At 35.6% G+C, this 138597-nt stretch overlaps 19 protein-coding genes, 2 non-coding genes and 1 pseudogene across 29 annotated transcripts in view; 8 read left to right on the top strand and 14 right to left on the bottom strand.

The window, feature by feature from the left end:
• The window catches only part of LOC111781100 (uridylate kinase-like), a 4239-nt gene extending 3887 nt beyond the window's left edge, over positions 1 to 352 (bottom strand). The window contains exon 1 of the mRNA XM_023661532.1: positions 1 to 352. This exon is cut by the window's left edge and continues 131 nt beyond it. Coding sequence (XP_023517300.1) covers positions 1 to 84 — 84 coding nt within the window. The 5' untranslated portion in view covers positions 85 to 352.
• Positions 353 to 702: 350 nt separating this feature from the next.
• LOC111781566 (lissencephaly-1 homolog) lies at positions 703 to 6669 on the bottom strand. 3 transcript variants are annotated; one of them, XM_023662233.1, is made up of 10 exons: positions 5539 to 6128; positions 5069 to 5455; positions 4569 to 4982; positions 3246 to 4211; positions 3073 to 3163; positions 2829 to 2986; positions 2695 to 2746; positions 2523 to 2602; positions 2347 to 2440; positions 703 to 1490 (listed from the first exon to the last, which is right to left on the bottom strand). In XM_023662233.1, exons 4-10 carry the CDS (start codon positions 4158 to 4160, stop codon positions 958 to 960), a joined length of 1923 nt encoding a protein of 640 aa, XP_023518001.1. In that variant the 5' UTR covers positions 4161 to 4211; positions 4569 to 4982; positions 5069 to 5455; positions 5539 to 6128; the 3' UTR covers positions 703 to 957. The 3 variants fall into 3 exon arrangements, with proteins under 3 accessions (XP_023518001.1, XP_023518000.1, XP_023518002.1); XM_023662232.1 differs by lacking the exons at positions 5069 to 5455; positions 5539 to 6128 and adding an exon at positions 6194 to 6669; XM_023662234.1 differs by lacking the exon at positions 5069 to 5455.
• LOC111781567 (U-box domain-containing protein 27-like) lies at positions 6165 to 19400 on the bottom strand. Its single transcript, XM_023662235.1, has 2 exons — positions 17733 to 19400; positions 6165 to 6180 (listed from the first exon to the last, which is right to left on the bottom strand). Exon 1 carries the CDS (start codon positions 19010 to 19012, stop codon positions 17774 to 17776), a length of 1239 nt encoding a protein of 412 aa, XP_023518003.1. The 5' UTR covers positions 19013 to 19400; the 3' UTR covers positions 6165 to 6180; positions 17733 to 17773.
• Positions 19401 to 28969: 9569 nt separating this feature from the next.
• LOC111782328 (ubiquinol-cytochrome-c reductase complex assembly factor 1) lies at positions 28970 to 34037 on the top strand. The gene is made up of 7 exons (XM_023663188.1): positions 28970 to 29194; positions 29532 to 29745; positions 30386 to 30552; positions 31321 to 31445; positions 32067 to 32130; positions 32286 to 32334; positions 33752 to 34037. Exons 1-7 carry the CDS (start codon positions 29021 to 29023, stop codon positions 33832 to 33834), a joined length of 876 nt encoding a protein of 291 aa, XP_023518956.1. The 5' UTR covers positions 28970 to 29020; the 3' UTR covers positions 33835 to 34037.
• A 1034-nt stretch (positions 34038 to 35071) lies between these two features.
• LOC111781662 (nodulation-signaling pathway 2 protein-like) lies at positions 35072 to 36559 on the bottom strand. Its single transcript, XM_023662347.1, has one exon. It carries the CDS (start codon positions 36557 to 36559, stop codon positions 35072 to 35074), a length of 1488 nt encoding a protein of 495 aa, XP_023518115.1.
• A 2735-nt stretch (positions 36560 to 39294) lies between these two features.
• On the bottom strand, positions 39295 to 43029 carry LOC111780978 (autophagy-related protein 13b-like). The gene is made up of 3 exons (XM_023661361.1): positions 41218 to 43029; positions 40970 to 41139; positions 39295 to 39782 (listed from the first exon to the last, which is right to left on the bottom strand). The coding sequence occupies exons 1-3, from the start codon at positions 42544 to 42546 to the stop codon at positions 39419 to 39421; spliced, it is 1863 nt and encodes a 620-aa protein (XP_023517129.1). The 5' UTR covers positions 42547 to 43029; the 3' UTR covers positions 39295 to 39418.
• Positions 43030 to 45070: 2041 nt separating this feature from the next.
• Positions 45071 to 45957, top strand: LOC111781938 (RING-H2 finger protein ATL78-like). The gene has a single exon (XM_023662680.1). The coding sequence runs from the start codon at positions 45098 to 45100 to the stop codon at positions 45746 to 45748; it is 651 nt and encodes a 216-aa protein (XP_023518448.1). The 5' UTR covers positions 45071 to 45097; the 3' UTR covers positions 45749 to 45957.
• A 4382-nt stretch (positions 45958 to 50339) lies between these two features.
• LOC111781300 (actin-7) lies at positions 50340 to 52921 on the top strand. Its single transcript, XM_023661812.1, has 5 exons — positions 50340 to 50481; positions 51210 to 51281; positions 51378 to 51771; positions 51860 to 52473; positions 52564 to 52921. Exons 2-5 carry the CDS (start codon positions 51222 to 51224, stop codon positions 52627 to 52629), a joined length of 1134 nt encoding a protein of 377 aa, XP_023517580.1. The 5' UTR covers positions 50340 to 50481; positions 51210 to 51221; the 3' UTR covers positions 52630 to 52921.
• Positions 52922 to 54071: 1150 nt separating this feature from the next.
• LOC111781302 lies at positions 54072 to 54840 on the top strand. The gene has a single exon (XM_023661814.1). It carries the CDS (start codon positions 54240 to 54242, stop codon positions 54789 to 54791), a length of 552 nt encoding a protein of 183 aa, XP_023517582.1. The 5' UTR covers positions 54072 to 54239; the 3' UTR covers positions 54792 to 54840.
• A 3690-nt stretch (positions 54841 to 58530) lies between these two features.
• On the bottom strand, positions 58531 to 61361 carry LOC111781301 (WAT1-related protein At5g64700-like). Its single transcript, XM_023661813.1, has 7 exons — positions 61122 to 61361; positions 60969 to 61031; positions 60654 to 60770; positions 60254 to 60506; positions 59130 to 59288; positions 58882 to 59033; positions 58531 to 58798 (listed from the first exon to the last, which is right to left on the bottom strand). The coding sequence occupies exons 1-7, from the start codon at positions 61292 to 61294 to the stop codon at positions 58663 to 58665; spliced, it is 1053 nt and encodes a 350-aa protein (XP_023517581.1). The 5' UTR covers positions 61295 to 61361; the 3' UTR covers positions 58531 to 58662.
• Positions 61362 to 64731: 3370 nt separating this feature from the next.
• On the bottom strand, positions 64732 to 67406 carry LOC111781304 (WAT1-related protein At5g64700-like). The gene is made up of 7 exons (XM_023661816.1): positions 67228 to 67406; positions 66600 to 66662; positions 66405 to 66521; positions 65478 to 65727; positions 65239 to 65397; positions 65005 to 65156; positions 64732 to 64888 (listed from the first exon to the last, which is right to left on the bottom strand). Exons 1-7 carry the CDS (start codon positions 67398 to 67400, stop codon positions 64732 to 64734), a joined length of 1071 nt encoding a protein of 356 aa, XP_023517584.1. The 5' UTR covers positions 67401 to 67406.
• A 4876-nt stretch (positions 67407 to 72282) lies between these two features.
• LOC111782255 (probable mediator of RNA polymerase II transcription subunit 26c) lies at positions 72283 to 75135 on the bottom strand. 2 transcript variants are annotated; one of them, XM_023663094.1, is made up of 10 exons: positions 74071 to 75135; positions 73921 to 73989; positions 73741 to 73823; positions 73592 to 73662; positions 73440 to 73489; positions 73324 to 73357; positions 73109 to 73233; positions 72736 to 72832; positions 72475 to 72635; positions 72283 to 72378 (listed from the first exon to the last, which is right to left on the bottom strand). In XM_023663094.1, exons 1-9 carry the CDS (start codon positions 74461 to 74463, stop codon positions 72511 to 72513), a joined length of 1047 nt encoding a protein of 348 aa, XP_023518862.1. In that variant the 5' UTR covers positions 74464 to 75135; the 3' UTR covers positions 72283 to 72378; positions 72475 to 72510. The 2 variants fall into 2 exon arrangements, with proteins under 2 accessions (XP_023518862.1, XP_023518861.1); XM_023663093.1 differs by having other exon boundaries at positions 72283 to 72635.
• Positions 75136 to 76618: 1483 nt separating this feature from the next.
• TRNAI-AAU lies at positions 76619 to 76692 on the bottom strand. The gene has a single exon. It is a non-coding gene; the product is annotated as a tRNA-Ile (tRNA).
• A 714-nt stretch (positions 76693 to 77406) lies between these two features.
• TRNAI-AAU lies at positions 77407 to 77480 on the bottom strand. Its single transcript has one exon. It is a non-coding gene; the product is annotated as a tRNA-Ile (tRNA).
• A 3809-nt stretch (positions 77481 to 81289) lies between these two features.
• On the top strand, positions 81290 to 86753 carry LOC111781038 (cellulose synthase A catalytic subunit 2 [UDP-forming]-like). The gene is made up of 14 exons (XM_023661436.1): positions 81290 to 81585; positions 81821 to 82016; positions 82095 to 82333; positions 82417 to 82516; positions 82591 to 82765; positions 82927 to 83193; positions 83271 to 83616; positions 83712 to 83849; positions 83983 to 84108; positions 84196 to 84408; positions 84491 to 84728; positions 84812 to 85005; positions 85091 to 85441; positions 85871 to 86753. Exons 1-14 carry the CDS (start codon positions 81505 to 81507, stop codon positions 86450 to 86452), a joined length of 3246 nt encoding a protein of 1081 aa, XP_023517204.1. The 5' UTR covers positions 81290 to 81504; the 3' UTR covers positions 86453 to 86753.
• Positions 86754 to 89972: 3219 nt separating this feature from the next.
• On the bottom strand, positions 89973 to 92990 carry LOC111781065 (ribonuclease P protein subunit p25-like protein). 4 transcript variants are annotated; one of them, XM_023661474.1, is made up of 9 exons: positions 92624 to 92990; positions 92390 to 92515; positions 92128 to 92208; positions 91954 to 92042; positions 91791 to 91865; positions 90845 to 90906; positions 90699 to 90755; positions 90438 to 90617; positions 89973 to 90337 (listed from the first exon to the last, which is right to left on the bottom strand). In XM_023661474.1, exons 2-9 carry the CDS (start codon positions 92513 to 92515, stop codon positions 90255 to 90257), a joined length of 753 nt encoding a protein of 250 aa, XP_023517242.1. In that variant the 5' UTR covers positions 92624 to 92990; the 3' UTR covers positions 89973 to 90254. The 4 variants fall into 4 exon arrangements, with proteins under 4 accessions (XP_023517242.1, XP_023517240.1, XP_023517241.1 ...); XM_023661472.1 differs by having other exon boundaries at positions 89973 to 90346; XM_023661473.1 differs by having other exon boundaries at positions 90432 to 90617.
• Positions 92991 to 93838: 848 nt separating this feature from the next.
• On the bottom strand, positions 93839 to 101398 carry LOC111782125 (RNA-binding protein 39-like). The gene is made up of 13 exons (XM_023662922.1): positions 100584 to 101398; positions 99327 to 99405; positions 99176 to 99232; positions 98660 to 98715; positions 97519 to 97741; positions 96813 to 96899; positions 96640 to 96714; positions 96427 to 96510; positions 95435 to 95499; positions 95086 to 95284; positions 94927 to 95015; positions 94326 to 94440; positions 93839 to 94206 (listed from the first exon to the last, which is right to left on the bottom strand). The coding sequence occupies exons 1-13, from the start codon at positions 101207 to 101209 to the stop codon at positions 94168 to 94170; spliced, it is 1794 nt and encodes a 597-aa protein (XP_023518690.1). The 5' UTR covers positions 101210 to 101398; the 3' UTR covers positions 93839 to 94167.
• Positions 101399 to 101796: 398 nt separating this feature from the next.
• Positions 101797 to 107386, bottom strand: LOC111782126 (protein LIKE COV 2-like). The gene is made up of 8 exons (XM_023662923.1): positions 107014 to 107386; positions 106781 to 106927; positions 105488 to 105540; positions 105294 to 105403; positions 104270 to 104437; positions 104039 to 104136; positions 102651 to 102777; positions 101797 to 102303 (listed from the first exon to the last, which is right to left on the bottom strand). Exons 2-8 carry the CDS (start codon positions 106901 to 106903, stop codon positions 102203 to 102205), a joined length of 780 nt encoding a protein of 259 aa, XP_023518691.1. The 5' UTR covers positions 106904 to 106927; positions 107014 to 107386; the 3' UTR covers positions 101797 to 102202.
• Positions 107387 to 111430: 4044 nt separating this feature from the next.
• On the top strand, positions 111431 to 116179 carry LOC111782127 (ribonucleoside-diphosphate reductase large subunit). The gene is made up of 16 exons (XM_023662925.1): positions 111431 to 111884; positions 112254 to 112315; positions 112424 to 112511; positions 112758 to 113021; positions 113144 to 113384; positions 113465 to 113541; positions 113633 to 113803; positions 113892 to 114134; positions 114228 to 114314; positions 114399 to 114563; positions 114637 to 114756; positions 114843 to 115045; positions 115128 to 115277; positions 115364 to 115511; positions 115600 to 115686; positions 115780 to 116179. Exons 1-16 carry the CDS (start codon positions 111657 to 111659, stop codon positions 115870 to 115872), a joined length of 2427 nt encoding a protein of 808 aa, XP_023518693.1. The 5' UTR covers positions 111431 to 111656; the 3' UTR covers positions 115873 to 116179.
• A 992-nt stretch (positions 116180 to 117171) lies between these two features.
• Positions 117172 to 121689, top strand: LOC111781082 (pentatricopeptide repeat-containing protein At4g13650). 3 transcript variants are annotated; one of them, XM_023661504.1, is made up of 4 exons: positions 117172 to 117416; positions 117499 to 120849; positions 120950 to 121077; positions 121254 to 121689. In XM_023661504.1, the coding sequence occupies exons 1-2, from the start codon at positions 117351 to 117353 to the stop codon at positions 120601 to 120603; spliced, it is 3171 nt and encodes a 1056-aa protein (XP_023517272.1). In that variant the 5' UTR covers positions 117172 to 117350; the 3' UTR covers positions 120604 to 120849; positions 120950 to 121077; positions 121254 to 121689. The 3 variants fall into 3 exon arrangements, with proteins under 3 accessions (XP_023517272.1, XP_023517271.1, XP_023517273.1); XM_023661503.1 differs by having other exon boundaries at positions 120950 to 121689; XM_023661505.1 differs by having other exon boundaries at positions 120957 to 121689.
• Positions 121690 to 126471: 4782 nt separating this feature from the next.
• LOC111781663 lies at positions 126472 to 130072 on the top strand (annotated as a pseudogene).
• Positions 130073 to 132986: 2914 nt separating this feature from the next.
• LOC111780927 (probable serine/threonine-protein kinase At1g54610) lies at positions 132987 to 137845 on the bottom strand. The gene is made up of 7 exons (XM_023661287.1): positions 137166 to 137845; positions 136615 to 136899; positions 136009 to 136326; positions 135375 to 135596; positions 134728 to 134822; positions 134197 to 134302; positions 132987 to 133568 (listed from the first exon to the last, which is right to left on the bottom strand). The coding sequence occupies exons 1-7, from the start codon at positions 137532 to 137534 to the stop codon at positions 133212 to 133214; spliced, it is 1752 nt and encodes a 583-aa protein (XP_023517055.1). The 5' UTR covers positions 137535 to 137845; the 3' UTR covers positions 132987 to 133211.
• Positions 137846 to 138597: the final 752 nt, after the last annotated feature.

Consider the following 138597-nt stretch of genomic DNA (forward strand, 5'->3'; position numbering starts at 1 on the left):
GGATAACGACGAGGAAGAACAAGAAGCAGAACTGAACATGGAGTCGAAAGACAAACAGGGAAAGAGAGACGTGGGGATTGCCATTAGAGAAACGAACAAAAAAGAATGATTGTCACCTCCCACAAGGCCGTCTTCCTCGTCGCCGAATTGTGAGAGGGTTTAGGGTTCTATCTCACACACCCAACTCGTTATTCCGGACGAAGATGAAATCGAGAGGGAGTTGGAGCTTGTATGTTATGGATAACATCATTTTCTCAACGGAAATACATCGCTCGCGTGAGCTTTTATATGAACTGAAGATACTCGGAGGGGAAGAGTGCGCTCGCGATTTGGCCACGTTTCTTCTTAATTTTTTAAAAACCCGGGTAATGGGTGGAAGAATCGCTGTCCCCACCATTAATTTGCACCAATGAAGAGATTAAACTCACTAACAAAGCACGATTTAAGAGAGGTAGAAAATATTTTCTGTCGCTAAGCTTCTTCTCTCTTTGCAGACCCAATTCACAACTCTCATTCTCTCGCATTCTAATTCGTTCAAAATCTTAACTTTCCCCCAAACAAAAAGGAGGGTAAGTAATCAATGAATGAACGATTAATGGGTTTCCTTTCAATTTGCATAAACTTGTGCCAAAACTGGAAACTACCGATTCAAATACAAGAACAAGAGCAGAGTTGTTTTGTCGAAGATTCAAATTCTTCATGTCAATGAGAAAAAATCACTCAAATGCCAAAAATCTGCCTAGTGTATTCCATTTATATTGGCAGTAATATTCACATAAACCAAACAAGAAGAAAAAAGGGGTAGATTTACAAATTTTCAGACCTCTAAAACATACATTTTTAGAAGGAATAAACAAATAGAAAGCTTTTCTCTATAGCACTGACTGGAAGATACAAAAAGGAGAAAGAATCAACCATTTTTTAGCTTTTAGAAGCTCCTGGAATTCAATTGGATTCCTAAAGCCTGATGGGCAATCCATAGTTATGGAATGTCTTTATAGTTCCATCTAATCCAGCCACGACAATCACAAGGCCCCATGTGTCGGGTGGAGCTACATGGTCCTGGGCGTCGCTCTGACTATTATGGTGTTCCAGGTTGCCATGTTCATCATCTGCAACTGGTAAATCCCAGAGAGGTAGCCTCTCTTCTGGCCATGTTGCGGATCCACGGCACAGATTATCAGCAGAGAACCAATTAGCAAGGGAAAAACGCTCTGAAGCCCCTTGGTTATCCTGTCTCTGTGAGAACTGCCGTTGGTTGTTGCCAAAGCATTTCATCTCTGTTCCAACACCAGGCCATGGTATAGCAACAGAAGCACCATCAGACAAGAAATGCTCACAAGACTGCTGAGATTTCGTTTCTTTCATTGATGGGAGGTGAAGACTATCATAGTTCCACATATATACACGAGAGTCCTCTCCTACAGATATTATATGCTTCCCATTTTTTGTAAAAGAAGCAGACATCTGACTCCCCGACTTCGGTAGACCTGCATTTCGAAACGAGAATCTAAGCATATAAACCTTAAAAGATTCATTGAACTACAGATCAGCTAACATCCCTGGCCTTCCTCATTTCAAGCCAATAATATGATAGAACAGTGTACAGCTATTATGAGAGAGAAACAGAACTTCCCATCAATAGATTTTTACAAGTCAAGTGCAGATGCAATGGACATCTCTGATTTATAATTAAATATGGTTTTCATGGCTATCAATCACTGTTTATGAATAATTCAAAGGAATAAACACTCATAGAGAGGAAGTCAATGCAGACCCCCTTCATGCTTTAACTAGAACAGCTTGCATGAACTCATTTGGTAATTGTAGAGATTTTTGAGTAATTAACCATTCAACACTAAACCAGTAGTTGTAATGTTAAGCATCGGTTGAAATCATTTTTCTTATGAAAAATGGATTCCTAGGTGAGAGGGCGAAAGATTGTTCTTGGTAGAACATTGATCTGAGCTTCACGGTTTTAAAATGCATCTGCTAAGGAGAGGTTTCCACATCCTTATAAGGAATGATTCGTTCCCCTCTCCAATTGTTGTGGGATCTCACAATCCACCCTCTTGGGAGCCCAACGTCCTCGCTAACACATCGTTCGGAGTCTAGCTCTGATATCATTTGTAACAGCTTAAGTTCACCACTAACGGATATTGTCCACTTTGGCTCATTACGTATCGCTGTCAGCCTCACGGTTTTAAAACGGATATTCTAAGGAGAGGATTCCACACCCTTATAAGGAATGCTTCTTTTCCCTCTCCAACTAACGTGGGATCTCACAAACATCCAGTATAACTGTTCTGATTGAACCATAAGAGAGTAATCATTTCGGATTCGTACCTTTATATTTGTTGACGATTTCGATTCCTTCGAATACGCGTACTTTCGAGTCTTCCGAAGTTATCATCACTCTTTGAGAGTTTTCCCGGCAATACTGCAAATAATGGCATTCAAGTTAAGGCAATGGTATTTAAGATATGCTTTAGCAAAGGAACTATCAAAGTCCTGTGCAAAACCTGAATGCCAGTGATCCTTTTGCCAGAGGCCTTTTTTCGCCCTTGAACATTGATCTGTGCATCCAAATGAAAATAATCACCTACAAAATCACAACAATCTAAATCAGTAAAGGAGTTGAAGGGCAGCATCAGAATACAATGTCAAATTCGTCGAATGCACCATGATTCGTACCTGACGTTTTGTAGAAACGACACGTGCCGGTAATCGAGCCAATAGCAAAACCCTGCTCACATAGAAGAACAAGGTATGATCAGAGCACTGTGGAAGACATATACATTCAATTTGAGAGAGTTCACAACTCGCACCTTCCCATCTGGTTGATAAGCTAATGCAGTAATGACATCTCGGACATCAGCCCAATCAACCACCCGCTGTTTCAACACACTCCAAACTCGGATTTTGCCATCAATTGAGCCACTGATGAAGTAGTTTTCATCCATTGGATTGAATTGGATACAAGTCACTGATCCCAAAAACAAAGTAAGAACACTTTAGAAAAGAGAATGGAGCCGGCAAGAACTTGAATGGATGCATGATTTCAAAACTTACCGTAGTTCTTGTGGTGGAAAACACCAAGACATTGATCAGAGCCAACTCCCCACAAGCGCACAGTTTTATCCTTTGAGGATGAAAGAAGACACTGCAGCAAGAGGATCTAGTTAGCTTTGTTTCTTCGACAGTCCAAAAAACAAACAAACAAACAGTTGTCGTAGATGTCTTACGTTTGAATTGGACCAAGCTATGTCCAAGACATCACTGGAATGTCCATAGAACTCTTGCACTGGCTGCTCATCAATCTGAAAAACCTTTTCAGGAATGACAACAGTGGCAAATCTCAACGGTTTGCTGCTGAAGCTAGACTTCCCTTCTCTTGGTTTGTTGTTATAATTACCATCATTTGCTAAGAATTCAGTAGAGGCATTTGCAGACGATATACGCCATACGCGTACGACTCCGTCTTCTCCTCCGCTTGCCAAATACTTCCCATCTGGACTAAACTTCATTGTCCAAATCAAGCCCTTGTGTGCAACAATCTGCTGTCTCATATACAAAGCACTAAACTCTGAGCATCTCTTCTTGTTTTGATACACCTTCATTCTGCAAGTTTTGGATTCTGCTGGGATTGTTTTCTCTGTACTTCTTAAGCTCGCCGCCTTGTTCTTGAATGATCTCCACCACTTCTTTATTTTCCTTTTACCGACATCAATATCCCGGCAACCTTCGACATCAGCTTCGCCATGGCAACGTCGAGAACCGGAGTTCGAAACAGAAACTGGTAGAAGCATCTCATTTGAGCATAGTTCTAAATCATTCTCCTCCACATTACAGGTAGGAGCATAGTCAGAACTTGAGACAGCTCCACTGAATTCTGTAAGTCTCTCCAATTCCATCCTCCCTGATGAATCACTTGATTCAATCACTAAATCATGTGCACAAGTTCTTGAAGACGCAAATTCAAGTAATCCAACTTCTTGAAGAAAACGCTGTCTTCTCCTCTTAATGCTCTGTGGCTCACTCATCCATATTTCATATCCCAACTTGTTGAAACCCACTTCTTCTGCTACCAAGGAGTCCTCTAATGGCAAGTAATCTTCTGAGTCGAAGAAAACATCTGTGTCTCTGTCAGAACTCAGCATGTCTTGTTCCAGGAGCAATATTCCACATCAAAGGCCAAACACTTAACAATTCTACAAGAACAGCAAAGGAAAGAACTCAGCAGCTTCTTTAATATGGACGTAATCCAATTATCACGGCCCGAGTTTCACTCAGCAATAATATACTAAACAATGAACATGGTCCACAGGTAATGAGTCGGCAGAAGATATAATATCCAAATAATTGTAAGTACAAAAGACCAACTCAACTACCAACCTCAGGAATGTATCAATGCCGCTGGTTTTTGCATGTTCTAAGATTTTTTATACAATTACTCACCACACGACTTTGGATTAAAGAAAGAAAAATGGACCCAAAAGAAAAGGAAGTGATGGGAATAATCAAATACAGGAAACACAGCCCAAGGCAGCAAGGTTCGAAGGCTATACCTCGAGATCACCGTAAAGCAACAGCAAAATTCAACACTATGTCACCGACCCGGCTGAGATTGTGGCTAATACAGCTTCTTCTCATAGAGTCAAACCCCACGCCTTTGAGGAAAGTATAAAACAAAGCCACGAAAAACTCGTCCAAGTACTTTGAATCGAGTTCAAAACCAATGGAGGAGGAGGAGGAGGAAGATCGGGGTCTACATAAATAAGAGAGAATGGGAGGGGAAGGCCGGAAAAATTGGTGCAAAAGCAAAACAGATGTCAGCTGTTGTAGCTAAGAGGAAAAGGGTCTCGAGATCTGTGTTTGAAATTGTAAACGCACGAGCGACAAACAAGAGCGGCGCGGTTCGATAAACAGGAGCCTGTGGCTGTTGTTGTGCTTCTGCAGCCACTCTGTGTTCGTCTACTTATCTGCAAAGCGCACCAATCTATGTGAGCAACCAATAAAAATGGGTATTAGATATAAATTCATTCTAATTACATCTTGTTAAACAAACCCATTAGACGCTCGAGCATTATACACAACAAGGATCGTGGGATTTCTCAGAATGATGCTTATTTGGTGGAGCAAATTCAATGAAGAAGGCCTAACTCGTCCACATTTCAGCCAAACCAAATGGGAAAAGTGCAACAAAACGCTCAAATAAAGCTAAATCCCCAAACCCAGTTGAGTAAAGAGAGATTTAAACGATTAAAAGTTATCGAAAGATGAAAAGAAGAACAGTTGGGTTCAGCTCAGCAACAATATATAATAGCCTTTTTGAGTGCTTCGAAAAGAAGCATTTAATAGACAAATCACAGCAATATAAAGAGGAAACGGTGAAAAAGAAGCAGACAGGCGGTCTGAGAAAGCCCCCCCTCCTCTGCTACAGCCACAAATCGCCCTAAACCAAACACAAAACACTCGTTTATGGCCTCTTAACTAACAAGAAAACCCCATAATTTGAAAAGCTCCGACCTAACTTACCTAAACCAAACACTCGGGACTTGTTCTTTCTCTTTTAACTCCACAACGCCCCTCAATCAATTCGCCTTTCTATATGTATCTCTCAGCTGCCATTCTTTTATCATCTCTGATATAAACTCATCGGGGTTCGTGCAGCAGGCTACACCAGCTAAATGTTTTGTTCAATTCCACATAATAAATAATAGATGCAATGGGCTAGGCAAGCTACACACTCTCATTCTGGTTTCTGGGTTTCTTTTGGGGCTCTTGTAGGCAGAGATTATAAGAACACTGGATTCTGGGTTTTCTCTTATGGGTTCATGTATTTGACTTGCATCCTTATAGTATCTAAACATCAATCGAAAAGGGTCGAAAAGGGTCGAAAAGGGTCTCTCCCATTTCCCATTTCTATGATACAAACCTCAAATTAGTACCAGATTTCTTCAAAAACCGATCTATCTTACCCTGTTCTACCAAACAGAGACAATAATGAAAACTAGATAGTTCTTTCCAGAAATGCCGCAAGTCCTCCAAATGGGTCGGTTTCTTTTCGATCAGAAATTGCGAATACGAATCAGATTCATAAGAAGAAACTCACGGGACAACAGATCCAAACAAAATAAAGCAACACAGAGAGAAAGAGTAAAGAAGAAGAAGAAGAAGATGGAAGCATCACCATATCCTCAGAGCTCTCATCTTCCTGTATGAACTTCACACGGTTCTTGATTCATACAGAGAAGATATTAGAAGAACCCAAGCAGAGTGTAGCGCGTCCATTTGGCTAAAGAGAGAGAGCGCCAGAAATAGAGACTAAAATATTGAGTAAGGAGCAGTAAGATAAGATGAAATGGGTCTTTTTCACGAAGCTTCCAAATGGTAGTGGCACTCACGATGATCCGTACCCGCCGCTCATCCAACAGAAGAAGAACACCAAATCCCAAAATCCCAAAATCCCCAATTTCCCATGAAGATTTCCCGTTTCATTTGCAATAAACTCAACTTTTTTCATGGATTAATCCAACAAAAACCCATTTTAATCGAACCCCATTACAGATCAAAAGTGAAATACGCCTCAAAGAAGACAGAAAACAGTCAAATGTAGGAAGAATAATCATAGTGTCGTGTTAGGTTACTTGTAAAAAGATAAAATAATCGATTTTGGTGCAAATGCAACAACTAAATGACGAACATAGAAGAAATTAGAAGAGAAAAAGGGTTAATTATTGATTGATTTATTTGAATATCAAATTGGTACTTATCCCAAAGAGGATCGCATAATAGAGCAATTTGATTGGTTGGATAGGGATTATTTAAATGGAAAAATGTTGGTTTAAAATTATGCAGAATCATTCTGTCTCAATTATTTGAATCATATGTTTGGCAACAGCATCACCAATCACAACTTCAGATTTTCCCCACTTTTTTATTATTTTTTTTTTATTTTTCTCTCTCTCTTTCATTTTCTAATTTACTGTTCATCCCAATAATGTATTTTTCTTTGTGACCCCCAAAAAAAAAGTTTGTAAATTTAGTGGGAGAAATGAAAGTGTGGTGTGTTTTGCACATTACTTTTTTTTTCCTTCATTTTCTCGGGAAACAAACAGCTCGTAAATGGAGAAGAGTCGTATTTGAATTGAGTTGGATTGTGTTGGAAAAACCTTTTGGACGAACTCAATGAGTTGGTTGTGTTAGTAACTCGAACAACTGAAGTAGAGTTACAAATCCTACTTATTCTAGTACATGTTACACTAATAACTAAAATCTCAGATAATTCACAAGACATCATTAACATCGGTTACAATAAAAGTCAGGTAGGGTTGGGATGTAACTTTATTTACCGGTTGATCCGAACAAAAAAGTGTCAACATGTGAACCAATTTTAATTTTTTATTTTTTAAAAATTTAGTCCAACCCAAATCGAGAAAAAACTAACCTAACGAATTTGGGTTGGTCCGTCTCCCCGATCATATAAATACCCTTACTAAAACATATAAATTCAAAAACATTCCACACAATAACAATAAAACATTAATGTAACTAACTCTAAATCTATAATGAAAAAAAAAATGGAAACTTGATACATACAATCCATCGATTAAGACTATAACTTTGAACGTCGAACGTTTCAAATCTACAACGATTTAAAAAAAGCTCGATAATCGACAAAACCCATATCATATTTTAGAGAGAGAAAATGAGAAATATTACAGAGAAGAGAGAGAGACTAACTGGTTTGTGAAGAAGAGGAAGAACAATGGCAGAATTGGCTTCAAAAATGGTGTTAGAGAGAGAAAGAGAGAGGAGAGAGAAAGAGGAGAATTGTGGATGAGTTTAGGGAGGAGGGTGAAATATTTATATGTTGAATAATTAAAAAATAATAATTAATGAGGAAAATAAAAGGAAGAGAGAGAGAAAGAGTATTAGATTAGAGGAAATGGAATGGGACCCTTTTTATTGCATATCTTCGCTCAATCTTCTCTCGATTTCGTTTTTACTTGTTCGAATGAACAATGTTATCTCATTTATAGGCACGGTCGAGTCATAAAGTTTTTACACTCTATTAACATTTAAAACCGATCGAAAAATAGTTCAAGTCAATGCTAATGCAGAAGCATAGCTCGTGACACAATAGTTAATCGGCATTCTCATCACTCGTCGTGTTGTACATGACTTTATTCTTGTCGTCGTTAATGGAGTTAGTGATGCATGCATGCAACCACGTATACATCTTCGTAAAACATACGAGACATAAAACTTGCTAACTCGTCTTAAAATTTAGTTTTAAATATCGAATGACTTTATTCTAGACCTCGTTACCGACTAAAGAATTTAATCGGGAGAGAAAAGAGTGGCTACCGAGAGCGGAAAAAGAAAAAGAATCAAACTTTTTTTTTTTTTTTAATTTGAAAATGACACGTCATTATCAAGAATTATGGTATTCAATATACTCGATGCTGATTTTTAGTAGTAATAATGATGAAATCGACCTTTAATGTAATAATTTGTGTTAATAAATAGCATTTAAAATAAAAACACGCAGAATAAAAAGATTAATAATTAAAATATTATTTATTATTATTATTATTATTTTATTATTATTATTTTTTTTTTTTGTCGTAAAAAAAAAAGTTTCAATTGTTATTATTGTGACATTTTATGGGACCTGATTTATTTTCTCCCACTTTTCATTTTCACCAGTAAATAAAAAAAGACATGAAGATTTGGACAGCNTTTTTTTTTTTTTTTTTTTTTTTTTTAACTTTTTAAATCTAGTCTGTTCCAGAATGAAATTAAAAAAATAAATAAATAAATAATCCAATTGCCAAATAATAATAATAATAATTTTGTAATTTTTTTAATTGAAAAAAAAAACTGTCCATACATCTACCCTGCTTTTTACTATTCAAATGTGGAAAATAATTGATGGGTTTTCAAAATAAAAAAAAAAAAAAAAAAAAAAAAAAAAGCTTTTTATTTATTTATTTTTATTTTAAAGTTTTAATAGAAATTTTTTTAAATATGATTGTGACTAATTTCCATATGGGTAAAAGAATAGAGGTGTTTTTGGGTTAGGTTGGATTATTGTAATTTTTTTAAATAAAATGTTAGTTTATAAACCGTTTGTTTATTTAAAATTTATCGCTTAATTTTAGTAAATATTTGCAGAAATTATCTTTTAAATAGTTAAAAAATTATTTTTAAGATTTAATCCAAAATTCGGTCTCACTGCTTCTCTCCTTTTCTCGTCTCATCGCTTCTCTCTTAAGCCTATTATATGGGTCTCACAATTCCATGACCTGATTAATTATTTTCTTTCCAATAGAAAGAGTTCGGGACTTCCTCGAGAAACCACATCTTTCTAATTCAGATCATCCGATTCAGCTCAACTTCTTCCGATCCACTGACTTCTTTTCCATTTTCGAAAAACCTTCATTTCTTTACATCGAATTCAACTTAAATAAGTTCATAACTCAACCCAAACCGTACAAATTTAATTGGGTTGATTGTGATATTTACTACCCTAATAAAAAAATAATATTTTTCGATTGCTAAAATCTTATTTACCTCCTAAAAATAATCTTGAATTAATGTAAGAAGAATGAAATTAATGAAATGAATCATTAGGGCATGGTCTTCCTTAATTAATTATAATGCAATGTTTGGTTGTTAATGATTAATTAATTAATTTAAAAAAAAAAAAAAANAAAAAAAAACCAAAGCTTCCCCACTTTCACATGCCTTCTTGTTTGTTTCCTTTCAACACCCATTTGACTTTCTCTCTATCCTTTGACTTCTGGATTTTGCACTTTCTGCCAAATCCCAAACATTTATTATTTTTTAATTAATTAATTAATTAATTTTCCATTTGGTTGGGATGCTTCACTGGCAATTTATGCATATGTTTCATTATTTTGATTTCTTCTATAGTTTTAATTCATATTCTTTACATTATAAAGATTTGTATGCTTCATTAATCAGATATTATTAACACCCAAACCATATACTAAAATCATAGAGCGTGACAGAGGACATGTGCGTTCATATATTTACACCTACCTAATTCATGATTTTCCTTTAAAATAAAAACACCTGACAAAAATCACACCCGCCTTAAAATTTCCAATATTTTAGAATTTTTTTCAACGAGCAATGATCTTTGAGAATCATTAATATTATTAATTTAATACCTCGTCGATAACCCTTTTCGTTTTTCACTTTTTTCTCTATCTGTATTCGTTGTCTTATTATTCAAATGCTCGATCGTGGACTGAAACTTTTACGAAAAAAAAATAATGTAACCAAATCTGATAGATACGACTTAGTAGTAGAAATGTGAATACGAGCCTAATTAAAATTATTTTTTAATGAATAAATTGTGATGTTAAGAAAGGAACAAATAATTAAATGATTATCCATCTAATCATCTGTGTAATATATAACGAAATGATTTGAATGAATTTGACGCATAAATGAAATTTAAATGCCATAGTTAGGATGTCACGTTGAATAATATAATATATAGTTTAAAGTTTATAAATCAAGGTCCACTTAATTATTAATAAAGTGATGGAAATGATGTTTGTTTTAAAAAATAAATAAAAACAATTTGATAATAATATATTTTTGTTTTTTTTTTCTTCCTTTTATTTATTTATTTTTGTTCTTATATTTCTACCTTACTTAAAATGGAACAAAAATCTCGATCTCCTCGGCTTTCTCTTTTGTGTGCTGCTCCTTAAGAAGGTTCGAAGCTCTCGTGTCAACCACTTCTATCTCACTGGCACAAGGAATAGGACTTCTGACAGAGTAGGAACAAGCTTCCGATATTCCGTATTGTGACTTGTTAATGTTTGATATTTCAATGTTACGATATTTTAATTATTAATGTAACATGTATGGTAGATAAGTTTAAAAAAATAACAATTCATGGACCCAGTATGGTTGAGTTGTCAAACTATATTCAATCATTCAAGTCAACGATCGAATCAACTCAAAATTTTGAACCTAACCCTGAACATTATCACCAGTTTTAAATTTTCCAACTTGATATGATCGACACTAGCTAAGCCAATAAAATAGATGGATTTGACTTGGGTTTTGCCCGTTTATCTGTAAGTACATGTAATATTCGACCGAGCTACTTGTTTCGGCATCTAGATAAAGAACGAAGAGACAAGTAGTTTACTCGTTGCCTTAGATTGAGATGGCAAAACACCTCAAATCAAAAGCTAGCAAATCCATAATGATGAACTCCAAAGCCAACAAAATAATAACCCTAAGCCATTTGCAACCAAACATGTCCGACACTACTTTGATAACAGTCCCATATGTGGAACAATTATTATACTAACAACAATTTCCAAGAAATAGAATATATTATTATTATTATTATTATTATTGTTATTATAAAGTTTTAAAACGTGTGGATTGAATAGAAATATAATTGATTTTAGAAGACAAAAAAAACAGAAGAAATTAGGGTTCTTGCAAACACAACATGGAACAGTAGGGTTCTGTATTTTCATGTCAACTAGGCTAGCTGCTATCACATGTTCTGCCCTCTCCAAGAAATTTCTCTTTCTGTCGTGTTTTTCCAGTTTGGTTCGACTCGAACGAACTGTCTTTACGTATGTCTTATACTATTTAGTTTTAAATTCGGTGTATGTGAGCTAAGACATGAGTTCGTGAGTTGAATAAAAACCCTAATGAGGTAATAATTTAAGCGTATAAATACATTGAAAGAGAATTATTGTGTCATATAGGATGTAGGTTTGTTTTGTTTGTAGGGGAAATAGAATTTCTAGATGTACTGTTCGTTACGAATAAAATATTGTATTTTGTTGTGATATGAGCGTGACGATGAAATGTTCACGTGAGAGATCTTTTCTGTCATGCGAAGATAAAGTGAAGACTCTAGAGATGTTGACGAGTGGGGCGAGGATGAAAAAAACTTTCTCATCTCTCTTTCCACCGCTTATTCCATTCTCTATCTCCACAAAATTTTCATTTATGATCCGGTCCAATATTTTTTTCATTCATATATAATTTTCTTTAAACACAGAATTTCAATAATTCAACGACCCCACAGATAAAATGAACATTTCTAATTTTAATTGTATTTGGTATTTACTCTGATCACGTACACGTCTTATCTATATTTATCTCCTTCCGTTTAATATTCATAGAATTTTATTCCTTTTTCATTTTTCCAACTTTAATTAATTAATTAATTTTTAGTTTATGANTAAAAAAAAAAAAAAAAAAAAAAAAGTTGACTTTTTGGGGAGAAGACGTTATGAGAGATTTCGGTGGTGCTGACTAGGAAGAGAATCACGTTTTTAATTTTTTTTTTTTATATTTTAAATATATATTTTATTATAGAAATGATTATTTGGGAAATATATTTGTGTGAAGGACATGAGAGCATGGATGGGGAGTGAAGCAGGAGACAATTTTGAAAACCCTCCCCAAATTGTTATTTTACAATTTCGTCCCTACCTTACAATTTCGTATCTCTCGCGGTTACTAAATGTATCCACTGCTTGTAGATATTATCAACTTTTGCATGTTATGTATCGTTGTTAGTCTCACTATTTTTAAAATGCATTTACTATGAAAATGGTATAGCCCTACACCAATTAGTGTCACGCACAGTCTAGTGATTGACTCTGATACTAGTTGTATCAGCTTAAGCTCACCACTAGAAGATATTGTCCGTTTTGATTTGTTACGTATTACCGTCAACATTACAATTTTAAAATGCATCTCAAAGGTCGGCTGCCTTTGGGCCTTCACCCAAGAACAACAACCCAACTCCTGGTGCGAGACACTGATTAGAGTAGGGTTTTTATAGACGCTTATTAAATTCGATAGTTAATAAGCATTAGTCTTCTCAAACAGAATTCTCAAACAGGCTCGTTAAGATTCGATAGTTAATTTTCTTACAAATTTTACTACATTATAATATATATATATAAAACAAAAATATTTAAAAATGAATAATGATAATAGAAATTAACCAAAAAAAAAAAATTGAAATAAAATTGGAGAAATTCTATAACAAACAAACAATAATTAAAAAAGTTAGTTAGGATATAATATTTATTGTTATTATTATTATTATTATTATGGGGAAAAAGAAAAGAAATAGATTGATGTAAAATAAAGATAATTAGGGTTATGTTTTGTTTGAGTTGGGAAATGATAATAAATGTGTGTACGGAAGAGGACGTGGTTTAAGAGTTGGTTGCAGTAAAGGACATGGCCGACATCGTCAATGTCGACTCAACGACATGACGTTTTCGCAAGTTTTTATCACCCAAAAAAATAATTAAAAAAAAGCTCTCATTTAATTCACTATAAATCATTGAAACTAATTTTAAAATGGTCGTTGGGCTATTGAAGTTTGGGCCGGCCCGATTTAAGCCCAAATAGTGTCTTAGATCGCTGGGCTTGAGCCTGGTCTGTCTTTGGGCTTATACGTTTTAGGGGACCTGGCCCAATGATGAGGAAGACCTTTTAGAAAATAATTTCAATAAAAATATTAATTAATCACTTTAAAATCATTTTTGAATAATTAATATATAAAGTATTTATTCAAAATAGTTTTTATATATATATATATATAAAAGTTAACCCAACTTTTGGAAAAAATTGGCTATATTAAATAAACTTCATTTATTTTAGTCATTAATTATTATGCTAGAAAAAATAAAAGTAAAAGAAAAAAAGAGCGTCCCGATTTACATGAGATCCCACTTCGATTGGAGATGGGAACGAGACATTCCATATAAGAGTATGTAAACCTCTCTCTGACAAACACGTTTTAAAATCGTAAGAAAGTCGATGATACGTAACGAACCAAATTGAACAATATCTACTAGCGGTAGGCTTGAGTTGTTACAAATGTTATCAGAGTCGGACACGGACAGTGTGCATCCCTAAGGGAGTGGAGTGTTTGATTCCATATTGGTCGGGCCAAAACGGACAGTATTTATGAACGGTTACAAAATGTTATTAGAATAAGATAGTAGGCGATATGCTAGCCCCCAAGGAGTGGAGTGTTTGGTCCCAATAGATTTTAAATTCATAGAGATGTATAAAAGATTTTAGTTATGATCCACTATCTGCACGAAGAACATCATTACACATGGTGAGAATGACAAGGTTGCTCGTGCGTGAAAACAAAAATTTATAATCATAAGTTTAAAAAAATACACACGAAAACAAAGACGCACGTAGATATGGATAATTTCTGATGATATCATTACACAAAAGGCTTTAATGGGGGCTGTTGGCATAGGGTTTGGGGAGTGCAAATGAACATATGTCTGGTTGAGGCATTTCGTCGAACAGGTTGAGGTCACGTGAGAGTGGAGCAGGCATTGTTTATGTGATGATAACTGCACCAAGTTGGGAACCCCATGATGATGTTTTAGACCAACACAGCACAAATCCAGCAAATCAGGTTAACCAGAATCCCCTTTTTTGAACATCGAAAGCCCACGTCCCCATGTAATGCAAATAAAAGGCTATGTGGGTGACCCAGATCCACTACTAGCAGATATTGTCCTCTTTGGACTTTCCCTCAAGGCTTTAAAACGCGTTTGCTAGGGGAAGGTTTCCACTCACTTATAAAGGGTGTTTTGTTCTCCTTCCCAACCAACCTGGGACATCACAATCCACCCCCTTTGGAGCCCAGTGTCCTCGCTGGCACTCGTTTCTTTCTCCAATTCGATGTGGAACCCCCACCAAATCCACCTCCTTTTGGGGCCCAGCGTCCTTACTGGCGCACCGCCTCGTGTCTACCCCTTTGGGGAACAGCAAGAAGGCCGACACATCGTCCGGTGTCTGGCTCTAATACCATTTATAACGACCCAAATCCACCGCTAGCAGATATTGTCCTCTTTGGGCTTTCTCTTTCAGGGTTCTTCTCAAGGCTTTAAAACGCATTTACTACGAGAAGGTTTCAACTCTCTCATAAAGGATGTTTTATTCTCCTCCCCAAACAACGTGGGACATCACAATCTAAGTCGTCACACAGTAGACGACGATTGGCAATAGCGAATTCATTAATATCTACTTTAACTCGCTCTCGCTCTAGACCTAGACCATATTTTGAAACAAAGATCGTGTGATTACTTTAAGATTATATAATTACTTTTAAGAAAAAAAAAATATAAATGAGAGAAGAAGATCGTGCACTTTGAAGGGTGTAACATGNTTTTTTTTTTTTTTTTTTTTTTTTTTTTTTGAAACATCCCATTGTTCATGCAATTGTAATTTCCCAATTAATTAGGGTTTGAAATTTAAAAAAAAAAGTGTTTTTGTTTTGAATATGGTGAGGAGGGGAAAGTGTTGCATTCAAGCAAGTGAGAAGCTCGCATCACACTCAACTATGTTTCCTTTACACACCCACCACCACCACCTTCAAGTGGACATATAGCGTCGCTTTCTTTCGTCCAATTGCCTCTTTTTTTTTTTTTTTTCGGTAGAAATCTCATTTTGTTCTACGTAAGATAGTCAAAGTAAGAAGAAGATTCGGAGATTGTTTGGCGAGTACCCAACGACCATATTGATATCATGCATAGCCTTGTATAATCTACATATACATTCAGCGATATGAAGTAAGTAGACCAATGTTAAGCAGTAGTNGGACATTAACCCTAAATTAATCAAATCATACCCCACCCCACTTCACTTATGCAACCAACCTTAGTTTTTGTTTTAATCAAATAAGCGATTATCATATGCAATCATTGTTCGAACGGTCGTTTTACTCCATGCAGTCTTCTAATAACTTGAATGTTTATATACCATCTTTTAAGGGTTGGTCTTGTCATGAAATATCGTATCGAGCAAATGGGTAAAGCAAGTCGTACAAGAAGCTAGTTATAGAAAATATCTCTGGAGGGATGATTTGCTCGTAAGAATATCGTATAGGGCAAGTGGGTAAAGCGAGTGTTACAAAAAGTAAGTTATAGATATATATACTATTGCTTCAGGGCTGACCTACTCATAAGAATATCGTATGGGGCAAGTGGGTAAAATGAGTCCTACGAGAAGAAAGTTATATATACACTATCTCTTAAGGGATGATATGCTCGTAAGAATATCTTATGGGACAAGTGGGTAAAGTGAGTCCTACAAGACACAAGTTATATATATATATATATACTATCTCTTAGGGTCGATATGCGTTGATATGCTCATTAGAATATCATATTGTCCTGTTTGAGCTTTCTCTTCAAAATTTTTAAAACACGTATGCTAGGTGAGGTTTTTACACCCTTGTAAGGAATGTTTCGTTTTCCTCTCGAGAACCGATGTGGGATGTCACAATTCACCTCTTTTTGGGGTCTAGTGTCGTTGATGACACTCGTTTCTGTCTCTAATCGATGTGGAATCTTACATATAGGGCAAATGGGTAAAGCGAGTCCTACGAGAGGGCGGGAAATTGAAAGTGAGAAGGACATGCACTATGGGATAGAAATAAATGAAATGAAGATTCGAAAGGTTTAATAAAATTGGGACCAAAGGGGGAATTGGGAATCCACTAAGCTTGCATCACTCAAACACTAAAATCTATAAAATAGGTACAAAATTTGTTTGGTTTGATCCCTATCATTCTCAACAGGATGCTTTGATTGGACTCCCTACACCATGGGATAATGGAAACCTTTTTTTTTTTTTTTTTTTTTTTTTTTTTTTTTTTTTTTNCCACCTTCAAGTGGACATATAGCGTCGCTTTCTTTCGTCCAATTGCCTCTTTTTTTTTTTTTTTTCGGTAGAAATCTCATTTTGTTCTACGTAAGATAGTCAAAGTAAGAAGAAGATTCGGAGATTGTTTGGCGAGTACCCAACGACCATATTGATATCATGCATAGCCTTGTATAATCTACATATACATTCAGCGATATGAAGTAAGTAGACCAATGTTAAGCAGTAGTAGATTTGGTTTGGTTTGTTTTTATAAACGTGTTATGGGTTTGGTGATGAGCATGTAGATATCTCTTTGTCTGTTTCTCTCATTTTGGAGAGAGAATTTCATTTTCTTTAGATTTGGAGAGAGAGAGCTCGTTCTTCTTCAACTTGTTCTTGTATGAGCGTAAAAACCTTAATCACCTCACAATTTTGTGTTTCGTGTTATTCGTGTCAGAAACATAATAGTCATTTTTTCTTCATTTTAAATTAGGGTAAAAAAATTATTTGAAAAATTACTAATAACCTAATTTTATTGAAATACAAATTAATTATTGTTCCATCCCTTTTATTGTTAGACCAAATTTAGAAGAATACACTATAAATTCTTAGATACCAAGGTTGAATTATTAAAAAGTTTTCTTTAAATACAAAATTTGGTAATTAAAAGAGTAATAATAATTATTTACCGTACAAATAGTATAATTCATAATTATTAGCGAATTTTCAGTCACATTTGTCATAATTAAATTATTTTGGTTTAGTTCATAATTCAGTCCATAAGATATAATTTACCATTTTTGAGGCAAATATTTCCATTAAAAAAAAAAAAAAAAATCATAAACAGAAATTGAACTGAATCGGAAGAGACTTGCACGAAAATGCAAGAACTGCGTGAAAATCGAATAATTTTGTTTGTATTCACTGACAAAATTTCTTTGATTTACAGAGCAGAAAATGAAAACGAAAATCTCTCCCCAGATCTCCATAATAACTTACAGAGAGAATCGAAGAAGAAGAAGAAGAAGAAGAAGATGAAGAAAGCGTATCGGTTCTAACAGGGCATGATGTGCGTAGTTTTCGTGTCGTAACTCGCTAGGCACGATTTGGAATTGATTCGGAAAATCTTCAGCAAATCTCTCGCCATCTGTCGTACTGGTGGCGAGCAATTGCTCTGCATTAACAGTAAAATCTTCGTCAATCCGTTCGCCTTCGTTAACGCCTCTGCTGCCTTCTCATCTCTGAACAGATAGCACACGCTCCACAGCGTCGTCACCGCGTGCTCCGTCGCCGTGTTCGACACCTTCAGTACTTTTTGTACGATCGCTGCTAAGCACGTTGAGTCCTCTCCGATCTCCATCCTTCCTTCCCTCACCGTCGACGCTGTTTCCAGCACTTTCAGAACCTTCTCCGTTATTGAAACGCTCGAACTTGAGTTCGCTTCTGAGAGAAGCTTCGTTACCGATTTTATCGCTCCGAGATGGACTAATTTGATTTTGATCCGTTTCGGCATTGAAATTGAAATTAAACACGATAGAACCGATTCGATTAGGTTTGAATCGTTCTCAGAGTTTGTTAATTTCAGTAATTCTTGCATCAATCCATCCGTTTCGGCGATTACAATCTTCGATTCGGCGTCGATTGCGAGATGCTCTAGTAGACTAGCTGAACAGATTTTCAATTCGACGGTTCCTTTCCGCAGAATCAGAAGCAGAGACGAAACACAATTACGATCGCTCTTCAATATCGATTTCACAAACCGCTCCTTATCTTCTATTTCATTTCGAATCAAATGCAATAACCTCACAGTCTGCTCAACCAAAACGCCGCCATTGACATTGCTAAGAAGATCGACAAGAACCGGCACGAAACCGCCGATTCCACAGAGAAGCCTCCGATTCTCCACCGATTTAGCGGCGAAAGAGACAAGCCGCAGAAGCGAGTCGGTGCGAGACTGATCGATCTCTATGCGCTTGACGAGGTCAAGAACTTGATCGGAGGAAAGAACCGAGTCGGAAACAGGGGAGGAATCGGGCGAGTGGACTCGGTGCCGAAGAGAATCGGACCAAATCTGAATAAGGCGGTGGAGATTGTGGTTAGGGACGAACTCCTTAGTTTGAAGGATCTGCATGGTAGCCGGACAAGTATTGTTTCCATTGTCGAGCCATTTCTGGATACTGGAACGATCGTAAGTAACTCCGGTACACAAACTTACAGGGGATTTCATGACGTCAAGCGAGATCGGACATCTGAAATCGCTCGGAATTGTAATACACAAGTCATCTCTCACCATCTTCCGTCAACTGACCACCGCCCACCACCGCACCGCCGCCACCGGAGAAAAGAATCGTCGGATCGGACGAGAGAGAGAGAGAGAGAGAGAGAAAGAAGAGAGAAGTCGCAGGCGGAGAACAGATAGTGGGTATGGGTTTAAAGGAAGAGAGAGAAAGAGTCAAAGGTACTGTGACGTCAGCTTTTCTAAAAATTATTTGAATAAATATTCGAGGTTTGGTCAATGGTCAATGAAGATGATGTGTTTGTTTTGGTGGAATCACGGCCGTTGAAATGGACGGATAAGATTGAGATACACGTGGGATCGGTGGGGACCACCCAACAGGGAGGAGGTTTTTCTGCCCGATTGTATACGGCGGGGACCACCGTAAGGTTCTGTTGGTCGGTTGGATTACCTCGCTTTTTGTTTACTTTAATTCTCAGTCGAATAAATTATAAACTAAATATAATCTCTTTTAATTATTACTTAAATTTAATATATTAATTGAAAGGAGCTGCTCTTCCACTTCTGTCTCCCTCTTCTCCAACCTTCAATTTTCTTTTTTATTTATTATTATTTTTTATAATTAGAATTTTAATTATTTATCATTTAAAAAGAAAAAAATGAGAAAAATGACGTCCGATCACAGATATAAAAGAGAAACGAAAAAACGCTCAGTACGTTTAACAAAGTCATAGATTATTAGGTTCGTAGGCTACGTAGGATAAGAACATTACCTCTCCCCTATGAAATAGCATATGAGTATGTTTGAGGAAAATAGGTAATAAGCTCGAAAGATTTGATAAAAGGCCGCACACGCTCAATATTCGAAAGAGCATATGTTGATCCTTAAACGAGAGGTGAGTAGAAGCCTCAAGGTCCACCAAGAGTCATGAGCTCATTTGAAGAAGAATCGCCACTATGGAATCACAAACATACACCTTAGGAAATGACAAAAAGATTTCAAAAAGTCCCACCAATATGAGCTCAGCGTATTTGTCGTATTCTTTCTCATCCTTTCAACGTGGATTACGGTCAACATTTGAACAGGTCTATCCTTTATATCTTTAATAAAATTACCATCAACCACTGAAAAATCATTCCTCGCTGAAGTAGATGTCTTTACACACGTGAAAAATACTATACTCCACGTCTAGACACAATACGAACCATCGAATGTGCAACTTAAAGCAGTTATATTCTCCGACCCTTATCTTAAATAAGAAAAAGAAGTATAACTAACTGAAACCCTACCCACGTAACTCGAGCTCTATTCTAACTCACATAAACCCTAACTCGATTATTCTTATTAAGCAAAATAATCACTTATACAAGACATTAGAAACTAACATATTCGAACAACCGAGTTTGATAATGAGATCTTGACTATAATATCCAAGTGGGCGTGTGAAAAACCCACGAAAAAAGGTAAAAGAAACGAGAATTATTACGTGTTTGAAGAATCATTACAAGTTTGAAGGCAAACATAAGAATGATGGCACCGAAAGCATCCTTGGGTTCAAATTTTGAGTCACAAGAAAAGGCTTCAAAAGAAGAGTTTCTTTTTCTTTGGCTTTTGTGATGATGATCCTTCACTTGTAATTATGAAGCTCCAAACACCATGCATCACTAATGGAATTCAATGTCTTTTCTTTTCGATAAAAAAGTGAGCGTTTTCAAAGCTACCCCAACTCGTTTTATATTCGATTCAATGTAATGAAGAGAAAAAGTTTAATGTATAATCTCGAATGACCAAACTTAGACTTTATGGTTTCGATTGAGTTGAAACAATTCAGATTAGTTCATAGGTTGACATTTTTTTGATTGGTCAACTTGACCAACTCGAAAATCGGGTTATAATCGAACTCGAAAATAGAGGGTGGTTTATTAAAATTTTGAAAAGTTTTTTAAATAAAAAAAAGAAATGGAGGGTGGAAAAATAAAATAGAAGCAAAGTGGGGGAATTGGAAGTCAAAGGTACGTAGAGTGGGCGTGAAAAGGACGCGAGTGGTTCAAAATTCAACCAATTGACCAAACTATACCTAACCCATAAAACACTAATTCAATTCAATTTCCCTTTCTTCATATTGGTTTCTTACCACTCACTCCCCAATTTCTTTCCCATTTTCAAACATCATGTTTGACTCGAGATCGTTCGAATTTCGTTGATTTTGTTACACTACTGTATAAACGAGAGGTACATGAATGAACCACGACCATATTCGAACGAGAGTAATCCTTAATATAAGATGTGTTACAGTCCAAGCTTACCACTAGTAGATATTATCCGCTCTTGTCCATTACGTTTCGTCGTTAGTCTCATAGTTTTAAAATGCATCTATTAGGGAAAGCTTTACACACCCTTATAAGCAATGTTTCATTCCATCCTCCAACCGATGTGTGATCTCACAATCCACCACCCTTGGGAGCCCAATGTCTGACTCTAATACCATTTGTAACAGCCCAAGTTCACTGCTAGTAGATATTGTCCACTTTGGGCCTTAGTTGGAGAGGGGAACGAAACGAACCGAACCCAGATGACTAAAACATGTGCACTTTCTTTTTCGGTGCCTCAATTATAGAAACTCTAACATTAAGTATGTGTTGCTGAACCAATTCTATGTTGAGTGATCTCGTATATAATACTTCACGTTGTTTTTATCTTTTTCAAATATTCACACGTAAAAGATGTCGATATTAAATAGAGTCCGAGAAAAAACAAACCAAACCCACCATCTCCATTATCATATTCTCCTCTCCTCCAATTAAACCTAATTTATTTTCTTCACTTTTGACTTAATGCCAACACAAGTTTGAAAATGGCCTAAATTTTATAAACATTTCCGTGTTACACCTAAAAACTCAAACTTTCAATTATTGATGGAAAAATAATTAAAATATAAACAGAAATTAATTAATTAATTTATTTATTTATGTTAGCCAATCAGNAAAAAAAAAAAAAAAAAAAAAAAGGAGTTGTGGGATATGCAATGTATTAATTGTTACCTGTTTTTTTTTAGAGGAATTATTAAATTTCATTTAATGGGTTTTATTATTTATTTATAATATTTTATTATAAATGAAAAATAGGAAATTTAACAATTTATGTTTATTTAATTTTGTGTACAATAAATGTCTGAATTTTTAAGTTTGTTACAAAAATGGGCCTAATTAGGTAATGGGCCCCTCTATTATAGAGCATTATTACAGTCTNTTTTTTTTTTTTTTTTTTTTTTTTTTTTTTTTTTTTTTTTTTTTTCTTTTCCAACTATAAATAGTAAAAATAATTATTTCAATACATAATTATATATAAATAACAAGAGGAGAATTAATACAATTATTTTAGTTAAAATTTAGGTCCTTACTCCCGACCTTCTTTAAAGTCTTCCGAGTCATCGGATTAAGTTTTGACGTGTCTTCCGTCGTTTAATCGAAGAACACTCGTTACAGTAAGTTCGAACTACGATTAAACGGTACAGGAGTGAGGAGTCATATGCCAATATTAAATACTTGTTTGGTATTTGATCGATATTAAATTTGGTGAGCTTATATCTTTCATTGATATAGACTTAACTCCAAAGTCGTGAGTTTGACCCAAGGCCCATTTGAATTCCATTAAACTTATCTCTAACATTACCGACGACCCTATTCCCTTTTCTTCTTGTTTGTATCTTGCCTTGATGTTTTGTAAACACTTATTAGAGTGTTAGATAATGCATCGTCCTCTAATATCGTATCATGATACTTCTCTCTCTCGACCCTTAACATAGTTCGATGGGTGATACTCGTCTGAGTCGAGCTACTCAGTACCTTAACTCATTCATGATAGGTAACATCCTAGTCTTAATTACCTATACTAGCAATCAGATACTAGACTCATCCAACTTAGACAACTTTTTAATATCACCTTGGTTGAGCTATAGACCACGCTCCCTAGACCCACCAAGCTTCGCATTAATTCATATGCACTAAATCTAAATAGCTTCGATTTTTAGCTAGCGAATGTCATATCGATAATTTTTATTATCTTTACTAATTGTAAAGTAAGAGCGTAAATTATTACACGCTATTAAAAAGTGGTCGTTACAAATTAAAATTTATAAACTAAATTCATGAGAGGATACATAGGAAATGCAATATCACATCGGTGGGACAAGAAATTCAAAGGCAGTCAAAGGGTCTGTTGTATGTTCATCATTTAAAACTGAGCCTCTGTGACGTCCATTTGGGTGCCCAATCTTCTTCTTTAATCCGGCCCCAGCATTTCATCAAACAGGTGGCGCCCACGTACCCGTCGATTTCTAATGAGATTGGTTAAGATTATAAATATTTCTAATGGGTCGTTGAGGATCGTTGGAATAAGTCTCACATTGACTAATTAACGAGAAAATCATGAGTTTATAAGTAAGGAATACTATCGAGAGGTTATATGTTCAAAGTGGATAATATCATACCATTGTGGAGTTTGAAGTATTTTCATGAATATTTGAACTTTGGTCTGGTCGTGTAAGATCCCGATATCTCGATCGATCAAAAGATTTGTATAACGTGTATGGCAATGGTCCTCAAGCCTTCCCATGTTGTTGTGAATTAGGCCAAACAGCATTGAAGGCATCTTTCTTTCACACATCTAAATATGGAGAACTTTGGGTCCATTCCCTAATGAAACCTATGAAACAGGAGAAACAATTGACTGTGCTCCATTAATTCTCACTTCTTGGTTCAAATATTTTTCAATTTGGTGCTGCATCAATCACTAATAATTCTTCATCTTCTGATTCATTTTAAATGCTGGGTCCATCAAAACGTTATATCTTCGTCTAAAAAGTGAGAAGTTTGAATCTCGATTCTTACAAAACATTATTCATTTGTTTCTACTAAACACAATATTTTAGGTCAATTTAATGAATTTCAGGATCTCACAGAACGAAACATTTCTTAGAAGGGTGTGGAAACTTCTCTGAGCCCACTTCAGGTAGAAAAAAGAAAAACGAAACATTTCTTAGAAGGGTATGAAAATCTCTCCTTAACAGACCAATTTTAAAATAGTGAGACTGATAACGATACGTAATATGTCGAAGCAGACAATAACTAACAACTAGGAGGTCAATGAAAATTAGAAAAGGAAGGAGGTGGTGGGGTGTGAGTATAAAAAGAATGAGAAGACAAGACACACAGAAATGAGTATGAGAGAGTGGCAGGGTAGATGTGGGGTTGTGAGGAAAAGGGAAAGTGAAAAACAGTGAAGAATTACAATTGATGTATTGACGGTATGCATTTTGTCGCCTTCATTGTCATTTTGACCGTCCCTAACCGTGGTATCAGAGTCATGTTCTTAATTTAGCTATGTTAGTAAAATGTTCAGTGTGTCAAACAAAAAAGTTGTAAGACTTCACGATGTTGTCATAATCAAGATCCGTGGTAGATCTCTGTTGGATTGACGATGTACTTGAAAAGTACTAAATGAAGACTCAACGGTATTTTGTTCGAGTCCCACAATGGCCAAATAGGAGACATTATTTTCATTAGTACGAGACATTTTAGAGTGAATCAAAAGCAACAATATGAAACAGCATAAGTCCACCACTAATAAATATTGTCCGTTTTGGCCTATTACGTAGGCTTTGTTCCTCCCTCCAATCAAAGTGAGATCTCATAATCTACCCTCTCCATTAGGGGCTAGCACACGAATAGTGTCTGACTTTGATACCATTTATAATAGTTCAAACCCACCGCTAACAGAAATTGTCCGTTTTGACTCATTATGAAGTCATCAAGAGTATCATAACAACATTGGCCAAACCCTACAAGACGATAACATAAATAACACGCCCACTTTTTCTCTCACTGATTTCTTATTTTGTGTACTATTCTTCAAAAATTGAGGTGTTTTTTAATGAGAAAATTGCCAGAGTTACCCAAAAGACCCATTCAAAAAGGCTTCTTTCAAACCCCCTTTTCAACTTTCTGCTTCCAACATTACTTCAGCAACGCAGAAGCATCTGATTTGTTTAAACTCATCATCTTCTTTCTATGTTTCCTTCTCCAAACCCCATCTCTTCAAGATCATGTTCATTTCTCCAAGAACATCCACAACCCACCACCTTCTTTGCATCTTCCTCTTAATGCTATTCTTTATTGCCAAATCCATTCCCTGCAATGCCTCCCCACCTCAACAGCCCTTCAATCCCCCGCCAAACCCACATTTTTATGGCCATTTCTTTGCCTTCTTCCCCAGAAGAGTACCCATTCCTGCCTCTGGTCCTTCAAGAAGACACAACGCTATTGGCTTAAGAACCTGGAGATCCCCTTGATTTTTTTCAAAACAAACCTGCTGGGTCCTTTTTGTACATGGGATTGTTTCATGGGTTAGTCTCAAAATTTCATCTTTTTCTCGCTTTTCGTATATGTCAGACGTATATTTGTATGTAATGAATGCTTCGTTTCTTTATCCTTTTCTTATGAAATTTATGGTTTTGATTTAAAACGATGTTTTGAGACCATTTTTGTTGTTGTGAATGAAAAAAAATTTGTATAGATTAATGATTTGGAAATAATTATTAGTTTCTAATATTGGAATCATTATCATAGAATTTAATTTGTCTTCAAATCTAACAAAATCATTATTTTCGATGAATTTCTAAATTTCGAAATTAACTCGATTAATTTGAATATAATTTAAAGCAAGGTTAGGTATGTTTTCAAGGGTTAGATATTCAAATTCTCGATCGAATAATGTATTGTTTACACCGAACGTAATGATAATAATAAAGTGGGACGGGATTTTCAATTATTTGTGTGTATCCATTGTATATGGGATAAGGAAAATGAAAAGAGGGAAGAAAGAAGAAACAACAAGAAATTTCATTTTCTAAATTGTTGAGACATCGTGACAGCCTAAAAAGGAAGACAAATAAATAAATAAATAATAATATGTGTTGGTTTGTGGGATAGTGTTCTGTAAGATCTCACATTGGTTGAAGAGGAGAACGAAACATTCTTGACAAGGGTATAGAAATCTCTCTAGCTTTAAAAACTAACGGGCCAAATCAGACAATATCTACAAACGGTGTGTTTGAGCTATTACAAATGATATTAAAACCAGACATTAGACGATGTGCAAGCCAAAACATTGAGCTCCATAGAAGGTGAAAATATAGAGCTGGACATCGAACGATGTGTCAACGAGTACACTGAGCCTCCGAAAAAGGTGTGTGTGGTCCGAAGCTATTAAAATATAGACTTTTTAGTGGTCAAACTCCAAGTGGGGCAATGGTTCCCACACTTCCATGTTTTAATGGCAAAAGGAAAGATATATTACATATAAAGTAAGAGAATCTAAATTTTATAATGTTTTTGAGCTACCAAATACAGAGGATTTAATTTCATCTCCTTTTTCACTCTAAAATAGTTATATTATTATACCATATAGGCCCACATTTTAATTATTATATATATAGAATAATAATTTAACGATAATTGATTAAAAAAAATCGTTTTTTTTGTAACATCCAAATGATCGGTGGAGATACTCATCACCATTAGATGCGAGAAGTAAGTAATACGACAACAGAGATCAAATTCAGATTGTAAATGTTAATCTGAATCTTAATTGTTACAAATAATAGATTAAGAAAACGTGAATAACGCCAAAAGAAATCACTTTTAGAAAAGGGAAACCTAATTAATTGCTTCCATTTCTCCCCAACCTTTTCTGTTGTCAAACTTGTGAAGCGTGCTTGTGTACACATTCATCAATCCATATGTAATTATTGTTGATTAAGAAAGTTTAACAAATAGATACCACTTTCATTAAGATGTAAACATAAGGATTAATGCATTATTACATTCCTTAATCATTCCCTCTTTTTTAACTCGATTATCGTTTATCTTTAGTCTTTCTTTCGTTTTAATCGTAATTCATTTAGTTGAAATATTAGGAATGTGATTAAAATAACGAGCCTTCTTGTCAAGGTAATCTTTGTACATGTTATCTATCGGTGCAAGAACGTAGTAAGTTGACAAAGGTCTCTCAATATTAATACGAACCAAGTTTATAAGCTTGCAAGAAAGAAACTTCTCGATACCCTTTTTTGAATGTGAACATGAAAAGTTGATCAAATTAAAGTCAATTGATTGTTTTTCGTTTCTTACATTATCACAAAGTTCCTTTTGTGTTGTTCAATGTATTATTCTTTTCTAATGTGATTCGTGTAAAATTTCCTATTACATGTGATTTGAAGATATATATATATATATGTTGCAACCGTACTAAAAAGATAGTACGTTGTGACCCTCACGTGCAAATCTATCCGATTACATGAGGGTTGAAACAAACAAGTGTCATGATGCGATGGAAGAGGATAATGATTAACTAACACATCAAGAAGTGTGTGCATGAAAGTCAAGTTGCAAAAAGGTGAAAGTCAAGTTGGAGTTTTGGCGTGGGTTTTGACATTTGACTCGAGAGTCAAGTCAATACATGTGAAAGATGAAAACTCGCTAAATTTGGCTTAGGGTAGAGACAAGTTAGCTAGAGCCACAATAATTGACATGTACATATAGTCAACGTGTATAATCGAACAAGCTTAGTTTCTATATAGGTTGTGTTTGGTGGGCGAAAAACTAGAATGAGACTTGAGTTCTCCTTATAAGGCTTATCATAATCGTATTAAGATCATAACGCTGCACGGTTTAAAAAAAAAAAAAATACTACGGTGACATAGTGTATGCGAAGGCGAAGATTATGATACACCTGCAATACGAGGTTGAAGGGACATTGATTACACGTGGTAAGGAATGGGGAGGGAAGCATGATTAACCACACGAAACTATAAGAGATATGAAAGGCAATGATGAAATGGTAAAGTGAGCTAAAGTTTAGGGCAGGAGGTTCCTGAAGAAGGGACACCAATTCATTTAATTAAATCAGGAAAGGAAAGGCATCCCACTTCAATTTGTTTGAGAAAGCATGCCATTAGGTTTTGATGGATAAGTGTTGTTCAATTTTCATGTTTTTTTGGCCCAACCAGCGCTCCAAGGGGTGTGATATAGCACCAGATCTCAGCATCATTATACTCATCCTTCTTGCAGCAGCAGCAGGGTCTCACACAAATTGATATGCACCATGTTCTTCTTAATATGTATTTCAGCCAAACCACTTCTAACAATGGTTTAGACCGATCGTCTTTGTCGATGTCTTCTATTTTAGTATCATCGTTCTTTTGCTACTTATTGTTCGAAACTCCTTAATTTAAGGCTTTAAAGTAGCAGTCGAGACAAGAGCTGCACGTTTCCTTCTGCATGAATGTGCACCAACTATCAACAAGATGCTAAGTCTTCTCTAATTGACCTAAAGTGTAACCGCTTAAACCCACCTCTAGTAGTTATTGTTTGTTAAGCCCACGGTCACTTATCGTCATCAATCTTACGATTTTAAATCTATTAGGGAGATGTTTCCATAACTTTACAAGAAATGTTTCATTTCCCTCTGCAAACAACGTGGAATCTCACAATCCACCCATCTTAGAGGCCCAGCGTCCTCTCTAGCACACAACTCGGTGTTTGGCTTTGATACCATTTGTAACGGTCCAAGCCATCCATTAATCGATATTATCCACTTAGCCCGTTACGTATCGCCGCCAACCTCATAGTTTTAAAACGATCTATTAGAGGGATTTTCACAACATTGTAAGAAATGTTTCATTCCTCTCTCCAACCAAAGTGGGATCTCAAGGTAATGACTCAAAAGTTATGATTTGCTGGATGTTCATAATTTCATAATCAAATAACATTTTAATTTTTAAACTCTTAGGATTATGTTAATAGATTTTAAAGTTTTTTAAATTAAATAAAAATTTAAACTTTCTACATTATTATTATTATTATTAATATTATTTTCAACTCACATTAACTTAACCTTAAATATATGTTGAATGTAAAAAAGAGAAAATAAATAAATAAAATTATGATATTAAGCCCAATTTCCCGAACCCAAACCCCCGAAGAGCTGTAGCTGTAGCAGTAGCAATGTTGGCGAAGTGGAGCAGAATCCCCCGCCATCTCCGGAGGATTGGAGCGGAAAGCCACTTGAAAATTAGTGCCGATCTCCATGTTTTCCATCATCGAAGCTACGCCAAAGTTGCAGCCGCCGTTGCACCCAATATCGGTCAATTGGGAAAGGGTTTATCCAGCGGCCATGTGGTGTGTATTTCTTTCACTAATTTCAAGTTCCGCAAGAGAGTTCTGGTGCTTGTTTTTTTCCTCGATTCAAATTGTGTGTCACTATTAATTTATGCATTAGATGACGATTTAATCATTATTCTCGCAATTTAAGCTAGTTTTGTGGCAATTTATGTATTAGATGAAATCAATGTTCTTTTTCCTTCATGGTTTCTCTAAATTCAGTTTTGGTTAACCAAGCTTTTGATTCAATTATTTCATTCTGAATTGGAGTTTCGCAAGGATTCATGTGCTTAGCTTGAATTGTTTGTTCGTTGGTTATCCTGCAACTGCAACTGAAATATTTGATTATAAACAGGTGCATTTGGATAAATTGTTCTTGTCCAAGCCTTGTTCTCTAGCTTTGGCCAAGGAATCACCATTGAGAATGGATGAACCACAGTATGAGGGAATTAAGCGTCTTTTTCTCAGGATGATGTTGTTTTATAGTAAACAAAGCCAGCATATTCGAGCGGCAAATGTCATATACCGGCGAATTGTTTCTCAAGTTGATAAACCTGCCATATATGATGGTAATCCTTTCTGCCATCTATGATTTAGTTGGGAATTTGCAAACATTATGGTAAATAATCAGTACATGAAATTTTCATCTCTTGTTGTTTTTTAAAAAAATAGTACAAGACCTCAAGATTCGAGAGGAATACACCATTAATTATACAGTGACAAGAAGCTAACTGTTAATGTCATGCAATCCATTGGATCATGACCACACTAAATGAGTAGCGGTTGAAGACACTTCATGAAGGAGAAGCTGGACAATGGACTAATTTGTCGACTCTTCGTGTCTACTTGAAATCAATAAACTGATACGTGATACCCTCACCAAAGGACTAAGTGTCTTCGAGGACAATTTTTAGCAAGCTAGGAACGGGAAACATTGATTCACTAGCTTGAGCCAAGTCTTAAATAGGTGGAGTATTCAAATATTCTGCATATAATGGCTGGATGTTGACCCACAGTAATCAGAAAGGCTTCGTCCAACTAGTTCAAGTACTAGAGCTTTATAAGATCTAGGAGCTAGAATTAATTGCTGTATTATTTTATTGTGTGCCTAAATTAAAATTATTAGCAAATTTGTGACTATTTTTCTGTTCACAGCTGGCAACAATAGCTTGAAATTTGTGTGGTATTCTTGTTCTTCTCAATGTGCAGTGTTCAATTTGGAGAAAACGTTTAAAACAACATTCTCTCTGCTTGTTCTTCACATGTGGCTTTGCCTGCGACGCTTGAAAGAAGAAGGAAAGGAAGGTGTTGAACGTGGGCAATACGTGTATGAAATTTACAATCATGATGTGGAGCTAAGAGTGTCTAAAGCTGGGGTTTGTAACCAACGCATACATGTTAATCCATGATTTTCTAACATTTAGATTCATTAAATTTTCAATGCTTCTATTGCATATATTATGTCTCTATGTGTATGGCATGCACCCTTTGTACTTCGTTAACCTAAGTTTTTCTAAGATGTTCATATTCAAAGCTTAAAAAAATCATCACCTTAAAAGATTAAGATAGTAACTGTTGAATAAATTGTACTCATGTATTGAAGGCAAGAATTATTGTATAATGAGGAATAAGGTATTGCTTATCCCACAATTTCAGTGTCTCCACATTTTCCTGTTTGATACCCAAGTAGCTGTACAATGAGTTAGTTTTTGTTCCAATAAACAAGATAGTTTTATAAACACCTTCAAAATAACTCTATAAGAGATCCTCAGCTGTGGATATTGTTGGAAAGGATGGAGAGGATAGTGGAGTAATGAAGAGGATTCTAATGAGGACTTGGAGCTTAGCTCATAGGGTGGAATCTAGGGAGTTCCTTGACATAGCTAAGTTCTATTTTTTTCTTGTATTTCCAATATTATTATTATTTTAATCTCTTCCATATTATTTGTTGTATTTTAGATCATCCTTCTTTGGCAATGAAAACTGAGATGTTTAGTTTTCATATTGAGATCTGTAGGGACGAAACGTTGTGAATATCATAAATTTGTAGTGCAAAACTGTTTGTGAGTGATACCACATATACATGCTACCATGAAATAGGCTTTACATATGAGGAGGTATTTTACTTTATTTTTCACTGGCAGGTCAATTTGCTTTTGATTCGTTGGATGAAAGATTTAGAGAAAATCTTTTATGGAAATATTGTTGCTTATGATTCTGCCATGCTTCCAGAAGCTGGACAAGATGAGCTGCGGAATGTAATATGGAAGTAAGGCTTTCTTTACATTTTCATAGTTGTAACCTTTGAAGTTTTATGCAATATCACCTTTTTAATCCGAGTGACAACAAAACAACACACTGCAATGTGAATCTACTGGACGAGCATACGACCAATTGAGACACCCCTATAGCCTCTTTGGTACCTACTTCCATGATGGATCTTTCCTAGCCTTTTAGTTATTCTTTCTAACATTTTCGACCATGTCTATGAAGGAATAAAACATTGAAAGAATTAGGGAACAAGTAATATTTCTTTTGACCGTGAATTATCGATTGCTTTTTGAATCCTGTGAGTCTTAGTCAAACACAACTACTTTCTTGTCAACAACCACCCAAATAAAAATGCCTAGATACGGCCGATTTGCTACAAGGGAGGTTTCCCTATTTCAAAGGATTCAAAGGAAGGCATTTCATTCTCTATCAAGAATTCATGGTAGAACCCTTCTCGAAATGGAATGGACATTCACAAAACTCAATCCAAATGCCCCCTAAACTGAAAATAAGTATCATGATTTTGCATCTTTTTTAAATAAATTATTTTGACTTATTTTTCTGTTGACAATTATCCTTTGTACCCTTCTTTCCAGAATTTGATTGTCGTATTTTACAGGAATATATATTCTGAAGATGGATCATCAATGCCAAATGATGCTGCTGCATTACGAGCAGTGCAGGTAAGTTTTTGCCATGATTAATTCTGCATGATGTGACCTTGATTCTAAGGGAACATCCCATATCCAAAGTTTATATTTGGAGTCAAAGCCATCATCTCTTAGACATATTCTTTAGATGATTCAATGACTTGTTTTTTTCTTTTATGTAAATGCAGGCAATGGCTAGGTATACGCGTCGTGAAGTTACTTGCTTGTCCATGACAGGTAGATTGAAATTTTATTCTTTATACACACATTCTTGTCCATGACGGGTAGATTGAAATTTTATTCTTTATACACACATTCTCATATATATTCTGTAGCTGCTCAATGGTTTGTTAGGAATCATGACCCTCCATAATGGTATGATATTATCTACTTTGAGTATAGACTCTTATAACTTTGCTTTTGATTTTCCAAAAGGCCTCATATCAATGAAGATGTATTCTCCGTAAATCCATGATCATCTCTTTTAGCTAATATGGGACTCCCCACTGATGAATAATACTTTGCTTTCCACGGAAAGGTGACATATTTAATAGATAACCTCCTTTGTAGCTTTAGCTTTGGAGAATCTGTTTGCCCCATCGTTCAAAATTTATGGATGAATGAATATTGAAAGCACTGATGTTAATACCCAGTACTTTCACTCTGGCCCAATTTCCATTGTATTTTGCTCATGGATCGTGTCTTCCATGTTCATTGTTAAAGAGAGAAGAATGATGGTAAATTTGTTCAACCTCGTATCAATAGGGCAATAGGTCTACATCTTTGTTCGTAGACCTAGGGTCGTGTCTAGATCATCAGGATGAAACCAAGCATCAAAGGAGAAAATTTCCCAGATTCCTCAAAAGATGTTTATTATGAACAAAAAGTAAGTCAATAACGGAATCTTTGTAACGGCCCAAGTCCACCGCTAGTAGATATTGTCCTCTTTGGGTCTTCCCTTTCGAGCTTCCCCTCAAAGTTTTTAAAACGTGTCTGCTAAGGAGAGGTTTATACACCCTTATAAAGAATGCTTCGTTCTCGTCCCAACCGATGTGAGATCTCACAATCTACCCCCTTTAGGGCCCAGCGTCCTTGCTAGCACTCGTTCCCTTCTCTAATCGATGTGGGACCCTCCAATCTACCCCTTTCGGAGCCCAGCGTCCTTGCTGGCACACCGCCTCATATGTCCAACCCCTTCGGGCTTAGCCTCCTCACTGGCACATCACCCGGTAGCTGGTTCTGATACCATTTGTAACTGCTCAAGCCCACCGCTAGCGGATATTATCTTGTTTGGACTTTCCCTTTCCCTTTCGGGCTTCCCTTCAAGGCTTTTAAAATGCATCAGCTAGGGAGAGGTTTCCACACTCTTCGTTCTCATCCCCGACCCCGACGTGGAATCTCACAAATTAACCCTCTATTTATAGTGGATAACTAATGGGTTAACCTACAACCTTCTACTAACTAGGTAAACGGTTAACTAATTACTAACTAAAACAATTAGCCATTCAAATCAAAATAGTTACTAATTATGCTACATCACATCATCTGTCTTAACTCTGGAAATCCCAGTATTTTGAAGTCATGAATCTGTAAATTCTTAACCTGCAAGTTTCATTCAATTTCTGACTGACAAATTCTGCATTTGAACTGACAGACAAAGAAGCAATTTTTTCTGGGAACTTCGTGTTCACTTCAATGGAATCTGAGAAGCCAAGCTCGAAGGGTGGAGGAAGATGATAATGCTGAATACTATTGGTTGTGTCCTATCTTCCAAATTCAAAGAATGAAGAAGACATTCTATCAGTAATTCACCTAATAATTAGCAATATAACTTTTAGAGAAGGTTTTACTCTTACCCTTTATTCATTTGCTTGATTAAATTTAATTGCTTTCGGATCTTTATATGATTAAATGTTGTACAAGTTACAAATTTATATATATATATAAAAAAAAAAACAAATGATTTTTGTCATGTCTATTCGTTTAAATGGCATCAATTCTCTGCCGTTGGATGTCTCTTTCAAGGAAAAAATCAAAAGGGATGAAGTAGTAATACCATCAACTTGAGTATCTGCAAAAACAAAAAAATTTGCAGGCCCGTGAAGATTAAGTTGCCATCACCGAAGAAGAGCAAACCGAGTTTGAAAGTCGTGAATATATTGGAAAAACGCATAATTAGATCCTCGTGATACCTTGTTTTGAATATAACTTAGCTGATTAAATCGTTCTATACAAAGTAGATAAGAGAGTTCTTCTTTCAACTAACTCAAGTCAACCGAAGATTAGCAACTCGGATGAATCATAGGTATAAAAGATTTTAAGGTGAAAAAACACCAAAACATCGACATCAGTAAGCGAAGAATCCTAAAAACATATGCCCAACAAAAGACAAAGTTGTTGTCATTGTGTTTGTTCCTCATATTTTGCTCCAAGAAACAGTTTATTACATCAGGTGTTTTGTCTTGAAGTTGTAATTAAATAAGGTTATTATAATGGGTCCATGCCCAAGAAAAAAAGTTCCATTTTGTTTGTTCATTATCGAAAATTCTCCTGTTTTAGACGGCAACTGAAGTGATTGAAGAACAATGTTTATTGGAGTACTGAATTTTTTATTCATAAATTATTATGTTTACGATGATCGTTGTAACGGCTCAAGCACACTGCTACAGATATTGTATTCTTTGGACTTTCTTTTTCGAACTTCTACACAAAGATTGTAAAACGGTATGTCAGGAAGAGGTTTCCATACCCTTATAATGAGTGTTCCGTTTTCCTCCTCAATCGGTGTGAGATCTCACAATCATACTCGTTCTAATTAATCATTACTTTCACTATTCTCTCTAAAATCCTGAGTAATTCAATTTGATCTCGGACCTAACTAGTTAAGATATATATAAAGGCTAGACAAATGTGTTCGTATATTATATACACAGAATAACAATATTGAAAAAAAGAATGAAATGATTGTATTTGTTCATATTTTTGCTGTTGGAACCCAAATTGTAGCTGAACACAAAGGCCTTGACTTCCAGCACAAACTTAGGCTGCCATTCTCATGCTGAACCCAGAAATCTCCTCTGAACAGAGTAATCAAATACTTAGCTTGAGAACAATTGAAAGAACTGAAAGGGATTTTCTTGTAGCCTTTCAAGTAATCAAACGCCTTTTCCCTCAAGTTCATCGCATTTTTATCACAAGGGAATTGGCTGACTGACTCCAAAATTCTTGTCCCCAAGAACTCATCCATCACCTGTTTGAACCCATTTTCATAAACCCCAGAAAAGCATCTTAACAGTGAATCTGAAAGAGATGAAAAATGGTGGAAAGCCTCGAAGAAAAACTCCACAAACGACATGGGTTGAGCCTTAGAGACCTTAAAAAGCTCTTCTTCAACAAGAACTACACATTTAGGGGATAGTTTTGCTACCCCATTTAAGAAAGTTTCAAGCTTTGATGAGTTTCTATGGCTTAAACTGTGCAAAATTCCACTGCAATTGGCTATCACCGTCTGACCCAACACTTGAATTTGCTCAAAGTTTTCATCTTTTTCAATACCCATATGATCAAATTTGAAAGGGAGATTGATTGATTTGGCAAATTCACTAAGCCTTCTCCCTGTTTCTTCAATCCTTCTCTGTTCATTTTCATTGCCCTGTTCAATGGCTGTTAGTCTCAACAAGCAAACTTGTTTCTTAGCAGCAAGATCCGCCATTAATGGCGGCCATTGAATCCCTTCCATGATATCAAAATCTATAACATGAATCATTTTTTCTCCTTCTGATGCTTCAAGAATCGCTTGATTAGCAGTGAAATGAGCAAACTTTATGTAAGGGGAAAGCTGCTGCAGCATCAAAAACGCTGACAAGGAGTTCTTATTCATTGTTTGATCTTGTTCTGCCATTTCATGAGCTGCAATATCATAACCAACAGTCTTGTAATGCAGCCCTTGAGTGAAAAACCAAGCCAATTGATTGAATGATGATGAACCCATATCACATAACAGCAAATTCGTGAGCTTTTGAATCAAATTTGAAACAAGGGGATGGTTTTGTGCATCAACAGCATCAGCTGCTGCTAATAACAGATCTGTTAAGCTCTCTTCTTCCATTAACTCTGCTTGAATTCCCTTAAACATAGTTTTGGAGTTTCCTTCTTCTTCTTCTTCATCTTCTTGAACTGATCTTGAATCCCCCATTTCTGGAATGTTTTGATGATCCATGGTGGTAGCGAGGAATTCTTCAAAGTTGTAATTGATTGGATCAAATTGATCCAATTCTTGTTGAAGCAGATTTTGATCAGCATATTCCAAAAAGTATCCATCTTGGAGGGAATTTTGAGAGGAGTTTTCTGAGAGAGAAGAACAAGAATTTGTGAGGCTGCATTCACCAAATTCATGGCTTTGTTGGGAAAAGTAAGAGTAATTTGTGAGGAAATCAATGGGTTCAAGTTCCATTGTGTTCATAAAGCTGTTAGCTTTATGAATGAATATTGAAGGGCTATAGTTTCTACTATTCTGTGTGTGTGTATATATATATATACATACACATATATGAGTATCATTTTGTGGAGGTGGAAGCCCCATTGTGACCACATAAGCACCCAATTGTAAGAGAGATGATAAGAAATTGATGTAATCATGAACCCAATTGTATGATTATTGATTTAATATTTTGAAGATTCCAACCCTTTTATTTTATTGTGATTTGAATATTGTTTAGGGTGGAATCTACCGGGTATCATTCTAAACTAGGGGAGAATCTTCCCACTATTGTGTCAAAACTTTTAATTCTACTTTATTTTGTGTGATAGGAAAAACCACGAGCAATCAATTGTGTCAACGAGATCGAAATCGAGTTGTTGCGCTTAATATACATCATTTACAAGTAGGACTAGTAGACGTCATTTGAGAGGGCTCGTCTTGTGGCAAAAGGTTTCACACAAACATATGGTATCAAGTATCTCAAGAAGTTTGTTCCTGCGGCCAAATTCAAAATGAAAAATTCATACGAGTCATTTCCTCGTATCTTGGGTCATTGTCTGTTTGTAAAGACTTGTAATCTATGACGTGAGTTGGGTCATCCAAGTATTTGCGAGCATGGATATTTGGAATACGGTATGAACCACGAAGTGGAATGGTGGTAGGACTAATTTGTATGTCACAAATCCAATTTGATCTATAATGTCGAAGGGCCTAATGAAGTATGGGTTCAACTTCCCCCTTCCTCCGACCCTTAAGATACCTCTCGTCGAGAACACCTTTAAGAATATCTCATTGCCTACTTCAAACTCTAGATTTTTACATATTACGTCTACGTAACTTTTTTTTTTTTTTTTGTTTACCTCAGACCGTACGCATCTACATCCTAACCTTTTGTATGACCTCATTAGTGACTTGGACAAACTACAAAAATGTTCCTAATTTAAAATGGTCCACATTCTTTGACATTAAGTAACCAAGAAAACATTTTTGTTCATCCAAGACTCATACTTTGAAAGCTCTGTGTAACGCTCACTATGTAGAGCATCAAGTTCACTTAAGGGTTTATTCCGTTACTCCCTTAGATAAGTCATGGGCATTAGCGAGTCAAAAGATCTCACAATCACTCATAAATACCACGTTGAAACTTACAGTAAATCTTTGAAACATTGTCTTTATCGACTCCTATATTTAAAAAAACTTTCGTTTCTTGAGGTGTACTTTTGTCCTTTACTACTTTAATCAGTTTCTTACATTCAATAAACAACCACATAGCCAGATCAGAACACATATCAGAACTTGTGTTCAAATATTATTAGCATATTCCGTAATAATTAGAGACAAATTGAGTTGTTTAATTCATATATGATAAAAGAAATTTGGCATAGTGAAGACTTCAAAAGAAACAAAAAAAAAAAAGGGGAATTAAGTTTGTGTTTGATTGGAAACAACATAGAAATGGACAAATGAGTTATGTTTGTGTTAAATTAATAATGGGGTTTTTGGGAGAACAAATCTTGGGATCTTTAGGATATTCCTTTGCTTTGCTTTGTTTTCCCTTTTGGTTTTGGTAACTAATCCTCTCATCAATTGCACCATTTTGTGTTCAATCCAACATCAATTTTAATAACATTATCAACTTCATCCTTCCCTCCTATTACTATAATATGAACGACGACGACATCGGTACACATCTAAATCACAAAAGTTTCAAGTTGTAATCTATCTACAAATAAGTTCAATTTCTTTTTGTATTTTTTACCAAATTTTATGTTCGAGAAGAAACCAAACAGGGTCTAGCTAATTGACCTATTATATGTTTAGATATTTGTTTCCGGATAAATATACTAATCAGATTCTTTATTCAAAAAATAAAAAGCAAAACACCGAGTATCCTTAAAAGTATCCTTAAAAAGCAGATGGTAAAGGTGACCTCCAATCTAAACAAGAGGTTACTGCAGATCCCTCAAGAAGAAAACTACAATTTGGGTTAGATTCGTGTCAAATCATTCACTAAAAGAGTGTGAAAGCTTCTCACTAGGAGATGTTTTTCAAACCTTCGAGGAAAAGTTTAAAAAAAGAAAGCTCAAAGAGGACAATGTCTACTAGGGTCATATATTGTACCCTAAGAATAAACCGAAATAATTGAAAGTAAATTAATTATATTATATATATATATATATATATAGTTTATTAGAGAAAGAGAGAATATATGTGGAATGTTCCAAAGGAACCAAGTTGGTAGGTAAGAAATCCCAAGTATACCACCAACCAGACACAACTTGAAGCCTACAATGTCACATCCTTCATTTTTAATTATTATTTTTCTTAATTTTTTAATTTTTTAATTTTTAAATTACTATTTCAAAATTCGATATTTAATAATAATAATAATAATAAGTGAGAATGAAAGGAATATATTTGTCTTATTGTATGTATGGGTTATGCTTAAAATAATCATATTCATAAATTAATTAAGGTTTTCCAAAGTGTTTTGATGTAATAATTAAGGGAATAATAATAATAATAATTGGTAGTTTATTTAATAATAATAATGTTTTTATTAGTTTAAATCATGACTTTTTTAGATCACGTCACCACAAATATTTTCATTTTCAATCATTTATTTAATTACTTTATTAACAACCAAACTAAACCTTTTTTCTAAGCTTACGTTTGCTTTTAAAATATTTTTTAAAAAAATAAATAAATAATTGAGATTATTTGAACACTAATCAAAGAGTTGAATTTATATTATTTACAGAGTCTATTTGTGATATGGTCATTAATTACTGTACATGTAATGAATGTATGATTTAAATATGCACATAACATGATATGAGATCATTGCCTGAGAAGCAAATTCTTCATCTCTCTGTAGCTCTCTAGTTCTTCCAATGCATCACCTGTAGTTTTAGAGGCTGTGATGCTAGAGGAAGCGGCGTACCGACCCTTTGAAGGCGCTATCGTCTCACATATCTGGGTTCCCTGCTGCTGGATGTTTCTGCTGCTTGAGGAACCAGGTGTCGGGGGTCGTGAGAGATTCGGGCTTGAATTAGTGAAGTCTTGGCGAAGTGGTGGAGCCTTTTGAAGCATACGTACTAGGGCGCCAACAGCTGCGTCTTGTGATTTTCGGATTGGGAAAAATCCACTGGGTTCGAGCATGTCGCAGAGATTGCTGCTGCCTTTAGGGTCGAATGACTCGGGTCTGGAAGAGATTTAAAGTACAGATTCAATAAGGCAGTCAATAGATATAGAATACACATTTGATTGGATGTTATGTTCTCTAATGGCAAGAAGGATATAAAAGAATAATAATAAGAAGGATATACACATTTAAGTTAACAATCATATTGGAGGTGGGTGTGTTCAAGTACGGACCATAGAGCCAACGATTGTTTAAAACACCTCGAAGTCATTACACAACCGATGTGAGATCTCACAATCCACCCCTATTCAGAGTCTAGTACTTGTTCCCTTGTCTCCAATCGATGTGAGACCCCATCCCAACTCACCCCCCTTCGAGGCCAACGTCCTTGTTGGGACACCGCCTCGTATCAAGTGGGATCTTACAATATCAACAATCTTCCCTCCCACACCAAGATTAACATTTGACTTGCCATTCTAACCCCAAAATGCTCTCTAGTACAATGGGAGTCAGTTTCAGTAGTCCTAGAATCAAACCTCCCTTGTTGAAATCTTTGGGATCCTACCTAAGTCTTGTTCAATATAGTAATACCGTCCTCACTCACATACCGTCCGGTGTCTGGCTCCAATACCATTTATAATAACAGCCCAAGCCCACCTCTAGCAGATATTATCCGCTTTGGCCTGTTATGTATCGCCGATAGCCTCACGATTTTAAAATGCAGGTTAAGGAGAGATTTTTACACTCCTATAAAGGGTGCTTCGTTCTCCTCTCACATTACTAATCTAGATACGTAGCACTTAATTTGGTACATGTCGTCAGCCATTTTATCTTTCACCTAGACAAATATAAGACCATACACCTACGTGGTGGAACGTGAAATACCAATGATCTAACGGGTTTCCAACTCAAAACTAGGTGACTATTGCTTTCAACAATACAATACTGTAAAACGACATCGAACCCAAAAGCTTAAGTTGTTGGGTTACGGTAAACTAACAAAAAAATAAATGAGACCTCCTACTCTAATACTACGTTAAATCACCAGTAAGCTCAAACGTTTAAGGTTTAAACGATTAGGTTATGGTAAATTTAATCTTATATCGATGAAGAGAACTTAAAGCAGCCTTGTAAAATTCATCCCTCCATGGCATTATAGGCTTTCTAAATTTATTACTACAGTGGAAATATAATGCACATAAGTACTAAAAGAGTTCAAAGTAGAAGGCAGTGATCTCCAACATTACCTGCTACCTCCATCTGTCATCTCATTATCATCATCAAAGGGGCAAGGAAACTCTGGATCATCTAAATCATCTGGAAAAGATGTACTGGGACTTCTAGAAATCGGTGAGTTATTTGATGATACCCTCCAGCCCGAAATTCTTCGGCTTTCATCTCTTCCGAAAGATGATGACTAAAGACGATAAAAACCAATCAGGACATTGAACACAGCAAATTCGGGGAGGGAATAATGATAAGCAGAAATATATACCTTTCCAAATGCAGAGCCTGCCTGCAATGGACCAACATCTCTATTGATTCTAGGAATACCTGGTCCAAACGCTTTGAGGGGAGGCGATGGCGGCAAATTCGGTCTGCTTAACAATGCAGGGGAGTGGGGAAGCTTTGCTGTAGGTGCACTTTGAGGAGCGCTTTCAGATTGCAATCGACCGTTTGGTAATCGCTTTACAGGAATGCCAATGGGTGGTGAGGGCGAAAAGACGAGGGAAGGATAATATTCATCATAATTCATATTATCTTTATGTCCCATAACCATTTGTGAAGGCAAGCTTGAAGGAGGCAAACGACAAAAGGCTGGATTTGAAATTGTAGCATGAGACTCTGAATTCGTTGGTGAAGGAGAAAACGAGATTGGGGGGGAGGGTCTACATTGGTCATAACTCCAACTATGTCGTCTTGAGAATGGCAACGACGATGAAGATCCATGAGATGTTGCTATTGTTACAGGAAGTGTTGGAAACCTTTTCAATGGATCGGCTAACGGGCTCCCAACATATTCAGGAATTACTTGAGGAGACATTGGAGTTGATGGTTCAGAGGTTATTTCAGAGAGCGACGAGCGGTATAACACCGAGAGACAGAGTCTACCACAAGAAGTATCCACAGGAGTGAACACAAAATGCTGCATTTCAGCCTCTTCTCTCCGAGAGAACGGCTCGACAAAGGACGACACACGATGAGCAAGAGTAAAGGGATGAATTTGACTAGATGAACTAATATCCTGAAAAACCTTATGTGCAGGTAAAAGCCTCAAAAGGGCATATAAAGATCTCAAGAGTAAAATGGTTTTCTTATAGGTATGAGCAGTACTATTACTCGACCTTCTGCTACCTGAATTACTATCCCGATTCTTCCTACTTTCATAATGCACCATCCATCTCTCGACAACCTTTTCACTCATGGACTGACATCCAAACTCCTTCATGGACAAGTTCCTAACAAGATCTTTCCTAGGAGAAACATCAACCGAGTCCAAACCAAATTGTCTCTGGACCAGGACAACATCTATGACCATGGGTTCGTGATAGCTCTGACGCCAGAGATCAATATTCTCTAACGTAGCAGAGCATTCACGAAGGGCCAGATTAAACCATTTATCCCTCGGCCTCATACTAGAGGAGGAGGAGGAAGAGGAAGATGGGGAAGACAAAACTTGTTCGCCACTAAAATTACGCGATGAAATACTACAAGGGGACCTGGATTCAAGTATAATTTGTAAGGTTTTAGGGAAGAATTCAGTTAAAATTTGCTCTACTTTGGCAGTTTCGGAATGAGTATTGTGAGAAGAATTGGAATTCATATCGATGAACAAAGGAACAAAAAGCAAAACGGGTAAAATTGAGAGAAACCCTTTACCGGAAAATCGAATTGGAGCGCTAGGAACCCCACTTGACTGCGATTCACTGCAAGAGACGAAGGATCGTTGATGTGGGGAAGATCAAATCAGTGGAGAAGGAAACCCCATTTGAAAATAAATGAAAAAGACGGGGAAATTGGAGGGGAAGAGAAGAAGAAAATGAATCAAGGGTAGCGTATGCGTTACGATGTGATTCTGGAGCTAAGTTGGAGGCTGTAGATCCACTTTTGAGTTTTGAGCTATAGATTATGAACCAAGCTTCGTCCATTCAATGCCCTCGTTTTCCTTAACAAACACATTTATGTTTCAAATCTTCATCCTCTAATCACATCTTCACCAAAAAAAAGAAAGAAAAAAGGTCAGGTGTGGTTGGGAGAAGTCGTAGTCAGAGTCGAGGACGGAAAATGTATTTTTTTCATCTCGAGTTCCACTTAGATAACACAGGGAAATCTCTCTCTACTCCCTCCCTCATTCCTCGCCCATTAGAAGCAGGTGTCCACACGGTTTCGCCCTTGCAAATTAAATAGATATCTCTAGCATAAATACCTAAGTTACAAGCTCGAGAATTATGATAACGTAATGATAGAATCCTATATTAGATTATACGTTTCATTTTCATTACCCAAAAGGGATGCAAATAGATAACATTTGCTTTAGTTTCATCTATCTGTTTTNTTTTTTTTTTTTTTTTTTGTTATTATTTCTTTTTTGACAAAGCTTTTTAACAACTTTTCCTAACCTTATAATAAGACACGTTTCTTCTTGTAACTATGATTCCCTTCAATCGACACACGCGCCCTTATTTACTTAAACTATATATTAATTTAAACTCAAATAAATTTAATTAGGTTAAGTATCATAAACACTATCCTTTTTATAAAAGAAAATAAATTAAGTTATAAAGGAAGCATTAAAATAACAAAGATGGAGTCTTTATGGATTTGATTTGAGCTGTTCATCTAAAGGATAGTTTGCAATTTGGAACCCACTTGGAATCAAATCTTTATTTGGGAATTTGGTGTCTTATCATCCATCTTTTCATAAATCTTTATAATTTTTCGGCAATTTAACAAAAATTTCAAACAACTCAAACTGAATAGAAGTATGCATAAATCCGGTTACAGATTTTTTTTTATTTTTATCAAGTTAAAATTTCGGGTTGGTCGTGTTGGTGATCCAAATGACTCGAATAGTGTTCCTAACCCAAACTAACCCAACACTCTATTTTCGAGTTGGGTTTAGAGTTGTTTATAATAATAATAATAATAAAACTTAATTATTCACTTTACATATTATATTAATAACTAAAATCTTTATAAAACTCAAATATAAAAGTTGATAAGTCACATCAACCGTCTGTTACACGTGTCAAAAACATCTATTACACAGGTTAAATATTCTTATATTCATAATAATATTAAAAGTTTCTAAAAATTCAGCCAACAGTGACCAGATCCACCACTAGGCTTTCCCTCAAGGCTTAAAAATGCGTCTGCTACGATAAGGTTTCCATACCCTTATAAATGATGGTTTGTTCTCCTCTCCGACCAATGTGGGACATCACACAAATCAAACTAAAATAAATTCAAATATAACCTAATTTTTATGAACTGAGTTGAATAATTATGAGTTATTGAAATCATAAACATCCTAGAATTGAATTCAAAGTTAAATTCCCTACTAAAATTAAAAATGGGTCGAAAGTTGGTAGTTCCACGTTAAATTAGACAACTTTATGTCCCATCTTCTGGATTGCGAAGTAGAAATGGAATTATTTTAGGTTGGATTAACCAAATATGAAATAAATAGTTACATAAAGAAAGTTTAAAAGAATGAGTTCATCACTAAAATACAAAAACAAAAAGTAAACAAAAGAAGAATAAGAAGAAGAAAAGGGCAGCCGTACAACTCAGTGGGCAGGCGTGCCAATAATTCCATTGTTGATTACCCCTAAAACATTCCCTTCAATCCATTTTAAATCAAATTTTATCTCATACACGGCCATCTCTATCATTATTGGGAATGATGAGCTCGAGAATAAACGAACAGATGACTATTTGAAAGGAAGTTAGACAGTCTTTTGTTAGAATTGACCGTGTGACAACAATGTGTAACAGCCCAAATTTAGGGGTTTCTACACCCTTATAAAGATGTTTCGTTATCCTCCCTGATTGATCACAATTCACCCTATTTAGGACCCAACTTCCGGAAAATTTCACTGATTCTCAATAAATTGTATTAATCAAAATTGCATAAATAAATTAAAAAAATGGATTGTTTTTTTAAAAAAAAATTAAATAGTGAAGAAAGCTTTAAAAAGGTAAAGAAAAAACAAACCAAATAAATTAATAACAATTAAAAATAAAATAAAAAGGACACGTCAGCTTTCTTCTTCCCCAATTTCCTATACCCATCATCCACTAATTTCCCTTCCGCTGTATAAATAAATTCCCCCATTCCCATTTTCTTCAAATTTCAACACAGACACGCCCACATGTCTATCTCCACATCAAGAAGGTTCCTCCTCCCCTCCGCCACCGCCACCGCCGTCGCCACTCCGTCTTCGCTGCCGCAGCCCCGCCCTGGGTTTGGTAGCTTCGACATGAACGTTGTAATGGTCCTATCCGTCCTCCTCTGCGCTCTAGTTTGCTCTTTGGGTCTCAACGCAATCCTCAAATGCGCCTTGCGATGCTCCACTTTGCTGGCCTCCGCGTCGGCTCGCCACGGCGGGAATTTAGCGATCCATCCGAAAGGCGTTGGACGAAATATATTAAAGAAATTCCCGACGGTGGAGTACTCAAAACAGAGCAATAAATTCAGGGGAATCGCAATGGATGGGGAGTGCGTGATTTGTTTGGCGGATTTCGAGCCCGGCGATCGGGTTCGTGTTTTGCCCAAATGCTACCATGGGTTCCATGTTCATTGCATCGATAAGTGGCTGAGTTCCCACACTTCTTGCCCCAAGTGCCGTAATTGCCTCTCTGATACTTCCCGTAAGGTCGACGCCGGTTGTGGGTCAGCGGTGGAGGGGAGTTCGTCCTCTGTTGGGCCGCCGCCGCCCTCGGAGGAGGTGCTGGTGAATGTTGGTATTGCTCCGGTGGAACGGGAAGGTCTGACGTGTAGCTATAGAGACAGTAGTAGATGAGACTGAAGTGGGAAGTGGGGGCTGTGGGGCCGATGGGCTGTGCTGTTTTTGGATGATTGATTGAGCATTTTGGCTGCTTTTTGCCTTTGCTTGCAAAAAAAGCACCTTTTTTTGCTTCTTCATTTGGATTAGGTGGCCAAATGTAAATATCCCGTTTCTTTTATTAGGTCAATCTGGATCGTAATCAGATTTACGTGCTAGTTTAAATCTATAACGAGTATTGACAACACCCAAAACACGAACACGATCTCGATAAAAGAAAAATAGTCATAGGGAAGAATTTGGAGCGACAAGATTTCACATCGAATTTGGTAACAAAATATGATTGCTAGTAGATATTATCTATATGGTCGTCAATTTCACGTTTTAAAACACATCTACTAAGCAGAGGTTTCCACACCCTTATAAGAAATGCTTCATTTTCCTCTCCAACTCAGATGAGATGTCACACTCATTTTCAAGGGGGCCTAGCGTCATCGTGGTCACACCACTTGGTGTCTAGCTCTAATAGTAACTATAACAGTTTGAAGTCATCAGTGGCAGATATTGTTTACTTTAGTTAGTTTAGTATCACCGTCACCCTTACAATTTTAAAACGTGTCTATTAAGAAAAGATTTTCACGTCTTTTGTACTCGAACAACAATAAATTCTATTATCATAAGATTTAAAATTACATTCTTTAAAAATGTTATTAAAAGAAAATNTCACACCTATACTGATACTTTACTCAAACTTAGCCCGATAAAAACCGTTACTGATTGATACTTTACTCGAATTAAAAAAAAAAATTAAAAAAATAAATAAATACTAAGAGGTTCGAATTTTAGATTTACAAAAAATAAATTAGAAGGTTTTTATTTTTGGATATTTCAGAAAAATGAGCCTTTTTATTTTGGTCATCCATCCTCCAATCAAAGTCCAATGGAGTCGGCCCATTTCTTCAAGTCCCAATTATTGTTATATTTTTGTTAATATTTTAAACATAAAATTAGTATATTCATCGTGCAACATAGTCTTACTTACTCATCCCTTTTAAGAGCGAAGATTATTCCATATAAATTAAAAAATCATTTTAGTTATAAAAATATTATTTTTAATCTATTAAATATATAAATAATGTCTTAATCAGTTGAATTATATTTAATCGAGCTGTCTCATTCTCGTACATTAATATTCTTTTTCAGATAAATCGAGACTCACAAACACCTCGATTTCGGAGGATCACTTGAAAATTTGAAATTTTTGTGTAGTTCGAATTAGATTGGAATGCATGGCCAAGGGATGACCCACTTTGAGCCACAATTTTGAGGGACTCTCACCATCACCAAATCTTGGTGACAAACAAAGTTGAGGTTTTGAAAGGGTGGGGTCCCAAAATGAGCAGCCACCCAGCCACCCAGCCAACCAGCCAACCAGCCAACCAGCCACACCCTTCAAAAATACATTCAATTTAATGCCCTCATCAAACTCATTGCTTCACCACTACTCTTTCTCTCAATTTAATGTCTATTTCAAGTTTATTTGGTTTTTATATGGAATCCTAATGGATATGCAATCTTCGACATAAATGGATCGCATGTTTTCATCCGCAAATAATAGCAAAAGATAAAATACGATTAAATTACACGTCTAATCTCTAAACTTTTAAGTTTGTGTCTATTTAGTTCTTTATTTTGGGTTAGGTTAGGTTAGGTTTTTGGACCCGAGTCAATTTGGGTTGAATATGGGTTCAGTTTGCAAAGGACTGGATCAACTCGTCCAAACCTAAATACATCAAAAAGAGAGGAGGAGTTGAGATTGAGACCAAACACAAGTCCAACCCATATTCAGCCCAACAGCCCCAACACTTACGGTTACATAGCAGTATATTAGTATATGTCATTAATCTTACAAGGTTCTAGTTCTAGCTTCCTCGGCCACCCATGACATCATCCGTCATTCAATCTACCTTTCCTTCTTAGTTCTTCATCTTTTCCTTCATTTGTCACATCTTTCTTCCCTTCTTCGTTTGTCCTTTGATCGTCCACGTCTAGCAGCTTCGTCATGTCTTCTAATCATCTAGTAACTTCTTCCGTTCTTTGTTCGACAATATAAAAGATGGGAACTTCTCTGGTTACGTGTATACCAACAAGATTATATCAAAATAATAATAAAAGTTGATATTGGTTCGATGAGGTGTAATTTGAAATGGACGTAAGAAGCCTCAATAATGGTGAGCTGGAGATTTTGAGTTGTAAAGAGGGGTGCAGTTTGGTGTTCAACCCTACACATTACATTATTAATCCAAACCCCTAACAAACCCACATTCAAAAAACTCATCTTTCCTTCTAATTTACTTCTACCCCCACTCTTCAATTCATTTCTAATTATTATTACTTTTATTTACAATAAATTTGATTAACGATTTACAGGCATACCCGATATCATTCGTTCATGAAAAATACGAAGAACGCTCTATTCTCCATATTACTCTAATCGTCCCTTTGGAGCCTAATTTGACCAATTTTCATATAGTAAACGAAGAATTTGGCTTGGGTTGATGAACTTTTTGAAGAGTAAGAAACTTTAGGTTCGAACCATGATACAATACGTAGATCAACGAATCGTGACATAACTTACTTCAATTTATTAAAATAACATGTCGTGGTTTACCTTAGAATTCGAGAAATAATAATGGTTAGGCACTAAGAGAGCATAAATGAATAAAATAGTGAAAATCCCTTCTCATTATATATTTGGAATGTGACATATATTATATCAATTCATCTCAAACTTTGGGTTATAATAATGATTTAAGCAGATCTATTTTCAGAAGAAAATAATGATAATAATGATAATAATAATAATAATAATAATAATAATAAAAAAGTCAGTCCAACCAAACTGCCCAACAATTTCCACTGACAGTTTACATTGGAAGACATTGTGCACATGTTTGCACATGCAATCTTAAAAGCAACACATCAAATATTTTAAGTCTCCTCAAATTTAAAATTATAAAAAAAAAAAGAAAAAAAAAAGTTTAATGCTTTTGCAATATCCCTTTCCAAGATTCAACTTTATAAGTATCTCAAAATAATTATACTCGATATGCGAATCAAGTCTCGTATCATTTAGAACGCTTATAATTCGAATTCGAATTCCCTTATGACATGATCACGTTATTTATGAGTTACTTGTAATAACTCAAGTCCAAACCGATATGAGATCTCACAATCCACTCTCCCCCTCAGGGCCAGCATCTTTGCTGACACTAATTTATTTCTCTAATCAATGTGGAATCTCACAATCCACCCACCTTTAGAGTTCACCGTTCTCATTGGTATACCCACGTTTGATAGGGAGAGGTTTCCATGTCTTTATAAATAATGTTTCGTTCTCCTCCCCAACCGATGTGAGATTTCACATTTTAAGTTTTTCTCAACTATTTTTCTTGAGGATTAGTATCATTTGGATATAATTTCAGTTCATTTATGGCGAAGGAAGACCTCGTATATTGGACTTGAATGAAAAGGCAAGTGTTCTTGTGAGTAGGGTAGCTTTGTTGAACCAATTCTTCATGTTCAAGTTTGTCTTCCAAGCTTCATTTTTTCGACATATAATTGTACAATAAGTTAGGTGTATGTCTTTGTCTATGTCTGGGACGTGTGATCTAGAGTCCTTATTTCTTATTATGTATGACTTTTAGTTTCATTCTTGTTTGTTGGTCGAAGAGAATCCTGACATGATATAGCGTAAAACCAACGAAAAGAAATTAAAAAAAAAAAAGTTTTTTCCTTAAGATTTTTTGGATTCGATGATACTATGTTGAATTGATGCTATAATAGTATTTCTCGTTCTTAATTTATAAAAATCATATTAATTTATATATATAAATGATTTTAAATTTTAAGTCCAATCTATATTAAAATTTTAAGTTGTCTTTAGTAGTAATAATAAATAATAAATAAATTATAATAAACCATTTTATTAGATGAATAAATGAGGGACATAATAATAATAATTATGATTTATTATTTCCTTTGCCCCAATTGTAAATAATGCATATTTTATATTGCATTTCTCCATTTTCTTTTTGTTATTTTAGATGATTAAATTTTTTTAATTTGAACATAATTCAATATATATTACATTATTTAATATATATTTAAAAAATGGGTTGGAATTTTTTCACTATTTATTTATTATTATTGATTAAATAATAAAAAAAAGATATCCATATTTATATTCCACAGTGGCAAACACGCCACGAGGGCTGACGAAAGGGAAAAAAAGGGACAAAGCTGGAAGCTAGTCAAGCGAAGCCAAGCCGGAGTCAGCTCGGCTGACGGCGAGAGAGGTAAGTTGGGAAAAGAAAGATCCAACGGTGGAGATTAAAGAATAGTGAGAGAGGGGAGAAGGATGGGGCTGGGAAAGGCTGTCAGCCAGGTCACCCTATCTTTTTCTCGTGGTCGAAATGATTCCTTTAATTCCCTCTCCAAATTCGTCATTTGGTCTGAATTTGCATTTGAATTTGAATTTGCATTTGCATTTGCATTTGCATTTCCCCTTCATCTCTCTCTCTCTCTCTCTCTACTTATAAACCCCATCTTCTCCCCCCTCTTTCTCTTCCTCTTATTCCTGTCTCTCATCAGCGCTAGGTCGACTCTCACTACTCTCTCAGCCACACCTTCGTCTTTGGAGGTTGGCTTCTTCTTCCTCCTCCATTCACAACCTCTCTCTTTAATCCAAGGTTCGTTTCTTCCATTCTTCTTCTTTTTTACTTCACTATTTTCACACTGTTTTGATTTTTCGATCTGGGGTTTGTCAATTGTTGTGTATCTTTGTGTTTGTTTTCGAATTCTGTGTTCCATAGGTGGGGATCTGTGGTTTTTGTTTCAGTCATGAACATGAATTCTTTGTGCTTCTGGCTGATCTTAAAATTTCGACTGGGTTTTGGCTGTTTGTGGTTCTCAAACTGAGATCTGGGATTTGGAGATGTGTAACTTTTGATTTCTGCATGCAATTCTGTAATCGCGTGTACCTTGGGGCATTTCTGTGGATTAGTAATGTTCTTGTAGATTTCTTGTCTGTTTAGTTGATACATGAACTATTTTCGTCTCTTGGGTTCTGATCTGTTTTCTTTATGCTTCTTTGTTTTGTTGTTCTTGTTCATGTTACGGATTTAGTTGCTTTGTTCTCTGCTTTTGTGTTATCTTTTATGTTAGATCAGTTTGGGTAACTTCTCGATCTGAAAATGGATATACTTAGAGTTCATAATCAGCTTGTTTTTCCTGTGTTATACGAAAATGAGGACTTTAATCATATTGATTCCTGTATTGTTTGCTGAGTTAAGATCAACTACATGAAGTGAACTTATGGATTGTAAATTGGCGTTGTAAGATACCTGAGGCATATGAATTCTAGATTGCTATATGTGATTTATTCATTCAACTTTTCGTTTTATAATGTTTTGTGTAGTTTTTGAAAAAGATGGCTGATGCTGAGGATATTCAGCCACTTGTTTGTGACAATGGAACTGGAATGGTGAAGGTCAGTTCATTGTTTCCTCTTATCTTGTATTCTTGTGTTGTAGCCTGGTTGGATTTATCGATATGCTCTAATTTAATGTAATGCTTTGTGGTGCAGGCCGGTTTTGCTGGTGATGATGCTCCGAGGGCAGTTTTCCCAAGTATTGTTGGTCGTCCCCGACATACTGGTGTCATGGTTGGTATGGGCCAAAAAGATGCCTATGTTGGGGATGAAGCTCAGTCTAAAAGAGGTATCCTTACCTTGAAATATCCCATTGAACATGGTATTGTCAGTAACTGGGATGACATGGAGAAGATTTGGCATCACACGTTCTACAATGAGCTTCGTGTTGCTCCTGAAGAGCACCCCGTGCTTCTGACTGAGGCTCCACTCAACCCAAAGGCTAACAGAGAAAAGATGACTCAAATCATGTTTGAGACATTCAATGTGCCTGCCATGTACGTTGCCATCCAGGCCGTTCTATCACTCTATGCTAGTGGACGTACAACTGGTATGCTTATATATTCTATTTGAATGACTATGATGTAATTTTGAGCTTCTATAATTTGGTATTGATTACGAGAACCTACTTTGAACAGGTATCGTGCTGGATTCTGGTGATGGTGTGAGTCACACCGTTCCCATCTATGAGGGTTATGCTCTCCCTCATGCCATTCTCCGTTTGGACCTTGCTGGTCGTGATCTCACTGATGCACTAATGAAGATCCTCACTGAAAGAGGTTACATGTTTACCACTACTGCCGAACGGGAAATTGTCCGTGACATGAAGGAGAAGTTGGCATATGTTGCTCTTGACTACGAACAAGAACTCGAGACTGCAAAGAGCAGTTCCTCAATTGAGAAGAACTACGAACTGCCTGATGGACAAGTCATCACCATTGGAGCTGAGAGATTCCGTTGCCCAGAAGTCCTATTCCAGCCATCTCTCATCGGTATGGAAGCTGCAGGAATCCACGAAACTACCTACAACTCCATCATGAAGTGTGATGTCGATATCAGAAAGGACCTTTATGGAAACATCGTCCTCAGTGGTGGTTCAACCATGTTCCCTGGTATTGCTGACAGGATGAGCAAGGAAATCACAGCCCTTGCTCCCAGCAGCATGAAGATTAAGGTCGTTGCCCCACCAGAAAGGAAATACAGTGTCTGGATTGGAGGGTCTATTCTTGCATCTCTAAGCACCTTCCAGCAGGTAAATCTTCGAGTTGCTGAAAGCACTTTCTGTTCCATTAGTGTTTTATTGTACTCGTCAATGCTCACACATTCATTTTGTTTGTATCAGATGTGGATTTCAAAGGGTGAATACGACGAGTCGGGTCCATCCATTGTCCACAGGAAGTGCTTCTAAGCACGTCAATCTCTTTGATGAGACGACGACGACGACGACGACGAAGACGGTGAGTTATTTCCCTTTAGTTGGCTTTTTTGTGTCATGTAATGTTGAACTGAGATTGGTTGGCGTCAAAGGAGGAAGGGGGGGTCTATTGAATTGAAGGAACTGTGTTGGATTTGTTATATCTGAAAGCATTTGATCCACTACTATGATTCTCCATTGATACGGTGGCCTTGTTGTTGGAAGCTCACAATTGCTGGTGACCCTCCAGGTTTGGGGCCATTAAAAGATATATTCTGTTCTGTTCTGTCCTGTCATCTTCTTTTTAGTAGGGATATTTGTAGCAGAAGAGTGATTGTGATGCTTTTTTTNTTTAGAATATGCTTGTTTTTTTATTTTAGAGAATAAATTTTTTTGATGGTTTTCCCCTCAGAACATTAATGTTAAATATTTATTATTGTATGCGAAATCATAGTGTCACTTTCCAGTCATGAACTTAACTTTTGATGTTCGGTTCTTAAGATTCGAGTTTGTAGCCTACTATTCGGGTCGACCACGATCCTTTTTATCGGTTGCTAGCTGGTTTTGTTTTCATCTCTGACCATCCTCCTAGCTGATCCTTGATGTATCTTCCTGTTGCCTTGTTTCTTGTTTTAACTGTCGAAATTTTTTAACATAATGGACGTCTTGACCCGAATGATGGACGAACTTGTAAGGCTTTCTCGACCCCAATGCTCGGTGGCCTTATAAGATTATTTAGCTTGCTCGACCCCAACAACTCCCAACAACTCGTGACCTTATAAGATATTTGAGCTTGCTCGGCTACAACAATTGGTGTCAACCCCACAACAATCGGTGACCTTAAAAGATTTATTCCCCATAAAACGTTTTCCATAGCAGTAAGAAAGAAGTTCATGATGAACATGAAGAAGCCAATGTTATCTTAATTGAAAATGCTCTTTTATCACTCTAATCTAAGATTCATCTGCTTAAAGATAGTTTCTTTTTTTTTTTTTTTTTTTTTTTTTTTTTTTTTTTTTTTTTTTTTTTTTTTTTTTTTTTTTTTTTTTTTTTTTTTTTTTTTTTTTNTAAAAAAATACACTTATTATCTCATTTGTATAAAATAATTAGCTTAACATTAAACTTTAATCATAGAAAGGAGTATCCAAATTTAATTCACTTTTCTAATCTGGGAGCATATCCAATAGGGTTCGAGATAACAGATCTATACTAACCCATTTATCGGATATCGTCCATCAGGGGTATCATCGGTAACAGGGATAATGACAATCAATTTAGATATCACCCGGTTGAGAGGTGTGAAAGAGAATGAACGCGATCGCTAAAGAACTTTTAGATCTAACCCTAAAATCTCCCTTTCTCAACGGTTTGGAAGTGATCCTCATTCTCATCACTAGACGGGATGGAAAAAAAAGTTAGGCCTCGGGGATTTCTAATAAATTAATTTAATACTGATAGAGGCATATATATTTTATTCTCACATGGTAAGATTAGTTGAAATTTGTCGACAACAAAAACCCCCAAATTACACAACCCCTTGTGTCCACACCGCTCTCACTCCAGCACAACACTTACCCCTATCCTCTGCTTGAAGCTCATCATCAATGGCGGATCTGGGAAGCAACCCTGGCCAAATGTCGAAAGAAACAGCCCTCCAAGCGCTAAACACCATAATCCAGCTCCATTTCGAGAAGACCCTGGAGAAGAAACGGGCCATAGATCTCCAAAAGAAACAGCTCTTCCACCTCTTCCACCTCTTCTTCATCTTCCTGGGCCTCATCTTCCTCGCCCAATCCCTTTCCCATCGCCTCCACTGCCGCCATTCCTGGATCCCCATTGCTCTTCTCTCCGTTTCTCATCTCTCTTTCTACGTCTCTGTCGCTCAGACCCTCCGCTGCATCAATGGCTTCAAGTACCAGCGCCGCTGCCATAAGCTCACTCTGGCTTTGGCCACTCAGAAGCTCAGAGACATCAAGATGAGGCTTGCCGGAGGGTTCGATGGCAGCCTGGCGGAGGACGACTTTGAGATTCATTACCAGGAGCCGCCGGAAAGCTATTTGGGTAAGTTCAAGAGAAATTGGGCTCTGCATTTTGGGTTCTTGATCATCATCTATGCCCTTATGATTTCTTCCTCTGTTGTTCTTCTCTGTTCTTGATTTTTCGATTCCGATTAAATTGGAAATTCAAAATTCAAAATTCGGATTAAAAAAATTAAATGTTAGTCAATAATGAACTTTATGAGTTTAGAAGCTTTTCACTTTTTATGATTGATTTCCTTTTTTCTTCAATATTTATTTATAATTAATATAAGTAATTAATTGAATTTTTAAAATTTGAGGATTTCGATTAAAAAAAAAAAAAAAAAAAAAAAAAAAAATTGAACAAATATCATGGCATCACGTTACAATCATATTTACTTAAAAAATGATTTTTTTTTTGGTGAATTAATTAATTATATGATAATGGGCACCCACGATTTGAATTATGAGCAGCCCACAAACGTTGCCTTCATTGCTATTATCAGCCCGACAAAATTAATTATAATATAATAAAATGTGTACAATTCTTTTTTTATATATATTTATTTATTAATTATAAGCAGCCCACAAACTTTGCTTCCATAATTTAAAATTTTATTATATTAAAGTTTAATTAGATTTAACCATTATAATTTAGTAAGTAATTTCTAAATTTTTTAAAAAATAAATGAAAATTATTGAATTAGTAAATTCACGCCTACATCGTTTCTTCTCTTAGACGTGTCTGTGTGGGCTTTACCAGCCGTTTCGAGTACATGCGTGCACCCACTATTTCTTGGATCATTCCGCCTTGCATCTATTGCCCATTTCATGTTAAATTCGATCATACCAACACTAATGCATCAGATCCCTTCATAACTCTACCATTAAACGTGTTTGAACGAGAGTAGTGTTAAGTTAGATGACCACTTGGAAAGTCGCACTGTCGCACCATTTTTTATTTCTATTTTATTTTTTTTACCCGTTATTTTAATTTTTATCTGTAATTTTCTTCCTTTTCTTACAAATTGCATCTGTCATCTTCATCGCGTTTCTTTTCTCCAACATGTCTGCGCAGACCTCTGTTCAGAGCACGTACGTGTACGCCTACAATCATTTAGATCATGCCACCCGAAATTTGATTTGATTAATCTTATTCACGGAGTGATTTAAATCTCGAACTAAATTTATAATTATCTAAACTGAAATAATAATCGGAAAAAAATAAATAAACAGAGACAGGGTGTAAACATAGAATAGAGATTCATAATATACATACGTTATACGCATAAATGTTCCTGTTCTGTTTTTATTTTTGTTTTTGTCGGAATCTGTGTTTATAAATTATTAAGAACCCCCATGTCATCTTCCTCCTCTCTCATCTCATTTCATTTCGGTTCATTTTGAGATCGACTAAGCAGATGGGAGCTTGTGCCACTAAGCCCAAGGTTCTTCAGGTTGAGTCCCGCCAGGCTCCGGAGGTTCCGGCGGAGATCGTCGATGATCATAAGGTGAATTACTCTAACTCTCCTTCTCTTACCATTTGTTCTTCCAATTACTCTGTTTTTGATTCATAATGCCCCTGATTTCATCATTCGAATGTGTTTTTCCTTTTCCCTCCTTAAAATCTGTTTGGATGCTCAGAAAATTGTGGAAAAGAAAATAAACGAAAAAGGGATAATAATTGTGTCGGATCCGGCGTGGAAAAAAAAAAAAAAAAAGGAATCTCGATGAACTTCTGTTCTAATGCATCGCTGCTTGTCTTTTTCCTTTCATTTCCCTGTTTTTTTTTTTTTTTAATTATTTTATTGGACATTTTCAGTGAAACCAAGCGGCCATAATTATTTGTTTTGAGTTGATTGTGTTTGTGACACCAGAGACGTCAGATTGTTTTTTTTTTAATTATTAAAAATAATCGTACATGTTATATTAATAACTAAAATTTAATAAAACTTAAATATCAGACGATTATTACTCATTTTCAAAATAATTTAAATAAAAAAAAAGTATTATAAGATGGAGGTTGGTTTCTACAAATGGGTACGTAATAAAATAAATGGGCTTAAACTGCCCGTTTGAACTCAATTTGGGCCAGCCCATATTCTTAAACCTCGCCCTATATTCTAGGCCCAGCCCACAGATATAGTTTAGTATTATAGTAAATTAATAGATGTTTTTTTTATTATAATGAAGTAGTTTCTTATTATTTGGATGATTGTTATAATACAGAACGAAGGTAAGGAGAAGGCGGCGGCGGCGGCGGAGACCCCACCGGAAACTGAAACTGAAAAAGAAACCAACCCACCGGAGCTGCCACCCTCCGATGATGTAACAGACAAGACAACGGTGGTGGAAACTCCATGTGAGACAAAGAAGGACAATAACCCAACAAATTGGGAAGCAGAGAAAGAAGTTAAGGTAATTAATTAGCAGCAATTAAGATTAACAAACTTGGTGTCTCATTTCTTCTTCCATGCTTNTTTTTTTTTTTTTTTTTTTTTTTTTTTTTTTTTTTTTTTTTTTTTTTTTTTTTTTTTTTTTTTTTTTTTTTTTTTTTTTTTTTGCGTTTCAATTTTCATAACATAAATATTACTTTTTAATTTAATTTCATTTTGCTGAGACGTGTCCGGAACGAGGTGGAGAATCTCCGTTTAAATGGAAAATAGAAAAAAGATGGGAATAATTTTTTCATAAACGAACTTGGGACGAGAATTATATTCACCGTCTTCATCTCCAACCCCGGTCCCCTCTTCTCGGGTTTGGCTCACTTATATATAAAAATAAAGCCAATTTTGACACGCGTCTAATTTTTTAAATTTATTTATTTTTAAATATCATATTATAAAAAAAAAAAAGTGATTTAATATCATTTCCATTATTAGTAGTGGAAAACACTTCATAGTGGATCAAAGCCCACCTTCAAAGGATATCATACAATACCCACTAAGCACTAAATAATAAATAATAAATAAGCTAAATTGGATTAATTTATATATGAATATTTAACCTTATTTAGTGGAAAATAAAATTTAAAATTATTTTTAATCCCACTTCCTATTGCTTTTGACTAATGTTTGCTTTTTTCAACTCATACAACCATTATTTCTCAAAATATTAATTTTCTTCCTTTTGCACCATACTATATATTAAATATATGCTTTAACATATGGTAGTTGAAATATTTGTCACTTTTTGGATAACATATTTAATTTGAAATTATATCATTAATGTCTTATTTAATTTTATCACTCCTAAAGAAGTAATAAGAAATGTTCAACTTTTATTATAACGATTATATTATAAGTTTAGTTTATAATATGTTTTATTTATATAACATCATTTTTTTTAATAATTATACGAACTATGATATCTTTGCCTAGTACAACGTAAGTTTAATTTTCTTAAAAAATTCAAGAAAATTAATTGAGTAAGTTTATAAAAATGTTGATAAGATCATAATAGAAAATACACAAACCTTACGTACAGTATTAATGGATAGAAAATGGAATTGTATACTAACTCTAAGTATCGAGTATAGTTGTGTGAACTTGAGTCGAAGAGAAATAAGAGTTTGTTAAAAGGTCACATCAATAATGCACGATTGCGATATTTTATTCAAACTAGTTTAACATTTAGTGTATACTAACTTGTACGCATGTGTAAAACGACTTGACCTGTTTCAAGGACCCACATGTACATGTGTGTGACACATGTCTTCTAACTTGGCTCGACTAGACTTGACTTTGACTTATTTGACTCGGGTCTCAAACCTAAAACCTAAAATGTTTTTGGAAGTTGTTTGGTAGCTTCCACCTCTCACCTTCCATTCAAATTCGATGTGAGTCTTATGGGTCTTATGATTTTATTAAAGTTGAGCTTGATCAAAAGTCTACCAAATCATCCTTTACTTACTTTATCAAAGCAATGTGTTACAAAATATTCAACAAATTCATGGCCAATTATCATAGGCTTTGATATATTATAATGATCAAAACTTGATCTTTGCTATCTATGGTTGAGGAGGTGACCTCATTTCTGGCACCTCTGTCGGTCGATTGCTATCTATATCAATAACGTTGAGCTCTTTGCTTTTGCCCCATAACACGCTGTAAAGACTCACCACTAGCAACATGGCACCAATAAGGCTGCAATGTTGAAAACAACACGACATGGTTTTAAAAAAATTCGAAATGGATGAACTTTTTGCGTTCGAATAATTAAAACGAACCTTCCCAAATTGATGCCTTCGCCCAATAGCAATTCGGAGCCGATGATGGTAGCAATGACATTCAAAGGGGTGGTCATGGCTTGAAAAACGGGACCTTTTTCTTTGATAACCCAACATTGCAAGAAATTTGAAACAACAGTGACAAGAATTCCCTGTTGTTAAGACAAGAGAGACATTATAATAAAGAATTGAAAAAGGGGTTTGTAATTAAAAAAAAAAAAAAAAAAGGGTTATGAGTGTGTTCTTACGCAGTAAAGAACAGCTAGAAGCCTAATGTTCCAACCCAACTTCCACTCAGAAGGGTTTCTTTCCATGACAATGGCTATCACAAATGACTGTGCTGTGCTTAGAATTGTTTGGTAACTTATGAACTCCAGCGGTGATGGGTATGTCTTCAGAAAATGAGCCTGTGTTTTTCAATCAAAATCATTACTTATTCAATCTAATTATCTGGAACCTTTCAGATTTTGACGTTTTTATAATAATAAGATTTAGATAAAGCACTTTTTTTTTTTTTTTTTTAATTTAACCACTTTCTATTAAATTAGTAAGAAAAAAAATGTGAGATCCCTCGTAGATTGGAGAGAGGAACTAGTGCCAGGGAGGTTGGATCCTGTAGACGTGGATTGTGAGATCCCACATCGATTGGAGAGAAGAACTAGTGTTAGTGAGGACACTAGGGCTGAGGTGGATGGTGAGATACCACGTAGATTGGAGAGAGAAACTAGTGCCAGTGAGGACGCTGGGCCCTGTAAGGGGTGGATTGTGAGATCCCGATTGAAGAGAGGAAATAGTGCCAGTGAGGATGCTGGACCCTACAAGGGGTGGATTGTGAGATCCCACATAGATTAGAGACGGAAATTAGTGCTAGTGAGGACACTGTGCCCTGTAGGGGCGAATTGTGAGATCCCACGTCGATTAGAGAGAGGAATTAGTGCTAGTGAGGACATTGTGCCCTGTAGGGGCGAATTGTGACATCCCACATCGATTAGAGAGAGGAACTAGTGCAACGAGGACGCTGGACCCTGTAGGGGGTGGATTATGAGATCCCACATCTTTGGAGAAGGGAACGAAACGTTTTTTATAAGGGGGGTGCAAACATCTCCAAAACCTGAAAGGGAAAAACCAAAGAGACAATATCTATCAATAGTAGGCGTGGGCTATTACAGGATCTTAGAAATCTCTTAGGTTGCCTTCTTCTTTTCTCCTCTAAAAAGGAATTTCTCCACGTGTGTAGGGTAGGTTAAATGAACCTCTCTAGTATTTAATGTAAAAAAAAAGTCAAAATCACATCTTGAATGGATTATAAGCGACAATGAACTTTAAATGATGTATCGAATATAAAAGAGAACGGAGTATTTGAGTATCGAACCTGAAGAACGAACCACAAACCCCAAGAAATGCTGGAGAGGAAGAGAAGAAAACAGCCAATGATCCATGTTTTTGTGGAAGAGATATGAGGTTTGTGGGTTTGGGATTTGTGAAATTGAAAAAGATGATGATTGATGAGTGGCTTCAAATAAGGACCTTTATAGAATGCAAGTGTGATCACTCCCCCAATGCAAACTAATATTCCAAAAGCTTTTGCCATTCCAGCCACTGTTCTCAACCTCACTTTCTCCATCCTATCATTAAAGTTTACACCAAAAAAGGACCAATTTTTAGTTGAGTTTAGAGCAACAAAAACAAAACCCAGAATTTTAATTCCTTAAAAACATCAAATCTTCCATCTTTTTTGACTCAAACTTCAAGAACAAACGTGAATTGTTTACCTTAATAAAACTGCAAACAGAAACGTTGTCACTGGCAGACAATTGAACGCAGCAGCTCCCAAATTTGCTGATGTATAATCAACCGCCACACCGTATGCATTGAATCCAATGGTCATCCTGAATTGGAAAACCATCCACCAAACCATAAAATTTAGAATCACCGACATGGAATCTCACAATTCACCTCTTCAGGGCCCACCACAGTTAGATATGGTCAGTTTTTTCTTAAAATGTGTCTATTAAGAAGAGGTTTTCACACAGACATGTTTCGTTTACTATCTCCAACCGACGAGGAGGAACGTGATAAAAACATACCCAATTAAGGAAATGACAAAAATCTTAAAGAAATTCCTGAGAGAAAGCGGGCGGGGCTCTTTTCTGGGGAAAAAAAAAAGGAAAAAAAGAGGTTAAANAAAAAAAAAAAAAAACATAAAGGATTATGAAGGAATCAAAGAAAGAGAATGAAACCTTTTCAAAAACATGATGAGAGGGAGGTAAAAAACAGCACCAGCAGCTTGCCTATAGAACACAAACACAAAGCTGTTCATCCCAGAAGCAAACGCCGCCTTTGAAACAAGACTCATTCCAGCTAGAAGAATCTGTGTCAAAACAGCAACAAAATATGGTTTTTTGGAACCCATTTTGAGACCAAGCTTTGATTGAATCTTAAATTGAAAGTGGAGAGAAAATGAGATGAACTGAATGTGTTGTTGATGTGAAGTTCAAACCATTTAAACACAAATTGAAGGACAAACAGACAAACACTGTTGACCTCAAAAGGGTTCATTAAATTTTGGTCAAGCTCCCTATGCCTTTTTTTCTCCTACCCAACTTCCATGATATTCACGAATAATAATACGATCCTTTCCCAACTCAACCAACAACAAAGTATGGAATAATTAGAAAGTATTCATAAAAGTTTTTAACTTAATCTTAAATTAAAATTTTGAATCCCATAACCCACATTAAATGAACAATATCATACTATGGTGTCGTCATTTCTAACATAGTATCAGAGTCATCATATTATGGTGTTCTAATTTCTAATATAGTATCAGAGTCATGTTGTTGTGAGTTATAGCATAGCGGGAATAAAGATAAAAGATGGACTATGAATAATGGAGCATTTTAGTCCAGTTATGGCCTCAGGGAAGGGACAATTATTAGGTGTATTGAGGACATCATGTCTCTGACGTAGTCCTTCCTTTCTTTCTTTTCTTCTTTTTAAAAGAGTTTTTTTTTTTAATTCCTAAAAATAAATGTCTGTTGTTTATTTTGTAAAAACTATTAGAAATAAAATAGGAAAAAAAATGTGATAATTGAGAAAAATAGTTGTGTGTGAAAAAAAAAAAAAAAAAAAAAGGGCACTTAGAAAATAAAGGAAAAGTAGAGACTAAATAAAGTGTGAAAGAAAAAAGTAAGGAGAGATTAATAAGAACTTCAAATTTAATTTAATTACAAAGAAAAAAAAAAGTAAAAAGAACATAATAATACTTTTATTATATATATATAAACAATAATTAAAGGGTATGGATCGGTCTTGAACGAGGTGGGATTTATGTTTAAATTAAAAATTTCGGAGAGATTTTTCTCTATTAGCTAAATGAGGTTCAAGTCGGAGATTATATTTTCCATCCTCGTCTCCAATCCTGACCAAACTTAGATCTTTGTCAGCCCGCCATACTCACTATATATATGACACAAAACGAACGTATTGTATATTTATATTATATATTTTATCTTTCTTTTTTTTACGTACTTAGTAAATAAATAAATATATGTTTTTTTTTTAACTCGGAAAGACTAAATTTAATTTTTTTTTTCAGAGATTATGTTGAGAGGAGGTTTTCTGTCTCCACTCCACTATGTAGACGTCTCTGCTCATAATTTTAAAAAATCAAATAATTATGAAAATGCTACTTGATTTATTAAATTTTTTTAGAAAAAAAAAAGAATACGGTCGATCAATCGAACTTTAGAGACGGTGTGCGGTCGTAGATTATATTAAAAATAGGTAAAAGGTGATAAAAAAATATAAAAAAAAACATACAAAAATGGGTTCCAATATTCGAGAGGCTTATGTTGAGAGTGATTTAGTTAAGCTATTCTTATTCCATATGTCTGAGAGATTGGGATTAATTTAATTTATAACTTTCTAATTTTATGTGGAAGATATATATCGAATATGCTTTTTTTTTTTTTTTAAATTAGTAATTTTTTTAAATTAAAGTGGAGAATTTATTCTAATGGAGGGAGTGACACACATTCTCATACCATTTAATTTTAGTGACGATTAATTTAACTTACACTTTTTTTATTTTTTTATATTTTATTTTATGTTCTCATCTTTAATTTAAACAAATAATCATTAGAAGATATTTTCTATCGAGACATTTGGATTAAAAAAGAAATACATAAATGAACGGATACAATTTGGGACTCTTTTCTATTTTCTACGATTTCTCTTCGTTGAGATATTCTTCCATCGAGCACTCTGGCAAACTCGAACAACGTGACTGAGACCCCATTTCTGGCCAAACTCCATCTACAAGCAACTCTAGAAATTCCATTTCTCACGATGATAACTTTCGACAAAATTGAGCTCATTGTGGTGTTTATGTGTTCGTTATTGCGACAATTTTGATCTACAGACTATATCCCTCCATGTAAAAATTGGTTTTTTTCAGAGACGTTCAAGTCATGGGCAATTACAAATTGATGCAAAATAAAAATAGAAGAGTAATATTGCGAGTATAACAATATTTAGTATGAAATCTAATATGTACGGGCACCATCCTTCTTGCTAATAGGCCCATAATGTCACAAGTCACGGTGAGAGCAGTTCTCGTGATCTTAAGGTACGTAAGGTCATCTCAAGGTAACAAAGCGCAATCGTATGAAAATATCTAAGGTCATTTCATGGCGTCTAAGGTTCGATCATCTCTAGGAATGACCCTCTATAAACTTATATCATCAAAAGTAGGAAGGTGAACTCCTACCAATCTAGACAAATCTCATTTTTAAGCGCTATCTGCTTCCTTAATAAAGAGTGGTCTTAAATCAATCTATGCTAGACAAACTCTCATCAGTCGAGATAAGTTCACGTTGCAATTAGATCGGTTCTCGGCCCCGAGTGGTTGAGCAACAGGGAGAGGAGAGTGAAGAAGATGATAATAGGGTTTTGGATTTTTTTTTTTCCTCCAAAATTGTAGGAAGTTGGATAAATTTAGGTAAAAGTTTAGCTTTTCTAAACTTTAATTAAAGTCTTAAAGAAAATATTAAATTCTCAAAAAAAATATAAATTCCAAAAATCGGAATAAAATAAATAAGAATAAAATTAATTACTTTATGATTGTTAATCGACAGTTAAATTTTATATTTATATTTATATTATCATCCCAATCTAATAAACATTTGACTTTTGTTTCATAATCCTTTTTAAAAGTTGTTTTTCATTCTTAAAATTTTAGTTATGTACATTTTTTAAAAACATGACAAACAAGTTGACCTTAAATTGTTGTAATAATAACAAATTTAAGTATAATAATGCTAATTAAACATCTTTTCATCGTTAAGATATTTTTATTTTTTCGCTACCCAATTTCTATAACAACTTAAATGGGACCACGTCATCATGAAAAACTTACGTGTCATCAATATCGCCACAGTGACCATACCGACATCCCTTGTTCTAACCATATCATCAAGTTTATAAATTTAAACTTTTTTTTTTACTTGTAATGCTCGAGTAAAAGAGATGTATATGAATGAATCGAAATCACGTCCAAATAATAAAACTTCAAAGTTAAGCATGATTTCCTAAAAAGAAAATATGTGAGTGAGGAAAAAACATGTTGAAAGAATCAGTATTGGTCGAGATAATTCAATAATGAGTATAGATTTTCCATCATTAATCGATCGATCACTTATACAGTTAACACAGTTCGAGTTTAAATTTTTTTTATTAAGATGTTAGTTATTTAAAAGGTTTAATATCTAGAAAACAAAAAGAAAACCTAATGAATATCATGAAAAAGAGCATATAATCACACAATAAATGAGGAAATCTAGTCTTGGATTAGATTATTGAGGAGTTGACTTGAGCTGGAGATGTCAACTCTTCTATCTCTTTCTCTAGTGGAGCTGGTTGACTGCTTGAAGTAGCTCCAAGCTCTTTGTTTTTTCCCCACAAAACACTGTAAAGACTCATCACCAAGAAGCATGCACCTATTATACTGTCAAACCAAATATATTATTATTATTTTGNAAAAAAAAAAAAAAAAAAAAAAAAAAAAAAAAAAAAAAAAAAAAAAAAAAAAAAAAAAAAAAAGTCAAAATTGATCTTAATTACCTTCCTAAGTAAATTCCTTCCGACAAGATTAGCTGGGAACCAATGATTGTTGCTATTAAATTCAACGGCGTTGTCATGGCTTGAAAAACTGGACCCTTCTCTCTGATTACCCAACATTGCCCATTGTTTGCAATTCCAATTACCAAAATGCCCTGCACGCCATGTTCATAACTCTTCTTCATATCATATAAACATCTAATTAAGAGAGCAAAGAAGTGTGTTTTTTTGGCTTACACAATAGAGTACAGCAAATAGCCTAACATTCCACCCCAATTTCCACTCCAAAGGGTCTCTTTCCATAGCTATGGCTACAACAAAGGACTGAGCCATACTCATCGCGGTTTGCGCGCACATGAACTCCATTAGGTGAGGGTACCTCTTTAAGAACCGAGCCTGCGCTTGAATGGTGCACCATTATTAGAATCAAAAGGTGAGACATGAAAGTTTAGAGACTAAACTTGGTGGAGATTTACCTGGAGGACGAACCATATGCCCCAAGAGATACTCGTGACGAGGAGGAAGAAACAGCCGATCATCCATGTGCTTTGGGAGTTTGGAGGGTGGTGAGCTTGGGATTGGGCATGGTGGAATAGTTGGTGAGTGAAAAGTGGCTTCAAGTAAGGGCCTTTGTAGAAAGCAAGAATGGCTGCACCAGCCATGCATACCATTATGCCTACCACCTTTGCAATTCCTCCCGCTGTCTTTAAGTTCACCATCTCCATTCTGTGTACGTAAAATGTGTGTCGAACTTATACGTGTATCAAACCTCTTTAAATATAGATTGATGTAACATCAAACGAAAATGTTGAGATCAAACCGATAGACCTCATTTTTCATTTTTTTTTTTCTACTACTTATTTTGGAAGAATTATGCGTACACTCGAGTTAAGAAGAGACATATAAATGAACTAAGACCACTTTCGAATAAGAGTGGTCTTGAGGATATGATGCCTAAAAAATGCTTAAAGAAAATGAAAGTTACTATATATATACCAACAAAGTGCACCTTTTTTTTTTTTGTTTTTGTTTTCGGTGAGCTCGATCTTAAGAACTTTAAAGTTAAAGTGAGTTTTACTTTGAGTAATTCTATGTTAAGTGACCTCGTAGAAATTTTTCTAGGATGCAATTGAGTGAGAACAGAACATGTTAAAAGAATTCGTGTTGGTTTATAGAGATAGTCTTCACTCTTAAGAAACGAGGAACGTATGATCATATCGAAAGAAATATAGGAAAATATCGGAGTCATCAGGTGTCGAATTTGAAATCCGAATTGTAGACAATGCCTGATTTTCAAAAAGTGGTGTTCAAAAGTTTATAGAAAAATAGAAGGGAAAATAAAGTAAACGCAATTACTATAAATTTGTCATAAAATATTCATCATTATTAATATTTAAAATGACCTTAATAAGACGGCGAAGAAGAACGTTGTGACAGGAACACAGTTAAATGCTGCAGCACCAAGAGTTGCTGACGTGTAATTAATCGCCATTCCATAAGCATCCAATGCAAGAGTAATCCTAAACCCATTAGATAATAAATAATAATAAGTCATCCTATTTAATAATAATAATAATAATAATAATAATAATACACACCCGATCGATGAAATGACAAAAATCTCGCAGAGTTGCTTGAAAGTCAATGGTCGCTTCTCCTTCCTTAAATATATCAAACAAAAAAGTTGTATTATTCTCGACAACTCTAAAAGCATTTAGAAATGAGTAAACGTAAAAGTACAAGTAGATATTGTTTGCTTTGACACAAAACACGTCTACTAGAGGGAGGTTTCCACATCCTTGTAAGGAAGGTTTGGTTCCTGAAAATGTTTGCTGAAACCACCACATCTAAATGGTGGTGAAAGTTCTCTATTTATAATCAGTACACTATAGAGAATTGTGGAAAGAACAATAAAAGGAACTATCCTTAATAGTTCTCCTCTCCAACCGATGTGGGACCTTACAATCCAGCTCCCTTGGGCCTAGTGTACTCGTTAGCACACCGCCTAGTATCTGACCCTAATATCATTTGTAACAGTCAAAGTATACCACTAGCAAATATTATCCGTATTGACCCGTTACATATCAGCATCAGTCTCACAGTTTTAATACATGTCTACTAAGGAGAAGTTTCCACATCCTTATACGGAAGGTTTCGTTCACTCTCTCCAACCGACATGAGACTTTATAGTAAAAAAGAGAAAGAAACAAACAAACTTTAACGTACCCTTTTAAGATGAAAGTGAGAGGGACCAAGACGATGGTACCGGCAGCTTGACGATAGAAGAGGAAGATGTAAGTGTTCATACCAGCAGCAAAGGCAGCCTTGGACATGAGGCTCATTCCGGCGAAGGTGATTTGGATGAAGAATGCAGCAACATAAGGCTTGTTTAAACCCATAGCGAATGATAGGTTGGTGTGTTGATCATGTCAGGAGGCCTTTAAATAAGGGGTGGAGGGGGAAAAGGGAGGTGAATGAACGCACTCAAAGTAATGCACTTTATAATTAATTAACCACTTAGCTTCTTTTGGGTTCTTTTTTGATGTCCTCTCGCCCTCCAAAACAGGCTGAGCTTTGAAGCCGCCTGTTTTCCCTACTACTCATTGTGTGCCTAACACATTCATTTTGAACCCTAAAACTTAATCAACCATTCATTCAATCAATCAAAAGTTGACTTTCTTCTTCCCATTCCCAATCCCATTTAATGAAACGGTAATAGTGAGTTGTCGTTAAGTGATCTCAAACTTCAAACACAAACACGTCTGTCTTGTAAACAGTACCATCCTAACAAAATTCATTTGATGGAGACATGTACTCACGTCTTGATAGAGGTGAAGTCGAACTGGTTTAGATATAGTCTTTGTTGCATGTATGTATGTACTCAGTTCCTGGTAGGAGTGGAATTCAGATTCTATACCTGGTTGTTAAAGATATTTAGTAATAAATTATAGTTTACCATATATATATATATATCATATTTGATATTTTATTATAAGACAAATATCTAGATACTTGTCTTGTTAACACAGGTATCTTTCCATTTATTGTTATTTTCGTTTATTACCCTTTTCATATAATAAGATAACTTTTACACCATTTATGTGGGGTGGATTATGCAAACATTCTCACTGATGGTCCTGATATTCCTTTACATCTCATGCGACGTAGTCATCTTACCTACTACTCGCTTCTTAAGAGTAAAAATATCCACATAAATCAACACGAAGTTATATGCCTTGTTTTATATTTTGAGGTCAGAAGTTCGAACAGTTTCAGTTCCAATATATGCATCCTTTATTTGTTAAAAGTCATATTTCTATCCTCGTAACTTAGTTAATCAAATTAATTGGTTGTAATATGAGTCATTAGTGCACATAGACCATTAATAATTGCCTATTATTATTAAAGTGTAATTAATTAAAAGTTTACTTAAGGACTTGAATCTTCTTTTATCTTATACTTTTTTTTTATCATAATGAATCTTACTTTTTAGCTTCCATTTAAAAAGACCTCGAAGATTAATGGTAATTTGATATATACGACGTCGTTTCGTGTCAAAATTTAGTGTAACTTATTGCTAGTTTGAATTAGTCAAGATATTCATAATTAGTTAATGTTTTGAGAATATATTAGTTATAAAATATATCAATCGGTTAATATTTTTATCTTTATGATTTGATTTATTAGTTGGTAGCTAGTATTCTATGAATATGAATGAAAATTGAACGTTCGATCCCAATTCTATAACTTCCTATTGTTTTTAATAATATTTTCATATTTATTCACACTTTTGAGTGGTAGATATTGTGTCTCTACGAACCAACTATTCATAATTATATGTTATTCTATTAAAAATATCTTTAACACGAGTTCAAATTAATAATTTTTCATACGAAATAAACTTAATTTTTAAAAATAAAGAATAAAATCAGGTAAAGAAAGTTAATTTTTAAAAAATAAACAAAAGGAAAATGAGAATATCATGGAGATCCTTCTCTACCAAACTAAACTGATTAAAAAAGCTACCTTTACTTTGCATAACATTTGTTGACCAACAAATGCAAAGACAAAGATTTGTTGTCTTTCTTTTTAAAATGATTCTTTTAACTTTCATCTTTTTTTTTTTTTTAAGTCTTTTCACTAATGGGTTTGATGGATCTCATCATGTTTCGAACTTATCTCCTTCCTTTTGTTTCTAATTCGTCCGAGTGTGAATGTGCTCGTAACTTTGTGAGATCCCACGTCGGTTGGAAAGGAGAACGAAACATTTCTTATAAGAGTGTGGAAATTTCTCCCGTGAGGCTGATGACAATGCATAACAGGCCAAAACGGATAATATTTGCTAGCAGTGGGCTTGGACGATTACAAATGGTATCAAATTCGAGGGTTACAGAGAAGGTGCATAACTTAAAGTTATGAGGGCGTTAATTATTTTACAATAATTATATGCTCTTGGTTCATATGCTTTGCTAATAGGCACATAGATTGCATCAATACGTCATTCATTCACTAAGGAAAAGAGAAACTATATATTAAAATGTAAAGATATGAACTTTCACTATACAACAAACAAATATATAATAATACCATCAAGTGTCTATTTTTTATGTCCAAAACATTAACAACTTCGACCAAACAACTTTAGTTTATTTTCTTGTCACCACTAAGCAAAGTTGGTTAGGTTTAATCAGCTAACCTCTTAGAACATGAGCTTCCCCATGTTTTTTTTGTGTCTTCCCCATGTTTTATGAATGTCAAAAACATTTACATTAAACTTTCTTAAACCATAAACAATAATTTAATCATATCTTCTAAGAAATTACATAAAAAGAAAAGGAAACTTCATGCATTATTAACGGAACTCTCAACCAATTCTCAATTGTCGAAATTTGAAGAATATTACACATATCACAATCCCGCTAGTCTTTGGCCCATTACATATCGCTGTCGGTCTCATGGTTTTAAACGCGTATGTTAGGAAGAAGGTTTCTACACTCTTATAAGAAATGCTTTGCTCGATTCTTTAGTATGCAACTATATAAGACTCGAAATTAGCTAGCTTTCTCAAACATGGGAACTCAAAAACAACTTCTTTTACCAAACATTCTTTTAGAAAAGATGGAGACTTTACATACTTTTTTAAAGATGTATGAGTGTGTATGAGGTTGAGAATGATTGAACTACTTTAAGAAAGTCGACTAGAAAAACAAGAACAAGAACAACGAAACTTCCTAACGTGGCTGCTAACCGAAACTACAGAGGTTGTTTACCCAATCTTTGTCATTTTTTTTTTTTGTGATAATGTTGGAGAAATGTTTTCCATGTTGCCGGCGGGCCATTGCATGTAAACATGGATTTTAAAAGAGGTTTACCTAAAAAAAGTTAGGAAGATTAAAGGGTTGGAGAGGAATTGAAGTTAGGGTGGTGTTCTAGAAATTGTATGGCTTAGACGTACCATTTTGCTATTTGTGAGATTCCATATCCGTTGAAGAGAGAAACGAAGCATTATTTACAATAGGGTGGTAACCTCTTCCTAGTAGACGTGTTTTATACCTGTGAGGTCGACGACATTCTTTTGTATTCCTTGCAACATGGTCATATTAGTTACTCATCGCTTTCAAGAGTGAATACTACACGCACTTAATTTTGGAAGGTGCACCTTGTTCATATAGGTAGTAATTTTCGATTCTTAGTCTTTCTTTGTTATCGGCTAATTCATTGACTCCTCTTTTATTCGAGTGTCATACTCGAAAAAAAAATCATAGTATTTTTCTTATATTTTCCTTATTTATGAAAAATGTAATTAAATATCAAGTTTAAATATATATTTCTTATTTTATTAAATATGTTTCTAAAAAACATATATTTCTTTTTAATTTAGCATAGAAAATTGTATTTAAAAATATAATGAAAGAAATTAAATTAAAATATTAAAAGTAAAATGTTAGAATATTGCTCTAAAATACAGTAACACCTTTTATTAATTGTTTCCTGTTGACTTTGACTGTACATTGTTCCTGTTACTTTCTCTGCTTTCATTTATAAAAAAATGGCAACTTTTTTTTTGGAGTATTATCATTGTTTGGAAAGCAACTTATTAACAAAAACATTACAAATAGTCAACAATGGCGGCTCCAACCAAACCCCACCCACTACACTACACTACACTACACTCAATTTGCCTCATAAATCTTGTGTTTTTTTTCATTTCCATCCTCCAAATTCCTCATATTTACACTTCTCTTCCCAAATTTCTCAACTTTTCTTCATCTTTTCCCTTACCCAACAGCAAAAAACCAGTGAAAAGACAGCCATTTAGCTTACCCCTCTCCCATACTCCTGGTGTTGTTGTCTGTCATCCCCCACTTCTTTCTTTATCAGTCATGCTCATGGCTCTGTTGTTCTTTATATGCATTACTTACCTAGGAAAGAAACAGAGTAACTAGACAGTAGAAAGATCCTCTTACTGTGTGTTTCGATCCACTCTACTGCAGTCAAGAACACAAAAGCTTATTGTAAGATCCCACATCAGTTGAGAGGAGAACGAAGCATTTTTTTATAAGGGTATGAAAACTTCTACCTAGCAAAAGGGAAGCCCGAAGGGGGATATCCAAATAGGGCAATATATGATAGCGGTGGGCTTGGGCTATTACAAATGGTATTAGAGCCAGACACCGGGTGATGTGTCAACGAGGAGGCTGAGCAACAAAGGGGTGGACACGAGGTGGTGTACCAGCAAGGACATTGAACTCTAGACGAGAGTGGATTTGGGGGGTCCCACATCGATTGGAGAAGACAACGAGTGCCAACGAGAACGCTGGGTCTCCAAGGGGAGTGGATTGTGAGATCTCACATCAGTTGGAGAGGAGAACAAAGCATTCTCTATAAGGGTGTGAAAACCTCTCCCTAGGAGACACGTTCTAAAAACCTTGAGCGAAAGTCAAGAAGACAATATCTACTAGCAGTGGGTTTTGACTATTATTACACTTTTCGGATAAAACATCTTGAAAGATCTTTGAACCTACCCCACACCCTTGAAAAGTAAAAGCTTTTTCCATGTAGAAAAACCAGCCTTTGTTTATGTTAGGCCAAGCCCCATGTTTCCAACAATATTATATGAAGCAAGCAAAGGGAAAGCACTTACAAGCCAAACAAACCAATCCCCATCCACATACACATCCCCCATGTGGCTGGCCCCCCACAACTTAAGTAACCTTTTCCTTTTCTAAGGTCAAAGGTGGGTGACTAATGATCCAAACCAGAAAAACCCCACATTGCATATAACAGGAAGCTTCAACATTAGCATTGCATATAAACACTCAGAGCTTCCAGATGAACAATATCAATAATAGCATTGCTTATTATAACCAAATTTACCTGAAAAAAAGTAGATTTTGGTTCTCTTTTAAACTTAATAGAGAAAGTTAAAAATTCAATGATCAAATGATGTAAGGGATGATGATAACAGAACACCTAATATTGCAGAACATGTTGCTGCTTTGCCAAATATCACCAGTGCCTGCCTTGAGAGCCGCCGCCGCCACCGCCGCCGCTTTTATTCTTTGAGAAGAAGGTATTCTTTGGCTTTGGTAAGTCATGGATGTCCATGACTTGGATTGTTCTTTGCCTCTTAGCTTCAATAAGAGCAACAGACAAACAGTAATTAGTATTGATTTGTTCCTAAGGAATCAGAAAATGAAGTAAAAGGGAAGAAAAAGAAAGGTGTAGCCAAACCATTTTCAGCTTCTTTGTAATTCTCTTGAAGCCTTTTTCTAGCTGAAGCAAGCTTTTGTGAATCAAAATTTGCTTCCTTCTGTTGTTCTTTATGTTTCTGCAAATAACACATAATAAGAACACCTTCTTAATGAAAATAAGAACTGGCAGACTGTAATGTAAGTAAGACCGTGCATATCATATCATATCATATCATCTAGGACCTGAGAAAATTCAGACATACCACTCAAATTTGTCAAATTTCAACACAATTGATGCAGTTTGAGTTAAGTTTGTTATGTTTTCGGAAGCATAAGATTCGAAAGTTCAATTTTCATCCTCCATTTTTGGCAACCAAACATAGAGTTAAACGACTCTAATTTGGTTACCATACGTTTTGAGGAGTTAAAGACGACGTTGAAGCTGGTTGTGCTGGTTTAGGCAGAGCGTCTCGTCTTGGCATAGGCTTTCCTTTTGGTTCTGGCTCTGAGTTATTTCGATCTGACCCAGAACTTCCATCTAAGAACACAATGAAATCCATGGTAAGTAAATGATGGCAAATGAAACAAGAAGTTCGCATACGATTCAAATTCGATACTCGATACTCACTGTGTGGATTCGGAGAGTATGCGAAATCAGGAACCTATAAAAAAGAAGAAAGATTTCAAGCTTTTTCTACAAAGAACACAAACATCAGAATCATAAGATCAATGATTTCAATTCACCTGATGGTAACCATTTTGAGGAACTTTTTGTTGAGGTGAGTCGCCATCAGCTGTCAATGGCAGTAGAAACCTTTCTTAGCTAAATTTTTGAGTTCTAATCATGTCTGAAGGAATTCAATCATGAAGTTATGAATGATGTTCTTATTTGATACCTATTAATGAAGCTGGCTGCTCCCCTGGCTGATTCAACCTGACCCATTCATCCACAATATCCTTCCATTTCCTGATGAAGAACACACAAATGAGCAGAAATTCACCAAGCATCGGTCATGAATTCATTCATATATAAATTGTTATGAACCTGACAAGATGTTTCACCAATCTACGAACATCATTAGATGAATGCTTCCTTAACCGATTCACATGCCTTCCAATATCAGTTTCCTATACAAAAACAAGAACAAGAACAAGAACAGGTAAGAAACAGAGAAGAAGAAAGCAACAGAACCCACAAATTCAAAAGAATTACAGCAACAGAAACCTTAAGAGCTTGGAATGTGATATCCATGTCTGCCAAGCTTTGAAGCAGATCAACCAAAGCATCTTCAGGCTTAAACAACACAAACAATCACCAAATTGGTAAGTTCAGAAAAGAATCCCCAAAGGCCAAACAATCAGAGAGGAAGAAGACCTGGTGAGGAATTTCGAGCTGCTCCTTAATGTCTAAAACCTTCTTCTGTTCATCATCAAACGAACCGCCATATGGGTCTACTCTATCGTCGTCCCCTTCAACTCCGACGAACTGCGGCGTCGAAGGGGAACCTTCCTTCGCCTCGGCGGAGCTCTGTTTGATTTCACAGCCATTAGAGCGACCATCGAGGTGACGATCCGTATCGCAGTTACGACATCGCGACGGATGCGAGGTCAACGTATAGAGCCTCTCGACGATTCCATCTCTTCGATTTTTCAATTGATTGCCGTAATCCATTGAAGCGACCTCCATAGCTGTATCGATGAAGGTCCAAACATCGACGCCGGCTGTATCAAGTATGGTCCGGAAATCATCTAAATCCAATCGAACCATTTTGTAAAGAGTCCGATTAGAATAATGAGCGATTGAGAAAGTTAATCCGCCCAATAAGAAGCAGCGAAAACGATTACAGTTTTAACATTCACTTCGAGACTCGGAGAAGAAGAAGAAAACGCTAGAAATTACAGAGAAAACCCAGTGAAGGAAAAGCAAAATCGTCATAATCCATTAGGAAAATTTTCGAAACAAAACCCAAATAACGCAGAACAGATCTGATTCGATCCTCAACAAAAGCTTCAACCGACCGTTTCAGGAATCCGAAAGGCACTGAAACAATAAATTAAAAAGAACCCACGAGGAATATTCCTTAAGAAAACGAGAAACAAACGAATTCCGCCCTCAAAATTACAGGTCGAGAAATTTCCCTTTGGGACTTTCTGGGTTAGTTGATCAAAATTTAAATTGTTACAGAGCTCCACCATGAAAATGAAAACCAAGTTTCTGAAACGACGGCCGGAATTTGATCGGAGAAAGGGAAAAAGAAATTGAGAGAATATGAATATTGTTCGTTCCTATTTCCAGATAGGATTTTCTTCCCCTCGGAGCTCTGAACTATGAATGAATTCTTATTCCGTTCGCAGTCATTGGCGCGTGGTGCAACCAATAAATATGAAAAAAAAACACTCCTTATTCATTCATTATGGCCCAAATCCACGCCCATTTATCAATTAGGGTTCATAAACTCAATTATAAACTTATTCATTGACTTAAAAATTCAAATAATTAAAAAATTTATAGACTCGATTACGTTCATGGGCTTCCCTGAAATTATATCGAATTGAATCGAACCCAAATGGTCAACTTTTNTTTTTTTTTTTTTTTTTTTTTTTTTTTTTTTTTTTGCACGAATCTACTCGTGTCCTATCACGCGAATTTATGAAAACAAAAAAGGTAAGATTAATCCTACAATACATCGAAGCAATTAAGGTTGTCTTGGCCCGGTGAATACCATCAAATTTAAGGTTGTCCCCTCATCTATATATATAGGTTGTGACGTCGACGTCATTGTCCTCTTGTTAGTGTCTTAGTACCTTATATGGATTGTTTGAGCTCTTTAAAATTGAGTTTTTTTTGGCCTATGTGCATTTTTCACCGACACGTTGACATTCCATTAGTATTTTTTCAAGATAGTTAGGTTTAAGATGAATTTATTAAACCATTTAATATAATTTACTAATTTCTTTCACAAATTTCAATTTGAGTATTAATGTCTCGGTATGAAGTAAGGTAAAATTTCGTGCAATTTAGTAAACATAATAAAATTTTCATCCAACAAATAATTAGATTTTTTTTTATAAATGTCTACAATCCAAGTATAATCGGATCTAATTAGACAAAAAAAAAAATTAGAGATAAACAAGATATATTTTAAAATTAAAATATGTGAGCGTACATGAGTTAGTTTGGAAAATATTTTAAACCAATCTACAATTGTTACTGAGCCAACCAATCCCAATAGAGTTAACTACTCAAGCAACTCCAATAGAGTTTATGATCCAACTCAACTCTCTATTAAAGATTAGGTTGTTGGGTTGTTCTTCTTTTTAAAAAATTATTAAAAAAAAATTATTATCTTATATTAATAACTAAAATCTCATACTACTCAAATATCAAACATTCATAACTTACAAATATATAACTAATATCGATTTAAAAGGTCAAATATTATTAAGAATCTTAAAAGTAGAGTAATATTGGGTTAGGTTGTAACTCTGTTTTCAGGTTGGTCAACCAAAAAAATGTCAACCCACGAACTAACTTGAATTGTTCGATTTTGCAGAAATTCAACCTAACCCAAACAAAAATAATAATCAAATCCAACCCAATTTTTATGGTTTGTGTTGAATTGTCCAATTGAATCGGATTCTCATATCATATGAACACCTCTAAATTTTAAAATATATATGTATATATTAATCGTATGATTTTTGTTTCCATTAAAAATACATAACATTATTTAAGAATTTATTTTTAAAAACATTAAAAATAGAAACTAAGAAAAATAAAATTCTCAATCTTAGTTGCATAAATAACATGCGGGCCGAGCCCAAACCTCACAATCTGGGGTTCGAAAAGCCCATTCTGCTTGTACACGTGTTACATCATTATTGGCTATATAAGTAAATCATAAAATGAGCACAAAAAAAGATGGCCCATGCAGGTTTCGAACCTGCGACCTTCGCGTTATTAGCACGACGCTCTAACCAACTGAGCTAATAGGCCACATGTGAACGTCCACTAAACTTTAATTTATATATTGTTATTTAAATTTAAATTACAGGTCAAATTATAAACTTGGTCTTTGTGGTTCGAAAAAGTTATAATTTAGTGATTTAGTCCATAAAATATTAATTATAAATTTCTTTTTAATTAGTCCGACTAAATTTACAATTTATTGGTGTGCATCGGGTAGGAACGAATTCTTCAGTTATGACTGAGCATTTTAACTATTTAGTCAATAAAGATGGAGGGGACATACGAGTACGCGAATGACTTATTCTTGTTCGTCTTTTTAAGACGTTGGTGGATTTTGGATTGGTGTTTGCAAAGGGTCCAGTTTAAAAAATTAGTTGTGTATGACGACTAGAAGGAATAGGATCGAGTTGAGGAATAATGTGATTATTGATCTATAAGTGTGTACCATTGACCTTATTATCAAAACTTCTATCACTATTTAACATTTAATTCTAAAAACATTATTAATAAAATATCAAATATTCATAACTCATAATAAATTACTAATATCCGTTACAAATGTCAAATATTATTAAGAATTTAAAAAATAAAATAGGATTGGTTAAGGTAACTTTCCTTTTGGGTTGGTAAAAAAAAAAAAGTCAACGTGATCTGGGGTTCGCAAAGCCCATTCTGCAGGCACACGTGTTACATCACTATTGGTTATATAAGTAATCACAAGATGAAAACAAAAAAAAAGGATGGCCCATGCAGGTTTCGAACCTGCGACCTTCGCGTTATTAGCACGATGCTCTAACCAACTGAGCTAATAGGCCATATGTTAGCATGCGCTAAATTATTTTTATCTGTTCTTTATTACAATGAATTGAAGCATGTTTAGATCGATAAAATATATCAATTTATTTAATTAAAGTTAGCGTCATAATTGTGTTTTAACGAAACTTAATCTCACTCACAATAAATTATATATTTTGTAAATCATGTTCCTAATCTTAAATTTTATTTTAATTTAATTATAGGCCGAATATTTAGTCCATATAATATAAATTATGAACTATTTATGGAAATTTTATTAAACCATTTTCTTTCTAATTAGACTAACAAATTTTATTAAACCATTTTCTTTCTAATGAGACTAACAAAGTTTATAATATTGTTAGTATGCATCCAGTCTGAATCAAACCCTCTAATTAACTAGGTATGAATTAAAAGTTTTAACCATTCAGCCAATAAAGGTAGAGAGGACATACAAGAACGTAAAAGACTTGTTATTGTTCTTGTTCTTCTACTATGTATATGGTTGGTGAGTCTTTGAATTTGTGTTAGAGAATGTAGCGTAGAAATTTGATTATGTATGGTGATTGAAATGAATAGGGACGAATTGGACATAATGCAATTGTTGATATCTAGATGTGTACGGCTGACCTTATTATTAAAAACTTATTCTAAAATCATTATTAATAAAAATATTTTAGCGGAATCACTTTTAACTTTAATTATTTTATTTTTTTTAAATAATTTTAAAAGTAATTTAAATTTGATTTAATTTCATTCACTAATAAATTTATTATAAATAAATATGTCTAGATAAAATATTAAAATCCTTTTCCAAATACGAGCTTATAAAATATTCCTCGTTTCCCACTTAGAACCAAACTACTTGGTTTTAATCGAATGAAAATTGAATTTTTGTCTTTTTATTTTCTTGTTGCAATAAAATCGAAGGCTAATAGGGCCCACATCGTTTTGTCGTTTGTCGGACCCACTGACGTGACGTTAATGGCTAAATCGATTAATTAATTAATTAATGCATTTTGCTAGTATTAATTATCATTGTGATTATTATTATTTCTTATTCTTGTGGGTCCTACTTTAAGCCCTTTTCATCAGTGGCAATCGGTGATTGGTTAAAAAACGATGAAGTAATCCTTGTAATTGTACTCCATTTCCCTTTTTACCCCTCCCCCCTCCCATTTCTTCTATCTCCGCATATATTACGGTTTCATTGCAATTTTTTTGTTACTTTATAATATACTCAATATCATCATTATTATATTTATTTCCTTTAATATTGTATTCCTAATTTGAATGTTCATTTGTTTTAATTTAATTTCGTTATTAATAAACGAGTACTCGCTCAAATTGAGAAGTATAATCGACCTCAAAATAATGGGTACACAAATAAGAACAATTCTAAGGGTATAATGGTAAATACATATTTAAAATTTTAAAAGTTGTTATGTTTTGATCAATTATATATTGAATTTTTTTTCTTACGAAAGTTGGGAAGATAATGCAGATTACAAATCAAATAGTCTGTTAAACCCAATTATTATGTGTGAAATACTCCACTTTTATTAAAATCAATCATTAAGAGATTATGGTATCAGTTGAAGTCTACTGCAAGCATATATTGTTATATTTAGGCTTTACATTTTAGGTTTCTCCTCAAGGTTTTATAAGGCATCGAGAAATTTCCACACCCTTATAAGGAATGTTTTGTTCCCCTTTTCAATTGATATGAGATCTCACAAGGCACCCCCCTTGGGAGTCCAAATTCCTCGTTGGCACACCGCCCCGTGTCTGGTTCTGATACCATTTGTAATAACCTAAGCCAACCTGATATGAACCAAAAGATATCAATCATACAATACACTTCAATGAAGATGTGAAGAAAAAGTTGTCAAAATTATCAAAAGTTGTTTCAATTCATGCCACATTTAAGAAGAATGAAGTTTGATTGTTATAAATTTTGGTGGGTTNATTCGAATCTCAATCAAGTGTTCTTGTCTTGAGATATTTGATCAACAAGAATCATTCAAGCTAGACATGATCGATCTTGCTTGTGGAGTGATTCGAATCTCAAACAAGGTTCTTGTCTTGAGATATTCGATCAACAAGGTAATCCGAATCTTACCCTCTTGTAGTTGATTCCTTATCTTATCACAACCATCAACAGATATTTTTCTCTTTGGACTTTCCCTTTCGAGCTCCCCTCAAAGTTTTTAAACGTGTCAACTAGAAAGAGGTTTCCACACCCTTTCGTTCCTCTTCCTTATCAATGTGAAATCTCACAATTACATTCCAAACACTAACTACCCTCTACTTGAATTGTTCGGGATTAAAAATTTAGTAAAACAAACAGAAAATATCTAAATATTTAAATATTTTTATCTTAAAATATCTTAATTTTTATTAATAAAATACTTAAAATAACTTTAATTTCTAAAAACTGATTTAAAGTTAAAAGTTTACTGCAAACTCCATGCTTCATTTTAAAACACAAAGAATGTGAAGGGTTAGAAGTGCAAATTTAGAGAAAGCAAAGGGGCAAAATGAAAATATAAGAAAGTGACATTAAATTAAAAAAGGAAAATCTTTTCGAAAAGTAAATAAATTAAAATTTAAGTAACAAAAAGCTACGTGTCTATTTACTTGTACGTTTCCTTCCTTTCATCCACCCACACCGGTTGGTACCACGTGGCACTTTACTTATTCAATGGAGGGGTCCACAAGATGACGTAATCTGACATCCATCTCTGCCATCGTGGACTCCGTGACTTCCTCTCCTCTTTCGGTCAATTCTATTTATTAATATTTTTTTTTGGCAATTTTACTAAATTAAACTATAATTTTAACAGACAATACAATTAATAATTAATGCATAATTTAATAAATAAAATAAATCTCAGTTCAAAAAATGAATTTAATAGTTTCTACACAGATATTTTATTGATATTGGTTACATGAATTATAGTATGTTTCAAGAGTTGGGTCGTGTAACATAGCGTTACACGAGCTATGTTTTAAACTTTACGATATAGCTATGGTCCATGTTTGATGGGCGTTGGAACAATGAAAGAATCTATATATAGCGTGAGATAGTCATAAATGACAGCCTCCAATGTACCGGTTATCATAAATCTACAACAAACACAGCGTAGCTAAATGTAAATTGTAACTTGCTGAAAGTATATTAGTAAGTCCACCGGCCTGAGGAACAAGATCCTATTCTAACCAAATACTATATTCGAGTCCTACGTTGACTAATTAAAAACATGGTGAGGGAATATCTTTATTAATAAAAAAAAATTATACACATTTTTTTTTTTTTTTTTTGTATTTTAAAATAAAAAGGTGAATTGCATTTATCAGGTAAAATCATTATACTTGCATGGTTAAAAATGTGACTTATGTATCTCAATCATTGCATGTGTAAGAACAACACATGAAATTTGACAAAAGTTTGAAACTTAATTTGATCGAGGGGTAAGAACGTAATTTTATTACCTCTATCGGATAGGAAAAAAAAGTTTTATAAACCTCACCAATAGGGTTTTTCTCGGTTTCTCCTTTAAAACGAGTAACTCATGTATTTAGTTTCTCGCTTATGGTTCGGCTTTAATTTGCTTTGATTTTTTTTTTTTTTTTTTTTTGGGGTTTATATCAACTCCTTAATTTCTATTTTGTAATAANTTTTTTTTTTTTTTTTTTTTTTTTTCAATAATGATTATATTTGGAATTTCATTTTCAATAAAAACTTAAATTAGCAACTTTTTGAAAATAAATTGGCTTCTATAAATTATGATACTATGTTCATAATCATTGTTGAAGTACATGGAAATTCTCGTCCTTTTCTTGTTCATCCCTCCTTTTGCAGTGGCACAGAGCAAGACGGGCGGGACCAAAATCTGCGTTTCTACTCCATTTTTTCCATGGTGGGTCGCCGGAAAATGAGTTATTTCAGGCAAAGATGAGTTTTTTATTCTTTGAGTGACTTCTCAGAGATCGGCTTCTTATTGGGTTTGTTTCACTTGAGGAGCTGAACTTTTGTGAACAATGAACACCGCTGGTCGACTCATTGCTGGGTCTCATAATAGAAACGAGTTCGTTCTGATCAATGCAGAGGACTCTGTTCGGGTAAGATTATGCGACCCAATGGCTCGTTTTATGAATTTTCCCACTTGGGATTGAACTATTTGGGGTTTTGATTCTGTTCTTGCTGAGAATCTCTTTTTTAGGCGCTTTTTCATTGGATTCTTTGCATGTCGAGTTGCTTGAGTTGAAGAAATTTAGTTTGTGTTCTTAGTTCATCTTGCATTTTGATCCTCCAATTTGTTTATTTCCAAGTTTGATTTTTGTTTGGTGTTTCCAGACAAAGTCTGTGGAGGAATTGAGTGGACAGACATGTCGGATTTGTGGAGATGAGATAGAGTTAACTGATGAAGGAGATCTCTTTGTTGCTTGTAATGAATGTGCCTTCCCAGTTTGTAGAACTTGCAATGAGTATGAGCGAAGAGAAGGAAATCAAGCTTGTCCACAGTGTAAAACCAGATACAAACGCATTAAGGGTAGCCTTTTTTAATCTCAATTCTCTGTTATTGTGACTTTTTCGGGTGCCAAAGCTAATCAGTGGTGCAAATTTGTAGGTAGTCCTCGGGTTGAAGGCGATGACGATGACGATGAAGATGATACCGATGATTTGGATAACGAGTTCGACTATGGCAATCTCGATTCGTTTCGCCCTCATTCTGCCGATGCATCGTTTGTTTCACGCCTTAACACTAGCCGTGGTTCCCACTGTAATGCATCTCACATCAATGGACAGTCGGAGCACGAACCGTCTCGCCTTGGTTCGGAAATTCCTCTCCTGACATACGGCAAGGAGGTAATTGGAGTTCTTCAACTCTATGATGTTAATTTTCGATATTCACTATCAAACCGATATAATGATGCGTTTTCTTGTGCTAGGATTACGAGATTTCTTCTGATCAACATGCTCTTGTACCCCATTTTATGGGTCGTGGAAACAGAGACCATTCGATGTCGTACCCCGATCCATCGATATCTTGTAAGTCGGCATCAAGATGGTTATTTTTATTGTGTATGATAACTATGGCTAACATTTTGATTGCCATCCGATAGCTCAACGTAGACCAATGGTTCCCGAGAAAGATATTGCTGTATATGGTTATGGGAGTGTGGCATGGAAGGACAGAATGGAGGATTGGACGAAGAAGCGATATGATAAACTTCAAGTGGTGAAGCATCAAGGGGTTGAAGACGGTGGAAATGATATCGACGATCCCGATTTGCCCATGTAAGCCACTGTTAGAAGTGTTTCGTGCGTGTTTGTTACACTATCCTAGTATGAATTTTCATTGCTCGTTGTCCCGAGCTCAACGCAATAACACAACTAGTTTCCATGGCTTTTTTTTAAGCCATGTAATAGCTAACCATTTATTTGTTCTCGTTCGACAGGATGGATGAAGCTAGGCAACCGCTATCAAGGAAATTGCCCATCTCTTCGAGCATGATAAACCCGTACAGATTAATCATCTTGCTTCGACTTGTTATTCTCGGCCTGTTTTTCCATTACAGAATTCTTCATCCAGTTAAAGATGCTTATGGCCTGTGGTTGACTTCAGTAATATGTGAAATTTGGTTTGCGGCATCGTGGATTCTCGATCAGTTCCCGAAATGGTATCCGATTGAAAGGGAAACGTATCTCGATAGGCTATCCCTGAGGTGATGTGCACACAATCCATTTATCGTCGTCTACTTTGGGAACGTTTGCCTGATCTTTTTGGTTTTCACATTTTCAGGTATGAAAAAGAAGGGAAACCTTCTGAATTAGCCAGCGTGGACGTATTTGTCAGTACCGTTGATCCAACGAAAGAACCTCCACTTATCACTGCTAACACGGTACTTTCCATCCTTGCAGTCGACTATCCTGTCGATAAAGTTGCATGCTATGTCTCAGATGATGGTGCAGCCATGTTAACATTTGAAGCTCTCTCTGAGACATCTGAATTTGCAAGGAAATGGGTTCCTTTCTCTAAGAAATTCAATATTGAGCCCCGTGCCCCCGAGTTTTACTTTTCTCAGAAGATCGATAATTTGAAGAACAAGGTCCATCCGGAATTTTTCAGGGAAAGGCGAGCAATGAAGGTTCGTTACCATTGTAGAGGCTGCGTATCTTATATCCTTACGGTTTGCTGCAATGATATTACTGACTTTTTGTTCGTATACTTCGCTTTGAACAGAGAGAATACGGAGAATTTAAGGTTCGGATAAATGCGCTGGTCTCCATGGCTCAAAAGGTCCCTGAGGATGGCTGGACAATGCAAGATGGTACTCCATGGCCCGGGAATAACGTTCGAGACCACCCTGGCATGATTCAGGTAATATATATGTCGATTGAATCCGTCCACCATTTTTATCCATAGCGTGCTGTTTCTGACTGTAATTGGGAGAAACAGCTCAGTTCTGTCTCATGTTTGTGCAAACTAATCGTGTACATTTGTGTCTTTACAGGTCTTCCTTGGCCAGAATGGAGTTTGTGACGTTGAAGGAAAAGAGCTGCCACGTTTGGTTTACGTTTCTCGTGAAAAGCGACCCGGGTTTGAACATCACAAGAAGGCCGGGGCCATGAATGCACTGGTACGTGTTAAGCTTAAATGTTTATCCCCTCAATTTGTAGACGGTTAGCATTCGAGGACATTACTCGTCTCCATATTTCGTTTGAAGGTTCGAGTCTCAGCGGTTCTGTCAAATGCTCCTTATCTACTCAATGTCGACTGCGATCACTACATTAACAATAGCAAGGCACTTAGAGAAGCTATGTGTTTCATGATGGATCCGACGTCCGGGAAGAAAGTTTGCTATGTGCAGTTTCCTCAAAGATTTGATGGGATCGATCGACATGATCGATACTCAAATCGGAATGTTGTGTTCTTTGATGTATGTATACGCATCACTGGTCGAACAATTTACCTCAAACCTGTATATCTTATGCCTATTGAATGTAAAAAATTTAATGCAGATCAACATGAAAGGATTAGACGGAGTACAAGGACTGATATATGTCGGTACGGGGTGTGTTTTCCGAAGGGTTGCCCTCTACGATAATGACGCTCCTGCCAAGAAGAAACGCCCGAGCAAAACATGCAACTGCTTGCCAAAATGGTGCTGTCTGTGTTGTGGGTCTAGAAAGAACAAGAACGAGAAAAAGAAGAAGACAACACAGATCCATGCGCTCGAGAATATCGATGGAATCGAAGGTAAAGAATCATTTTGGCAAGATGTATTTATATCATATCATATCATATCATATTCAACACGAGTTGCCACATGATTGTTGCAGAACTAAGCATAGAGAAATTGAACGTGTCCGAAACTAAATTAGCGAAGAAATTCGGGCAATCTCCGGTGTTTGTCGCGTCGACCGTGTCGGAAAGTGGAGGAAGTCGTCATGATGTGAGTGCTGCCTCACTGCTAAGAGAAGGCATTCAAGTTATCAGTTGTGGATATGAAGATAAAACAGAATGGGGGAAAGAGGTTACTTTTTTTAGAGCAAGACAAGTTTGAATTTTGCATTCTTTAAGGTTTATTTTGTCTCTGAAATGTTTCAATATGATTACAGGTTGGGTGGATATATGGTTCTGTTACTGAAGATATCTTGACTGGATTTAAGATGCACTGTCACGGTTGGCGGTCTGTGTACTGTATTCCCGAGAGGCCTGCTTTTAAAGGGTCGGCTCCGATTAACCTCTCCGATCGTCTAAACCAAGTTTTGCGGTGGGCTCTAGGATCTGTTGAGATATTCTTGAGCAGACATTGTCCGATCTGGTATGGCTATGGAGGCGGGTTGAAATGGTTGGAACGATTTTCGTACATAAACTCGGTCGTCTATCCGTGGACCTCGATTCCATTGCTTGTTTACTGTAGCCTGCCTGCTATCTGTCTTCTCACCGGAAAGTTTATTGTTCCTGAGGTAATATCTTTCTCCTTTAGTTACAAAGTTTTTAAAACACGTTTGCTAGGGAGAGTAGAATGTTTCGTTTTCTTCCCCAACCGATGTGGGATCTCACAATCCACCTCCCTTCGGGGCCCAGCGTCCTCGCTGGCACTCATTACCTTCTCCAACCAATGTGGGACCCCTCAATTCACCCCCCCTTCATGGCTCAGCGTCCTTGCTGGCACATCATCTCGTGTTCACTCCCTTCGGGTGTCACATCACCAGTGTCGGGCACTGATACCATTTGTAACAGCCCAAACCCACCGCTAACAGATATTGTCCTCTTTTGACTTTTCCTTTTGGGCTTTCGCTTCAAGATTTTTAGAACGCTTATGGTAGGGAGAGGTTTCTACACCCTTATTAATAATGTTTCGTTCTAAATACCATATTTGTGTGCATTTGCAGATAAGCAACTATGCCAGTCTTATTTTCATGGCACTCTTCATCTCAATTGCTGCGACCGGTATCCTCGAGATGCAATGGGGTGGTATTGGCATCGACGACTGGTGGAGAAACGAGCAGTTTTGGGTTATTGGAGGCGTTTCGTCGCATCTTTTTGCTCTTTTCCAAGGTCTACTCAAGGTTTTAGCTGGTGTCAGCACCAACTTCACAGTTACATCCAAAGCAGCTGATGATGGTGAGTTTTCAGAGCTCTATATCTTCAAATGGACATCATTATTAATACCTCCCACGACCTTGTTGATCATAAACATCATCGGCGTGATCGTCGGGATCTCAGACGCCATCAACAATGGATACGACTCGTGGGGTCCTCTTTTCGGAAGGCTATTTTTCGCTCTTTGGGTGATCATCCACCTCTACCCATTCTTGAAGGGATTATTAGGGAAACAAGATCGGCTACCAACAATCATTGTTGTTTGGTCCATTCTTTTAGCCTCAATCTTAACATTACTTTGGGTAAGGATCAACCCATTTGTATCAAAAGACGGCCCCGTTCTAGAAGTTTGCGGGTTGAACTGTGATTAAGAGCAAGTCGGTAAGGACGGGACGGGACGGGACGAGACGAGATGACTATGGTTTTTGCAGGAAATTGAGGAAGGTGATGCAGGATGATGTATAGATAGAGGGGTTGGAGGTGAGGAATTGTTATTTGTTCTATAGATATCTTTGATTCTTTGAGTCCTCTGTTTCTTATTTTTGTGCCATGGAAACACATGAACTGATGATATAATTTATTAGGGACGACACGTAAAACGTGTCTCAAACTCTCGTTTTCGCCATGTTCCTCGACGAAGTCCTCGTTCGTTAATGTAAAACCCTTGACATTCTTCGTCTGTTCCTCATTTCAACATAGAATTCAATCCCACCATGACTTCCCATTTGAATTTTCAACTTAGAAAGTCTTTGTTCTTCACCTGAAGACCATGATGGATGCCAAGTGTTTCATATGTGTATCGCATCGTTACCATCTTCGAAGCTTTTCTCGAGTTCGGCTAGCTGATTTCTTGTCCTTGTGTATCTGTGTTGATATCGTCCGAGATATGTTTTTTTGTCACGGGTTTGGTGAAGAGAAGAATTTGTAGTCTTAATAGACATGTCAAATAAAAAAGAACCTTTGAGCCGGCCAAGCTACGTTCAACTCGAGTGGGTTAAATTAGAGGTCAAAATTTTCAGAACTTTAATAGGATTTTCTTCATGAATTTTGTTCGTCTGTCTAAAAGTGATAAGAGAGGAGTTTTTGTTTTGTTCGAGTAAATTTGACTTTTTGAGTATTAAAATGAATAATAATGGTAAAAGTAGGATTAATTAAATTATAGAAATTAAATGGTAATTTCCAACGGAGGAATATATAAAATTAAAAAAAATGACTGCAACTGGCCTTCCTCGAACCAATCACAGCCGTTTGATTTCAGTTGCTAAGAATCCGACGGCTTACACTTTCTCCTATTACCGCGTATGGTTGGTGGAGTATGATGCTAGAATGAGATTGCATGCAGTGGATTCTGTCTCGTGTGAAGACTTGGTAAGTCAGGGTCAGAGATACCTTCCTCACCTTGAAAGACCATTTTAATTAAAATAGGGATTTTTCCTTTTTGGGAAATTTATTTGTTTATTTCTATTTTTACTATTTTTAAGACAAATTATAAAGAATTAAGGATGGTTTGAATGCTACACTCAAATATTTCAAAGACATTTATGATACTTCATAATTTAAAAAATTTTGAATTTTCAAAAAAAAATTATAATTTTAAATATTACCAACGCTCCATTATCAAATTATAGAGACTCCGAGCCATATCTCCCTAGGTAAGTCATTGTTGTTGCTTTTTGCTTACTTTCTCATATAACACCAATTTCAGTCGCTTGTAGAGGTTTCGGATTGAATTGACTCTCATGTATAGGTTCAGGTTCAGTCGATTCGCATAATCTATTTTTACTATAAACTCTCATGAATAAGGAGTCTCCCTTCTTTCATTCATTCTCATCAGGTTCCGGAAAAGGAGCAAAAGCTGTGAGACCAAGAGGGAGAGGAGCGAAGGCAATGAGACCGAGTAGTCTTACCGCTTCTCTCCTTCACCTTCTGGAACAAGTAAAGACCGAACCAAAACAAACCCTTTTCTTCACGACTCTTTTTCGAAATCTCTCTACCCCATTTTCTAAAACTTTTTTTTTGAATCGGAACCAGAGGCTCGAGCATACGAAGCAAGAATGAATAGGGAGAAAAAGTGGACAAAAAAAAAAAAAAAGGTTGGATCTTGTCAATAGGTCAAGAAAGTCAATAATATAATAGAATCGGATGTAGCAAATCACAACGGAAAACTTTATATAACAAAATAATAATAAAATAATAAAAATAGTATCTTTCCACCCATCTTCTTGGCACCAACATTGCAATTTCTTCTGCAATCACTTTCTCTCTCCTAAATTTGCTGTTTCTTTCTCTCTCTAAAAAAACTTCAACAGAACGTAAACCCATAAACGCGCTCTTTCGCAAAACCCATAAAAACCGAAAAGAAATCACACCCAGAAGCAAAAGACACGATTTTGATCACTACATTTTTCATTCTCTCTCTAAAGCTTTTTTGGGCTTCAATGGAGGAAGAATCCTCGTCGTGTTCGAGAAACTCAGAGGAGGTGTTGGATGCGGCGCAGCAGTTGGTACAGCTCAGCAGCGAGGACGACAGTAGTAGCAATGTCGTTACGGCGGAGAACAGAAAGAAGAAGAAGATGAAGAAGGAACACGGCGGCGATGACGGCGGAGAGGAGGAGGAGGAGGAGGTTGATCAGAAGAGATGCGAAATTGAGCCTTCTATTTGTTGGAAAATTGAAGAGATTTTTGGGAAGGATGATGATGATGATGATGAAGGTTGTGGGTCAATTTGTGGGCCCAATAAGCGACGGTTTCGATCCATTCAAAGCATATATATGAACACCAAACCTTTGGTTAATGCTAGATTCTCCGGTAAGGGGATTCTCCAAACTTGAAAACTGCAATATGTTATGTGAGGTTACTGGGTTTATCTTATATTTAATGGATGAGGTTATATTTTCTAAACTCCAGATTTGAATATCTGACCTCAAATTTTTAGTTCAGACATGAAAATGAGTGTATGTGTGAAGTTTCAAACCGATAGTGTCCGCCTTTTTCTTTTGAGTTTTTCTAAAAATATGCTGATTCGGGTTGGGTATACTATATTTAATTTATAACGAAACCCCCGCCCTTAACCTATTAAGAGAAAAGAAAAAATAAAAAGATAAGGCCATTCCATTTCGACAAAAGACCCACACCCAAGTTCCATAGCTTTGGGTCCGCTATTCCGATCATGATTTTCCTACCCCAGAGGAAAAAGTCCTTCCCTTTTTGGCCGATTGTGGGCGAGGAGGATTTCGAACCCCCAACACCGTGGTTCGTAGCCACGTGCTCTAATCCTCTAAGCTACAGGCCCCACCTGTCTCCACTGGATCTGTTCCCGGGGGTTTTCTTTTGAGCTTTTCCAAAAAAAGTTTATAGAATGCGCCCGCTAGAAATAGATTTCTACACTCTAATATAATAATATTTCAAACTCCAACCAATCCACTCTTTGGGGGGGCCCAACATCCTCGCTCACACCACCTGGTCTTTGGTTATGATAACAACTCTCACAATCCTCACCCATGCTAGCTGTGAGATCTCACAATCCACCCTTTGGGGGCCCAACATCCTCGCTAACACACCACTCGAACTATAACAGACCAAGTCCACCGCATGAAGATATTATCCTCTAATGATAACCTAGGACGAAAGTAAAGCTAAGCAAATATAGCTTCAGCTCCAAAGAACAGAAGACTGTATTTATTGCAAGAGTTTATATAACATAAAACAACTCAAAGCATATAAAGCAACTTCAAACTTATTGATACGTTCTCTACCAGCCCCCTTGAATCCTTGAATCCATTTGATTTCTTTTTGACCCATGCAAATGCAAATCTACTTATGCCCAACCAACGATTCATATGAGGGTCAAAATATGATACTAAAACAGAATTTAAACAAATTGCGTTGAAATTGGATGAAAAAATGAAGATCAGTAGTAGATTAGAGCATGCAAAGGCATATAAGAATGAAAGAATGTACTGGTTGCTGCTACACACTAAGTCCTAATGAAAATAGAATATAAGAAAAAAACAAGATATAATTTACACCCATTTTTTTGCGAGAAGTTAATTAGAAGCTCTATGCAAATCTTCCTACCTCGAACACTACAGAACGAATCATAAACAAGAAAAGCAAAACACACATAACTATGAAATTTTCGAGGCCATCGGAAAAAATGTAACCATTTGCCTCTCAAGCAGCAGCTGCTTGCACCGGACCATCTGATCGATAATAACCACCACGACCACGAGCCCTCCCCCGCCCACGTCCACGACCTACAAAACCTTTATATAACATATCATCAACACAATGTACACGAGTATGCACAACAGTGTTCGACAGCTCAATAACAATCTCAACATAGCTTACCCCGACCTGGGACTGTTGGAGTCATAGGTTCTCCATAATCATAATATCCACCTGACTGGCGACCAAAACCACGTCCCCTGCCACGGAATGCAAGTCCTCTTCCACGTCCTCTACCTCCTCTAGGGCCGAAACCTCGCCCTCCATCCCAACCATCTCCCTGATACTCAGATGTACCATTGTAGTTCCCTACATGAAACAGTTTAATAGATGTTGGCACAGACTACAAATTATGCGGACACAAAGTGTATTCCAAGATAATAATAGTACCTCTACCCCTGCCTCTTCCTCTACCACGTCCCCTACCTCGTACTCTAGGTGATCCCTCTAGATCAAAATTGGTGCAGATTAATTAAAATCAGCTTATTATCAAAATTAAAGGAAATAAAATATAAAAAACATTTTATATTAATCACCTCCTTCATCTTCAAACTCATTCCATGGTTTCACTTGGTCAACAGGAAGAGGGGATTGGTATCTACACATAAGTAAAACAAATCAAAATTGCAAGGTAATAGTCCAAACTCACCGCTAGCAGATATTGTCCTCTTTAGGATTTTTCTTTCGGCTTTCCCCTCAAGTTTTAAAATACATAACGAATAGAAAAAAATTAATGGCTTGGATCGTGTAAACAGTCAATCCCCAGTAGAGGTAGAGGATAAGGTTCCATGGGAACAATTATTTATTTCTATTTCAGCTCGTCTCTTTTTTTTTTCTTAAAAAAAGCGAGCGAGGAAGTGGGGGGAGAAATGACAAGAAGATATTGGAACATCCATTTGGAAGAGATGATGGAAGCAGGAGTTCATTTTGGTCATGGTACTAGGAAATGGAATCCTAGAATGGCACCTTATATCTCTGCAAAACGTAAAGGTATTCATATTATAAATCTTACTAGAACTGCTCGTTTTTTATCAGAAGCTTGTGATTTAGTTTTTGATGCAGCAAGTAGGGGCAAACAATTCTTAATTGTTGGTACCAAAAATAAAGCAGCGGATTCAGTAGCCCGGGCTGCAACAAGGGCTCGGTGTCATTATGTTAATAGTCCACACCCTTTAGGAAATGCTTTGTTCCTCTCTCCAACCGATATGGGATCTCACAAGTGGTCAAGAAGCACATCACAGGTGGGTTTTTCCTTTCGGACTTCCCTCAAGGTTTTAAAATGCGTCCACTAGGTAGAGGTTTCCGTCCATTAGGGAGAGGTTGTCCATTAGGGAGAGGTTCCTCTCTCCAACCGATGTGGGATCTCATAGGTGGTCAAGCATATTCAGTTAAATATTTAAGAGTACAATGACCTTTTTAAAATACAATCCTAAGGGTATATTTATTTTAAGTAAAACTTGACATCAAACCAAACATCTTTACCCTGTCGAAGATGTATCGAGCTCCTTCTTGGACAAGGTAATTGACACCATTGAAACATGTCTTGTAGTCTCAAGACTGCCAAAAGCAGAGAAAAATGAGCTTTCAAAACAACCGCAAATGGTAAATTTTAAGAAGCATATGGGAGAGTAGGAGGAATTCATACGGAAGAAGGCCTTCTTCGAGTGGCTCCCACATATCAGTTATATCTGTGGATCCAATAGCAGTATTCTGATGGAGACCAGCAATCCTTCTCTGAACAGAGAAAATGAAGATATTACAAAAGAGACATAGCAAGCACGCCAAACAACAACAACAGCAGTGAAGAAAACAACCCTACCTTAATTAGTTCAGCTATCATTACAGTCTTATTGATAGCTCTTCCCATCCCCTTGACAACAATCTCGTTTGAACCCTTCTCCTATGAAGGAGACAAGAAATCATAATCAATAACATCTCAAAAGATTTTTGCGGATCTCAGAAGTACCCATTGGAGGGTATACCGCTGCTTTCACCCACATCATTAATTATAACCCATAATTCTATGTCAGTCGAGCAACATATAAATTAAGCAAACAGCCATAGCAGAAGAAGAGATGAACCTGGAGAAGAGTGGTGGCATAAGTAATGTAATTCCTCATCCTTCCTTGAGTAGTAATGCGAATTTCATTCTCGTTTATGGGAGTGTTTTCTGATTTGGGCTTCTCCACTCTCTGGTACCTATCCATCTAAACAACAACAGAGGATTCAAGAGAGAACCCGCATCAAAATTAGAATCAAGGAAGTACCCAACTGAAGAAAAAAAATGAAAAACAGAGATAGGCATGGGGTATTACCGTGAGTGAGCTGAGCTGAGCTGAGCTGAGCTGAGTAGTAGAAGAATAAACGAAGGAGTGAAGAATCCGGAGAAGCACGGAAGAGATAGAAGAAGAAGGGAGTTTGTGTGAATCTGAGTGAAATCTGTTGGATTGGGTAATGGGTGGTTTGAAAAATTAAGCCCCCTCCGAAGACCCCGTGGGTTTGGAGAAAGAAGGAAGAATAAATAGAAGGGGAGAAGGAGAAGAGAAGGGGTGGCCGAGTTTGAACCAGTGAGAGTAGGGCTTTGAGTCCCGGTCTTATCGCCGCCGTGACCGCACGAGATCTTACTGGATCACTGCCATCTACCAATCTCCCTCCCTACATCTTCACTTTTAACTATCTCTCTGCTCGGCCCATTTATTTCTCCCGCTTCGGCCCATTACACATACACGTAAAAAAGCCCAAAGTGCTTATAATAATTTATTTAATCCTTTTTAGATTTTGGCCTTTATTATTAACATTCATATTAATTTAATATATTTCAANGATGTGTTGTTCGGGAGATTCAGTAGGAAAGAAATAGGAGAATCTTTAAGGATAGGTCCAATTCTTATGCTTTGTTTTTGTGTGTTATTTTATAGGAATTATTAATTTATGTTAAGTTGAGAGTAATTATATATTTTTTTTTTAGGGAAGTAATAATATCATCAATAATGTTTTTGGTGGATAATGAAATTTTTTTGTCTTTTGAATGTACAATATTAATTTCATTTTAACTGAAATTACAAACAAGTGATTAAAAAAAAAGTAAAATTTAATACAAATTTTAAAATAAGTGGAACAATTTAAATTAAGTTTATCTAACACCTAAATATAGTTAATTGTATAAAAAAATAAATGAAATAGAAAATAACAGCTCCCTAATGTATCCTAAAATAAATATTAAAAATTTTGGATTCTCACGAAGCTCCTCAATGTCTTAAATATTATTAATAAAAAAAAAAAATTAATCACTAGAATACCATTTCACAATATTTGAAAATTGAGCTTATAAATATTACTCCACCTACGAGTTTAGTTATTTTTGTTAAAACGAGTTACAATTCAAGTAAAACCCGAATAAAATATTTGATTCGGCCTTCGACGAACCGAATACTGACTTGAAAGAGACGAACCATATGGTAATAAAGACTTCAAATGATCCTGGCAGAAATGAGTACCTGGAAATACATAAAACCCCAACTCAAAAAAAGTGTTTCAGCGGCAGTTCTGCAAAATGCATTGCAAGTCAACACTTATATGCATCCATCCAAGCCAACAAAAAGTATTCGCTTGACAATAATGTATTAGTGCAGAAATCAAGAATAGGTACCATATCCACACCAAAAACAACACAACGTTTTCGTTTTTTTCTATGAAGATAATCGACTCGATTTTAACCTGTGACTTCTATGAGCACCTATTACAGAAAGTGGAGCCATTAGACATTGACGGGGCAGCATCCAAGAAAGAATATAAAGCAGGGATGGCTAGAGGAATCTTCTGATTTACTCCTAAATGATGAGAACAGCAAATAGAGTATTCAAGCTCCTATAAACTTGGCTTCATACACCTGAGGTTGCTGCAAGGATGGAATAAAATGATGTTGAGAAGTCGAAAATGGGAAATCTAAATTCCAGTCTAAAAGGTATTAAGAAATTTATCAAGAACTGATTAGAGATTTCGAGTTTAATAACGAACCATGAACAAGACCGATATCTGTCGGCCTGCAAACCATCTCATGTGCATTGCACGTTGAGCATTTATAGCAGCTTCCATAGTATCATATTGCAGATACACACATCCGGTGCTGTTTCTGCACAATGTAAAACAACAAAAGGGGAAAAAGACGATGAAAATGTATATGCCTACAATGTATATGCATGTATGTACAGAAAAAGTCTGTAGGTCAAGTATAGTTATTATATATTTATAATAATTCAGGGCTAGTGTCAGCGTAGGAAAGCCCTCTTTCCATAACCATCCTAAAATTAAAGAGGAAAAAAATTCTCCATCGATGAACGCGTTAGTAATTTTTTTTTCCATCCCTATTCCGGAAGTATATCTGCAAATGAGGATCAAAGATCCAAGTCAATGCCGCAACACAGAATGAAACAAATTTGAGAAAGACATGAACAGAAGACAAGATCCTGTTCAAGCATTTTAGCCATAAATAATATCGCTATGGCTTAAATAAAACAGAAATATAAGTTCTAACCCACAAAAAAAAAATGTGCACACATAAAACAATATTATGATCTGAAATAGTTATGATTATGGGGACAGGATAATAAGTACTCACTTATCCACATATATATGTTTAACGCGACCATATTTAGAACACTCCTCTTCAACATCTTCTTTGATTTCCAAGTCAAAGTCTGGTGCGGTCTGCAGAATGATTAATCTTATAAATAATTCTTCTTAAAAGATGAGAGCAGAAAATACAAGTGCTCAGTACCTCCGAAGATGGATCAAACATGTTTTTCAGTAGTAAACATTCACTAGGACTTCCAACAGATTGTAAAACTGGTGGAGTAAAATTTGCAGGAAGTACTGGTGCAACAACTGCAGCTTGACCATTTAGAGGCAAGCTGGTCGTAGATCTCTGATTTGGGGCTGACCCATTCAACACTGGAGCTCCAAGAGATCCTGCAATACTGAAACCACGAAGCAATAACCATGAAGCAGTTAACTTTCATTGGTCAATATTTTTTTTTTCTAAAAGAAAACAACCAAATCAGGAGACAAAAGTACGAAAGAGAGAAAATATGACATCTTGCAACATAATCACACCAAGGGAGACAAACCTAGTAGCAATACCAGTACGGTCAAGCTTCTGCATAAGCAGAGCTCTTGATTGAGCATTCAATGCCTGCAATTAAACGTTGCAATTAGCAAACATCTTGTTCTGACGATAAAGGAATATTTTATTGAATGTAATGAAATATACAAAAGCCACAGAAAAAGTGTAACTAAACTAGTTGGAAGTAATCGAAGAGAAGTTTCAATCAGCATAGTTCAACCGTCATCACTAAATGATATGACGTATGCTCATAGTCTAAAGCCAATAGTCTCATTTTCTTTTCTTTTCTTTTTTTCTCCTTTTTCCTTTATATATGTGAGAAATAAAAAAGCTTAAGCAAGGTGTTAAAGATTGGAAATATATGTCTAAATAACTCGGTATGTGAATCCCCAGGGAAGAATCATTCTTCCTTGATGATGACAATAGATCATCAGCAATTGACAATTTCAACGTGTTCCTTCCCTGTGTTGTCATCTAATATAAGAAAAATTCAGGGAATAATCTATACAACGTAAATGTATCTACAACTAGCAGGTGTTGTTTCAATATATTTCCCAATCAATTCCTTCACATGTGAATAGTTTCAACTTTATTCAGCTTCAAAGTATGTAGAGATCCATCTTTCTAGCTCCCATTGTGAGCCTATGACATGTCAGAATCCCAGAGTAAGAATTCTACAGGAAGCTAATATTCTTCAAAGTGCATTCTAGAGAATGTAGATCAGTGCCTTCAATCAATATTTGACACACCCTACAAATTTATTCAAAGGCGACTTGGCCACTCAGGACTCAATGTGTGTAGTTCAGTTCACAAACAATGGGCCCTTCCTTTTTCTTCTCTTTTCTTCTCTCATTTGATGCAAAACTCCAACTAATTAAGCAATCAAAAGAGGGTAGTTCAAATCAAGCCTTTAGAGGAGTCTGAAAAGGGAACCATGCTAAAAGACTTACAGAGAGATATTTATTTTTCAATTGTAAAAGAAAACTATGCACTAACCAGACCACCCCCCTCATCATCATCAAGGTCATTTGATTTTGCAACACTTTCTTGTGCTCCAATGTGGTCTGTTACAGATGAAACCTATACAAACAGTATTGTTAAACACATCAAGTCAAGAATGTCATCATTTTTCAGAGACGTGCTAATAACAAACAGATATATTAGTAATAAACACAAGTCAAATTCTAAAAGGATATAGTAGAAGGCTACCTTGATAATTCGGCCAGCAATTTCTAATTTCCCATTCAAGCTTTGAGCTGCCTTTGCATGCTCTAGATGAGCAAACTGGAAACTCAAAAATTAAGACAGATCATTATGAACTACTGACTATGATACATAGTACATCTAAAAATGGAAAAGTTTGATAACAAATGATTACCCACTTGAACAAATCCAAAACCCTTGCAGTGACCTGACTCAAGGTCAAGAGGTAGTTGCACAAGCTCCACAGGACCAAATGCTTCAAAAATCTAATCAGAAAAGAAGTGATAGTCTGTTAGAGCTCATATCAAGAAGGTTTATTCGAGGAAGGGCAAAACCGAAATGTGACCAATTCTAACATGTAAAAGAACCGATTTTAGTTGGCTTCCTTGTTTAAATATGTTTAACAGGGAGGCAATAACTCCCCCGGTCAGTTGAGTAATTTCTGTGTCATTGTTTATAACTGTATTTGGTGAAGACTAGGATGTTTGTTTGTATTTAGTCCGTTAACCTGACAGTAGCGGGGAGAGATTCATGACCCTCTCAAATTAGTCATTGGCAAGTTAGGTTGTGATTTCCTGTGAAATTTATCCAATAGAAAGGAGCTACCTATCGAAGTCAAAAAGATATAATGATATAATTATTTAAAAACCGTAGAAACCAACTTTAAATTCCCCGCCATGGCATCTACTATTCATAGACTATTGATTTTACAGCAGGAAAATCATGTTCACTGCATACACATTTGCAAATGATATTGACGCATAGACTTTTTCTTGTTCAATGACAGTCTACCATTGTCACTTGTATAGAAAATAACTGTGCACGAAAGGAAATCAAATGCGAATGTCTCAAGAAAAAACAGCATAAATTAATTGATTTTAGTACCTCTCTAAGGTGAGTCTCGGTCATGTTAAAATGTAGATTTCCAACATAAAGTTTCCTGTCTACAGCTCCATACGGCCCTGCACCAGACGCACCAGACGTATTTGATTGAACAAGATTCTTTTCAGCTTCTGAAGGTTTAACCATCACCGGTTGACCGAGGAGTAGTTGACCAGAGATAGCAATAGCCATGGGCACAGACATCGCATCATAAAATTCAACATACCTGCAGTTTAATCAATGCCCCAAAGTAAAATTATTAGAGCATGAAGCAACAAAACTAATAAACAAAACTAACAAAGCATAAGATAAACGAAATACACAATGGGCAGGTTAACAAAGCATAAGATTCTTTTCAGCTTCTGAGTTTCTTCTGACTGGTTTAATAGTCAGGTTAGTTCATCAAATGAAGAGCCAACACAAAACCAAATAGCAGATGACCAGCTTAGACTAGAAGGAGGAAGTGGGAGGAGATCGTATGGTGATTATTCATCAACCTTCCTAATCTTTTCAATGGGCATATTTGCACATAATCCCAAAAAAAAATCATCATTGAGAATCATTACACAGTAGGCACTATGGGGAAGTCAAGATGCCACAGAAGACCAAATTTCTCTTTACTTTTTATTATTTTAATACTAGACCCAAAAATAAACCCAAGCCAGAGCCTTTCTGCATTTGTTCAAATAAATAAAATAAAATAAAAACGGAGTGATGATGATACACAACCAAGCATGTTCATTTTAATGAAGTGTCACAAATCAAGTCTGAAAGTTAATTTGAACCAAGAACATTTCATAATGCCAAGAAATGAATGTAAAACCAAGACCAGAGAACAGAGATAACAGAGTCATAGGAGTTAGGACTGTTTCTTATCTGCACAAAAACATAGAAGAGCAGAATTAGGAGTACGATGGGGAAAACAACAAAGAAAACCTCAGGTTTATGTTATCTACCTTGAACAAGTAGCATGAATTGATTAAACATGACTGCATTGTATTCCCACCATCCCTCATCATTATCGCATTGCTAGTTCATTTAAAAATACAGTTAAATTTGATACTTGAAAACTACTATGTTAATAACCATATTAACAAGATCACAAGCATGCAGTATAAAAATTGCTAATCCCAAGACCACATACCCAACTCCTTTTGACCGTCTAGAATTCCTGTCCATGATCAGCCGCACATCTCTAACCTGAAAATAGAAGGAACAACGAGAGCAGGTTATTTAGGAAGCCAGCAAGAAGAAGAGCAATAAAGGTTTCCATTCTTTACACTTGGGGCAAAGCACCAGACCATCAATGAGATGACGACAGAACTCATATACATTTTCACTCACCCCATATAAACAGAATGTTGAGATAGAAGAAATTGATTATAGTTTCGAAACTGAAGGCAGAGGAACAGTAACTGCAATATGAAGCAAATCTATCTCAATATCTAAGCAATCATAACGTTTGTAGCAATAACATTGCAACAAAAATGTTATTGTAATACATGCTATAGATGTGAACATGTATGTGGGGCATGACACATGGAAATTACATAGATGAAAGTATGACTGCTATGACTGCTAATACATATAATTGTTAACTTCCAGCAAAAGAAAAAATAAACACTCAAAATACTTCTCTTCAATAATAAGTTTCAAATACCTTTCCAGCTTTTGAAAAGAATTCGTAAACATCTCTCTCGGTGGCCTTCAAAGGCATCTGTACAAAGAATACAGAGAAGAAAAAAAAAATATAAGCAAAATATAAATAGAAACATGAAAGGTAAGGAAAATAACTGTGGAAGACTATCAACCTGATAGGCAAATACAGTTCTTTGATCCCTCTCTGGATCAGCCTCTGGCTCCACCATGTCTTTCTTGTCCTTCATCCTCCTGTCATTCGCACACCCAAAACATCAGGGGGGGGAAATGAAGGACAATATAGTAATTCAACCCAAAAAATGTTAAGAAATTAAGAACCACTCAGGTTTCTTCTTCTCACTCTGTATTGTTATGGGACAGTGATTACACGAAAGCCAAATCTTTTATTTTTTTCATTTAAGCCTTCAAGATAAGACCATCACTGTATACCAGCGATTTAGCGAATAGAATGCACCAAGAAAAGAGAATGAATAATAAAAATAAAAAACGAACTTGGAAAACATTTTCTTAACTTTTATGATTCCGTTTAACACTTTCATTCTAGGAAATCCCGAGTAAACTAAAAATAAATACATAAAATGAAGGATTTCTAGGATTACAACACCATGGTGGTTATCATTAGATGCTTATCAATGTCCTACCATTTCTGACATATGAAAGTACAGTCGGGTTCCAAACTAATCCTAGACTTCTTGCAGTCAGCTTACTGCACAAGTTTTCACAGAGCATCAACGAATAAGCCAGTAACTGAGTGCTGAGTGCTTAATTTCAGAAGAGACTCTGGGGTGAAAATTCAAAATTGGCTTGAGCTATATCCTTTCTAGCGACAAAGACAGAGTTAAAAAAAAAAAATTAAAAAAATTAAAAATAAACCGAGTAGAATGCTTGGTTGCAAGATTTCAAATCTAATAGCAAATTTAACTTAAGAGCCTTAGGTTGGAAAGCTAATGGCTTGTCGTAAAGGAGTTTTTCTATCCAGCTTTCGAAGTTTTCCAGTTGATGTTGATCTACATTTGGGCTGTAGATTTGGAGCAGTGTTTGTTGCTCAGTGAAAGTGGTTTTCGTTGTCTTAGCCTGGCTTCTCATGTTGTTCTTTTCAGAGTTGCTAGATCATACTCAAGTTTTTAAATGTTTTGTTTATCTTTCGGCTGTTGTAATTTTTGAGAACTTTTCTTTCTTTTATTTATTGGATGATTGTTTCCCCTCCCATTGGGAGTTCGTATCCTTCAATTTCCTATCTTTTCATCTATCTTGGAAAAGCTCTGTTCTTTTTCAAGCACACTGCACTAGAATTTTCAAGAATAACCACGAGTAACAGGCGGCCATAACGTATGCAGGCAACACCCAACAGTCAACGGTAAACTTACAAGATCCCAGTTTTAACAAATGATGCAGAAATGAACAATTACCTGTTTTCTCTGACATCAACTTCGCGTTCTCGCTCCCGAACAGACCGACTCCTGCTTCGCCGGGATCTTTCCTCTTCTCTCTCCCGCTCCCTCTTTTCCCTTTCTCTTCTTTCTCTCTCTTTCTCCTTCTCCCTCTCCCTCTCCTTGTCCTTCCTATCCCTCTCTCTCTCTCTGTCCTTCTCCTTATGCCTTTCCCTATCTCTCTCCTTATCCCTTCTATCCTTGTCTCTCTCCCTCTCTTTCTCCTTATGTCTGTCTCTATCTCTCTCCTCCCTATCTCTGTCTCTATCCCTTTCCTTCTCACTGCTACCCCTATCTCTCCCACGGTTCCTTTCTCTATCCCTCTCTTTTCCCCCATCCGTTTCTTCCTCTCTATCTCTCCGATGCCGATCCCTCCCTCGGCCCGACGGATCCCTATCCTCCTTCCCATTTTCATGCTCACTTCTCGACCTCTTGACCTTCAGCTCCTCGTCCTCACGACCACCAGAGCCAGCTTCTTCGTCTACCTCTCTTTTCCTGGTGATTTTCTCGCTCCTCTCACTCTCGCCCTTCTTTGCCTTCTTCGTCTCCTTATCATCCTGATCCTCCACAGCTTTCTCCAAGTAGTCGTACTCGTCGAAGTCCATCGAATCTTTAGAAATTCACCGGACCCGCGAAACGAAAGATCTCGCCGGAACTTGTGTTGGAAAACGCAATCAGCGGAGCTAGACGGGACGAAATTTCGATCAATTGAAAAATCTAGGGTTTTTTAAGGGGTTTCTGGGAGAGGAACTATTGGTTGGCTTGGAGCTCTCAATAATCCGCGAGTGAAGCACTTGGATTTATTTTTTTATACGGATGAAAATAATTAATTATGGTTGTTTCGAACAAATATTAATTATTATTATTATCGCTAGAGTAGGCCTTGCCTTTTAAAAAATTAAATAGATAATTCACCCAACATTAAAATAATTTTTACTCTAAATTTGTATATTTGTTCATTAAAATTCATGTAAAGTTTAATTTTATTAAAATTAGTATTTTTTTTTTTTTAGTTCTTCCATTATTGTATGTTATATACTTTAATCTATAAAAATTATTTGCGACGGATGATTAAGGAATATAAACACGAGCATAGTTTAAAATAATCTTAATTGATCCACGCACAAAAATTTTAGAATTTAACTATACAAGGACAAGTGTTCACTATTATTTTTAAATAAAATGATACAAATGGTATAAACGAGTACATTTCAAAACTTCAGAGTTCACATCTATACATTTTTAACATAGAATTTTAATCGATACAAACCTCAAGATCGTGTTTAGAAACAAATTGTAACATTATTCTTATGTTGACCTATTTAGTTTGAGAAGTGTGACAATAGTGACCACCAAAAGATTTCTATCATTCCTATGATTACGCTATAAACACACCCAATGGGTACCTAAATCCTACAAACACATCAATAAATGTAGTAACAACTAATAAGAACACCACCATTTATGACTCACACTTGAATACAAAATGGTTGCCTTTGCATACAAGCCTTTCTTCGTCAAGTACAGCCAGCTTTCATACTATTTATAGGGCAAGAAACTTCTCATATTACCAGGGATCTCTCGTGTTCTTCATGCCACTACTTTAGTCTGTTCAAAGCTATTGTCTCGGCCTGTCTATCAACTCTCTCCAAAGGTGTAATAATTTGTGGCATTGTCATACCGCCAGAAACGATAATCTCTGCACAATTGCAAGAACATGAGATGAAAAAGATGAGTGGGATGAATTCATGATCTAGTTTATGGCTAGCTGATGGTTTCTATCTCATTCCTCTCAATTCTTTTACTGAGGTTTTTAGGTGTAAATGCACAGGTGCAGATTCTAGAACCAAAATCCAAGTTATGTCTCACATTATAGATTAAATGAACATGCAGTCCGATGCATCAAACTGAACTTCTTTGTGGAATAAACTTAATAGCATATCTTATGCACTGAAAGAGCTGTAAGTATTGTTATGAAAACAGACGAATGAACCTTTTTTAGTCGATAGGCCACAGCGAGCTTTGAATTAAAGAGAGGTAACATACCTATGCCTTCCCGAATCGACAGGTTTGGTCTTATGATGTCCTTTGAACTAACAAGAAATATATCCCCAATGTATAGGTGATTTGTTGGCACGAAAACACTGCATAGCTCTTCATCTTCGCTCTCTCTCTGCAATGAAAATCAATTAGTAATTATAAGATTACCAAGAACAGGGCAAAGAAACTGCGTAGAGTAAATTTGTGAAAGTTATGGAGAAAAGCATATAGTCAATGTTCCGTACGAAGATGGCATAATCCAAAACGTTGGAGCCTAAAGCTACCAGTGACTAGAGAAAAAGTAGATAACTGAAGCCAAAGTAACGTGTTAGAGGAAACTTTCCCTCAAGAGATTTCTTTTGGGTAGCATTTTCACAAATGACTCGAGATTTCTCCATGAAATCCACTTGAATTTGTCCAATTGCTTAAGAGAGATGGAGAAAAGTACTATGCCAGGTTAAGCTTTTCAAAGAGAGTTCTGAAAATTTTGAGCAGAGGGCAAAGCAGAAAAGATGGTTCTGAGACAGTCCGTATTGCATAAGCGGCGTATGTTGATGATCTTTCCATAAACATTTTATCGACCGTAATAGGTGTGACTTGAGTTATTTCTTCGTCCACTAGTCGAAATCTAGCGGTCTTCAAGGGGAACTCCACGTTTATTTATAGTTTAATGGAACAGTAGATATAGAGAATGCTCTAATCTGTGTATAGAACTTGGAGATCAGATAGGAAAGACAATCAAGTCTTCTAGGATGTGACTATCTATACCGCCAGGTTTCTTTCCAAAGTAAGTTATTGGAGGCTATCTCATTTTGTCTCAACAATATTTACCAAATTGCTTCCTCAATTTTCTTTGAGGTCTATAATGTCTGTAGAAATTAGTTTCCTGAAGTCCTAATGGGGGAAGGTATATGAACTAAAGATGTATTTCTCAACTAATATTATTACAGAGAGTTTATAACTTAAAGTTAAATTGTTAAAGAAATTGTAAAACAGCCTATAGAAATGGAATGCGATCAGTCTTTGGAATACTCAGTTTTTTCTTTATTCACTATAAGCATTGCTTGAAACATGAATCTGATAAACATGTGCCTTTTCAGAACCACATACACCAGAAAGCTAATAGTCATTAGATGTTACAATTAGCCAGTGTTCATAAAAGTTTGTTTTCTTTTTTCTCCCCCTTATTTTTTTTTTTTTTTTTTTTTCCTTTTTTTGGCACACTTCTCCCCCTTTAATTGAAAGGACAAAATGAGTCAAATCCAACATTCCACACTGAGAATTTGTGCATTCAGTTACGTGATTAGTTTTTACAGAAGAAATGCAGTTTATCAAAGGTTATGTACTAAAGAGTTGCTAGCAGATATGGTCTACATTGCATAGAAGATTATTACCTGGAGGGTAACAGTTGAAGTAATAAACCCAAATGCATATTCACCAATACGTGGATGACGAATAATTGCAACCTCTTTGAAAGCCGTGGTATTTTGATCTGCATAGGAGACTTATTATATTAACTCGTAGTTGAATTTGAGACCATTATACATAAGATATTACTCATGGGACCGCAAATTGCCATTCAACATTACATAGTAACCAGAATATGAGTGCTTATACAAAATTACCAGGAGAAATTGCCGAACTAATTTGTTTGGAGGCAGAATATAGATGCCTGACAAAGGGCATTCGCTGGATGAACCATTCTCCAAGCCAGAAGAGTGTAGCACCCAACCATGATGAGACAAATATACCAACGAAGAATACAAAAAGTAAAGACGTTATGAACCCAAGTCCTGCATCAGAAAAACCTGTGTTAAGCGACGTTACCCGAAAATGATGAACTTATATGCAAGGCAAGGTTATGATGCATAGCATACTCCACAACCATAGGAGTTCTAGAAAGAAAATTTTCATTTACCTAAAACGTCTATAAAAGCAAACTTTACCTAGACCTAGACTGTAAAGCTAGGACCAATTTATAGAAAGCTGACAAATATCAGAACTACCCATATCCTCCGTTGACATGATGAGAACCAATATCCTTGTACTTTCCTTTTTCAGCTCCTATTTATGCATGGACATAAGAATACAGCTTAACCTATTGCTCTGCCCAACCCAAGCAAAGCAGGAAATTTAAAGGGAAGATCTGAAAGAAAATTTTCTCTCAATGGTGGCAGTAGTTTTGTGACTTAAATGTAGTTTTTAGGACATATATATGACAGTACAAGATGCTTATTTTCAAAAATCATTCTTCATATTTCTAGATGTCATATGTAGCCTCTCCAGGATTTTCTTAGTTTCTCCTTTTGACATCCAAGTCTATGGAAGAGTTTTACGAAAGTGGCACAGCAGTACAAGCAGTGGAAGGGGAAGAAATAATCTATAACCCCATTAGTAACCATCAAATGGAAAAAGTTATCCTAAAATTGCAATGAGCAGTAGGAAGTGAGTGCTCAAGTATTCTAATGTTTGCGACACAACTGTAAATAAATGCAAGTGATGAGCATCTTCAACTCATAATCTGAAAACTGTTGTTCATTTCTCTGCAGAATGCAACAACGTTCTAAAATTATTTGCACCGATGCCAACATGAGGTTTTCAATTATTTACGTCCAAATATGCATTTGTATGCATAGAAGTAAGCCTTACCAAATATCTCAACTCCAAGCCGCTTATATAATGGACTGAAGAAACCATCAACAAATTGAATGAACCACCATGTAACAAAAAAGGAAACAGCAACGGGGAAAAGAACCACACTGCAGGATGAATAATCAAACAAAATGTCAGAAATTATGATGCAGCAAGAGCCATAAGTGAAAGGTAATGGCCAGCCAAATTACCATCCAGTCATAAACTTCTTTGACACCCAGCTTTGGAGAACATAATAGCACGCCTGGACAGGATATGGACGGGGAATTAAAGGTCAGATTCAAATGAAAGAAAGAGGAACGTCTGGTATCCAAACAACGAAAAAAATAATAACCACAATAATTAAGAGAAGAAGAAAAAGAAAGAACAAAATGAGAAGACATAACATGTTAAGCATTCAATATACGACTAAGAAAAGGGAAGGAATAGAATTTCCTACATATTGACCGAACGAGTATATCTTTAAACCCTATATTATGACATCAAGTACATGATCCCATTGAAAGTTGAGGTTTTCATCATAAAATCCTTTGATGTGTTTTTTACAAGTTTCCCACTTATGAGCCTTGTATGAAATTGGATACAGATGAAGAATAGCTGGTAATATACTTGATAAGGGAGTGACAGAACATTCAACCTAAAGGAAGGTCTTTTAGATGGGATAGTAGCTTAACACAAACGATGCCATTAGAAGTGACTCAATATTTGCCTTTCATTCTAAAGGAGATTAATTCTCCAGATTGAAGAACGAACAGTCCTCGACAATTTTAGGCCTTCGACAAAAATTCTCGGCAACAAATTTGGACACTTTTTCATCGAGTTCGTAGACTCAGGATACCAGTTTTCATATTTCGACCCAGCAAAATATTGGCAGAATCAAAAACCAGTCAAATCCACCCAACACCACAAATCTCATGGCCATTGTTCTACTAATTATTGCCTGCTGCTGACTTTTTTCTGCTAGACTGTACCATTACAGTCTGATTAATAACATAACCAATGTTATAATTAACAATAAGTCTATCATTGAGCGCTTTGAATCGAAAGAGATATAACCCAATTATGATCTTAAAAAACAATACTCAACCTAGTTAAGTCCATATTACTTTTGAGTGCCCACTTTGACGACTTCCTACGATGCATTATATTATCAGAAGTATGAACTCGATCATTCCCGATCATCCAATAAGCAACGATCCCTAAAACCCAACTCATAATCAAAGTTGATTCAGAATTTCCACATAATAGTCTTAAGTCGCTCTGCACATATTCGGAATTATCAAATCCTAATCCGAACTGATTCACCACCGGCTCGAGCATCAATAATTCAACATCCCTTAGACCAATCGGGGGCAAATATTAGAAGAAGATCGTCAACGAAAAAGAGCCTAGCCCCGGCCAAATGAATCGGAGCCATCTAACACCCAATCAAAAGAAAACAAAAATAGACGGCAGAGATTAAAGAGCAGGAATGAAATCCAGACCTTACGAGTGGACGAATTGGGAGAACTCGGAGGAGATTTGGATTTGACAGGATCTTCAAGATCCTGACCGCCATTATCAACTTGACTAAGAGGAACCGAGGTCGACTCCTTGTCTTCCGCCATAACTCTCTTAAAATCAGTTGAAATCTACTCAAATATCCGACAAATCAGTACCCAAACGTGAAAATAAAAAGCACAACCACCGTAAGAAAAAAAAGATGAGGAACAATTACAATCTGACTTCACAGTGGCTACATCAATGATCATCCGCGTCCGGTAAATAAAAGGGAATCAATCAGCGAGCAGTTGCAGTATGAAAAAGATAATCGCCAAAATGGGGTTAGTTGAAACCGCAAGCAAATGCCAGACGCATAACCACGTGATCAGGAGGGGTTTTGGACAAGGTGGAGTACAGAAAGAGCACCCGTCGCCCTACCTTATCCTCGCAATAATCGCTTGCTGTTAATGGCGTCTCGATTACTCCAAAACTCCGCCGGTCCTCACTGTGCTTACGCAGATGAACATGATCGGAGAAACGGATAATTCTCTCCGCTCATCGTCGATAAACCTTCTAGTTCTAATTTAGTCTAAATTTGTCTCTTGATTGTTTTTATGGGTACGGATAATGTCTTTTTAAGCAATTCATAACATTTTCTTCACTAACAACGACAAATATATTGTTACTTCTTGTTTTCATAAACAAAAAATAAATAAATTTATACACATCAAAATTAGTTTTTTTTTTTTTTCATAAACTAATTTCTTGTTTTTTTTTTTTTTCATCAACTAATTTCAACTAACAAAATAATTGTTTGTTTTATTTGAAACTAGTTCATCTACAATATATTAGAGCTTTTTTAAAATTCATCGCACATTAAAACACGACAATATAACAATTTATTGGATTGTTCGTCCTCGTCTAGATTATCTTGAAGAATATTAGACTATCGTTTGTAAAATAATTTTATATTGTCTTCTAATTTCGAAACTCGACCATTTTTTTTTTTTTTGTCGTCTTTCCTTAGCTACAAAATTGTGGGTTATTAACATTTTGTGGCATGGTTATTTTTATTAATTTTACCATATTTTGTAGAATTTGTAATATTTAAGGAATTTAATTGTAATATTTGAAGACTTTAATTGTAATAAATGAAAATTAAAACATTTAAATGGATTTATTGTGGTTGCAATGACCTATAAACTATTTATGTTTTAAAGGCCTTTTCACGCGTTTTTAGATTTAGTTTTCCAATTTTTTTTTTTTTTTTTTTTTTTTGGGTAATTCGCAATTTTTTTTTTATTTAGCAAAATAAAAAGTATAATTTAAACAAATATGGAATAAGCATGCCAAAACATACACCATCAAATAAAGTCTACCCGTAAGTGACGGTTTAATCATATTTTGTTTGTTTGAAGAAAGCGTTTTCGAGAGTGCAAATAAAATCTTGTGTTCCTTCAAAACAAGGAAAATGTCGAGCATTAAAGTAAAAGACAACATTTATGTTTGATACGTTTTGGTTAAAAAAACAAAGTCACTGTCCCACTCGGATAATGCCATATTAACATGGACATGTGTGGGTCTAAGCCACCATGAGTCTGTATGATTAAAAAAATAAAGTCATGATCACGAAAACTTGTACCTATCATATTATTGCGATGATATGTACGTAGTTGGTAGTTTCTGTGCTTCAAACACTAGATATATGGACACAAATTTAGATGAGGTGATGTTGTTGTACTATAAACTATGAACCATAAACCATAAGACCATAATTTTATTATTTTTTAGAATTATAATTAAAAATTCTATTTAACTTAAACAACTATCTCATTTAAATTATAAATTATAAAAAAAATAATTATACTAGTTAGCAAAAAGATACCAAAATTCTCACCAAATTTACTTTATATTGTAACGACTAAAATCCACCGCATAGATATTGTTTTTTTTTTTTTTTTTTACTCAAGGCTTTAAAACGCGTTTGTTAGAATAAGGTTTCACACCATTTCATATAGGGTGTTTTGTTCTCCTCCTCCACCAATGTGAGACATCACAATCCACTCCCCATTGGGGCCAGCGTCCTCACTGACACTTATTCATTTCTCCAATCGATGTGGGACCCCCTTCAAATCCACCATTTTTGGGGCTCAGCGTCTTTACTGGCACACTGTCTCGTGTCTACCCCACTTCAGGGAAGAGTGAGAAGGCTAGCACATCGCCCGATGTCTGGCTCTGATATCATTTGTAACGTTTCAGATCCACCGCTAGTAGATATTGTTCTCTTTGGGCTTTCCCTTTCAGACTTCCTCTCAAATCTTTAGAATGTGTTTGTTAGGGAAAGGTTTCACACCCTCATAAAGAAAGAGTGTTTTGTTATTGTCCCTCAACCAATGTGTGACATTACACACACATGGCCTCCGAACCGTACGTGAGACGAGTTTCTACCTCATACAGCTCGGGCCGCAGACCGGGGGAAGTTTAGGAGAGATGGGGAAACCCAGCTGCTGCCGGTCGGGGAAAACCAATCCTATAGCTCCCGCGCTTACCGTTCTTTCTATTATCCCATTTTCTTTCGGGAATAGGCGGCTAATACTAATATCTAATAAGTTCAGTCATCGTCGTCTGACCAATTGGCTCGTACACCAGACCGCTCGTGCCCGCCCCCATAACCACACGGGCTCACCCTAAATGAAATGGCTCTCTTAGTTACGCTGTGCCCTGACACATTTTAATCCGTGGGAAGTATTTGTAGAGGATTGTATCTCCAATGTAGACATGAAAATTAAAATAAGGGAGAAATGAGAGAAANTTTTTTTTTTTTTTTTACTCAAGGCTTTAAAACGCGTTTGTTAGAATAAGGTTTCACACCATTTCATATAGGGTGTTTTGTTCTCCTCCTCCACCAATGTGAGACATCACAATCCACTCCCCATTGGGGCCAGCGTCCTCACTGACACTTATTCATTTCTCCAATCGATGTGGGACCCCCTTCAAATCCACCATTTTTGGGGCTCAGCGTCTTTACTGGCACACTGTCTCGTGTCTACCCCACTTCAGGGAAGAGTGAGAAGGCTAGCACATCGCCCGATGTCTGGCTCTGATATCATTTGTAACGTTTCAGATCCACCGCTAGTAGATATTGTTCTCTTTGGGCTTTCCCTTTCAGACTTCCTCTCAAATCTTTAGAATGTGTTTGTTAGGGAAAGGTTTCACACCCTCATAAAGAAAGAGTGTTTTGTTATTGTCCCTCAACCAATGTGTGACATTACACACACATGGCCTCCGAACCGTACGTGAGACGAGTTTCTACCTCATACAGCTCGGGCCGCAGACCGGGGGAAGTTTAGGAGAGATGGGGAAACCCAGCTGCTGCCGGTCGGGGAAAACCAATCCTATAGCTCCCGCGCTTACCGTTCTTTCTATTATCCCATTTTCTTTCGGGATAGGCGGCTAATACTAATATCTAATAAGTTCAGTCCTCGTCGTCTGACCAATTGGCTCGGACACCAGACCGCTCGTGCCCGCCCCCATAACCACACGGGCTCGCCCTAAATGGAATGGCTCTCTTAGTTACGCTGTGCNAAAAAAAAAAAAAAAAAAAAAAAAAAAAAAAAACAATGTTTTCATTTTCTTCTCGATGGATGTGTCTGTTTTATTTGTTTGTTTTATCGAACGTTAAATATTAAATGACATGCGTGGCCTTCCGTGTGGTCGTATTAAAAACAAAAAATGACAGTTGGGAAACGGTCAATTTAAGGGGGCGCGGTGGACGTACAAACAACCGTAAAAATCGGAGGTGGTGCTCCACCACTTGTGCCCAAATTACAAAATTCCCGCCAAAACCCGCCCGCTGCCCGCTACCTTCTCGCGCACGCCCACCGTATCCAAAGCTTCTCCCCCAAGTTTTACATATTAAATTATAATAAATTATTTCAAAATTAAAGAATTTATATTTATTATTTAATAACTTATAAAAGGTAAGTTATAAATATATTAGCTCCCTCTAATTGATAAACTTACATAATTAATTTTATTAAATAAGAAAAAAAAAATACTAAGTTGTTACAATATTTTAAATATAGATAAAAATGTATATGTAATATGGTATAGAAAAATGTATATCTTTTAAAATCATAGGTTAAATTGAAATTATATGAAACTTTATATTTTGGAGTTTGGTCTAAAAGATTCGGATGCTCGAACACAAATGTCAAATGGTGGATTGTTTTTTTTTTTTTAAGAATTGTTATTAAAAAAAAAAAAAAGAGAATTATGCTCGTAAAATTATAAAAATAATACTTTAAACGATAAGAATTAATACTATAACTTAATTAGGCATATACGATTTAAAATTTCATACCAAGTTGGTCCTACATGAAAAAAATAGAATAAAAATATATGATGAAATTAAAATTTCATAAAGAAAGAGATATCTAAATTAGCATAGCATATTAATAATATTAATAATATAGTTCTATAAATAAATAAATCAAATTAAAATTTTATTTATTTACTTTGTGAATTTAAATTGATTTATAATTATTTGAAATTATATTAACTACGTGGGACCCACCGAAAATATATAGCTATGTTCTGAGTCCTCTGTGCCCGCCACCAAGATCATTACCACAAAGTAACAAAAGAAAAATCAAGAATCCCACCGATTTTTTCCCCGCTAAAAGAAGAAAATCCAATGGTTTGCGCGGGAAAATTTCGAACTTTCTGAAATTCCCACCTCCAAAATTCGTAAATTTCATTTTGTCTCTCTCTCTCTCTGCTAATCCCAATTCTCTATATAACCCAGTTGTTCTCTCACCCCTGTTTCTGCACAGAACCTGTTCGACGAAATTCCTTGGTTAGTTTCTTCTTCTAAAGATGTACGTGGTGAAGCGAGATGGGCGTCAAGAGGCAGTGCACTTCGACAAGATCACTGCCCGTTTGAAGAAGCTTAGTTATGGCCTTAGTAGTGACCACTGTGATCCAGTTTTGGTGTCCCAGAAGGTCTGTGCTGGCGTTTACAAGGGCGTTACTACTAGCCAACTCGATGAATTGGCCGCCGAAACTGCCGCTGCTATGACCGCCAACCATCCGGACTATGCATCCGTGAGTTCTCGCTATTTTCTCCATCTATTTCGCAATCCGGGGCCGTCGATTTTGCAACTTCTGATTTCGTTATGATTGTTGTTGTCGATCTTGATTTTCCGAACTAACCTTTTGGATTCTTCTGTTAATTTTTTAACCCTAACTGGATTTTGTCTCATCAGGTTACTTTCACTTTCTCAATTTGTTTTTATGTTGTTTAGGGGTTCATAGGGCATCTGAGTCAATTGACATATGGTTGTAGATATGTACATATTACATGTCTGGCTTCTTGTTGGATAGTAGTTTATTGATGGACATATATATCTGGTGGTTGTTTGCCAATGAGTATGATTTGACTCGCTAATTACTTTGCTTGTTTGTTTAATCCAGTTGGCTGCAAGAATTGCTGTTTCGAATTTGCACAAGAACACAAAAAAGTCATTTTCAGAAACGTAAGTTTGGCATATGCTGCTACTACTCTGGATGATTCATTTCCAGCATCGAATTGCAGTGGTTAATTAAATTGAATCTGATTTTTTTTTATCTGTTATGGTGTTCAGTATCAGAGATATGTACAACCATGTCAGTGAAAGATCAGGACAAAAGGCTTCTCTCATAGCTGATGATGTTTATGAAGTAATCATGAAGGTAATCTTTTATTCTTTCTTTAATATTATGTGCCTTTGGTGATGCATACCTCTACAATGAAATTTGTGTAGGGGATTTATTGATTGGACATGGCCTTTTGTTTATTCAATCATGCTTGATTAATTAGAATTTAGATGCCTGTAAGTGGTTTGGCTAGCCCACATGTTCGTGCTTGTACTACCTTCTCTAGGAATCAGATGATTGCTTATTTAATGCTTCGTTCTTCCTTTTGTTGTTCATTTCCAGAATGCTGCTCGTTTGGATAGTGAGATCATATACGACCGTGACTTTGATTATGATTTCTTTGGTTTCAAAACTCTGGAAAGATCATACCTCTTGAAAGTTCAGGGGAAGGTGGTGGAAAGGCCACAACACATGTTAATGAGGGTTGCTGTTGGTATTCACAAAGATGATGTTGATTCTGCTATCAAAACATACCACACTATGTCTCAACGCTGGTTTACTCATGCTTCTCCCACCCTATTCAACTCTGGAACACCAAGACCCCAAGTATGTTTTGAGTTAATTGATATCTGTTTTTAATAACGATGATCGTGGTTGATATATTTTGTTGATTAGAAAATTTGGCCTTTTGGGCATGAATCTCATGGGGTTTCTCATTGACGTGACAGCTTAGCAGCTGTTTCCTCATATGCATGAAGGATGATAGTATAGAAGGCATATATGATACCTTAAAAGAGTGTGCTGTTATTAGCAAATCGGCTGGCGGCATTGGTGTTTCCATCCACAATATTCGCGCTATGGGCAGTTATATTCGTGGAACAAATGGCATCTCTAATGGGATTGTGCCTATGCTGCGGGTTTTCAATGATACTGCTCGATATGTTGATCAAGGAGGAGGCAAGAGGAAAGGTAGTGTGCAGATTGGGTTCCATTGAGTTTCATATGATTAATCTTTGTTTGCATTCTCACATTTTAACTGCCACTTGCAGGTGCATTTGCTGTATACTTGGAGCCATGGCATGCAGATGTATTTGAGTTTTTGGATCTTAGAAAGAACCATGGAAAGGTAATTACTTTCTGCGTATATATTTTGTGAACTTAATGCGACATTCTATTCAGTTCATTCTATAATGAATCTCCAAATGTTATATATTTAGGAGGAGCATCGAGCTCGAGATCTTTTTTATGCTCTTTGGGTACCTGATCTGTTCATGGAAAGAGTCCAAAGTAATGGAGAATGGTCATTGTTTTGTCCGAATGAGGCCCCAGGTTTGGCTGATTGCTGGGGTGAAGAATTTGAGAAACTATACGTTAGATATGAACAACAGGTAAATAAAATTCAATTATTGATACCTGCAACTATATAGGCAACTTTTGTTGACTCTTGTATTGATTGTGATCTTGTGTAATTTGTAGGGAAAGGCCAAGAAGGTTGTCAAGGCACAGAATCTTTGGTTTGAAATCTTAAAATCTCAGATTGAGACTGGAACCCCTTACATGCTATTTAAGGATACCTGTAACAGGAAAAGCAACCAGCAGAACCTTGGAACCATTAAATCCTCTAATTTATGTACAGAGATTATTGAATATACAAGCCCAACAGAGACGGCTGTGTGTAATCTTTCTTCAATTGCTCTACCTCGTTTTGTCAGAGAGAAGGTGGGCTATACCAAAATCCTGTTGTCTATCCTGTTGTCTTGTGGATCATTACTTTACCTCTTAATTTACTCCATACTGTTTTTAAAACTGCAGGGTGTTCCAATGGAATCTCACCCATGTAAGCTTGTTGGCAGTAGAAGTTTCAAAAATCGATACTTCGATTTCGACAAATTAGCTGAGGTACTATTTCTTAATTTACTTATAATGATGTGTATTCTTTTTTCCTAATCTAATGACTTGGTTGTCTATTCTTTGTGTAATTAGATAACTGGTCTAGTGACAACAAATCTGAACAAGATAATTGATGTTAATTACTATCCCGTTGAGACTGCCAAAAGGTCTAATCTTAGACACAGACCTATTGGTATTGGTGTTCAAGGTCTTGCGGATACTTTCATTCTACTGGGCATGCCATTTGATTCACCCGAGGTAGTTCAGGCCTTTATCTCTGCCTTCTGCTCTTAGCCTCTTACATTCAACTAAACTTGTTCTTCAATGCCAGGCTCAACAATTGAACAAAGATATATTTGAGGCCATATACTACAATGCTCTTAAAGCTTCTTGTGAGATTGCTGCAGTGGAAGGCTCCTATGAAACGTATGCTGGCAGTCCTGTTAGTAAGGTGTGTACCGGCAAAATATTGGACTTTTAATCTTATAAATGCTATGTTGATTTACACATTTTCTTATATTGGCAATATATTTTCAGGGAGTTCTTCAGCCTGACATGTGGGGCGTAACTCCTTCGAAGCGATGGGATTGGGATGCTCTCAGAGAACAAATAGCAAAACATGGGGTTAGAAATTCACTTCTTGTGGCCCCAATGCCAACTGCTTCTACCAGCCAGATTCTTGGAAACAACGAGTGCTTTGAACCATACACTTCTAACATCTACAGCCGCAGAGTTCTAAGGTCTTCATTTCAGTTTGAACTTCTAGAGCCATTTGTATTAATAATATATGTGGATTCTAAAATCTTTCTTTCCATCCCCCAGTGGTGAATTTGTTGTTGTGAACAAGCATCTCCTGCATGACTTAACGGAGATGGGTTTGTGGTCTCCTGCACTGAAAAACAAGATTATCTATGAGAATGGCTCTGTTCAAAAGATTCAAGAAATCCCTGATGAGCTAAGAGCTATTTATAAGTATGATTGATCTCCCTTGCATTTCCCTTTCCTTGCACTTGATGTTGATTTGTCCTTCTGACATGATCTTAATATATTTAACTCAGAACTGTTTGGGAGATCAAGCAAAAGACATTGGTCGACATGGCTGTCGATCGAGGATGCTACATCGACCAAAGTCAGAGCCTCAACATTCACATAGACCAACCAAATTTTGGAAAACTCACTTCCTTGCACTTCTATGCTTGGTCAAAGGTACATATCATTGTCAAACTGAAATACTGTCATAGTTGCATTCATCTTAACAATATTGATTCAATTCTTTTGTTTGCTATGTATGAAGGGATTGAAAACAGGAATGTATTATCTACGAACACGAGCTGCAGCCGATGCCATCAAATTTACGGTCGATACATCAATGCTAAAGGAGGTACTGTATAATATAATGGAAACTGTTGGATTCAGGCACTGGCTTAGCTACAACATTACATAATAATGAAATTCCATTGCTGGGTTTGTGCAGGAAAAGGGTAAGGAGGAAGATGAGAGTACAAAAATGGCACAGATGGTTTGTTCTCTAACAAATCGTGAGGAGTGCATGGCCTGTGGAAGTTAGACATGGATTTGAAGCTCCTGCTCGTAAAAGGAACGATTCAACTTCCTTATTTTAACTGAAAATGAAATGTTTGGGTAGCTATAGTATAAATGTAAAATCTCTGTACAGTTTTTTTCAATAATCATAATTATTTGTTGGGTATTAATTAGGTTTGTGGATGCCAAAGACATCCTTATATTTTGTTTGTAATTCAAGCACTAACCTGCGAGTTAGATGGTGGAAATGATCTTATATGGTTTCTTTTAGCCTATTATGTATTGTCGTTATTCCTACAATTTTGAAATGCATCTTTTAGAGTTTTGTGACAGGACTAGTACTCATCTAAATACTATCTTTTTTGAGATTTTCTTTCTAAGCTTTCCCATTATACCTCTATTATGGAGAGGATTAGTCCTATTTCAACTAGTACTTTGCACCATTTTGGTGATTGGCTATGATGTCTCATATTGGTTGAGGAGTAGAACAAATCACCTTTTATAAGCAGAAGTGTTTTAAAGTCTCGAGGGGAAGTTCGAAAGGGAAAGCCAAAAGGACAATATCTGCTAGCGGTGGATTTGGGTTGTTACAAATAGACATCGGACGATGTGCCAGCCTTCTCGTTGTTCCCCGAAGGGGGGTAGATACGAGGCGGTGTGCTAGTAAGGACGCTGGCCCCGAAGGGGGGTAGATTGTGATGTCCCACACTGGTTGGGGAGGAGGATAAATTACCCTTTATAACTGTGTGGAAACTTTCCCTTAACAGACGTGTTTTAAAGCTTGAAAGGGAAAGCCAAATGAGGACAATATATGCTAGCGGTGGATCTAGGCTATTACATTGGCTCTAGTATCATTTGGAACATCTTAATACCACAGACGCGTTTTAAAGCCTAAAATGGAAAGCCAGAGAGGACAATATATGGTGGATCTAGGCTGTGACATTGACTCTAGTATTATTTGGAACATCTTAATAGGGAAAGGACAATATATGGTGGATCTAGGCTGTGACATTGACTCTAGTATTATTTGGAACATCTTAATAGGGAAAGCATACAGTGGATCTAGGCTGTTACATTGACTCTAGTATCATTTGGAACATCTTAATATCATCAGTAGACAATATTGGCTCGTTCTCGATCAAAAAAAAAAGAAAAAAGAAAAAAGGTATAAATTGAACTTTTAAAGCATATAATTAGAGTCTTTTATTTACAAATATTAACACGACAACTCATGTTTAATTGAAACCTTTGGTCTTTAAGTGTAAAAAAATAGTCTTATTTTTCCCTTAAAAAGGGTTATTTGATGGATTAAGTAGCGGGAAAACCATAATCCCACGGCCAAGGCAGTCAGCCATTGGCCATCACTCCCCGCCGTTTTCACCTTCTGCCCCTTCTTTCTCACGAAACATGTCATCCACAGACGGGTTTAGAGGCCCCCTCCCTATCCTTCTCTCTGTCTAACTAGATGGTACCCGTCAATTCACTTCTATCGTAGCTACAGCTATGGCGGCAGCGAGCGTTTGGGTACGACCCACCTCCAGTTTTCGACCATCCTTCCCAACGTCAAAAGTAAGTTCTCTTTGTTTCCTTTAACAAATACGATATGCAGTTGATTCTGTTTCACTTGTAACCTTTGGCTCTCTGGGCGCAGTACATTGATTGGGTTAGTAAAAGCTATAATTTAGTTCGTGTCAATGCTGTTGGTGCCACAAATTCTCATGCATTTGATGAGTTTTCACTCCATATGGAACAAGCTAAATCAAAGAGCATTCAGCTGATGAATTTCATGGAACAACGTGGAATTCGTGCCAACTATCAGACCTATCTTTGGCTGCTAGATGGGTGCTTGAATTTTGGGTCCTTGCTTGAAACTTCGAGGCTCCATTGCAGGATTTTGAAGTCGGGTTTTGCTGTTGAACCTTTATTAATCGATAGTCTTCTTGATAATTATCTTCGTCATGGGGATCTAAATGGCGCACAGAAGGTGTTTGATGATAATCCCAACAGAACTGTTTTCTCTTGGAATAAAATGATTCATGGCCTCGTTGCGCAGAAGTTGAATTCCCAGGTGTTTGGTCTCTTCCGACGCATGTTAGCTGAAAAGATTACTCCCAATGAAAATACTTTTTCTGGGATTTTGAAGGCATGTGTTGGTTGCAACATTGCGTTCAACTATGTAGAACAGGTACATTCTAGGATAATCTATTATGGTTTTGATAGTAATTCACTTGTTGCTAATCTTTTGATTGATTTGTATTCTAAGAATGGGTTCATAGAATCAGCTAAAAAAGTATTCAATGACATATATATGAAGGATATTGTTACTTGGGTAGCTATGATCTCAGGTTTATCTCAAAATGGGCTTGAAGAAGAGGCCATTCTCCTTTTCTGTGATATGCATGCATCAGAAATATTTCCCACTCCTTATGTATTGTCAAGTGTGTTAAGTGCTTCTACCAAAAAAAAGTTATTTAAATTGGGAGAGCAGCTTCACTGTCTAGTTATTAAGTGGGGATTTCATTCTGAAACATATGTGTGCAATGCTCTTGTGTCATTGTACTCCCGGTCTGGGAAATTGATATCCGCCGAGCGGATATTCAGCACAATGCAATTTCGGGATGGCGTTTCGTATAATTCACTTATATCTGGCCTAGTTCAGCAAGGATATAGTGATAAGGCACTGGAGTTGTTTCATAAAATGCAACGAGATTGCATGAAACTAGACTGTATTACGGTTGCTAGTCTGTTGAGTGCTTGTGCATCAATTGGGGCTCTTCATAAGGGAATGCAGCTACATTCATATGCATTAAAAGCTGGAATGTCTGCAGATATTATTCTCGAAGGTTCTCTTCTTGATCTTTATTCGAAGTGCGCCGATGTGGAGACTGCACGTAAATTTTTCCTTACTACAGAGACAGAAAATATAGTGTTGTGGAATGTGATGCTAGTTGCTTATGGACAATTGGATAATCTTAGTGATTCATTCAAAATATTTAGACAAATGCAGATTGAAGGTATGATACCCAATCAGTTCACCTACCCAAGTATTTTGAAAACTTGTACATCTTTGGGAGCCTTGGATTTAGGAGAGCAAATTCATACCCTTGTTATAAAGACAGGGTTTTGGTTGAATGCCTATGTTTGTAGTGTGCTCATAGATATGTATGCCAAACATGGAAAATTAGAACTCGCCCATGGGATCCTAAGACGACTACCAGAGGACGATGTCGTCTCCTGGACAGCTATGATTGCTGGTTATGTGCAACATGATATGTTTTCTGAAGCACTTAAACTTTTTAATGAAATGGAGTATCTTGGAATAGTATCTGACAATATTGGATTTTCTAGTGCTATTAGCGCATGTGCGGGTGTCCGGGCACTCCGTCAAGGCCAACAAATTCACGCTCAGGCGTATGTGTCGGGTTTTGGGGACGATCTTTCGATTAACAATGCTCTGATTAGTCTGTATGCCAGATGTGGTAGAATTCAGGAAGCATACTTAGCATTTGAAAAAATGGATGATAAAAACAATATCTCTTGGAATTCATTGGTTTCAGGATTTGAACAGAGTGGATACTTTGAAGAAGCTTTGCAGGTATTTGTTCAAATGTTAAGGAGTGAAGTAGAAGTCAATCTGTTCACGTATGGGTCTGCAATTAGCGCTGCAGCCAGTCTTGCAAACATAAAACAAGGGCAACAGATCCATGCCATGATTTTGAAAACGGCATATGATTCTGAAATGGAAGCTTCTAATTCTTTGATAACATTTTATGCGAAATGTGGCAGCATAGATGATGCGTGGAGAGAATTTAACGACATGTCCGAAAAAAATGTGATTTCTTGGAATGCCATGATTACTGGCTACTCCCAGCATGGTTTCGGTACGGAAACACTTTGTCTTTTTGAAGAGATGAAGAACTGTGGGGTCGTGCCAAACCATGTTACTTTCGTGGGAGTTTTGTCGTCGTGTAGCCATGTCGGTCTTGTGAATGAAGGTCTTGAATACTTCGAATCCATGTCTAAAGTGCATGGTTTAGTTCCCAAATCTGAACATTATGTGTGTATAGTGGATCTCCTAGGTCGGGCCGGTCTTTTGAACCGTGCAATCGACTTCATAGAAGCGATGCCCATACCTGCAGATGCAATGATATGGAGAACTCTTTTAAGTGCTTGTGTCATCCACAAGAATATGGAAATAGGAGAGCGTGCTGCACGCCATCTCCTAGAATTGGAACCTGAAGACTCAGCAACCTATGTCCTACTGTCAAATATTTATGCAGTGTCTAGAAAATGGATTCATAGGGATTGGTCAAGGAAATTGATGAAGGACAGGGGAGTAAAGAAAGAGCCTGGTCGTAGTTGGATCGAAGTTAAGAACGCAGTTCATGCATTCTATGCTGGGGATAAGCTCCATCCGCTTACGAATCAGATCTACGAGTATATAGAACATCTAAATACACGAACATCCGAACTTGGATACGTGCAAGATAGCTTTAGCCTTTTGAATGATACAGAGGAAGGCAAGAAGGATCCAACCATGAACGTTCACAGTGAGAAATTAGCAATTGCTTATGGACTACTGAACTTGGGCAATAATATTCCCATACGGGTAATGAAGAACCTCCGCGTTTGTAATGATTGCCATAATTGGATTAAATACGTTTCAAAGGTTTCAGACCGATTGATCATAGTGAGGGATGCCCATCGCTTCCATCATTTTGATGGTGGTGTCTGCTCATGTAGAGATTTTTGGTAACTCATTCGGCTCTCAAACTTATTGATGTCAACAAATAGCACATATTTGTGGATAGCCATGGGCATACCTTTGAAGAATCGTCTCGGTATTTGTTCCGAGACGCTCGCCTTCAGAAATCGATCAGAAAAGGCTGAGACGTTCAGGGATTTAGTTGAATGAAGAACTGGATCCTGTCAAACAAGTTTGGACGGGAAAATCTTATGGCAGATGATAATTTGCTTCCATAGAAGGAGTTGAAATCTTCTGGTAAGACCTCATGAATTGTGTTTGTTTCAATTCAACCAATAATATGCAAATGTTCTATGTTTCAATCTGGATGTTTCCTTTTTCTTCTTAAATTTCACAGATTTCAGATTCTGGATCGGCAAAATGGGTCACAAATCAATGGTCTCAGCAACTCAATTGCTCCAATTGAAGCCGGGAATTCTTAACCAAATGAACTGGATCAAGATGACCATACTGTTCTTCATTGAGGTAAACATTGATTCACTCGAATAATACTAAGTTCATTAGATCAATGCTTCATGTTTTCAGTGATGAAGAGGAATCATTCCTTCCATTTTTTAAGGCCATTCTCTAGGTGGTTGGACAATGTTTTCTGATCATTAACCATAGTATGATGCAAAAGTCCTGCATAAATTGGTTTGTAGGTTTGGTTGGGCAGGATCAGATTTGTAGGTTTGGTTGGGCAGGATCAGAGCTAGACCATCTTAGCATAATTCAACTAGTTAAATTATATATCCTCAACGGAGTCAAAGTTCAAGTTCTTTGATCGGCTGATCACTGATAAATTTGTATTGCTTGAAAACTACATTCTGCTATCAAAACAAATAGAGGTGGACGAGGGTGTGATATTGAACCACCCCTCTCCGATATTCAGGTATTAATTGAGTCGATAATAAGCGATAGAGGTAATAGTTGCGTGTTTGGAATGTACCTTTCCATCTATTGACTCATTGTGCTTATAGGGTGGGTTTATAAATTGTCGACATAATAGAGTGTTATAATCTTGTTGTGATTCTCGTGGTGTGTTAAGTATAAGGAGGGATTGTAAGGATGAATAACTACTTAGTCAAACCATTTTTCAAATAGATATTGGTTGATCGTGGTCAAAATTCAAACTAAAGCCTTCTTGACCATCGATTGACCTTCATGGGAACGGTCATGCTACCCTTGGTCGACCCTTATGGGTCAGTCGCTAGGGTTGTGGGCGATCCCCTAAAGGTCAACTCGAGTAGAATTATCAAATCCAAATGTAAGAGCCCAGCAATATGTAGAAGTGCAACATTTTAGATAATCTTATTAAAAAAATTACGTTTATTTTGTAGAATTTGTATACAAAATTGTCTTATATTTTATATGTTATTTTCATAGAACATATTAATTTTATATTAGTTTGAGATTTTTATAAAATATTTAATGTTTTAAACCATTTTAGATAATCTTATTAATATTTAATGTATTTTGAATGTATAGTTAGTGATTGTCTTTAAGAAACTACAAATTTATAATTCAAATATACAATAAATGAAATTAATTAAACAAAGTAAAATAAAATAAATATTGCGCTTTAATTTCAATTGAAAAAAAAAATATTGCTATAAAATTCAATTTAAATAAAGTTTATTTTACATCTAAATGTAAACTATAAATAGTTAATTGGACAGTATCATTTATTAATGTGTAAACATATTAATTAAATTTCAAATAATAAAAAAAAATTAAATAAACAAAATTAATTAAAGACTAAAATTTTATGAAATTTCTTAAAAAGATTCTATATCACAAGAGTGAAGCTATTTATTTTTCTTGCGTCCATCTCGAGAGTGAAGTTACACTAAAAAAAGATTTAAAATTGATATCATCTTCTCTGTTCTCACGCTCTCGTGTTTTAGATTTTAAAATGTTATACTTTTAGTCTCAAATATTTCTTTTTGCGTACTTTTAATCTCTTACGTCATCGGATTATTGGGAACATTGGTTAATTTAGTAGAAAATCATGAGTTTATAAATGAGGAATACTATCTTTTGGGGAAGTCCAAAGCAAAGTCAAGAGAGCTTATACTCAAAGTGGACAATAATAGAGAGTCGTGATTCCCGAGAGTCACAACATAATTTGTAATTTTAATAAAATGTTTATTTAACATTAATTTATATTACTTATATGCTTATATATCAAAACTATTTATTTTTATAATACTTTAATAATCATGATATGGTTGTAAATTGAATATTTACCATTGTTTAAAAATTATAAATAATTTTAAAAAAAAAAAAAAAAAAACTAAAAACTAAGTAAATAATAAAATTGATGTATACACTAAAACACTCCTTTTATTTACGCTAATTAAAATACAACAATATTCATTTCAAGATCAATACATTAACATTCCAATACACACTAAAATATTTCAACACACTAAAACATTCATTTTAAGATCAATACATAAACATTCCAATCCAAATCGAAGTATATGTATCTATATATATATATATATCAGCCAAAAACATTTTAATTATGGACGGGACGATTCTTTTTTGGTGGGGTGTAGTCAAGATGATATACTGAATCATCGTTCATAGGGTTTAAATCTTCTTCTTTGGTCTCTATTTCACATTTATAACAAGATTTATGAATATTTCGAGCTGCAAAAAGGTCAAAAACAGAAATCAATGAAATTTTATTATGAAATAGATTAACTAAAAAAAAATTATAGAACGAACAAAATAATAATAATAATAATAATAAGATTTGTATGTAATTAATTACCTTGGGTTGCAAGGGGAATGAAGCAGAAAAGATAGAAGAAAAGAAGAAGAATGTTTTTATGTGCCATTGCAATCTCTCCCCCTTTTCTCCTCAAACTTCACCATTTTATAGATACCACGACTTGCCTCTATATTACTATTAATTATTATTATTATTATTATACATAATTTAATAAATAAGTTTACGTGTTTAAATCTTCTAAAAAAATAAATAATTCTAGTTTAGTATTTTGATNTTTTTTTTTTTTTTTTTTTTTTTTTTTTTTTTTTTTTTTTTTTTTTTTAATTTAATTAACTATTTGTTTTTTATATCAAAATTTTAGTATAATACGGCATTCAATATTAATAATAAAAATTATTTAAATGAAAAAAAACTATGGTAAAATGAATATTTTTGAAAGTATTATAAAAGTTAAATATATAATTTTATCTTATTTTATTTTTATTTCATTAGAGATTCAAACTTAAATAATAACTGTGCAAATTTGTGTAATTATTTCTTATTAACTACGGCCTTAATTTTCATCTATTTAAATGAAAAAATAAATAAAACACTCTTATTAAAGAAAAAAATATATTTATAATTTTTTTTTTTTTATCAAATTATAAAAATTATTTATGAAATTTTATCGGAAAGTATTTTAATGATAAACATACATTATCGAAACTGTGAATTAAGCTAAGTTCCATCAATTTTTCCATAACACAACTTGACCGTGTTATGATTACTACTTTTATATATACCAAAAGTGGAATGTTGGTTACTTGTCATTCAATTTGCACACTTCTTATAAAGTGTTCGGTTCAAATATATTTTTAATTTTATTGTATATATTAAATACATTTTTTAGTCTGGTTAAGACAATATAACTTTTACGAGCTACACACTTAACCTTCCTCTATATTATATTTGTTGAACTTCCGAAAGTAATAATAATTAAAAAAAAGCGAGAGTTCGAGACAGACTATAACCAGTGGAAAGTAGTTCCACTCAAAGCACTCATTCTATTTTATATCGAGAATGGTTTGAAAACACGAGTGATACGAAATACACGTAAACATCAAAGACTAAATGTCGATGTTTCAAAAGACAAAATTACGAAATGGGAATGAAATTGAAGCATTAATTAGGTTTATCAAACATGAATTGATGTTGAAAGACAAGAAAAAAAGAGAGCTACAAATCATAACTTCTCCCATTTACAAAGGTGGTGAGAGTGAGGGCCACAAATGGCTTCACTAATATCATCTCCTATTCTTCTTTGCATGGTAAGACGGACTAACCCTAATGGAGTGGTCAAACACATGTACCATACCACTAAACACGATATCGAAACCCAAATCAAAGAGATTTGATAGATCGCTTTCGACAAAAGTTCGACAAGATAACGTGATCCAGTAACTTGTTTTACGGGTTATGAATATACAGTTACATATATGACTAGAATTTGTATTATACTTGAATAAGATAGTACTCTTAATGGTTGAAAAGAATAGAATATCGATGTGAGATTCCACTTCAGTGGGAGATGAGAACGAAATATGTTGAACACAACTCTCTGTGGGAAACACTCACACTCTTTATTAACACCAATCGAAAAGAGAATACAAGACACTCTGTAGAATACTACTACTCTTTATTATTTTTGGATTTCTTGGATGATAGGTAGGGTCGAGGTGTTTTTCCTAAATCTCTACTAAAATAAATATATGATGGGCTCGTACAATTATTGGGCTTAACTCTATTGGGCTAGACTCTATTGGGCATGATATTTCAACAAAATATTCTTTATAAACGTGTAAAAATCTCTTTCTAGCATACGCGTTTTAGATTCTTGAGAGAAAGTTTAGAAGGAAAAGTTCAAAAAAGAACAATATCTACTAACGGTGAGTTTGGATTGTTATAATCGACCACACAAAGTGAGATGAACTAGTTCAATTGCTCTCGAACTGTGAATTTTTATCTATGTAGGTTAATAAACGTTAGATTTGTGTGGTTAAACTAATGAAAAAAAGTAAATCACTTTCATTTCCAAGATCAAGTAGTTAGGTCAAATACAAGTTAAAATTAGGGTTTACATACTAGGGTGGTTGGTCTATGCTTTATCAAAATAAATACATTGTCTTGAATTTTTGACGTCACATCTGCTAAATTTAATTTAATTAATATCTTATATCAACATTTTTAAAATTAATTTTAAATTTTGACAATAAAGGAGAAAATGTTGACTCCATATTTTCTATGAAATAAAAAATAGCTTTGCCGACAAAAGCCATTATGGAGTTTTGAATTTGTAATTTATTTCAATATTTCTCTAACTTTTTATTAATCTTAAAAATATATTTTTAAACTTTTAAAAAGTTTTGAATAATAAATTAAATTTTCTAGAAATAAAAATTAAAAAATATTTTTACTACCAATATATTAACAGAACTATTAAAACTATTTTTTAAAAATGGTATTAACACATTTAACTTTTAAAAAAATTTGTGAAAATTTTCATTTAAAAATTAAAAGACATCGATAAAATCATTTACGTAACAAAAATTATTGTCTTCGAAAATAATGTTAGAAAATATTAAAATTTTTATCCATCAATTACTAACTCAATATACATCCTTTATTTAATATAATAATAATAATAATAATAATTTAAATCTCAAAATTCATAGATTAAGTTCGAGAACCTAATGAAATTGAAATTTTGAATTTTTGTGATTCACACGTTAAAATAAAATAAAGTATAGTAATTCTTATTAATGGTATGTTACATATCTCAACTAATATTAATACAAACTCGTGATATAAGAAAAATATTTTATCCGTGCATTTTTTTTAAAGATATTATATTTTTAATAATTGATTATAATATATATATATTGTTAACCAGATTGGTGAGTAACTAACCATAGATTGTTGTTAACTAGATTGATGAGTAAAGTTAACTTTACCCATGAAATTTACGTGAGGTAGATTCATGTAACACCAAATTCGGTCAAAACGCACCGTTTCGTCAGTTTTCTCATCCCGCGCTCGTTTGGAATACAAACAAGCCTCCTCCGAAAACGGAACTCAACTCGTAAATATTAGCGCGTTGCCGTTGCCGGTTCGCCTCTTCGATTCTTCCGATAAGGTTGCTCCGCCGCATTCCGATGTCCCAGCCGATTGTCCTCTCCGGAGAGGAGGACGGGGACTCTACACCCTACCCGATCCACTCCAAGAAACGTCGAACTGGATCGGATGCATTTTTTAGTATATGCTCCACTGTTATTGTGCTTGATGATGATCCGAGTACTCATAAATCAGGTCGCAACTCTCCGCCTCCGAGTTATGACGTTGTAATTGTTAAATGTATGAAGGCGGCATTTGACTTTCTTGCTGAGGATTTGAATACGGACCAGAAGTTCGATGGTTAGTGAATTTTATTCTCTTAATTGGTTCATAATTGTAGTTTATTATTGTTTCGGTTCGCCTCTTGTGAAGGATCAGTTAAATAATTTTCCTGCGCAGTAGTTTTGATCAAATAAACTTTGTTGATGCTGGATAAGAATATTCTGAAATAGATTGGCACCGTTTGTTTGAATTGAACCCTCAGGAATCAGTAGATTGATATGCTTAGAGTTCGATAACGAGTCTGAAAGTGATTCTCAGAAGAATAAGTATGGGCATGTGATTGGATTGATTCTGACCGTCATGATGTGAAGAACTCAGTGCCGACTTCTAAATTAGACAGGGCAGGATCGGGTTCTTCTCTTGGTAGGTTCATGTTATCTTTGGTTTCCTTTCCTATTTTTGTCAGTTCCTGCATTTCTTACTGCGTGGAGAAAACAGAAGTGTGTTCATTTACGGAACCCCGCCATCCTTGAAAACTGTGGACATTAAGGGAAGTGTTTTGACAGGGAACGATGTTCTGCAGGAATTTTTGGGGACACAAAGTATTCAAGTTTTGGGGGAGATGATGGTATTGATATGTATCAGGTGGATCCTTTCAAAGTAAGATCATAATATCTGTTTTCTTTCTGAAGATTGAATATGGATAGGGAGTAGTAATGGCTTCTAGATTTAGTTATTAATGTAGCGTGGTGCATCATGAAGCATAGATACTAGATTGAGTACTAGTTGTATGATAAGGTTTTTGTTTGTCAATTTTCTCATCTCTCATCATTTGCGCAGGCGTTTGCATATTTGAAGTCATTTCTTAGCCCGCTTTCCATTGTTCCTAAGCTTGTTCTAAATCAGAAGATTTACTGCAATACTACTGTAATGAAAAGTTTGTGATGCACAGCTAATACAGTGCAGTATAAGATTACACGCCCTATGTAATTTCAGAATCTTGCCTTATTTCAATGAAAGTTCTGTTTCATTTAAAAGAAAATATATTTATTACATACTCTTTGCAATTTCAGTATCTTTGTCCAGGTTTTTCTTCATTAATTGTTGCTTTGAAGTTGCGTGCTAGAGATTCTGTAATTTTTAACTTTTGAACTTTGTAGGGAACAGGAGAAGTACAAGAACTCAGCAAGCAATAACGGTTGAATACGTCCGCCTGTTGAGGAGGTTTGAATAACAACCATGAATGCTTAGGAGAATTAGGAAATGATTTTACCCTGCTTTCCTTATCCAAGTTTTATTCTAAAATGTTGCAGTATAAAATCTCTCATGTTTCTCACATGTTTCATCTAGAAATTGGTAAAATTGACCACTCACCTTGTCAAGGTACGTTCTAGGCAGTGTGTAGATGAAACTGAGGCAGCTGACATATTGTTGGTCTGACATGCAGTCTGGCATCCTTTCAATTCAGGTGCTGAATACTGTTCTCAAATTTCAGTCAAGCATAACTTCTTAAAGTGTCAAAAGTTATTTTTCTGGATAACTTGGCGTCAATTGCAAATGTATAACTTAAATTTGTGTCGTGAAGTTTGGTCAAGTAGAAAGGATATTTCATATACTGTTCGTCGATCCCATAGACTGAACATTGTATGAAAAGAAGCCGAGAGATTCCTGTTTCGTACATCTTTAGATGTTGCATTAGTTCCATAGTTCTTTTGACATGGTACGTTAGTAAATATGGACTTAGGCGCACCCATATCCACTCTTTCACATATTTAAATCCTTAGTCAGAATTATCTGTTTTCCTTTGCTTGTCTTGTAAAATTCAGGAAAAAGTTGACGCATCTATCCGTCAATGCAATTGGATCCGTTATACCCAAAGATTGTGTTCACAGGAATGTGATAGAGTGCGTGTGGTGAGCTTTAATCGTCAATTGCCAATTCATTTCAAATTTTATTGGCATTCAGTTTCATAACTACTCTGGCATTGACTTGATTTATATTAATGAATTTATGGCTGTAATTGAGTTACTCTCGAAGAACTCTTGTCTTTTCCCAAACTGGCGGGTTAAAAGCTAAACAGAGCACTTGTCATGTATTTGATCTCATAAGAACAATATTCTAAACCATAAGAAAATATGAAACTAATATCTATGGTATTTCCTTCTTTGCTTTTTTGTTCTTAATTACCCTTGTTGATAGATAACTCTAATAGACTTCTAGTAATAAAATCATGTTATACCACCACTAAAAGTTATTATATACCATGAACTTAGTTCAATAGTTAAGGCGTTTCTACTTTTCCTAAGAGGTTATTGGTTTGAATTCTCTCATCCTAGATGTGATGATGTATTGAACTTAAAAAAGTTATAGGTACTGTCTCTCAAGTAAAACTTTATTGATTTGGTCATGTTTCTTTTTGTAATTAGGTTAGAAGCCTTGGTAGCAATTCTTAAAATTAGCTTGATTGGGATTGCAAATCAATATAAATGGAGTTGCCTTTTGTAATTAGATTAGAAGTCTTGGTAGCAATTCTTAAAATTAGCTTGATTGGGATTGCAAATCAATATAAATGGAGTTGCTTTTTGTAATTAGGTTAGAAGTCTTGGTAGCAATTCCAAATGTACAACCACGGTTTGCCGTAGCAATATGGAAGAAATATCCGACCATGAAATCTTTTTTGAGTGTGTACATGAATCCATGTAAATCTGTGAGTCTGAATCGAACAATTCACCCTATCCTGAATTGCATAAGCTAGCAGTCATGGCAGATAACATTTCTTCTTGGTCCACTCTAGTAATAACAGGTGCATGAAAAGGAATTTCTGCTGAAAGACTTGACGATAGAAGGTTTACTCGGCAATGATAGAAGATCAGGAGAGATTTGTTCAAAGAGAGTGTACAGGATACTTACGGCTCAAAGTGGAAGCATGAGAACTGATGACGTTGAGGAGGGTGATGACTTGTTCAGATCCTAATTGTCTTAATTAATTATCATATCTAATTAGCACACCATTATCTTAATGCAATAGCTTATTGCAGAGTTTTCAGCCTCGCAGACAGGTTGAAGGACTAGAGTGCCCTCATCTCCTTATTACAAATGCCACTTGGAGGCAGCGTCTCGTGGAGCAAAGGGTAAATAAGTAAGTTTTCGTTGTTCAATAACCAAATCTGAATTCTCCCATCAACAAGGTAGAACTGTCCAAAATGAACTTCCTGGCTCGAGTCTAGTTAATTTCTCTTGCTTTATAGTAGAGTAACTTCAACTAGGTGGGAAACCAGCATTTCACCTTGAATTTGGATGTTCATTGACATAGTGTTGAACATATATATTGTGAGATCCACAATCTCACGTTGGTTGAGGAGGAGAACGAAACACCTTTTATAAGGGTGTGGAAACCTTTCCCTAGCAGACGCGTTTTAAAGCCCTGAGGGGAAGCCTGAAAGGGAAAGCCCAAAGAGGACAATATCTGCTAGCGGTGAGCTTGAGCCATTACAAATATACCTCTTCCCTTGTAATTTGTCTCAAAGTGCATTACAATGTTAGGTTATAGAGACGAAATGTATTGACTTATCGTTACTTGTTCTTTTAACCATAGTTAGAAGTGAATTGATCATCTATAGAAAGATTTCTATGTAAAGTGAACATAGTATGATATGGTATCAGAATTCAAGAGGCTAATTGCTACTTTATATTGTGTGAGTTAGTTCAAGTTTGGCATTTTTTGGTGGGAGGTTTGGTTTGGTAGCAGTAATGGTATGGTTAGGTAGAAGTTTTGATATCCTAAAAGTAGGGAGAATATTGAATTATACTAAAAAAGAAGAGACTCAAGGATGATATCAGTAATGACAACAATTTGGTGGTACTATTTTTTCTCATACCCACCCTGCTTCCTAATATTCCAATTTTATGTGGTTTGAAATCCATCAGAAGCATTGCATTCAAACAAGTGGATTGCTCACTTTGTAGGGTTTGTGTAATTTCCAACAGAGAGCCAAAATTTTGATGATTGTGACCCAAATCCAATTAAACTATGGTTGGGCATGGCCATTCCTCTAATCCAATTCACACTCATCCTAATTCCGCCACACAAAACACCCACTAATGGGTGCTGCCACCAGCTCGCACCACTTTTGTTTTTTGAATGCCTCTTTCACCCAAAGAAATCTTACCTGAATGTACAATTGATCTCTTTTAAAGTTCATGAATTATTTTTGGACAAAGGTAGAAATGGGATTGGAAGCTTTTAATACTAAAGAAGATCTAGATCAATTGATTTACCGGCTCAATCACTTGTTAATTATGTTTTTATATTGTTTTAGATTAGGTAATTGTTGCTTCTTTCATAGAAGAGCTCATAAGAATATAGGAAATAAAACTTCACATTGGTAAATAGAAAGCAAAACCCAATTTTACATGTTCAACAGAATAGGTTAAGATATCATTTGGTCCTTTTATCTTAGACTTCATTCCATGTACATTCAATAAAGCTTAAAATTAAATTCTACCGCCAATTGGAAGTTAATTTTTATCAAAATTAGTCAAATAATAAACAACAATTTTAATGCAATAAGAGACAATATAAACATATTTCTAAAGTATGTAGAGAAAAGCTAGTAGACACAAAAAAAGAAAAAAAAAAAAACATATCGAAAATAAATTAATCAAATTTGAACATTTGAAAGTATAATAGCTAATATATAATGAAACTCAAAATACAAAGACTAAAATGGTATTTTTAGGAAGAAACATGATGTAAAATATATTTATCTATTAAATATAATAGTAAAAATTTGATAAAAATTAATCGTAGAAGTTTCACCTTCGAGGTAAAGCTGTAAAAAATTAATGGAAAGACTTTTCCATCTTTCCATCACCAGCTGTTTTATTTCTTTAAACATCCGTTCATAAATCCATTGAAGAGCACGATGCTTATATAATAAATAATTACTCCTTTGTCACAATTCGAGATGATGTGACAGAAAACAATGACTTCTTGCTATTAAAATAATAGCTGTTCTTGATCGGTCCTCATTTCAGTATCCAAATGGTAAAATGTAAGACTATCATATGAAAGAAAACGAATAATATCTACTGATAAAGAATACCTATCAAGGATAGTTCCTAAATTATCCTTTTAAATGATTTATACCCACATAAAGGTTGTTCTAGTAGCATATATAAGAGAGAAGGCATACTTATGAAACATATCCAAAGTTTGTAATGATGGAAAGAAGCAAATCATTTTGTGGGTCTTACTCAAAAGCCTATGGAGATGTGAGGTTTGGATTTGAGGACCAACCCAAATCATCCAGCTTCAATGGGACAATGAACAAAGAAGATGAGGGCAATCCAGAGCTCAAGAGAAAGCAAAGAGTAGCTACTTACAATATGTATTCCCTGGAAGGTAAGCTGAAGAAGTCCTTGAGAAAAAGCTTCAAGTGGATCAAGAACAGGTTTTCCTACAGCTTTTATGATGACTGAGTTGAAACTTTCCCTTTCTGTAAACTAATTTTGTTTGTGTATATTTGTTCATCTTCTCATACTCAACGAAGAGGTGCGTTTCAAATTGGTCAAGATGACTAGCTTATGCACACTTCTAAATAATATGTAATAACTTATTCTATGGCTATCTCCACGTTGATCTCCCAGCATAATTCACTATACAACTTAACAATCTAATAGGTTTCTCTCCTATGACGTCTGATCCTACTACATTTTATTGTCAAGAAAACTCATAGGGTATTAAATTCTAGGTAAATGGTCACCGTAAATGCAATAAACAGTTCGTAGTGAACTTCTAGCATGAATGGAGTAAAATAAATGTATTACATATATGACCTAGCATGGATGTAGCAAGCTTGGAATGAGCTCATGAGTTAAAAAAATAAATAAAATATCATCAAATTCTACATGATGACATGCTTTAGAGATCAGAAAAATAGAGAGGTTCCATAACATCTCCAGCAGCCATTTGGATATAATGGATTATCAACAAGAAGTTTACGGGCTTCTCCTACACTATCCAAGTATTGACATCCAATATAGACGCACGTCTTTTTACACCTTTATCCTTGGATTTAAAAAACTTCATCAAAAGCCAAAAAAAAAATTGAAAAAAAATAAAGAACAATTGCATTTTCCCTCTTAAAAATAAATCCGAACTGAAGTTCTTCCGCCGTATTAATCAAACAGTGTCTTTTTGGGGTCAATGAAGGCACCGTATCAATCAAACAGTGTCTGAAGAGGAACAGAGCAGAACAATATACACCCCATGTCTTTTGGGGTAAAAAACTGATTATTATGATTTTGTATAATGAGTGTCAAATAAAATAGTCCGCAACAAGCATGGATTTCTTTATATCACAGTATTCATGAAAGGTAATTTGAGAACACCCTACCCCCAACTCTCTCTCACTCCCTAGGAAGGGAAATAAAGCATTTTATTAGGTAAATGAGGCATGAAATAACAAATTTGGCTTACTTAAAGACCCTTTTTAATAGACTACTATTCTCTACCTGTTTGATGGTGCATTGATTGCTTATCAAGATAAAGGCTGCGAAGGTCCAGTGTAGAAATAGACCTTTGATAGTAAGTCAGTGCACTACCCTCTTTGGGGTTGATGATGTCTGTGATGGAGGCCTGCAAGAGGGTAGAAGCCTGCAAGAGGTTCGGGTTTTTTATGTTCTTAATAGCATTAGGATGACCTTCGGTTCTGGGGGATCTTTTCCCATGTGATTGAAGAATTGGAGAAAGGGACATCTGCATGTTCTTTACATGCTTAAATGATTTAATACTTGAAGAAACACTGCTTGAGCTGCTCCCCGTTCCTCGGCCATAAGTGCTCGGCTGTGTACTACTCTCCTGAAATTTCACAAGTGTCGGTTTTTTCCTCTTTTAGTTCCAACTTAGGTATAAGTAGAAGTACAGGTTCAACAAAAGAAAAAATCTTCAAATGATCCATTTTGTTTGGGGTGAGCTTAGCCAATATAGAGAAGATAGCTCCCTACCGGATGGTCAGGTGAGCAATGCATTAGAAATTTTTTAAAGGTCAAATAATCATTTAAGTGGGGTGTTTATTTGGAAAGAGAAGCTGAGTTGAAGCAAATTTAAACAAACAAACAAACAAAAAAGGAAATACCCCTTCATGATTATAGTTCACCATAAACTAACAAATATACCTTCACAAGTGTGCATGTAATGGCTAGGGAGTATCGATCTACAGGAATTTTTTTATGAAAACAAACGGTGGTCTATTGGCAAGTTTATATCTTATATCATCTATTTACTAGGTAAAATTGAATGTTTCACGTCTACTTCCACTCTTCCAGATCTCATTAATGCATAGAAAATTTTATCCGGCAGTCCCCAAATTTAATCATAGTAGAATCTGACATAACGAAAAACGAATGGCTATTCAAGCAGAGATTTGAAGAAAAATCCACATAGCAATTGATCTTACTGGAAAGTAAAATAAAATGGAGAACACTACCTCCTTCAAAGATTCGGAATCCCTAGCTTTTGTTGCATTAGCTACTTGCTGAGATCCAAGATGTGTTTGAGAATGAGATAAGCGCATCTTTCTTGAGCTCCTTTGCCTAAAAGATGGGACGTAAAAGTTCTTGCACATTAGTAGAGAGTTTTGACTGCTCTGATTTATATGCTACCAATGTTTCAAGTGAGTACAGAAAGGTTAAATGCTATTCTGTATAATCCTAAAAGAAATTAGATGCAGAATTTCATATTTGCCATAATTCAAGAGAATAATATTTGCTTCTTAACACATCGAGCAGTTTCAGTTTCACCCTCGAAGTAAGTAGGGTCATGGGAAAAAAAAAAAATGCAAATATGCTGCTCAAGGAACTTTTGGGCACTGTGACAGAAAATTTAAATGAACAGAGATTTAAAAATTGGTTGATATTTTAAAGCTGACCAAACAAAAATTGAAATGGATGATAAGAAAGAACAGGTTCGCTCATTCATATAATAAAGGGAGTATCAGATTCAGAACCGAGAAGCATACTTCTTCCTACTTCTGGTTTTAGCTGGCTCATCCTCCTTGTGGAAAATCACAGGTAGATCTGAGAGTTCACATGCCGGTGGATATGAGCTAAAGAACTGAAAACAAAAGATAACTATGAGAATAACATATTAAAGCACTTTATCGTGTAGAACAGGAAAGAAATGGAAGGGTTGACAAACCTTCTGCCTAATGTCTTATTATGATTTTCAAGGTGATATAAAGCTGTACAATATTTGAGTTAAGGCAGCCTAGGGTATTAACATTTTTACTATACGCCTTTTATCAATCCAAGAGACGATATGTCAAACCAAGGTTGAAAGTTACTGAGATTTCATGGCTAATCGGCCCATGAAAAGAGTTTAGTTCAAGACAATAGTGACCTCACTTGATTGCTTTCTTGCTGTATGCTTACCATTTTTTTAATGATAAATGTTATTGGTAAACGTTTCCTTATTTTCTCCCCCTCAACGTTACTAAGATATAAGATTTTAAAATATCGTCAGAAGTTAAGTCCACCTAGATATCAATGAAACATAAAAGGAACAAGTTTGAAGCAAAAATATATAGTTCTTAATTTGTTTCCATTAAATTAACTAAATAAATCTTTACCACAAAAAAATTACAAAAGATTTGAAATTTATACTTACCTCGCTTTGAAGAGCAGACGAAGCAGTGCCACGACGTGCTGGGTCTAATGAGAGAAGTGTAGTTATGAGACGAAAGGAAGGTGTAGAAAAACCTGAAAAAGCCTCTGGGAAACCAGGTTGATAATTTTGTGGTGGACAGAAGCTTGCAGGTAGCTTCATTTTGTCCCAATAATCCTTGGGGGGTGAACCACAAAGCTTCCAGATTTTATGAAGTTGTTCAACCTGAAAAGAGATGAAATTATATGAATTCGTTTCCTGTAAATATCATTGATGAAAATCCTCAGAGAAAGAAACCAATCTAAAATAGTCTAACAGGATGGAGCATTGTAGTATAGTATAGATCTATGAACCATTATGATTTCTTCATATTGCACTCTGATGATTCTGAAGATGGAATGGAAGCATTGCAACAGAAAGTGGAAAAACACACATAAAAGATAAACTGAGATGAGAAGTAACCCAAGAAGTCCAAAAGGGTATGGGGATTCAAGTTTGCGACTAAATCATTCTTGAGAAGGAACTAGTTGCTATAAATGAAACATAAGTGAGAATAACAAGAAAAAGTAAAACTCTCTTAAAAGTGTTCAGTACCTAAATATCTAAGTTCCACAGGTTGTGTTTAGAAAGTCTCTACCTCTGTTCTCCCTGGCAAAATTGGCTTTCCAAGAAACATCTCAGCTAGAAGGCAACCTGCACTCCACAGATCAATACCAACTCCATAATCTGTAGAGCCTAACAGCAACTCAGGAGCTCTATACCAGAGAGTAACAACTCGGTTTGTGAAAGGACGTCTTCTTTTCGGAATGAAAAAATTGGCTAGCCCAAAATCTGCAATTTTTAGCATCCCACTTTTATCAATCAACAAGTTGGAAGGCTTGATATCTCGGTGTAGAACTCCCCTTTCATGGCAATGCTGAAGACCAGATAGTAGTTGCTGCATATAGGCCTTGACCTGGAAAATGGCAAGCAATTTCAAGCACATTCATACATACCATACCAGAAAGAATAAGAACCTTGCCCAGAAAAAAAAAAATTCATGTTGTGCAAAACCAGCAAAGTTGCATTCATGTTAAATGCATAATTGTAGAATAATGCTTAATCTTCCTATAAACAGTAGAAAGTCACTTCTTGTCTTGTTCAATGATAAAACATTTTCTACCCCAGGTCGATCGATTACCACGATAAATTAGTAGTTATTGACCCATTGTTCTAAAACTGCCAGAAACTGGCTAATCTATACCTGAGCTTCGCTGAGCTTCCTACTGACACGAGAGATTATTCCAGTCAAGTCAGACATCATAAAATCAAATACTAGATAGAGGCTGTAAGGCATTCTTGATGTGACTATCCCTTCAAGCTTGATGACATTGGGATGGTCCAGCTTCTGCAACGCCATGATTTCTCTTGCCATAAATTTGATACTATCAGAATCCGACGTATCGAATCGAACTTTTTTCAAGGCAACAATCTTTCCAGTGTCCCTGTCTCGAGCTTTATACACATTGCTGTATGTCCCTCCACCTACCTATAAACCCAGACATCAAATTTAAACGAATTTAAATGATTGACGAATAAATAGTACACAATTTTTTTCCTGTTGCAGAGTTGCATTCTTCACACTTTCTCAATAGTCGTGAATTCCTTTCTAACCTTAAAACAAGGAATTCAATGTAACAATAAACAATCTCAAATGGCAATATGTCAAAAGATTAAGCACAGTTTGCAACATTTAATCATATTCATAACGATGAAGCATGAGCGAAAGAGAATCAAAATGAAAATAACACTAACCTTAGCCAATTTATCATATGAATCGGCACCCTTCGGTACCAAACCAGCCAAAGCTTCTGTAGGTACATTTTCAACAAGCCACTTCGGCCAACCATCCACAAGCTCTTCTCCTCCAACATTTTCAGATACACTGGTCCTCTTCGAAACATTCCCAACATCACCGATCTTCTCCTTCTTCGTTTCGAGATAAACGACTTTCCTAACTCCACCATCATTCACAACAGCCGAGCTTCTCGCAACCTTTCCGGACCGACTCGTATCGACGGTATTCCTCCGATTTCCTCCGGCGACGTAAGTGCGTTCCGGATTGAACTTCCGAACGCCACTATTTGGCGAGTACTCAAAGGATCTTGACTGAACGCACCCCATCCGTTGTCAATAGCAAAATCCACCACCGTCTGATGCGAATCAAAGTTTCGGTGAAAGCTAGGCAGCATAGTGATGAAATAATGGGGATATTGAAGAATGTATAATAGGGATATTCCAGTTCATGAATCTGGAAAACGAATTGTGATGATACCATCGTCCGGACGCCGGCAGGTTTTGGAATTTTGCTCAAAGAGAAGATGATCGTATGGTTTTTGTCTGGATTGAATTGGAGGTTTTCAGATGTCCGATCCGAAGCAGTGTTGGTAGAGAGAGAGAGAGAGCAGAATGAATCGTACAAATATGGCGGGTGAAACGTAAGCAACAGTTTGAAACATTCCATTGCTTGCAACATCTTCAAATAATAATAATAATAAATAATTGTTTTCATTTAATTTTAAATTTGACTTTAATTTCCAAACGAAGAAAATAAAAGTAAAAAATCACTTTGGCCAAAAATAAATATCGATTTTTTATTATTTAATAATTTATATTTTGTAACTTATAAAAATCATATGCATAAGAACTGAATTGATTCTCCATAAAAGTTTAGAAATCAAAGTGATTTATAACAAAATTAAATAAATAAATATTAATAATTTCGTGATTGGAATCATAATTTTGAATCTATTATTCTATCTTATAAATAAATTTATTAGTTACTTTTCCATAAATTAATTAAATTATATTAAGAATTAGTGGTACTCGTTTTAACTGATCTATATAAGTTTACTATGTGCATATAATTGTATATTAATACAAATATTTAAAGCTATTTTTTCATTAATTTTAAAATTTGCAATGATCACGACAATTTTTTTTTTTTCTGGAATTAAAATATATTTTTTTGAAAGTTTAAAAGTAAAAGAGAAATAAGTTGAAAATTTTAAAACTAAAATAGACACATAAATATGGAATATAATTTAATTTAATTTTAATTATTTACTAACCCTAGAATATATATCTAAAAAATTAAATCAATTAGACAATTCTAACTAAATTAGATCAGTTAGTCAATCTACATAGTTCAACTTATTAAAATATATATCTAAGTCACATACTTAAC

Source organism: Cucurbita pepo, chromosome LG19 (genome assembly GCF_002806865.2).
Source record: "Cucurbita pepo subsp. pepo cultivar mu-cu-16 chromosome LG19, ASM280686v2, whole genome shotgun sequence".
NCBI classification, from domain to species: Eukaryota; Viridiplantae; Streptophyta; class Magnoliopsida; order Cucurbitales; family Cucurbitaceae; genus Cucurbita; species Cucurbita pepo.

Coding starts and splice junctions, on each gene's coding strand:
- LOC111781300 (XM_023661812.1), top strand. CDS start 51,222: ATGGCTGATGCTGAGGATATTCAGCCACTTGTTTGTGACAATGGAACT. Junction 51,772..51,859: donor TGCTAGTGGACGTACAACTG/GTATGCTTATAT, acceptor TACTTTGAACAG/GTATCGTGCTGGATTCTGGT. Junction 52,474..52,563: donor CTCTAAGCACCTTCCAGCAG/GTAAATCTTCGA, acceptor TGTTTGTATCAG/ATGTGGATTTCAAAGGGTGA.
- LOC111780978 (XM_023661361.1), bottom strand. CDS start 42,546: ATGAATTCCAATTCTTCTCACAATACTCATTCCGAAACTGCCAAAGTA. Junction 41,140..41,217: donor CAGGCTCTGCATTTGGAAAG/GTATATATTTCT, acceptor TATCGTCTTTAG/TCATCATCTTTCGGAAGAGA. Junction 39,783..40,969: donor ATGACAGATGGAGGTAGCAG/GTAATGTTGGAG, acceptor AATCTCTTCCAG/ACCCGAGTCATTCGACCCTA.
- LOC111782328 (XM_023663188.1), top strand. CDS start 29,021: ATGTTGGCGAAGTGGAGCAGAATCCCCCGCCATCTCCGGAGGATTGGA. Junction 30,553..31,320: donor TAAGAGTGTCTAAAGCTGGG/GTTTGTAACCAA, acceptor TTTCACTGGCAG/GTCAATTTGCTTTTGATTCG. Junction 31,446..32,066: donor CTGCGGAATGTAATATGGAA/GTAAGGCTTTCT, acceptor CGTATTTTACAG/GAATATATATTCTGAAGATG.
- LOC111781662 (XM_023662347.1), bottom strand. CDS start 36,559: ATGAACACAATGGAACTTGAACCCATTGATTTCCTCACAAATTACTCT.
- LOC111781938 (XM_023662680.1), top strand. CDS start 45,098: ATGTCTATCTCCACATCAAGAAGGTTCCTCCTCCCCTCCGCCACCGCC.
- LOC111782127 (XM_023662925.1), top strand. CDS start 111,657: ATGTACGTGGTGAAGCGAGATGGGCGTCAAGAGGCAGTGCACTTCGAC. Junction 113,804..113,891: donor ACGTTAGATATGAACAACAG/GTAAATAAAATT, acceptor TGTAATTTGTAG/GGAAAGGCCAAGAAGGTTGT. Junction 115,687..115,779: donor ATACATCAATGCTAAAGGAG/GTACTGTATAAT, acceptor GGGTTTGTGCAG/GAAAAGGGTAAGGAGGAAGA.
- LOC111782126 (XM_023662923.1), bottom strand. CDS start 106,903: ATGGCGGAAGACAAGGAGTCGACCTCGGTTCCTCTTAGTCAAGTTGAT. Junction 105,404..105,487: donor AAGAAGTTTATGACTGGATG/GTAATTTGGCTG, acceptor TTCATCCTGCAG/TGTGGTTCTTTTCCCCGTTG. Junction 104,137..104,269: donor TAGTTCGGCAATTTCTCCTG/GTAATTTTGTAT, acceptor TCTCCTATGCAG/ATCAAAATACCACGGCTTTC.
- LOC111781065 (XM_023661470.1), bottom strand. CDS start 92,515: ATGGATAGGTACCAGAGAGTGGAGAAGCCCAAATCAGAAAACACTCCC. Junction 92,209..92,389: donor ATGCCACCACTCTTCTCCAG/GTTCATCTCTTC, acceptor TCTCCTTCATAG/GAGAAGGGTTCAAACGAGAT. Junction 92,043..92,127: donor TGATAGCTGAACTAATTAAG/GTAGGGTTGTTT, acceptor TTCTCTGTTCAG/AGAAGGATTGCTGGTCTCCA.
- LOC111781302 (XM_023661814.1), top strand. CDS start 54,240: ATGGCGGATCTGGGAAGCAACCCTGGCCAAATGTCGAAAGAAACAGCC.
- LOC111781304 (XM_023661816.1), bottom strand. CDS start 67,400: ATGGGTTTAAACAAGCCTTATGTTGCTGCATTCTTCATCCAAATCACC. Junction 66,522..66,599: donor TTTGTCATTTCATCGATCGG/GTGTGTATTATT, acceptor TAATGGGTTTAG/GATTACTCTTGCATTGGATG. Junction 64,889..65,004: donor GAAGGAATTTACTTAGGAAG/GTAATTAAGATC, acceptor TTGGTTTGACAG/TATAATAGGTGCATGCTTCT.
- LOC111781566 (XM_023662232.1), bottom strand. CDS start 4,160: ATGCTGAGTTCTGACAGAGACACAGATGTTTTCTTCGACTCAGAAGAT. Junction 2,987..3,072: donor TTTCCACCACAAGAACTACG/GTAAGTTTTGAA, acceptor TTTTGGGATCAG/TGACTTGTATCCAATTCAAT. Junction 2,603..2,694: donor TCGTTTCTACAAAACGTCAG/GTACGAATCATG, acceptor GTGATTTTGTAG/GTGATTATTTTCATTTGGAT.
- LOC111781567 (XM_023662235.1), bottom strand. CDS start 19,012: ATGGTGAGAGATGACTTGTGTATTACAATTCCGAGCGATTTCAGATGT.
- LOC111781082 (XM_023661503.1), top strand. CDS start 117,351: ATGGCGGCAGCGAGCGTTTGGGTACGACCCACCTCCAGTTTTCGACCA. Junction 117,417..117,498: donor CATCCTTCCCAACGTCAAAA/GTAAGTTCTCTT, acceptor CTCTGGGCGCAG/TACATTGATTGGGTTAGTAA.
- LOC111781301 (XM_023661813.1), bottom strand. CDS start 61,294: ATGGGTTCCAAAAAACCATATTTTGTTGCTGTTTTGACACAGATTCTT. Junction 61,032..61,121: donor CTCATCATGTTTTTGAAAAG/GTTTCATTCTCT, acceptor TTTTTTCCCCAG/AAAAGAGCCCCGCCCGCTTT. Junction 58,799..58,881: donor GAAGGCATCAATTTGGGAAG/GTTCGTTTTAAT, acceptor TCAACATTGCAG/CCTTATTGGTGCCATGTTGC.
- LOC111780927 (XM_023661287.1), bottom strand. CDS start 137,534: ATGGGGTGCGTTCAGTCAAGATCCTTTGAGTACTCGCCAAATAGTGGC. Junction 136,900..137,165: donor CATATGATAAATTGGCTAAG/GTTAGTGTTATT, acceptor CTGGGTTTATAG/GTAGGTGGAGGGACATACAG. Junction 136,327..136,614: donor GGAAGCTCAGCGAAGCTCAG/GTATAGATTAGC, acceptor GCCATTTTCCAG/GTCAAGGCCTATATGCAGCA.
- LOC111782125 (XM_023662922.1), bottom strand. CDS start 101,209: ATGGACTTCGACGAGTACGACTACTTGGAGAAAGCTGTGGAGGATCAG. Junction 99,233..99,326: donor GAACTGTATTTGCCTATCAG/GTTGATAGTCTT, acceptor TTCTTTGTACAG/ATGCCTTTGAAGGCCACCGA. Junction 95,016..95,085: donor TGTTTGATCCATCTTCGGAG/GTACTGAGCACT, acceptor ATCATTCTGCAG/ACCGCACCAGACTTTGACTT.
- LOC111781038 (XM_023661436.1), top strand. CDS start 81,505: ATGAACACCGCTGGTCGACTCATTGCTGGGTCTCATAATAGAAACGAG. Junction 83,194..83,270: donor CTCGATAGGCTATCCCTGAG/GTGATGTGCACA, acceptor TCACATTTTCAG/GTATGAAAAAGAAGGGAAAC. Junction 84,409..84,490: donor GGAATGTTGTGTTCTTTGAT/GTATGTATACGC, acceptor AATTTAATGCAG/ATCAACATGAAAGGATTAGA.
- LOC111782255 (XM_023663094.1), bottom strand. CDS start 74,463: ATGGTTCGATTGGATTTAGATGATTTCCGGACCATACTTGATACAGCC. Junction 73,234..73,323: donor ATACTCTCCGAATCCACACA/GTGAGTATCGAG, acceptor TTGTGTTCTTAG/ATGGAAGTTCTGGGTCAGAT. Junction 72,833..73,108: donor CGTCTTTAACTCCTCAAAAC/GTATGGTAACCA, acceptor TGTTATTTGCAG/AAACATAAAGAACAACAGAA.